The sequence below is a fragment of the Chiloscyllium punctatum genome, chromosome 25, assembly GCF_047496795.1.
Source record: "Chiloscyllium punctatum isolate Juve2018m chromosome 25, sChiPun1.3, whole genome shotgun sequence".
Lineage (NCBI taxonomy): Eukaryota > Metazoa > Chordata > Chondrichthyes > Orectolobiformes > Hemiscylliidae > Chiloscyllium > Chiloscyllium punctatum.
The window spans coordinates 65176111-65298006 of NC_092763.1; the positions used below are offsets into that span (position 1 = coordinate 65176111).

The 121896-nt window shown below is 41.2% G+C and overlaps 1 protein-coding gene across 1 annotated transcript; it reads left to right on the forward strand.

Annotated features, from left to right (window-relative positions):
- Positions 1 to 55842: 55842 nt before the first annotated feature.
- Positions 55843 to 118088, forward strand: LOC140495682 (cytokine receptor common subunit gamma-like). The gene is made up of 8 exons (XM_072594666.1): positions 55843 to 55945; positions 66074 to 66161; positions 69844 to 70016; positions 72922 to 73064; positions 83706 to 83871; positions 102102 to 102189; positions 104897 to 104936; positions 117558 to 118088. Exons 1-8 carry the CDS (start codon positions 55843 to 55845, stop codon positions 117576 to 117578), a joined length of 822 nt encoding a protein of 273 aa, XP_072450767.1. The 3' UTR covers positions 117579 to 118088.
- The last annotated feature ends 3808 nt before the right edge of the window (positions 118089 to 121896 follow it).

Below are 121896 nucleotides of genomic sequence, written 5' to 3' on the forward strand. Positions count from 1 at the left end.
GGGACGCACTGCTGGGGTGGTAATTGAGACAGACATGATAGATGCATTTAAGAGACCTTCAGATAAGCACATGAATATGCAAGGAATGGAGCGATATGGACCAAGGGCAAGCAGAAAGGATTGGTTTAATTTGGCAGTATGTTTGGCACAACATCGTGGGTCGAAGGGCCCATTCCTGTGCTGTGCAGTTCTATGTTCTATGGGGTGGCATTGCAGGGCAACTATTTTAATAATTGATACTCAGAATAGGACATGGAGGGACAGGGTGGCACAGACATGAAAAAAAACAAATGAAATCAAAGGGGATCAAATGGTAAAAAAAAAACACAAAATTATTGACGCATTACTGAAATGTTCATAGTATTTAGAAATAAATGTATAATGGCACAAATAGACATTAATATGTATGATGTTATAGCCATTACAGAGGCAATATTACAAAGCTGGGAAATAAATATTCAATAGGTCAGGCAGCATCCGAGGAGCAGGAGAATCGATGTTTTGGGCATGAGTCCTTCTGATGAGGGGCTTATGCCTGAAACATCAATTCTTCTACTCCTCGGATGCTGTCTGACCTGCTGTGCTTTTCCAGCACCACACTCTCGACTCTGATCTCCAGCATCTGCAGTCCTCACTTTCTCTTAACTAAACATTCAAGGAAGAGACAGAAAAAGGCAAACTGAAAGGGCAGTATGGTGGAGTAACATTGTTAGTATGAAATGAAATAAATATGACAGCAAGAAATGATCTGGAATGGATGATGAACAATTAATTTGGATGTAAATAAGATAAAGTGGAAGAAGACATTGGTGGGTGTAGTGTATACTCCCCTAACAGCAGCTATACTACAGGAGAGTAACTTAGGCGAAAATAAGGACCTATGAAAAAGTCAGTACATATTGAGCATGGGTGACTTTAATATTCATGTAGAAAATCAACTTAACAAAGACAGCCATCAAAACAAAAATCATGGAATGCAAAAACGGAAAGAGCTATAAATCAAAAACAAATCAGTTCTGAAGAAGGGTCAGTTGACCCGAAATGATATCTCTGATTTCTTTCCACAGTTGCTGTGTTACAAAGCTGGTTCCTTTTTCAAAGGATACTGTGTCTTTGATTTCTTTCAGAGGGGTCGTAAACATGCTGGCCTCCGATTAGACTAGTTTGGTACAGAGATGAAATGGATTCTGAGAGGCCTTTTGTTTATATATAAACAGATGAGACTCCAGGTCAAAGCTGTCATGTTTTAGAAGTGACCTGTATAGTGAAAGGGGGGTCGTCAGCTCTCTAGCTGAGCAGTTCAGTCCAGAACTAGTTGGGAGTTCTACAGTGAGCTGTGTGAAAACTCCCTCTCTCTCTTTCTGCCCTTCTAACTTCAACCTGTAAGCATCTATTCCATTTTTTAAACTGTGTTTTAAGGGGGTTTGCTTATTGGGACTGTTGTGTATATTTGGAACAGCATAATTAAGTCTAGTTTGGATAGACTGAGTTCTGTAGGGGTTCTTTATTCTGTTCTTTGTGTTTCAATGTGTAATTTTGTGAATAAATTTCTGTCTGTTTTAAAACCTAGTTGTCAACCTAGCTAACTTACTCCGAGTAATTCTCACTGTACACTTACCAAACAAATTGCAAAGTTATGGTCTGGGTTGCCTGCTCAAGAATGTTTTGAGTGGTCTGGCCTAATCCATAACAACTGCCAGATCTGCTGAGTTTTTCCAGCAATTTCCGATTTTGTTCATTGAGTGTACATGGGACAGTTCCCTAAAAGAATAGATGGTGGATCTAACCAGGGATCAGGTTGTTTTGGATTTGATAATGTGTAATAAGTCATGTTTAATAAGTAATCTCAGGGTAAAAGATCTTCCAATGATCATAACCTGGTAGAATTTAGCATTCCATTTCAGTATGAGAAACTTGGGTCAGAAACAAACTAGGGCAGATTTGGCTGGAGTGGACTGGGAAATTCTTTAAGAAAAAAGGTGGTTGAAAAACAATGGCAGACATTTAAGAAAATAGTTTGTATCGTTCAGCAAAGATATATCCCAGTGAAAAAGAAGGATTTTAGGAAGGGGATAAGCCAATCATGGTGAACCAAGGACTGTCAGAGTAGTATCAAACTGAATGAAAAAAACATGCTGTGATGTGGCAAAGATTAATGGTAAATCAGAGGACTGGAAACATTTTAAAATCCAGTAATGTAATACACAAGGAAAAAATAAAACATGAGGGTGAACTAGCAAGCAATGTAAAACAGACTGGAAGAGCTTTTTGAAATATATAAAAGGAAGAGAGATGCCAAAGTTAACATAAGCCTCTTAGGGAATATAACTGGAGACATAATAATGGGGTGCCAGGAAATAATGACCAGAATATTGTGACAGTTTTAGTCCCCTTATCTAAGAAAAGAAAGTGTGTGGATGATCTCCTCCTAAGGTCCCCAGCTTCATAGATGCCTGTCTTTGGCCAATTTGATTCACTTACTTTGAAATCAAGAAATGTCCAAAGGCAGTGAATACTGGAAAGACCCTTTTCAGCTGATTGCCACAAATGCTTCAGCGTTATCTTTTGCTCTGATGTTCTGGGAACCCTCATCATTATGAATGAGGATCTTTGGGGAGTTTCTCTGCTATTGAGTTAATTGTCTGCCATTATTCCTGACTGGATATGGCAGATCTGTAGAGCTTAGGTCTAATCAGTTGGATTTGTGGATTGCTAAGATTATCTTCCTTTGGATGTGCTGAGCAATGAATAACTGGATCCCATAAACACTGAACAGGTCATTGTGTTCTCTCCAACTCATACTGGTTGCAACACAAACACAAACCCATAATTATACTCAGCCCTGTGCAATTGGTCATTGCAGTGTGAAAGTTGGCCTCATGCTATCATTTCTGAATAACAGTGGTGTAAACCATGAACCCATTGCATGATGGTCAGATATATGAACACCCATTCGTCAATGTGTCAATCATTGGCTTGCTACCATGATAGCTAATTACTTACAGGCCCACTGTTCTACTCCTGTGCTGGCCACACATGTAATGAATGTGGCTACATACAGTTGTGATGGAAATTGCTGAGGTTTTAGTGACCTGAATGAGCCTCAAATCTTCCAACCCTGGCAACATCCTTGTAAATCTTTTCTGAACCCTTTCAAGTTTCACAACATCTCTCCGAGAGGAAGGAGATCAGAATTGCATGCAATACTCCAACAGTGGCCTAACCAACATCCTGTACAGCCGCAACATGACCTCCCAACTCATTTACTGAATACTCTGATCAATAAAGGAAAGCATACCAAATGCTTTCTTCATTATCCTATCCATTTGTGACTCTACATTCAAGGAGCTATGAACCTGCACTCCAAGGTCTCTTTCTTCAGCAACACTCCCCTAGGACCTTATGATTAAGTGTATAAGTCCTACTGAGATTTGCTTTCCCAAAATGCAGCACCTCGCATTTATCTGAATTACACTCCATCTGCTATTTCTCAGCCCATTGGCCCATCTGATCAAGATCCCATTGTAATCTGAGGTAACCTTCTTTGCTGTCCACTACACCTCCAATTTTGGTGTCATCTGCAAACTTACTAACTGTACCTCTTTTGCTCACATCCAAATCATTTATATAAATGATGAAACGTAGTGGACCCAGCACTGATCCTTGTGGCACTCCACTGGTAACAGGCCTCCAGTCTGAAAAACAACCCTCCATCACCACCCTCAAATTACTTTTGAGCCAATTCTGAATCCAAGTGGCTAGTTCTCCCTGTATTCCATGAGATCTAACCTTGCTAATCAGTCTCCCATGAGGAACCTTGTCGAACGCCTTACTGAAGTCCATATAGATCACGTCTTCAATAAACTCAATCGAGCTTGTGAGACATGAACAAAGCCTCTCCCTGTAATTTGTTCATAGCTCCAAACTGTTGAATTAATTGAGAACCAATCACACAGATGTTGGCAGACAATAGGTCTTTGTCATCAATGACTGGTCACTAGTCCTGAGACCAATCAACTTCTTGGTGTAAATAAAAGCTGCATCTGTAGATCCCCTCAATCCTAAATTGTTTGCAACTCAAAATTCAATTACTGTTTGCTCAAACATTTATTTATTAAATGCCTGTAATGGTTGTGAGGTTACTTGTTTTCAGCTTTCAAATACTGATTTTAAAATAGGTTTTTCTCATTTCAGCCCACAGTATATTAAAACAAAAATAAACAGTCCTTATAGCATCCTTTGCAGTATTGATTGTTTACTTGGTAGGTCCACAATTTCACTTTTAGAGTTCATCTTTGGATGTATCCTCCTCGAAGTTGGAAATGATTGATATTCTACTATTATACCATTCCCTTATAAAAGCAAAATACTGTAGATGCTTCAAATGTAGAACAAAAACAGAAAATGTTGGAGAAACTCAGCAGGTCTGGCAGCATCAATAGAGAAACAGAGCTAACTTTTCGAGTCTGATATGACTCTACTTTAGAATGGTTCTGTTTTTGTGAAAATTTCCCTCTGTTGGCTTCTGTTTCTCCTTAACAGTCACCCCACTTATTACGATATCATAGGATCTAAGTTCACAACAAATTTAGATAGTTCAGTGGATAATCAGGTTCTTTGGGTCATATGATCTAAACCTCTTGACCACGGCACAGAATAGGCAGCACTATACCCAGATGTCAGTTATGTGCTGACATAATTCTTCCTTGTTTTTTGAGAAGCTTGTTTTCTGTATCCTGAGAACTTAGACAATGTTGTGTGCATCTCTCTACCAAACATGATTTCTGTTGGTGGCAGTCAGTTCATATCTAAAGATGTTGTTATCACATATAACACACCAATATAAGGATCTTTCTCTATAATATACAATGTCTTGGAGTGGATATCAGAACATTATAACAATATCACTGGCAGAGTGGTAAGACTGTGGCATTTGCTTAGCAAGGCTATTGAATTTAGGACACCTTGATAAGACTGTCACGTAATTACTGCCCCATTTTGCACAAATGTCCCTAAAAGGTCTGCCTGGTATATTGTAGACAATTGCCTATTATAACCTCTTCAAACTTATTGAACAAACTGAAAATTGTGCTCATTGCTTCTCAAGGTAGGTTGCTGTCAATGTAGCCTTCAATTTCTATTGGTTGGAAACTTAAAAACATAATGAGTGGCTAGGAGAAAATTATTGTTACTGACAGTGAACAAATCCATTGCTATTTTCTATCAAGGCAGTGATGAATCTTCATGAGGATGTAATGGCTCTTAATGGTGGTTTGTTGTTTCCTCCAGAAGTTAGTTGTATTTGTGTTGACCAACATTCATCATATTGACACTGCGTATACCTTCTACTTTGATATCTTACATCAAGTCCACTTGTAAGTCTAGCAAAAATTTTTTTCGGATTTGGTAACCTGCTCAATCTGCCTGAAGTACCATTTAGCTGCGTGGCTTTTAACAAAATGTAAAGTTGCAACCCAGTTTTTTTATTAGATGCTGCTGTTGTCTGGGTGAGGCACGTATTGTTGGAAATCATTTGGCACATTTCAATGGTTTGTGGTCAGTTTTCACAACAAATCATTTACTAGTAAGGTATGTGTGGAATCCTGTGATAAATAATGCTAAAGCAAGTGATTGTGCATGGTCTATGAGTAATCAGATTGCACTTGCAATAAACATTTGGAGACAAATGCAGTTGGTTTCTATCTTGCATAACGTGTGCTTCTAACTTTTTTGGATGCATCAAACGCCTTCCTTGGGTCTGCTCTAGTAATGCCTGTTTGAGTAATTTGATGATCCTACTGCCTTACGTATTGAACATTCTTCCTATATAGCTAACCTGAATGGATTTTACCATCAGCTTTGGGACATTGAATTCAGGAATATATGAGAGTCCTGAGTCCACTGTTGCCAACACTGAATCAAGCGCAGTAACCTGTTAGGAGGTCACCTCCTAATTGGGAACTTTTGCTTTTGCCATTGCAGTAAAGGCTTATGATATACTCCTGATATTTTTTGGAACTGTAGGTTCTGAGGAGGAGGGAAAATAGATTTGAGTTTTCAGTCTTGTGGAAGTCCTATTTTTTTCAAGAAAGTTGAGGAAATTATTCTGAAAGATGAGTTAGAGACAACATTTGTGATAAATTGCCGTGATTTTAGGTAAATAACTTGTTAATTCCCCTGTGGAGACAATTGCTAGGGTCTGGCTGATTTGAAGCTTTAATAGTGATCTTTCAGATATCACTGGGGTCAGGGAGGGTCCCAGACGACTGGAAAATCACTAATGTAACCCCCTATTTAAGAAAGAAGCAAAGCAAAAGACGGGAAATGATAGGCCAATTAGCCTGACTTAAGTCATTGGTAAGATTTTGGAGTCCTAAATGAAAAAGATGAGATTTCTGAATACTTGGAAGTGCATGATAAAATAGAACAAAGTCAGCATGGTTTCATCAAGGGGAGGTCATGCCAAACAAATCTGTTAGAATTCTTTGAGGAGGTAACGAGCAGTTCAGACTAAGGAGAGCAGATGGATGTTATCTATCTGGAAGTCCAGAAGACCTTTGATAAGGTGCTGCACAGGAGGCTGCTGAGTAAGATAAGGGCCTATGGTGTTAGAGGCAAGGTACTAGCATGGATAGAAGATTGGCTATCTGGCAGAAGGCAGAGTGAGGATAAAAAGGTCCTTCTCAGGATGGAAACCAGTGATTAGTGTTGTTCCACAAGGGTTAGAATCACAACTTTCAACTTTATATATTAATGATCTGAATAAAGGAACTGAGGGCATTCTGGCTAAGTTTGCAGATGATTCAAAGATAGGTGATGGGGTAGGTAGTATTGAGGAGGCAGGAAGGCTGCAGAAAGATTAAGACAGGTTAGGTGAGTGGGCAAGGAGTAGCAGATGGAATACAATGTGGGAAAGTGTGAGGTCATGCACTTTTTTTAGGAAGAATACAGGAATGGACTATTTTGAAAATGGGGAGAAAATGCAGAAATCTGAAGTGCAAGGAGACTTGGGAGTCCTAGTCCAGGTCTCTCTTAAGGTAAACTTGCAGGTTGAGTTGGTAGTTAGGAAGGCAAATACAATGTTGTCAAACATCTTGAGAGGACTGCAATATAAAAGCAAGGATGCAATTCTGAGGCTTTATAAAGCTTTGGTCAGACCACATTTAGAGTATTGTGAGCAAGTTTGGGCCCCATACCTCAGGAAAGCTGTATTGTCCCTGGAGTGGGTCTAGAGGAGGTTCAGGAGAATAATCCCAGAAATGAAAGGCCTAACACATGAGGAACATTTGAGGACTCTGGGACCATACTCAATGGAGTTTAGAAGGATGAGGGGAGATCTGATTGAAATTTTCAGAAAACTGAACAGCCTAGACAGAGTGGACATTGGGAAGATATTTCCATTAGCAGGAGAGACGAGGACCCAAGTTCACAGCCGAGAGTAAAAGGAAGACATTTTAGAATGGAGATAAGGAGAAACTTCCCCAGCCAGAGAATGGGGAATATGTGGAATTCATTGCTACAGAAGGCTGTGGAGGCCAGGTCATTGAGTATATTTAAAAGAGATATAGATAAGTTCTTCATCGCCAAGGGAATAAAGGTTATGAGGACAAAATGGGAAAATGGGGTTGAAAAACATATCTGTTACAATTGAATGTCAGGGCAGACTTGATGGGCCAAATGACCTAATTTCTGCTCCTATATCTTATGGTCTTGTGGCCTATATCTCAGGCAGAGAGTAGGGCCCAGATAGAGGTTTATTTAGAGAGAAAAGGTCCATAACAGCAAAATGTAATTGATCTTTGAAAAGGGAGTAGGTGAATAACTATTGTTAGGTAGATTATAGGAGCTATCAAACAGCTTTAGTTGACATTAGTCTGAATTTTGAAGGTATCCATTTCAGATCTCTCACTCAAACACTTGAAGTCACATAATCAGGAAGCAGTTGCGAGATTGTGCTGAAGTTTATTGGACATTGAAATCTCTGGAGAACCATCTAAAGAGCATTGCAATTTACTGAGTCAAAGGTCAGGTTGGTGATGGCTACGAACAGTTTCTGGTGCTATTTTCAATACTTTCTTTGGTCTTTTTTGCCAGACAGATCCATATCAGGTGTTCTTCTGGAAGGTAAAGACCACACTGTGTTTCCAGCAGGACATTCTCAGCATGGTACATATGTTATTCATGGCAGGCAAGTCCTTACCCACATTTTCATCACAATATCTACAAGTCACAGTACTCTCAGTACTATATTCACATGTCACAATACTCTCAGTATTGTATCCATAGATCACAGTTAACTTTTTATTATCTTCATGTTTCATATTCAGGGAGAAAAATCTTGCACCTGGTTATTTTCCTCTTCCTGGGATCGTTGACTTCCTCACTCCACTGCCTTCCATTTTCAAGTGTCCCACTCAATGACACAATGACAGTGAGGCATGATGTTGGCACTAACTGGGATGCATGTTGCAGACACTACACAGCACCCTACTCTGCCAAGAACATGCAGGTCTTGGGCCTCCTCCACCACCACTCCCTCACCACCCGATGCTTGGAGGAAGAATGCCTCATCTTCCGCCTCAGCACGGTGGGCGGCACGGTGGCACAGTGGTTAGCACTGCTGCTTCACAGCGCCAGAGACCCGGGTTCATTTCTCGACTCAGGCGACTGACTGTGTGGAGTTTGCACATTCTCCCCGTGTCTGCGTGGGTTTCCTCCGGGTGCTCCGGTTTCCTCCCACAGTCCAAAGATGTGCAGGTCAGGTGAATTGGCCATGCTCAATTGTCCATAGTGTTAGCTAAAGGGGTAAATGTAGGGGAATGGGTGGGTTGCGCTTTGGCGCGTCGGTATGGACCTTGTTGGGCCGAAGAGCCTGTTTCCACACTGTAATTAATCTAATCTAAACACTTCAACCCCAGGGCATCAATGTGGACTTCACCAGTTTCCTCATTTCTCCTCCCCCCCCCCCCCCCACCCTAGTTCCAACCTTCCAGCTCAGCACCATCCTCATGACCTGTCCTACCTGCCAATCTTCCTTCCCACCTATCCGCTCCATCCTCCTCTCTGACCTATCACCTTCACCCCCACCCCGATCCACCCATTGTACTCTTTGCTACCTTCTCCCACTCTCCTCTCTGACCTATCACCTTCATCCCCATCCCATCCACCTATTGTACTCTTTGCCACCTCTCCCCAGCCCCACCCCCCTCCCATTTATCTCTCTACTATGCCTTCATTCCTGATGAAGGGCTTTTGACCAAAATGTCGATTTTCCTGCTCCTCGGATGCTGCCAGACTGGCTGTGCTTTTCCAGTACCACTCTAATGTAGACAGCATCAAGAGTTGATTAGTCTGTGAAATATATTGGGTAGATGTCGGGAGGAGAGATGGGTCTTTAATAGCAGTGCAGCAGCTTACAATATAATCGATTCTTGGGGCTCTTGTTTGCGAATGCAACAGAGAAAGAGTTAAATGAAAGATTCTGGAAGGGAAAACATACCCACCTGATGATCATGTTGAAAGCCTGGCATGTAATGCAAGTTGGTATCTCAGTGTTTGCATTAACAGTCAGAGATATTGTGGACAGTGTGTACCTTGGGTTTTCACACAGCATCCATCCAGCTAAGGTTCCACCATCCATGTGAGACCAGAAAATGTCCTCTTCCGCACAAGTGATGAAGAGAATCCAGAGGTGAAATGTTGGAGCAGATTGCAATATGTTTTGCTCATGTCACAGTTAGTGAAAATGCTAACCTACTTCCAACAGAGCTGGACAAGACAGAAAGAGCCCATCATGTTTCATGCTAAATTAGTTGACCATCAGTCTACAAATTACTGCATCTTTCTTTCCCTCCCCCATATATATAGAAACATACATATAAGGATGAGGGGAGGGTAAAGATTCTCACTTGACAGTTATCTCTTGGTGGACATTTGATGTAATATGGCACTGGGTGGGGACAAAGAAACTCCAACATTATTTCAGGAAACTGTGAGGAGGTTGTAGGAGAAAGGCTGCCTGATGCCTTAACTCAATGATGGGGGCCCTGCAGTTTTTTAAAGGCCATGCTTGCAGTTTTCTGAACTAGACATTAAAGCAGGAGAAAGTGAGGACTGCAGATGTTGGAGATCAGAATCGAGAATGTGGTGCTGGAAAAGGCAGGAGTGGGCCTGATGAAGGCCTTTGCCCAAAATGTCAATTATCCTGCTCCTTGGATGCTGCCTGACCTGCTGTGCTTTTCCAGCACCACACTCTAGATATTAAAGTAGTCAGGTTCTCTGTTAACTAAGTTAATGCAGAGGAAGATGCTTTTACTTGGCTACATTGTGTTCCAGGTCTGAAGAAAACGCCCACAGCATTCTCTGCCTCTAGCACAACAAACCCAAGGATCAGAAGTCTGCGACATGAGACAAGCAGAAAGGAGGAACTGGAGAATCTGAAGTGTCATACTCAGCCAATGATCGCTGTTGTTCCTGCAGTTACCAAATAAGTTAATTTTGATTGACAGGCTACTTCAACCAATGATGGCTGTTGTTCCAGCAGTGTGTGTCTTGAGACCGAGTCCCCCAAAGGGAGGCACCCTGGTATTTTGCATCTTGTGTAGCTCCTCTCCCAAATCCTGGTCAAAGTTCTGTCAGTGCTATATCCACATGGCAGCCAATTCTCAGTGTTGTGACTCTTTGGTTTGTTCCATAATAGATTGAACATTCAGACAATACTTTAACATTTTGAATTAAAAACAGACTACTGAAATGGCTGTTGCAAGTCATGTGACCCTTGGCAGTATCAGCTTCAGTCGGTCTTGAGACTCAAGCAAATACCTAATTAAAGATGGACATTCTGGGAAACTCACACATCCCTTTAAAGATGTAAACATCAACAAAAGGATGACAATATTCTGGTCCACTTATCTTTTTGTTCAGCATGATACTCCAAAACTCAATGTGTTTTAGACTAAATGGCTTCCTTTATCAGTTAACCTTGTATGCTTATTGACCTGATTAGCTACCTTACTTGGAAAAAGATTTAACAGATCACATGGGTAAGACACTCATGCTCATTGCCAACTCTGTTGCGCAGAAACAAAGAAACAAGCAGAAACCCATTTACCTAGCTGCAATCGACTAAGCAGCTAAGGTAATAAAAAGACTTACTGCAAGAGTGGGAAAAGGACCCTTCCCCGACTTGTTCAATCTTCAAATTTACCTGAGAACCCAACTGCTGGCAATTCAATTACAAGAAGCCTTGCAGCTCAATGAAAGATCTTCACTCCAGCTAATGCATCAGGTCATTTGAGAAACTACAGGCCTTCTACAAAGGAATCCCAAATTGTAATTGCATGTTCTTATCATTACCTGTATTTAATCTTTTTGTGAGTGACAGAGTGTGTGAGAGTCGAGTGAGTGAGACATTATACTTTTAAATTTACATGGCAAGTGTAGGAAAATGAATAACCTTTTTTAATTTTGAAATTTACAATAAAGCTTGCTGCTAGCATTACTTAATTGGGACAATCTTTCTGAGGGCAAAAATTCACATACAGCTCTAAGTAAGAAAATGTAAATTTTGTCTGTAACAATATCCCCATCACAATACTCTCAATACTGTGTCACATGTCATCATATTTTCAGAACAGTATTCATACATTAAAACACTTCCAGTACTGTGTCCATGTATAATAATATTCTCAGTACTCTATCCACATGTTCAAACACATTCAGCGCTGTATTTTCGGTACAAGAGTGTTTTGATTCATTTCCAGATGTCTTTTATGAAGAGGAGAAAAATACCTTGTATTACAGAAAATAAACAGATGTCCACAGAATAAATTACAGGCATCCATCACATCCCTACTGTGCAAAATTCCCATCAGCCATCATCACAATGTCACACTGCAGATGGTGTAAATCATCTAGAAGGATGGAAGATGCTTTGCTATGAAGAGAGTTGCGTCATCAAGTCTTTTTAAAAATCAATCTGTAAAAAATATAACTCGTTGTTCCCCTATTCTCATATTTCCCCTCCTTTAGTCGTGTGGATTTTGTACAGTTTAATTTTTCTTCACTTGTCCATGTCTTATTTTTATTTACAAATGTAAACAAAATTAATCACAAATTAAACCAGAGCAGATTTCCACCGCTGAATAAATGGTTCAGAAGTAGGATGGACATTGCAAAGATCCTTTTCTTTCCTTTTACTGTCCCCTAGTGTTTACATTTCATTATCACAATCAGTTAACAGAACATTCCTGGTAACGTTCACCCCCAACATTCAATAAAAATGCCTGAAAATCCAACAAAGGTCTGCGATTAAGCTTAAATGTAATGCTCCTCCTATAATGGATTTTGTGTGAGATTGAGAGGAAAATTTTAGGTGAATTATTTTTTTTCTTAAATTAGCAGACTGCAGGATTATCATGACAAAACACACCAACTTCTTCCTGTCTGAACTTGCCCCTCACTCCAAATGACTATGATGTTGCCTTTTAAATTGTGCTTTCTCCAATTTAATGTACAATAGGAACTTATAATTTTATTGCGTTTTTCAGGCTACATCATCTGATTCTCCCATGACTTCCTTTCTTCTTCACCAATTTTTACATCTGATTGGATGATGAGTGTGGGGGTCGCCACAGGTTAATGTAAATGTGAGTTTGAGACTTCCATTTTGTTGTGACATAGCAGTCGTGAAGCCCACTGAAAGATCGTGTGCGCTGCACCACACTTTTATATGAAGGCTCCTTTCTATGATTGTCTTTGGAAGGAGCTCTAGTACAAATTCTGTAAACCCATCAAGGCGCGTACACAAAGTTTGCCTTGTCTGAAAATGTTGTAGCTTTACTTTTTGTTCCTTAAATGTTCTATCATAGCCTTGAACTCTGAGTCAGCTCTGAAGTTGAAAACAGACTTTGATAAATAGCTGTAGCTAACAGGGGACAAAATCTACAAATCCTAAATGTTGGCAGTAACAGCCCTGCAAGTGCAGGCATGCTTTAGAAATCTGTTTTGACCAGCTCTTGGCTCTGCTCCAAGGTTTGACCCTGCTGGGTATAAACAAATTCTGATTAGATGTAGATGATGGGGCTGTTTATTCTAGGTTGTCTATCTCTCTTCCGCAGTCTTGTCCTGGATGGCCCAATAGAAGGAAGATGCTGTGACTGAAGAAGTGGTTGAGGCCTTCTGCAGCCATTGGCACTGAAGGTACTGCAGTGAAAAAGGATAGAAGATAATGCTCTCATTCAGTGTTGCTTCAGTGATTTGAGTCCTTGTTGTTTGTACGCTTTCATAAAAGGGGGATCTGGCATGAAATTAGTGTTGTTTTCATGGCTTACACTGGGGCTTCTGTCTAACTGCCCAATTAAAAGAATCACAATCTGGTGAATAACTCGTCAAGTTCAGGGACAGCCCTTGGAGTGGCCAGGAAACAGTGCTTGCTTTTGATGTTGGGAATGAGTGTTTTTTTTCATTTGTGGGATGTGGGGGTCACTGTTTGTACCAGCATGTATTACCTGTCCTTAGCTGCTAAGTCTGGTTGAGATTCTCTGCTCCTCGAAAAGAAAGGAAAGAAAGAGAAAAGCAAGACCAGACCAACTCACATGACACCATTTACTCTTCGTTTTCAGGCAAATTGGCATTTCCAGATCAAAAGATGATTAACTCTGCATCATCGCACTCCTGTAAATATCAGAATGCAAATTGATTCATTTTCAAAGTAATTCACAACTATTGAGAATATCTATGTTGTTAGGAAAATAAAGCATTATTTAATCAAAACATTAACATAGTGTTCATTTAAGGATTGGAAAATACCTAACAAATGAATGTGTTTGATCAATGAACAGCAATTAAAGTCAAATATCACTTCTTTGCTTCCATTAGATTCATAGTAGCCAAAGGCAAAACAAAAACAAAAACAGAAATTGCTGGAAAAGCTCAGCAGGTCTGACAGCAACTCTGGAGAGAAATCAGAGCTAACATTTCAGGTCAAGTGACCCTTCTTCAGAACTGCTGAGCTATTCCAGCAATTTTGTTTCTGATTTCCAGCAACCGCAGTTCTTCAGGTTTTTACCAAATCTAGTTCAAAAAGACTGTAACGATTGTCCAGCAACTACAATTTAACCTTGGTGTTGGAGAGATTTTGGGCTGACCAAATGCATGCTAATTAAAGAAAGCCAACATGTGTTTTGTAAAGGAAAGTCATATTTAACTAACTAATTAGAGTTTTTCAGACTGTTACCAGGGAAAGGTGATGGAGGTGCACCTACTGATGGAGTACATAAGGACTTATGAAAGGCATTTGATACAGTGCAGCATAACAGACTTATTGACTAATATATAACCCATAGAACAAAACAGACAGAAAACTACATAGATAGAGAATTGTCGGGGAGTCATAGTGCTCTTACAGCACAGGAAAGGCCTATGACCCATTTTGTCTGCACGAGCGGAGTGATAAGAAATATGATAAAAGCAAAATATAATAAAATATACAAATGACTGTTTGTACAAGTATTAGAAAGGAAAATAATTACGAAAGTGAACATTGGGTTCACAAGAGAGTGAGAGTATGAATTAATATTGCGATTAAAAATAGTGGAAGTCATGAACAGACATGTGTGTATTTTCACTGTGGAAACCACACATACACATACAAACAGATTCAAGAACAGCTTCTTCCCCGCTGTTATTAAGACTTATTAACAGACCTCTCAAATTTTAAATTTCTTGTTGATCTCAGTTTCTGTGCACTTTCTCTGCAGGTGTAACATTGTATTCCTCGCTCTGTTCTTATTACCCTAAAGCACTTGGTTTGATCTGCCTGTACTGCATGCAAAACAAAACTTTTCACTGTACCTAGGTACATGTGACAATAGTAAATCAAAACATCAAAAACATTAAATAACATTCCTGAAAGACCAGGCATGTATAAGTTAATAGCTGTAAGTGAGTGTAAAACAATTACAGTTACCGGGGAAATGTAACTGAGAAAACTATTGAAACTAAAAGTTGACAAGTGTCCAGGACCTTATGGCTGCTGTGTAAGGAGATTCATTAGTTAGCCATTTCTAAGATGCCCTACATTCTGGAAAGGTCCCAGCAGATTGAAAAACAGTGAATGTAACTCCCCTATGCAAGGAAGGAGATAAAAAACAGGAAACTATAGGACAGTTAGCCCAGTATTTGCTATCATGAAATTTCTTATTAAGGAGATTACAGCAGGGTGCTTAGAAAATCTTTATGCAATTATTTGGTGAAAGGAAAATTACATTTGATCAATTTATTGAAGTTCTTTGAGGACATATCAAGCAAGTTGGATAAAGGCGAAACTGTAGGTGTGGTCAACTTTTCTCAAAAAGCATATAGTAAGGTGATACTTTTACTTCTTTATTCATTCATGGAACTTGTGTGACAATGGCTGGGCCAGCATTTGTGGACCATTCCTAATTGCCCTTGAACTGAATGGCTTGCTAGGCCACAGAATTAAACCATATTACTTTGAGTCTGGAGTTATGCGTAGGCCAGATGGATAATCATTGAACTCCCACAGTGTGGAAACAGGCCATTTGGCCCAAGTCCACACTAACTCTCCAAACAGCGTTCCACCCAGACTCATCCCCGCTACTCTATCCATGTAATTCTGCATTTCCTATGGCTAATCCTCCTAACCCACACACCCTTGATCACTCTGGTCAATTTAGCATGGCCAATACACCTAGCCTATACATCTTTGGACTGGGGAGCAAACCCATGCAGACACGGGGAGAATGTACAAACTCCACACACACAGTCACCTGAGGCTGCAATTGAATGCGGGTCCCTGGCGCTGTGAGGCAACAGTGTTAACCACTGAGCCACTGTGTTGATTTCCTTCTGAAAAGAATATTGTGAACCAAATGTGCTTTTGTGACATTTAAAGATACTTTCCATTGACATAGGACCTTCGTACATTCATTTGTAGCCAAGATTACCTCAGTGGCATGGTAAAATAATGGTTTGCTATAAGTGTGGACTTGTGATTTCTGAACAGAGAGCTGTTTTTCACAATACAGTGTTAGAAAGTAGAACATCATTGTTTAACCTTTGCCAGACTTCTTTCCTGGTTCCACCTTGGACTTCACAGAAGAGGCACCCTGGGCCGTTCCAGGGGGTTCTTCGATTATAGCTTTTGAAGTTCCTTTTCCCTTCTTCATCTGCTGAATAAGCACAATTTATTTTGAACCATTGTGAGATTTTTGAACATATTAAAATCATCCTTTGCTCCCCAACGCAACTATTTCTCTGCAACAAAAGTAAAATATCTCAGATATTGGAAATCTGAAATAAGGTTGTAAGTTTGCTCGCTGAGCTGGAAGGTTTGTTTTCAGGCATTTCGTCGCCATGCTTGGTAACATCATCAGTGGGGCCTCCGGTGAGACACTGGTGCTCTGTCCTGCTTTCTATTAATGTGTCTTGGTCTGTTAAGGTGGGTGATATGATTTCTGGTTCTTTTTCTCAGAGATTGGCAAATGGGGTCCAAATCAATGTGTTTATTGATGGAGTTCGGTTTGGATGGCAGGCCTCTAGAATTCTCGTGTGTGTCTCTGTTTAGTCTGTCCTAGGATGGGTGTGTGTTGTCCCAGTCGAAGTGGTGTCCTTCTTCATCTGTATGTAAGTATACTAGTGATAGTGGGTCATATCTTTTGGTAGCTAGTTGGTGTTTGTGTATCCCGGAGGCTAGTTTTCTGTCTGTTTATCTGATGTAGTGTTTATTATAGTCCTTGCACAGTATTTTGTAAATGGCATTCGTTTTGCTGGTTGTTTGTATAAGGTCCTTTAGGTTTATCAGCCGCTGTTTAAGTGAGTTGGTAGGTTTGTGGGCTACCATGATTTTAAGGGGCTGGAATAGTCTGGAAGTCATTTCAGAGATGTTTTTGATATATGGTAATACGGCTGGAGTTTCTGGGTGCATTGCGTCTGCTTTATAGGGTTTGTTGTTGTGGGACTGGCAGACTTTGTTTATCGGGTCAAGGGTGTGTTGCTAGAAAAACACAGCAAGCCAGGCAGCACCTGAAGAGCAGGAAAATCAACACCTCAGGCCGCAACCCTTCATCAGCAATGAGGCCCTGATGAAGGGCTTTGGCCCGAGGCATCAGTTTTCCTGCTCTTCAGATGCTGCCTAGCCTGCTGTGCTTTTCCAGCAACACACTCTCGACTCTGATCTCCAGCATCTGCAGACCTCACTGTCTCCCTGTATTTATCGGGTACCAATTTTCTTGAATACACCGGATAGGTTTTTTTTCTGCTGCTCGTAGTTCCTGGGTGCTGCAGTATATTGTGGTCCATTTCAATAATGTCCTGATACAGCTTCATTTGTGGGTGTTGGGATGATTGCTTCTGTAGTTAAATATCTGGTCTGTGTGTGTTGCTTTCCTGTAGACACTGGTTTGCAGTTCTCCATTAACTGTTCGTTCTACCGTGACATCTAGGAAGGGCAGTCTGTTGTTGTTCTCCTCCTCTTTTGTGAAATTTATGCCAGTAAGGATGTTGTTGATGATGTTATAGGTTTACACAAACAACCAGCAAAATAAATATCATTTACAAAATACCATGCAAGGACTGTAACAAACACCATATCGGACAGACAGGCAGAAAACTAGCCACCAGGATACACAAACACCTACTAGCCACCAAAAGATATGACCCACTATCACTAGTATCCTTACATACAGAGGAAGAAGGACACCACTTTAGACTGGGACAACACATCGATCCTAGGGCAGGCTAAACAGCGACATGCACAAGAATTCCTGGAGGCCTGGCATTCAAACTGGAACTCCATCAATAAACACATTGAATTAGGCCCCATCTTCCAACCTCTGAGAAAAAGAACTGGAAATGATATCACCCATCTTAACACACCAAGACACATAAATAGAAAGTGGGCATAACACCAGCACTTCACCAGAGGCTCACTGATGACATTACCTAGCAACATCTGAAAAGAAACCTTCCAGCTCAGTGAGCAAACCTACAACCAGAACCTCAACCTGAGCTACAAATCTTCTCAAAAATTGCAATCTGCAATAAAAACAGAGAGATTACTCAAAAAGGTGTGAAGAGGCAAGCAGTGCTAACACTTCTGTTGATCTGTCATTGAAGTTGGAAGGTCACTGCCTTAAAATGGTGACCCTGTTTTTCTCTCCATAGATGCATTACATGCTGGGTAGTTTCATGAGTACATCAATGAATCTTGCCTTTCAATTGCTGGGCAATGCCAAAAAATTAGGAAAGCTGACCAAAGGTCTCATCTTTCTCTCTCCCTTTTCTTTGGGAAAGACTTTGGCCTCAAGGTGTGAGGAATTAAGAAAAATCAATGGTTGGAAATGAATACTAGGTGATGGGGTTAGAAGATTTGAGCTATAAGGAAAGGTTGAATAGGCTGGGACTACTATTTTTGGAGCATCAAAGGCTGAAGAATACTTCTGTCAAAATGATTGGTGCATGCTGAAGGCAATTTTATTTTGCAAAGGTGCAATACCGGACCTGAAAGTGTGAGAACGCTGACAGGGAGAACAAAAATAGTCAGAAGTGGAGCAAATAAAACAGCTAGATTGTAAATGTATGACTGTAAAAACAAATTATCTAGTTATTTAACAACTATAAACAAATTCGAGCCATGTCTTTACGCATGGTGAGCCACCGAAAATGCTGTTTTCGATGCATCAGTTTTCTTGGTATATGAGGAGTATAAAGAGAAATTTTCCAATCCCATAGTTTCAGTAGGGAGCATGCAATTGAAAACAGGGCAGCAACATTGTCCTGTCTCCCAATTATCTGATCCCAGCATGCCTATGTTTGCAGGCAACAAAAAACTATTCACCCTTAAAAACAAAACCCTCCACTGTATAATAGATGTATTGGAAATCAAAAAGTATACTAACCTAACTGAAAAACTCATTTATTAAAAAAAAGTACTTCTATATAGTTTGAAAGGTGTTAGAAATAAAAATTGATATAAAATAAACAAAGGAATGCAGAACAGTAGGAAAATGATTCTACACTCAAGCCTATAAAATCAAGTTTTATGGCGTAGAAATGTAAATAAAATTTATTTGCAATGAAAAAAACATACAAAATATATTGAGATAATTATTCTAACATAGAATATTTTATAAAGCATTTTACAGCAGCCATAAAGGTAAGTAGTTGACATAACAACGATCAATGTTTATTGAATTGCTAGGAGGCCCTTAGGATTTTCTGTCTATCATATTTGATTTCCACTATAAAAAAAATCAATTACAGAATTCCACATTGGGAAATCTGGTGGGACACATTGCTTTCCATCTGCTAACTCCCCATGTATGTACATCAGAAAAAAAACCTGACCTAATGCACTTTACTTTGATAGAAAAGATTGCAGTGTGTTGTTGAAATAGGTACAAGAAATGTCTGCTCAAAACCAGGGGGAATTATATTGTTACTCTACAAGGCTGGAATCAAAATGGGGAATGAGGAACATACAAATACATTTTTTCAGTACCTTATATCAGCAGACTGTTTAATTGTTTTTATACATGACTGCATACTCACAAGAATCAAAAAGGGCTGTATTGTACTCGACTTACACAGGAACCTTGGGCTGCTGTGCAACCATGAGGGAGCCTTGATGGGGAGTCGAATCAGCCATTGGTGAACCAAGAAACATTCTATTGTTAAAATAATTAAAGACTGGTATATGGGGTAGCTGGAAGAGTCAATAAGTTCAGAATGGGAAAGAGGGGAGGTTGAGAACAGGGAAAGCCCAAGGGCAGTGACTGATTTTTTTAGATAATAAAATTAATGTGCCAAATCCAACAGTGTTGCAAGGGTGTTGCAGGGTGTTGCAAGATGCATGTTAAATATAAGTTATTGTGCAAACTGATGTATAATGATTTTAAAACTAGCAAATATGATTCAGAAGGAAAGGCTTGCATTTATAGAACACATTTCATACCTTTAAAGCACTTCACAATAACATGTGACAGCTGAATTGTAAACAGCAAGATCCCACAACTCACAAGCCAGACACATGACTGGTGAATGTGCTTTGATGATATTGGTTTAGTATCAAATCTTGGATGGAATTCAGGACACACTGCTTTTCTTTACATAATGCCATGGTAAGAAATATTGAGAGCTGTCTAAAATATGTGGAAATAATCATGGGTGATTTTAATCTACATATTGAGTGGAAAAACCAGATGGTCAAAGATAAGTTCATAGTATATTTTCAGGATAGTTTCTGAGAACAGCACATTATAGAATTACCTAAACAGCAGGTTATCCTCAACCTCATATTGTGGTTTGATTTAGAACTAATTAATTATCTCGGTGAAGGTGCATGCCAGGCAGCAACAATTATAGTATGATTAAACCTTACACTCAGTTTGAGGGATGCCGCAGTACATCTGAGGCTTTTTAAAAAAAATTAAGTAAGAACAATTGTAAAGGCATGAAAACAAACTGAATTGACAAATTGGGTTAAAGGATAGATTAATAGAACTGAAATGGCAGTTATTTAAGGAGATCTATCAGAATAGATACATTCCAAGGAGTCAGTAAAAACATGGTTAATTACAAATGTGAAAAATAGCCTGAAAGTTAAAGGAAAAGTATATAATGATTGAAAAAACAGGTGGCCAGTCGGAAGTTTGGAAAGAATATATAAAAGACAAAAGATGGTCAAAAATTTAATGAAGAGGAACAAATAAAGTCTGAGAGAAAGCTGGCCAGAAATATAAAAACAGATAATAACAAATTCTACAAACATGTAAAGAAGAAACACAATAACAAAGTGAGATTGGTCTTATAGAAAGTCAGATTGGAGAATTAACAATAGAAAATAAGAAAATTACAGATGAATTGAACAGGTACTGTGTACCAGTTTTACACAGTGGAGTAACTAACATCCCCAGAGCAACAACATATCAAGAATTTGAAGGGAGGGAGAAAGTTAGGAAAATCAACAAGTGTTATTGACAAAAATAGTTGAAGCTGCCAGCTAACAAGTACCCAGGCCCTAATGGACCTCATCGCAGGTTGGATGAGAAGTGATTAATGAAATAGTTGATGCATTGATTTTTAATTTTCCAAAACTCCTTTGTTTTGGAAAGGTCCCATTAGTTTGAAAGATAGCAAATTTAACTCTTTTATTCAAAACTACATGCCAGTTAGCTTAACATCTGTCACAGGTAAATACTAGAAGCTAGTATTAAGGAAGTTAGAGGAGGGCAATTGGATAAGTTCAAGGTAATCAGATAGTTCAAGGTAATCAACATGTCCTTGTAAAAGTCAATTCATGTTTGTCAAACTATTGGAATTCTTTGAGGAGGTAGCATTTGTGGATAATGGGAAACTAGTAGCTGTACTGTACTTATATTTCCAGAAGGCATTCGATAAGGTGCCATATCAAAAGTTATGCAGGAGGCTGGAAAAACACAGCAAGCCAGGCAGCATCAGGAGGTGGAGAAGTTGATGTTTCAGGAATCTCCTGAAGAAAGGTTATACCTGAAATGTCGACCTCTCCATCTCCTGATGTTGCCTGACTCGCTGTGTTGTAGAAAATAAAACATAGAACATTACAATGCAGTACAGGCCCTTTGGCCCTCAATGTTGCACCGACCTGCAAAATTAATCTGATGCCCATCTAATCTACACTGTTCCATTATTCCTGTTATGTCCAATGCCCATTTAAGTGCCTTTAATGTCGGTGAGTCTACTACTGTTGCAGGCAGGCCGTTCCACGCCCCTACTACTCTCTGAGTGAAGAAGTGTTCTTCCAGCCCCCTGCTTGTCTACTTTGGATTCCAGCATCTGCAGATTTTTTTGTCTCTCATGTCAAAAGTTATAGCAGGAAATAAAAGTTCATGTTATGAGGCAGCATATTAACATGGATAGAAGACCAATTGGCTAATTGTAAAAAATAAGCAAATGCAAGTGGGTCTTTTTCAGGTTGGCAGGATGTAATGAGAACTGGGGCATAGGAATTGGTGCTGAGACCTCAACTGTTTATAATTTATATAAAAATGATTTTGATTTTGAGGTGAGAGGACAGAGATTTTAAAAAGACATAAGAGGCAAATTTTTCACACAGAGGATGGTTCGCATGTGGAATGAACTTCCTGGTGGATGCAGGTACAATTGCAGCATTGAAAGGATGGAAGATATGGTTGCCAAATTTACCAATGACACAATGATAGTAGGGAAGTAAGTTGTGAAAAGGACACAGGGAGTTACAAACAGATATCGATAGAATAACTGAGTGGGCAAAGATGGGTCAAAGAGAGAATAATGTGTGAAATAGTGAAATTGACCATTTTGGCAAGAAGAATTTTAATTTATCACTTATCACATGAAGTGCTAAAGTAGGGAGGTAATGCTTCAATTATACAGGGGATTGGTGAGACCACTTCTGGAGCACTGTGCAGGGTATTGGTCACCTTATTTGTGGAAGAATGTAAATGGGGTGACTTGATTGAAATATATGAGATCCTGAGCGGTCGTAACAGGATAGATGTGAAGAGGATGTTTCCTGTTATGGGAGAACCTAGAACAAGTGGATCACTGTTTGAAAATCAAAGATTGTCCATTTAAACAGAGATCAAATGAAAACTTTTCTTTCAGAGGATCCTGAGTCTTTGGAACTCTCTTCCTAAAAATGTAGTGAAAACAGAATCCTTGAATTCTTTTTAAGGCAGAGATAGACAGATAGATTCTTATTGTCAAGAGGGATGCGAAAGATATTTGGGGTAAGCAGGAATGTGGATTTCAGGTTACAATTTGATTAGCCATGATCTTACTGAATAATGGACAGGCTTGATGGGCTGAATGGACTACTCCTGCTCCTGATTTGATTGTTTGTTTGTTCAAATGGGATCTTTTCTGTTCCACTTAAATAGAAAGACAGGTCTAACATCTCAACTTGAATGCAGAGTAGGGTGCATCTCTATATTCAACATCAGATGGATCATATTTTCATCTTCTATAAAACTAGCCTGACCTATTTCCCTCATAGATTGGGCAGGAGCTCTGCTCCATGAGATTGGCTCCTCAGTGGTGAAGACTATACCTCTGTCAGGGCTTCCTCACTGCCCTGAGGTGTCAGCCTAGATTATCTGCTCAAACCTCAGAGTGAGACTTGAAGTTAGGAATCTCTTGGTTTAGAGCTACAATTATAAACCACAACGTCAAACTGATATTGTGAAAACCAAATAGAGACTTTACAAAATTATGAGAGAGTAGCAGGGAGAATTAGCAGTTTTCACTGGTTGACAATTTGGCAGGAAAAGGACATAGACTCAGACATGTTTAAACAGGTGATTAGATCTGATCTGTGGGAGGCCTGAAAAATGTGGTGCACCCAACTGTTCTGAAAGAAGCAAGGCCTGGGATGATGCAATGTTTCCCTCTCTGGAGCTGGACAGAAAGGTGGTAAGAAGGCCAAATATTTGGCAAATTGGCTCCAAAGAGATACTTTCCACCCCATACCCATTTCCACAATTAAACGCTGGGTAAGAATGTCCATTGAGGACAATTAAGTTGTCAGTTAATGGCCCCTTAAGGGCCTCAATGCGCACCAACCCAAATATCTGCTTTCCCAGGAGGTGATAAAGTGGCTCGTGTCTTGACTGGGAAACCAAAGTGATCAGCCTATTGGGATTAGGGCTGGGGAGGACTTCCATTTCCTCCAATCTGGGGCCAGTCGGGCTAGGGGTGGGGGCTGTTACTCAAATACACCCCTGCTTTTGCCTCCAAACCCTTCTGAACCCCGTCAGCTACCATAAGACCAAAAGAAAAGTCTACCTTTTCACTGGTGGATCTCCTGTACGCTGGGCCAGCAGTGATGATCTCTAGGAGCCAGATGCTGCTGCCTCTGATTAGTCATGAGCTTTAGGTGAGGCAGTGCTTCTGCACTGAGATCTCTGATTCGCTAAGAAGGTCAGCAGTTAGTTCTTCACTACTGGATTGGCATTCGAGCAAGCTTCCTCATGTCTTTGGGGCAGAGTTAGTCATCACTAAACATGCCCACCCCCTCAGAAGCACTAACAGGCAGTAGTGTTTAATTTATGTATGTCTCCTTCCCCCATCTACAACTGCTAACTATCTTGGCTAATAACATGAAAGGCAGGAATAGTTCAGTATCTGGCAGGGTTAGGGTCAGGTTTAGTCTGATTTTCTCAGGTAGGCATAATTTGCTGTACCACATCCTGCACCACCATCCCCCACACCTTACTTGGCCTCACCAATCATTACCTCCTGATAATGAGACTTAAAGTTGAATCTCAGCCTATCACTCAGAAAATGGAAGAAAAAGGTTCAGAGAAACTGTTTCATGTAGAACAATTTGGCAAGCCTTGACAGGAGTAAGGAACTATTGAGGCACAAACTATATTCCAATTTAAAGAAAAATGGATAGTATGGGAGAGGAAATTATCTAAAAGGATACAGAAAGAAAAGTGTGGAACAGAATTAAAAATCTCAGAACTGGTCGAAGCAGCCCCAACTCAAACACAAGGAACTGTACATTCCCTGGAAGATGTACTATTAGAAAGTGGAAATGAGTATCCTGCACTTAACATGCAGTAATAACAAAATAGTTTTAAAATTTTCTACTTGCACAAGTGCTGGAATGAATCAAAAAACTTAATGGACAAAGGCACTATTGCTCAGTCACTACTAGCTTCATGAAATCACATGAAATTTTGAATTCCCATCCTAAACCACTTTGCACAATTTAACATTGTAACCTAATTCACTGTTAAAATGAAAATATGGGCAAAATTTCCAACAACATTCTGCCTGCCTGTAGTTTGGTTCTACTGTCAATCATGGCTGAACATTTGTAGTGTCGGAGGTTCGTGGATTTGGATTGATGTCAGCTGAATTTCTATGACACTAATTTGTAGAAAACTGCATTTAGTGGATTGGGATAAAGACGTTGCCTGAATATAGATTGACTCAGCACAATATGGAGTAAAACTGGTTTGAGAACACGAGTTGGCTGACTGGACAACACTAGAGTCATGTTGGTTTAATCTGGACACACAATGATATAGAGAATTTGGCAAAGTGTGGTTTGTAGGTGAACTCGGCCCAGACAATCACAAAGGCCAACCTCCCATCTATAGAATCCATCTACCAGACCGGCTGTCAAGGAAAGGCCGCCAGCATTCTCAAAGATCCATCCCACTGTGGCAATGTTTTTCTACAACCTCTACCATTGAGTAGAAGGCACAGAACACATGCACCAGCCAGTTTTCCAACAGTTTCTACTCTACTATTGTTAGAATACTGAATGGACTCACAAACTCTTAACATTTGCCTGTATCTGTGTTTTTGTTTTTGTTATTTACTTATCTATGCTACTTAACTCTGTGATCTGCCTGTATTGCTTGCGAGACAAAGCTTTTCACTGTGCTACGGTACACATGACAATAAATTCAATTCAATTAAATTCAAAAAGACAGCTGACTGCATTTTTAATGGCTTGAGAAGGTGTGGTATTTAGATTAATACTAATATGTAGAAGTTGATTGATCATTGATTAGCACTTGAATTAAGTATGATTTAGCATTAGCTTGGTTTATTTAAATATCTTCAAAGCTGAAAGTACAAGACAGAGTTTAAAAACTGAAGCTGGCTACATCAGAAGAGACAAAATTACAGGGTAACTTAATAAATTGGTTGAAATTATGAAAGAATAGAACACTGTGGAGACAGCTTTCAGTTGTGGAGAGGACCTGAACAATGAATGGTGTAGAGAAGATGGTTAAGTACAAATTCATAAGCTTAAAAGTGATTCAGGTAATGGATGGACTTACATTGCTGCAGCATTGAAGCAATGTGCATGCTAAGACCTGGTACCCAGATTGAAAAATTGGTTTGCTTAATATTGGGGTGAATATGTCTTTAAGGAAATATGAAAGACAGATAGGAATATTAAGGAGGAATCATGGAAGAAAAACATATTGAAATAGCTGTGAGAAAGCTTGCAAAGCTATATTCCCAGTGCTCCACTCGCATCATAAACACCCATTCCTTCACAACACCACAGATTGGGAAACTTAGACTGTTGATCCTTTCAGTTTCTTTACCATTAGAGCCAATGTAACAGAATTATACTTCCAGTTGTTGGAACCCCTTCAAAGAGCACAATTGGGTTTCATAGATCAGATTAGGAGAATCAACTCATATCTGACTTCTGATTGCTGTAAAATGTGTGAGCAGGTTTTAGGTAAGGAACATGATTGGGCTTATGTTTGAAGCCTCTAGGGTAAAGTTACTTGTCAATACTCTTTATCAAAGTTCAGAGATAAAGAATGGCCACTTGTTTGAGAATTTCCTGCTGTACTACATTCCAACATAACTTCACATTTTCAGGAAAGGAAAAAGAGAAAGCAAAGCAATAAGATAAATTAATAAAACTTATTATTACAGGTGTCAAAGACATCCGTCTGGAGGTGATCCGTTTCTGTTTTGGATGCTCCAGAGTGACACACTGAGTCATAAGAGTCTCTGTAAATAAAGGACAATACACAGTTAATGAAAGGACTATGATCCAACATGACATAGCCATGACTCAAAAAATCATAAGAAATAAGAAATGTGTATGCCATTTAGACCCTCAAGTCTATTTCACCATTAAATGAGATCATGCCTGATCTGACTGTGGTCGTAACTTTATCTTCTGGCCTACCCCAACACCCCCACCCCAGCCAATTATCTTTAGATCAAAAATCTTCCAAACTTAGTTTTGAATATATTCAATGACTCAGCTTTCACTGTTCTCTGAGGTAGAGAACTCCATAGGTTAATGATCTCTGAGAGAAGAAATTCCTCCTTGTTCCCATCTTAAACTACGCCCTCTCATTCCAGATCCCCTGATGAGGCCATAACCTCTCACAACATGTTGAACTGTCAGTGGATAAACACGCTGTTTCAGAGCATGTGCAGCTAACCTAATAACTTGATATTAGAAACAGCAGAAAATTAAACAAGTTGCAAACATATTGAAAATGTGCATACATATGCCATAACACAAAGAACTAGTGTCCAAGTTCATGTGAAAAACAAGGTGAATTCTTTTTAAGCTTAACATATTTTTCGATTCCTTAAAACTATGCCCATTGGGACTCTATTTAGAAATGCACTATCTGGGAAAAGAAGGTTTCATGTTTGAGAATTGCTCTATACTGAGTGCATTGATCTCACTAAAACAGCACTAGGGGTGCCACAACAGCCCTAGTATCTTATACCTGTGAGAATTTCTGCTCTTGGCTGTCATTTTTGCACAGAACAGCAGATAAGGACTAGATCAAGCTGGATGTGAATTCCTATGAATTAATATCCTGCTCATCCAAAATATCTGTTCAAAGGTGAAGATGATCACATTAGTGAGGGTACTGGAAGTGCTTGTCTCATGTGCAGGTGCAGAGAAGCACAGCATGAGCAAAGAGCCCAGGGACCTGAATGATGTGGGTGAGAGCAAGAATTCTGGGAGAACAGTGTGAGAAGTCAGGTTAGGTTTTGTGATTGTTAGATTTTGTTAGATTTTGGGAACAACTGATTGTGTTTTCAAGTAGGGTTCCTGGTGCCATGATAAGATTGTCATCAGGGAGTGATAGGATTCCTATGAATGGAGATTCTTGCCTCATTGATAGCCTCGTCAACAATGAACCTCGCCTTAGTAATATGTGGTTTGGTATTCCATCACCCACTGCAAGGAAAGTAGACATTTATAATTCCATAAGACATAAGACATAGGAGTGGAAGTAAGGCCATTCACGCCATTGAGTCCACTCCACCATTTAATCATGGCTGATGGGCATTTCAGCTCCACTTACCTGCAATCTCCCCATAGTCCTTAATTCCTTGCGAGATTAAGAATTTATCAATCTCTGCTTTGAAGACACTTAGTGTCCTGGCCTCCACTGTGCTCCATGGCAATGAATTCCACAGGCCCACCACTCTCTGGCTGAAGAAATGTCTCATCATTTCCATTCCAAACTGACCCCTCTCTAATTCTAAGTCTGTGCTCATGGGTCCTAGTCTCCCTGCCTAACGGAAACAACTTCCGAGCATCCACCCTTTCTAAACCATGCATTATTTTGTAAGTTTCTAATAGACCTCCCCTCGACCTTCTAAACTGTAATGAATCCAATCCCAGAATCCTCAGCTGTTCATTGTATGTTAGGCCAACCTTTTCAGGGATCATCCATGTGAATCTCTGCTGGACACGGTCCAATGCCAGTATGTCCTTCTTGAGGTGTGGGGCCCAAAATTGGACACAGCATTCTAAATGAGGCCTAACTAGAGCTTTATAAAGTCTCAGAAGTACATCATTGCTTTTATATTCCAACCCTCTTGAGGTAAATGACAGCATTACATTCACTTTCTTAATTTTAACCTGCAAGTTAACGTTCAGAGAATTTTGGACTAGCACTCCCAGATCCCTTTGTACTTTGGCTTTATGAATTTCCTCATCATTTAGAAAATAACCCATGCCTGTATTCCTTTTTCCAACGTGCAAGACCTCGCATTTGCTCACATTAAATTTCATCAGCCATTTCCTGGGCCACTCTCCTAAACTGTCTAAATCTTTCTGCAGCCTCCCCATCTCCTCAATTCTACCTGCCCGTCCAACTAACTTCATATCATTGGCAAACTTTGCCAAAGTGCCCCCAGTTCTTTCATCCATATCGTTAATATATAAAGTGAACAGCAGCGGCCCCAACACTGAACCCCGCGAAACAGCTGCCGTTCCGAAAAATAACTTTTTATCCCAACTCTCTGCCTTCTGTCAGACAGGCAATCCTCAATACATGCAAGTAGCTCACCTCAAACACCATGGGCTGTCACCTTACTCAGCAGCCCCCTGTGAGGCACCTTATCAAAGGCCTTTTGGAAGTCTAGGTAGATAACATCCACTGGGGTTCCCTGGTCTAACTTATTTGTTACCTCTTCAAGAAATTCTAACAGGTTTGTCAGACATGACCTCCCCTTACTAAATCCATGCTGTTCTAATCCAACTCTGCACTTCCAAGAATTTAGAAATCTCATCCTTAATGGTGGATTCTAGAATTTTACCAACAACTGAGGGTAGGCTAATCAGCCTTTAATTTTCCATCTTTTGTCTTGATCCTTTCTTGAACAAGGGGGTTACAATCATCTGGGACTTTCCCTGACTCCAGTGACTTTTCAAAAATTACAACCAACACCTCTGCTATTTCCTCAGCCACCTCCCTCAGAACTCTAGGATATAGCCCATTCAGGCCAGGAGATTTAAAATTTTTAGACCTTTTAGCTTTCCTAGAACTTTCTCTTTTGTAATGGCTACCATACACTTCTCTGCCCCTGACTCTCCTTAATTGTTGGCATATTACTCATGTCTTCCACTGTGAAGACTGACACAAAATACTTATTAAGTCCTTCAGCTACATCCTTATCTCCCATCACTAGCCTCTAGCATCAATTTGGAGTAAATGTCTACTTTTGCCTCTCGTTTGTTTCTTATGTATTGAAAGAAAGTTTTACTATCATTTCTAATATTACTAGCTAGCCTATCTTCCTATTTGATCCCCTCCTTCCTTATTTCTCTCCTTGTTATCCTCTGTTTGTTTTTGTAGCCTTCCCAATCTTCTGATTTCCCAGTGCTCTTGGCCACTTTATAGGCTGTCTCTTTTCCTTGATATATTTCCTGACTTCCTTTGTCAGCCATGGCTGCCTAATCCCCCCCACCTTGACTTTCTGACATGCCCTGTCTATTTCCTGGTAAATCTTGTGCTCCTGGTCCTGACCACTGTTAAGACATCTGTACATAACTCCCATTATGGTGTTTTTTGCCTCTGTAGTTCCTCAATTCCATCCGCGCAGACTCCACATCATCTGACCCTGTGTCATTCAGTGCCATAGATTTAATTTCATTCTTAACTAACAAGGCAATCCTGCCCCCTCTACCCACCTCCCTGTCTTTTTGATAAGTTTTAAATTCTTCAACCGCCAGTCCTGAACCTCCTGCAGCCACATCTCTGTGATGCCAACCACATTATAATCATACACATTGATTTGTGCCATTAATTCATCTACTTTGTTAAGAATACTACAAGCATTCAGGTAGAGTGCCTTAATCTAATTTTCTTATCATTATTAAAGATATTGGAAATCATAAGATGTCTTAAGTTACCTTTTCTTTTTGCTGCATTCCTAGTCTGCCTCGAGCTCAAATCCACCTGCACACATGTTCTCCTGCTGCTTATCTTTCCATTTAACTCCATACTCCCTGTCGCTTTCGCTTTCCCTTCCCCTCCGACTCAGAAGTTTCAACTCCTCCTGACCACCCTATTTATCCTTTTCGCTCAAACACTGGTTCCAGATCAGTTCAGGTGGAGAATGACCCAATGGTTCAGACTCCCCCCATCCCGGACATGAAAGTGTACTTGGTGGTTTTAGTATGTCACTTGCTCTTCTGGGTGGCCATCTTGGATATTGGTGGCACTGTCTCAAAAGCTGCACTAGGTGGTGGCCGGGTTGAGCCCAATGCTGAAGGTATTGGCCACAGGTTTGGTTCTTTGCCATCACTTGTGTTTGATAGAAGCAACCTTCCATTGGATAATGCTGGCATGATGCCCAGGGTGGGCATCATCAGTGTAAACTTGATGGACAAAAACATTGGCTCCACTTCTACTGGATAGGAGAAAATTGAGGGCAAAGGGATCAACCTTGCACTCACAACATGCAGCTACATTTCATTTGTAATTATACCATCGAGCAGGAGAAATGCATACAGTTCAAAAGAGTTTGAGATTCAAATGTTGGTCACTGGCCACATGTCATTGGTCCTTGCATATTGCACAGAGATACCTCAATGAAGTAGATGCTATCACTGTAATTGTGAGACTTCCAAGGGCACTGAAGGCTATGGAACCAATCCCCTTGGTATCTGCACTGCGAATAGAGTGATAGATGGTATTACAGGCAACGAGAACATCCATGGTTGATGTGGGCTGAAATTGGAAGGGTTCAAAACACATGGAACAATTCCAAAAGACTGTTCTGTTTTGTTCACTCAGCCATTGCACCAACTGTACCAAGTCATTGGCTATTGCAAAGGGCCTTGAGAATTCTACACAGGATCCTCTTGGTTGGGGTGTTGGATTTCTCAATGATTGAGCTAAGAGCCTGTCCTATCTCTCATGTTCTGAATCAGGTCCCTTCCCTGTCAGCAGAAGCTATGGATGCTGCCTCAGGTGGGATGTTTGTTGCCTTACTAAGAAGGTGAAGGTGGATGCGGGAGGCTATAGCAATTCCAGGCTGCTCTATAGAGGGACACTCAGTTCAGCTCCTAATCAAAGCTACTAGGCCCCTAAGGATGGGTTTGGGCCACAAGATGATTAGGGTCTTTCATCCTCAAATCCATTTTCTTAGAATGAGCAAGTTGCAATGTCAATGCAGGCTCCATATTTCCTGGGAACCTGTGATAGAACTGCGTCAGCTGCTGAATTGGGATCTGAGACCTACAGACGTGGGAGACTGTCTTTTCCAGGTCGCAATGAAGGTGCTGCTCTGCATTATCTATGCAACTAGCCCCTTCCAAGGGGCAAATGATGACCTGTGTGGACTTGTCAGTCATGCACCCACAATGCATTAATACAGTGATTGATACCATCTGTGCCAGGTCACACCAATTCATTTCATCCCCCCATGGTGAGGTCAGTGCAGCAGCCCGGGCAGTGGGATTCAGAAACATACCCAGCTCCCACCAGGCACAGGATGCCACCAACTGTACACACGTGGCATGGAGAGGACTGTATCACAACTACAGAGTTCATCAGCAAGAAGGGCCAATTCCATTAATCTCCAGGCCACCTGCAGTCACCGTTTCCATTTCTTAGAGGTGTGTGCCCACTACGTGAAAGATGCAATGACTCGTACATCCTCGAGCATTCTCAAGTACCTGCTACATTTGAGGGTACAGGGCTGATTAATGTGGGAAAAGGGTTGCCTGCTGTGGTCATCGCTGATGGTGCTATTAGGCAGAAGTGGTACTGCAGATGCTGGAGATTAGAGTCAAGATTAGAATGGTGCTGGAAAAGCACAGCAGGTCAGACAACATCTGAGGAGCAGGAAAATCGACATTTTGGGCAAAAGTCCTTTATCAGGAATGAGGCCTCCAGGTGCTATTATACAACTCGGAGCATGGATGCAATGCTTCAGACAGATCTGTGATGGAGCAGACGATGGGTGGCTGAAGGTGGAGTTCCACAGCCTGAACCAGGCTGGGGAGGGGGCCTGCAATATAATCTGAGCAGAAATGTTGAACTGAAGACTCTGTTTCTGTGCTATACATCTCTGTGACTCTGTGATATCACCCTAGTCCTGTTGTCTCCAAATGACTGAAGTGCTGATTGCTGAGAGAGTAGATAAACAAGAATACTCTTCTGAGGAGGTGGATGATTAGGAATGGTCTTCAGAGGAAGTGTAAATTTACATGAAGGAGGAGGACCTACAATCCTTACAGGGTCTGATTTATATCTGGTTCTGAGCTGGATGCAGTAGACAATTGAACAGTTGTTGGTCATGGTGCCAGTGGTTCATTTAAATTTTGATGCTGAACTACAGCCTCTTTTATTCAAACAAAAATAGAAGTTGCTGGAAAAGTTCAGCAGGTCTGGCAGCATTCTAAGGAGAGAAATCAAAGTTAATGTTTGGGGTCCGGCGACCTTCCCTCAAAACTACATTCAAGCTAAAGATTAACTCAGTTCTGATAAGGGTCACTTGACCCAAAATGTTAACCCTGATTTCTCTCCAAAGTTGCTGCCAGACCTGCTGAGCTTTTCCAGCAATTTCTATTTTTGTTTCTGACTTACAGCATCCGCAGTTCTTTCGGTTTCTACTTTCCTTTGTTTATTTGTGTTCACTTTTGAAATAAAGTCTCATTCTTGGAAATGTCTGATGTGGTTAGGGACAGGTGAGTTGTTTGTCCTGCTGGTTAAACAGTGACTGGGAAAGAACATGGAATGTGCCAGGAAGTGCCAGCTATATACTGTGAACAATATGTGTTTGAGGCTGCTTTGCCAGTATTTTGGTGAGGGTAAACTCTGCAGTGCCAATGCTTGCCAAGTGTTGGCCAGGTTTTAAAGATAGCACATGAGTCAGAGATGCCTGCATATTCTGGGATATCCAATTAGTGGCAAGTTCATTCTCTTATGGCGAGATGATAGAATCAGGCTAGCATTGGGTGAGGGCGGAACCAAAGGGTTGGAGTAGATATTTGGTGGGTTGAGTTTGGGATGTTGCAGTAAGGAATCTGTCTAGGCCTGTATGGAGAGAACCCTGGTGAAACCTAGTGAAATTGACACTTTGTCAAATTATCATGAGATTCAGTTGCAAGAAATATTACAATGGACAAATTGAGCTCAGTCTTGGGCTTGGAATTGGCGTTTAAAATGTCATTTGTGATGAATGTACACACTTCCGATATGAAGTACCCTGGATACCATCTTGGTAAAGGCAGTTTATGCGTATGCAGAGCAGGTAGGTCATGATACCAGTGTGCCATACTGCTCTTCATTCAGATCAGTGCTCTGTCTTAGTGCAGCTGAATACATAGAAAATACAATGAAGAATTCCCAGCAATTACATTTAAAGGGATCATCAATGACTTACAAACTTGGCTACAAGTTCATTTCTTCTTGCTTTGATTTTTGGGTGACAATTAATTCACACATACTTATTTGTCAGTCACTTCATTGTTATTACTGAACATAAGTCATTGAAAATGATTGACCAAAATCCACTAACAAGTATACCTCCATAACTCCAGAGACTACTTGTGAAGATCCAGAATATCATTGCAAAATACAATACAAACATGGTTCCTAAATAACCAGTTCCAATGTTCTTAGGTGTTTCCAAACCCTGCCACGAACAAAAGCTATTCCTTTAAACCTACAGTGGACATTACTGTATCTGAGTTAGAATACATTCTGGACATCAGTCTCTTATGTTTTGATCAGCAGATTCAGCAAGATACAACTGATTATTTCCAGCTATTGCAGCTCAAAAGGGTTAGGATTAGGGTTAGGGTTAGGGTTAGGGTTAGGGTTAGGGTTAGGGTTAGGGTTAGGGTTAGGGTTAGGGTTGGGGTTAGGGTTAGGGTTGGGGTTAGGGTTAGGGTTAGGATTAGGGTTAGGGTTTGGGTTAGGGTTTGGGTTAGGGTTAGGATTAGGGTTAGGGTTGGGGTTAGGGTTAGGGTTTGGGTTAGGGTTAGGGTTTGGGTTAGGGTTAGGGTTGGGGTTAGGGTTAGGGTTAGGGTTAGGGTTAGGGTTAGTGTTTGGGTTAGGGTTAGGATTAGGGTTAGGGTTAGGGTTTGGGTTAGGGTTAGGGTTGGGGTTTGGGTTAGGGTTTGGGTTAGGGTTAGGGTTGGGGTTAGGGTTAGGGTTTGGGTTAGGGTTAGGGTTTGGGTTAGGGTTAGGGTTGGGGTTAGGGTTAGGGTTAGGGTTAGGGTTAGGGTTAGGGTTTGGGTTAGGGTTAGGGTTAGGGTTAGGATTAGGGTTTGGGTTAGGGTTGGGGTTAGGGTTGGGGTTAGGGTTAGGGTTAACAAATGACTTGAAAATATTCAGCAAATTCCCAAAGAGATGTATTTTTTCTGGGCATTCAGAAACAAAATAGGTTGATGCAGGACGGTAATTTTCAAAGGCAAACTAGTGATAATTCCACAAGTTCCACATCATGATATACAAGACAATATACAAATAGGTCATATGGATGGAGATAAAGAAGAGATTAGCGCTTGCCCATTGATTGGCCTATCATCAATAAAGACATCAGTTGAGTTGAGAAACATGGCAATTCCATCATCCCCAATAATCCATAGAATTCTCATTCCACATGGGATTCCTTCTAAGACATGATGCAAGATTGCAACTCTCCTTTTCCACGTCCACCGTCACAATTACATACTGATCTCTGATCAAATTGCCTTTTTGAGTGACAGGTCAAAGAAACCACACATGCAACTGTTGTTGACACGTTGACTGACATATCCAATATGTTTAGTGATTCTCAACAAGTTGTGTTGATAACATTGTGTGGCATACTAATGCACCCATCCTGGATAAGTGCAGGAAACAGAATGTATAACATATTACCTCTTCTCTTCATTTCCATCAGCCTAATGGTCTCACAGAATGTATGTTGAAGCTGTTACGAGGAATTATAGGAATTACTCAGAACATAACAAACTGACCAGAAACTCCATTAGTGGAGATACGTGCAGCCTCTCACAATTTGCAGCTCACAATTTAATGAGGAAGAATACGAAGGATCTGCACTCAAAGAGAGGTTGAAGGGATGGCAAATTCCAAGCCAAGTAAGAGCTGGACTGCTTCATGTGTCTAAATGTGCTGTTTTCTGGAAGGCTGGCCAATGTACTCAGCATCTTAGTTTGCATGTCCATTAGTATTCTGTATGCTGACCAGGAAAGTCCTTTGCAGCAGTACTTGCCTGCTATTCCATTGTCTGCTGAACTGAACCATCTTCACCCAGGTCTGATCACAGTTCATCAATTAAATAATTTGTTATTACCTCATAGAAATATCAATCAAGTAAAGTCAACATTTAAATACATGATCATTTTATGGGAATCTGGTCTCTCAGCCAAGCTTAGAAAAAGTTGTTTATTTCTGTGGAGCCGTCTGTCAATGGCTCAATGTTAATTTGCACAAGATTAAGATGTGTCAAGGTCTTAGAGCTGCTGTTCAGAAACCATCATGTATAGCTGAGCGATCCTTTTATAGGGTTGTTTTTGTTTTGCAAGTAGTTATGTAATGGTGTTTTTCAAAACGTTTCACACATGCCTTTATTTTAGTCATACAGTCATAGAGATGTACAGCAAAGAAACAGACCCTTCAGTCCAACCATCCTAAATAAGTATAGTCCCATGTGCCAGCACTTAACCCATATCCCTTTAAAATCATTCCTATTCATATACCTATGCAGATGCTTTTTAAATGCTGTAATTGTCCCACCCTCCATCACTTCCTCTGGCAGATCATTCCATACACACACCATCCTCTGGTGCCCCAGGTTCCTTTGAAATTTTTAGTTTTGGACTCCCCCACCAGCTGGAAGAGACTTTGTCTATTTATCCTATCCGTGTCCCTCATGATATTATAAACCTCAATACGGTCACCCCTCAGTCTCCGACGCTCCAGGGAAAACAGCCCCAGCCTATTCAACCTCTCCCTGTAGCTCAAACCCTTTAACCCTGACAGCATTCTTGTAAATCTTTTCTGAACTCTTTCAAGTTTCACAACATCCTTCCAATAGCAGGGGACCAGAATTGCATACAGTATTCCAAAAGTGGCCTAACCAATTCCTGCAGGATTTTTACTGTAGGATTTATTGGATTTGTACATTTTGAATGCTGGATGAATGGGCATGGGTTGGCATTGAGTTGCCATTGAGGTGACAAGGGGTCCTGGTGCTGGATGGAGTGCACTGTGTTGGAATGGAAGGCTTAACATGGTTATTTTGGGCATTGGTAATCCCTTTGTAATTAGCTTTCATCAGGTTCCTGAAGTCAGACTACAGTTCGTAACACCTTAGAGATTCATGAATTATGGGTAATGAAGAAAACGCCATAACTCCACAAAGATTGCAGGGAATGAGGAGATCAAATCGCATTGTCGGGTGCAGGCTCACTACCCCAATCTTAGCAAACACCAGTGAAAAGTTCAAGGTGTCTTATTTAGTGTGTTGAGGTCCTATGGCATTGTAAAGAAAAGCTGCAGTCAGTTGCCATTCCACCAATCCCTTATAGAAGCTGTTTTGCAGAGTGACAACTTTCACCACCATTCTCTTAGGTAGCTGTCTGCATGTAGAATGAGGCCCTGCATGAAAAAGAATTGTTGGATCCTATTCATTGGTTCCCTGAACAGAACTGCTTGAAGTCATTTGGCAAAATGCATCATTACCAGATCTTTAAAGCATGCACCAAGATGATTTTTGAGTGGTGGCGAGAAGATCTAGTCGATCCCTATCTGATCCTTCCAAAACATGAGAGGTCTCACACACTCACGTTGTCCTTGAAGTGTCTGCCATGGGGAGAGAACATCATCTGGGCTGTGCCTTTGCAAAGCAGCTCTGGAAAGAGACACAGTGATTTTTGTCAAGGTTCACCTCAAGCTGTTCTATAAGGCAGGGCTCTGTGCTCTGCAGACAGTTCCCATGGGAACTTTCAAGGCCACACATGCATATCAAAATAAACATTAATTTTATCTTTTTCTCTTTGCTTTGGTCTGACTGAAACCTCCTAGTCTTCTGTTGTGATGAGTGCTGCAGGTGGGGGCAAAGACTCAATGGGAAAGATCATCATCTAAGGCCCTCTTGTTATAGTACAGTTTGTCAATGTGCAAAATTCTTTGTACTGTACATTTGAAATGAAATGTAGATTGTAAATTTAGCTTAGATGTTATGTGGCACCGATATTATAAGAAACTGACCTGATTAATATAACATCAGCTTGACTCCATCTATACATCTCACTGTCTCAGAAAGACAGCCAACATAATCAAAGACGTCTCCCAGCCGGTTATAATCTCACCCACCCTCTTCTGTCAGGCAGAAGATACAAATGCTTAAATACATGGATCAACAGATTCAAGATCAGCTTCTTTCCTGCTGTCATTAAACTTCTGAATGGATCTCTCAAATTTCAAATTTAATATTGACCTTGCTTGTCATGCACCTTCTCTGCAGCCATAACATTGTATTCCTCCCTCTGTTCTATTACTCTTACACACTTTGTATGGCATGATCAGCCTGTCCTGCACGCAAAATAAAATCTTTCACTGTATCGAGGTACACATGATAATAATAAATCAAATCAAATCAACTTTGAACTATTATGTACCATACTTCTGTAAATTTCATGAACAAAGGGGAATTTTGGAATTTTTGTTTAAAAAGTATAAACTTGCTGAGTCAAAATTATAAACTTACAGTCATGCAATTCTTAAAAAAGCAGCTGAGGGTCCAGGAGATTAAACAGAGCTTTGACCTGGACCTGCTCAAAACGGTTTGTTATCTGCATTACCTGTCCATGGTAACTGTACCTATTAATTCTGTGTTTGCACTGCTGTCAAGTGGAACAATCGATTTAAAGGAATTGTCTAGCTGGTTTCCTGTAACAAGACAGATAAATTTCAGCTTTTTAAAAATTTGCCTTTCATGAAATTGCTCAATTCTGTCAACCACAGTTGCTGACACCAGTTCTATATCACTTCCTACTAGTGATTATTTTCAGATACTTAAAGATACTTGATCATGAGCGAAATCATTACCAAGCACATTTTTGTCCTCACCTGACAGAAATGCATGTATTGAATATTAATCAGGAATGTGAACTCGGGTGGATTTTTATATTCTGGAACACAGGGGCAGTGGCACTGATTGGCATGCAATCTTTCTTGAATCGGACATGGGACTTCCCTGTTTTGTATCATGTTGGGCGTTGCATGTATTTATCAAGCCATCAAAGGAGTTGGATATCTTTCAGTCTCTGTAAATCAGGAAAACTTTGCAAAGGACCAAGTGAAATAGTTACAGTTGATCTTGAATGCAATAATAAAGTCTTGGTATATTAGAGGCAATTTGAGTTCTTGGTGCACACTGGCTAGCAAATGGAGAAGGAGATCATGCCACCTGTCTAACATTCTCAGTCAGAAGCAGGGCTGTAGTTAGGCAGGACTGAACCATAGCTCTCTGACAGGTTGTTGATTGTAACTGGGGTAAGGACCAAGGTGGATTTGTGGAAATCAGATGGAATCTCTGTGGAGCCAAGAGGGAGGTCAGAAAGTGACGGATGGGAGAGGGTATTGGGGTAGAGTGAACTCAAGGTTTTGTTTGCAGGATCAGAAAAAGCATTTCATCAAAATTATTTCCAAATCTTATCAGTGACCTTTTGAATGTGAGCTATAGTAGTGCGCATTCTGTCCACTGGTGAAATTTGCACTGGTTAGCATCAGAACTGAATTGACATGCCTTAGTGAGTCACAGGTCTGAGGCAACCAGATCTCTTCCCATCAATTTCTAGAATCAATTGGAAACAGTAGCAAGTGCATCAAGAATGGAGCGGCAATGGAATTTTCATGGTATCCAGGGCTGCATTTTCACCCACCAAACATGATAGAAATTGTTTCAGTGAGGTATCATTATATCCCCTGGGACCATTCTAGATTTATAGGAAGATGTTTCTTTTTGCAGGATACAGGGATGACATTTGAAAAAAAGCACTCACAATTCTTCTTCAAGTGATAATTAACTGGCCCTTGCTCACAGAGCGGTTACTGTGATGTGGAAAGTAGTGACAGGTTGATATAGTAAAGCCTGGCTATGGGACTAGAGTTAAGGGACATAATTGGAGTTGGAGAAAAATAGCTTTAGCCTGCAAAGAACCTGCCATTTAATGTAATATTAACACCATTTCCAGCAGCATCACCCATCACCTTAATGAATAAAACAATTCTCTCAAAAGAAAAGAAGCATGAAATGTTCAAATACATACGTTCGATTTTGCACGCATAATAGGTCCCCCTTGGCTCAAATAGGTTTTCAAGATTTTCATTTGGATCTTTCATTCGGAACAGCAACTTCATGTTCATCTGGTCATCATACAAGTCGACTGTGTCTGCACAGACAGAAGGTTTGTTATGAATCTAAAGATCCAACCTCCAAAGCTTCCTGCTGTTCAACTAAGAAGAAAGAAAGGCTTACATTCACATAGCACTTTTCATGACTCCCAGACATTCAGAAAGGCTTTTGCAGCCCTATTAAATTTGTCTGAAATGCTGCCATTCTTGTAATGTAATGACAACTGTTTTTTATGAAGGGCAGAAAACAAGGTAAGCTGTTTGAATCATGTTATCTGTCGGATAAAGATTGACCTTATGGCAGAGAAGAATTCTTCAGCTCTTCTCCAATTTCTGTCCTTCGATCTCTGATGCCACTTGCTCTTCTGATACATTGGCGTATCAGAGCGGCATTATTATAATCAAGAGTGTGATGGCATATTGGTCTACAGTTGGCTTGTCAACCGTATATTTAATTCCTTGTAAGTCAGAGCTCTCTTTATAAAAACTTGAATCTGCCATGTTTGAGTGTAACAGGGCATAATTTCTTGGTCCAGGACATTTATAGGATAGCTGCCAAACTCACATGATGGGGATGTTGGTTGGTTGAGGGGAAATGGGGCGATGGAGCAGATGGTGGCTATTTTTCAAAAGCAGTGGAGGTGTCAGACACCCATTGACCCTTAATCTAATTCAACCTCTTAATGGTCACCAAAGGGTTGATTCCTATCACCACGGGTGCCATACATAGGTTGGTCTGATCTCCAAAAATCCTTGCCATTCTGATCCCATTCATCAAGAGATGAGAAATATCTTATGAAGAAAGTTATTGACATGTGTGGAAGCTATGAGATTGTCAGTCATCAGCCAGAATGTGTTGGTGGGAGAACAGATGAGGCTTCACATTATTCTGAGATATTCCAGTCTAAGTGAAAACAGAAAAGTCAATAGAAAGATCAAGACCAAAGGGTAGGATATAAATATGGCAGGGACCATCACATAAAAGGAATGTTTAGGAGGAAAGAACTCTAACTGCTAGAAGCAGAATCACTGTGCTCACAAGTGCTTAACTAGAAGGACAAGATAAGTCTATGAAGATGGCACTCAAATAAAAGCAAAATACTTCAGATACTGGAAATGTACTGAAAACATTAACTCTGTTTCTCTCTCCACAGATGTTACCAGACCTGCTGAGTTTCTTCAACATATTCTCTTGTTATTTTATAAGGATGGCTGCTAGAGGGACATCAGCTGCTGATTCTGAGGTTTGAGTCTATACTGTAGACTAGGCTGCCCTCATCACATCTGAAGGTGATCAGCAGTTTGTGACTGTTTGAATAATGACAGCAAAAAGATAACATCAAGTGAAAGTGAAGTGTCAGATAGACACCAGTACTTTGTGGAACATTGGACCTTTACAGACCTTTGCAGTAACTCAAGATGGCAATCGAGAAATGAACCTCTCAAAAGGGAATTCAAGGCTTTTTGATGGAATAAACCTCATGTTGAGAAGATACGTTAGGCTGGGAACCCAAATCCTTGAAAAGAACAAAGATCTAAATTTCCAGATAGTAAACATTTAACAAAGTCTAATCATCTGAACTGAAGCAAGTCAAAGCTTACACTAGTAACTATAAGTAGGCCCGAAAAGAATTCACTTCTACAGGGGGCTGTCAAGGTTGAGCTGTCATTAAGAAAATTGAAGACTAAGACTTAAAAATGTTTAATCAGGAAGGGAATCAAGGGTTAGGGGAAAAGGTGGGAAAGTGGAGTGCAGAATTATCAGATTATGGTCTCACTGAATAGTGAAGCAGACTTAATGGGCTGAATGACCTCCTTCTGTTCCTATGTCTTATAAGAGATTTGCAGTGAGTTGCCAGCCACTAAACTATTAATTGCTGAGCAGATCCTAAAAGATTTCAAAGTTGTTTTTACCAGTCTTGAGATATTTCAACTGCCATCAGGTCTGGACTGAAAGACAAGATGGAAGATCTGGAAAAGCAGGAAGTAACCAAGAAAGAGACAACCCACACAGACTGGATTAGAAGCATGGTAGCATGCAGCCTGAGAGTACATGTTGATCCAATGGATCAATAAAGATTTGAAGGGATTTCCCAAGCCTAAGCCAACCATTGAAGAAATTCTACCACAAATAGCTGAAGGCTTTCGTACCCTTGATGTGAAAGATGGCAACTGACAAGTGAAACAGGATGTAAACAGTGATTTGCCACATTGACCACATTCTGCTTACCATTTGGAGGAAACAGATGATCACACATGCCGTTTAGGTTTTACACAGCTCTGGAAGACTGTCAGTCAGCACAAGATAGTATGTGACTATCCCAGAGTGGAAGCTATTGTGGATGATCTGCTGGTCTATGGATGTCTGTAACTTGCTTTGTTTGGCTGGGATGTTAAACTGGATAATGTTGACTAGCATAATAGCATTCAGGCCTGCTCCTGTTCCATATTCCCAGTTTAAATTATTATGGGGTTAGACAGATTGGACGGTGGAGTGAGATTCAATTCACCAAAGGATGTTTAGAAGGATAGTTTTGACTGTCAGAGTTTAGTTGATTTCACCTACCAAGAGTTCCTGCTTCAGTCATTCTATCACATGCCAGTGTATATCAGGATCACTTAAAGTATCCCTTCAATTCTGGGCAACACTGCAGTATTAAATAGTGATCATCATCCCATAATTATTATCAGAATGTCTGATTAATTTTAGCCATTACCTGGATGATGGATGTTCAGCTTTCCTTCCAAGTAATTCCGGAAAATTATGAGAGTACAGTTAGGGTTAACAAGAAAATGTTGGCCATCTGGAATCAGAAGAGCAGAAAGGTCAAAATAACTCCATGATTATATAACAACAACAAAAAAATGTCAGCTAATACAGTTAAATACATCACATAAACTTAATTTTAACCCCATATAGACATTGGGTGGGTGTAACTTGTTATGACCCGTCTTAGTGGACGATCCAGTCAATTTTAATTCCCAGACTTCATTAGAATTTGATGCATAAACAAATTATGCAGCCCATCCTTAAGAGGCAATTTTGTCTGTGACTCTTTAGGTCTACTTAAAACAAAGATGGGCTTCTTGAAATGCAACTGTTTGGATTAATTAATGGCACATTATTAAGAGAGACAATGGCTTAGTGGTTATAGTGATTGCAATGAAGTCACCCAGGTGGACTTCATAGAATATGAGTTCCATGATTGAGGTTGTTAATCTGGTCCAATCCAGGAGCCCTGGCTGACAGATATAAACAGGATGTCAGCTATCCTGTCAGATATCCAGCTCCCTCAGAGCTGGCTCTGAGGAAGCTGGATCAATATAAATGTGTAAATAAAGGGTGACTTGGTGACGGGATACAAGAGTTTGTGGAGTTACTTCAGTGGTGACGAGAGAAAAACACACTCCTGAAGAAATTCACTCACAACAGTTGCCTTGGAGTTGGGATGAGCATTTCTAGCATTTGTTATGTGGTTAGCTTGACTCATTTGATCCTGCTGTTAAAGACTGGGCCCAGTATGTGGAAAGAATGTGTCATTTTTACCAGGCAAATCACATTGGGGCAGATGAAAGCAACGAGTAATCCTCCTGACAGCATGTGGACCCAGAGCTTTTTTAGATGTTTGGAGCCTAACTTTCCTTGAGAAAAAAAACAATGACTGCAGATGCTGGAAACCAGATTCTGGATTAGTGTTGCTGGAAAAGCACAGCAGTTCAGACAGCATCCGAGGAGCAGTAAAATTGACAAAAGCCCTCATCAGGAATATAGGCAGAGTGCCTGAAGGGTGGAGAGATAGATGAGAGGAGAGTGGGGATGGGGAGAAAGTAGCATAGAGTACAATAGGTGAGTGGGGGCAGGGATGAAGGTGATAGGTCAGGGAGGAGGGTGGGGGAAGGTAGCAAAGAGTACAAAGGATGGATGGGGTGGGATGAAGGTGATAGGTCAGAGAGGAGGGTGGAGTGGATAGGTGGAAAAGAAGATAGGCAGGTAGGACAAGAAATGGGGAAAGTGCTGAGCTGGAAGTTTGGAACTAGGGTGAGGTGGGGGAAGGGGAAATGAAGAAACTGTTGAAGTCCACATTGATGCTCTGGGCTTGAAGTGTTCTGAGGCGGAAGATGAGGCGTGCTTCCTCCAGGTGTAAGGTGGTGAGAGAGCGGTGGTGAAGGAGGCCCAGGACCTCTATCTCCTTGACAGAGTGGGAGGGGGAGTCGAAATGTTGGGCTACAGGGCGTTGATTGGTGCGGGTGTCCCAGAGATGTTCCAGATACTAAAGCTTTTCAAGAGTTGATGGATTTAGTTAAGGAATATTACGATGCCAAGCCTCCTTAATTCTGAGATGCTATCGGTTATACCTGGCAGTTCCAAAACCAGAGGAATCTGTATTGGAATTTTTGATTAGGTTAAGATGAATGGCAGCGGCATGTGAATGAGATGCGAAGAGACTGTTTGGTATGTGGGATTAATGATGTGACCATGCAAAAGTGCCTACTATCTGAAGCCCAAATGAACTTCAAGCAGTCACTAAAACTAGCTTTGTCATTGGAAAAATATGGCTGGTGGAACACATGATTTACAGGGTATTTCGATGGAAGTGGACACCCTCACCAGTCTGACTGAGCTTGGGGAACACCACTTGAGTGAAGGCATTTGCATAGCCTCACTCAGGACATATCATAAACAAATAGACTCTAAGTCGGCCCTCATCAAAACCCAAAACAAAGCCAAGCCTCAGACAAATGATTAAAATTTTCATCAGGGTACAGATAGACAAGCCATTTTAGTTCCTGCCTATATATGCAGACTCAAAACAGCAAAAGTGTCCCACAAGACCTAAACTGATGTGACAGAGCTGCTCCTTTAACCAGGTTATGCAGTCCTTGGTTTTTTTTTCAGTGAGGTCGTACATGACAGACTCCGAAAAGTCTCGGGAATGAAGGGTTTTAGGGCCAATTTGATAATAACTAACAGAGACTAACTCAGACAGAAGCCTTTCAAGTTAAAAAAAAACACTTGTACAATGAAAGGGGAGTGGTCAGTTCTCCCAGTTCAGCTATTCTCTGGTTTGGTTTTTTTAACAGTCATGTGAAGAAGCAGGTCCAGGCTGGTGCTCTGTCTCTGACTTCTATCCGGTAATAACTTGTATTGATTTTACTGTTTGGGTCAAGGGGTGTTTATGGGGATTACTATAAGTATTTGGAACAGCAATTTAAGTTGGGTTTTTGGATGGGATGAGTTATTTGGTATTCTGTTTTCTGTTCTTGGTGTTTTATGCAGTAATCTGTTTTGTTTAATTCTGTTTTGTTTAAAACTAAGTGGTTTGACCAGCTGATTCTCTCCTGGAATACCCACTTTACACCTGCTTAAAACAATTGGCAAAGTTAGGGTCGGGGCTAACTTCTTGAAATGTATTGAGGGGTCTGGTCTGGTCCATAACACAGAGTAAGAGGACTCATGGGCTAGTGTCCAGGAGAGTGCACACACTGGAAAGTCCACCTACATCCAATTTGAAATAGTTAAATTGCTTAACAACATGCAAATCAGAACCTATCAAAATAAGTATCTGGTTAAATGGTCATCCATTCTAATACACGTCAATACCATTGTGGCTGTTTCAGTGATTGCAGAACCAGTCTTTATCAAACTTCGCTCTGGACTCCAATATTTAAGTTTGGGCAAGACCTTGGCTGGACTGAGAATCTATATCAGGGAACTTTTTATAGATTAAGGGTTAAAACTTCAGTTGTATTAACTCATAGATGGTCCAATGGAGAGGAGCCCCAATAGGATTTTGGCTAATATAGAGTGTAAATACACCTAGACAGAGAAAGAAGGTTTGGCAGTCATATTTGGAGTCAGGAAGTTCCAGCAATATCTTTACAGATCTAAATTTGTAATAATAACTGACCACAGTGGGGGGCAGCACGGTGGCTCAGTGGTTAGCACTGCTGCCTCACAGCGCCAGGGTCTCAGGTTCGCTTCCAGCCTCAGCCAACTATCTGTGTGGAGTTTGCACATTCTCCCTGTGTCTGCATGGATTTCCTCTGGTGCTCCGGTTTCCTCCAACAGTCCAAAGATGTGCAGGTCAGGTAAATTGGCCATGGTAAATTGCCCATAGTGTTAGGTGCATTAGTCAGAGGGAAATGGGACTGAGTGGGTTACTCTTCGGAGGGTCGGTGTGGACTTGTTGGGCCGAAGGGCCTGTTTCTACACTGTAGGGAATCTAATCTAATCTAAAAATTCCTCCTAGTTCCACTTAAAGACAACATAGCTTCAGGCCAAATTCAGCAGTGGACTCTGATAGTAACTAGGTATAATTACAAGTTGGAACACTGTTAAGGAGGCCAAGTAGCAGATACGGATGCCTTAAGCTGCCTCCTGCTGGCAGATACACCATCGGTGGTACCACCACTGCAACAGTCCATAATGGTTTTAAATTTTCGGGACACACGTCCACTCACAGCTGACAATATGGATGCAGAACAATTTGGTCCTGGCAAAACTGGAATAGCTGGTGGCGATGGGGGAAACCAAAGAGCTGTCACAACCAAAATTGAAACCTTTTTGGACCTGGAGAGATCAGATCACAATAGAGGATGGTGTATTATATAGAGAAGCAAGAGTGATTTTCCTGAGCAAAGGTCGCCACCAGATACTGGCTGAATTCCCCAAATTCCAAACTACGTCTGATAATCTTTCACTCTCTTTGATTATCAATCATCCATCTACTTCTGCCTTAAAAATATTCAAGGACTCTGTTTCTTCTGCCTTTTGGGGAAAAGAGTTCCATAGACTCACAACTCTCTGTGAGAAAAATAAATCCATTTCATTCTGTCCTAAATAGGTAACTATCCATCTCTATTTTTAAACAAAGAGTCCTAGTTCTAGATTTTCCCAAAAGCAAAAACATCTTTCCAGATTCATCCTGTTAAGACCCCTCAGTTGGGAAGAAGGGTCACTGGACCTGAAACATTAACTCTGCTTTCTCTCCACAGATGTTGCCAGACCTGCTGAGTTTTTCTAGCTATTTTTGATTTTGTTCCTTGGGACCTTATACTGTATGTGTTAATCAAGTCACCTCTTTCTTTTCTAAACTCCAGTGGATACAAGCCTAGCCTGTCCAAACTTTCCTAAAAGGACACTGGCTCCCTTTCAGCTATTAGTCTAATAAACCTTCTCTGAATTGGCTCCAACACATTTACATCCTTCCTTTATAAAGTGACCAATATGGTGCACAATACTCCAGATATGGTCTCACTAGTGCCCTGCAAAACTGAAACATAATCTCCCTGCTTTTTTGTTCAATTCCTGTTGTCATGAATAGCAAAATTCTATTAGCTTTCCTAATTTCTTTGTACCTGCATAATAATCTTTTACGATTCATTCATAAGGGCATCTAAATTTTTCTGCATTTCAGAGAACTGCAATCTTTCATCATTTAGACAATATCCTTTTTTATTCTTAATGCCTAAATGGACAAATTTATGTTTTCACACTTTGTTCTCATTTGCTGATCTTTGTCCACTCACTTAGTTGATTTATATATATATTTTTGTAGCTTCCTTCCTTTCTCTTCACAGTTTCCATTCCTATCTATCTTTGTCATTAGCAAATTTAGAAAGAATGATTTTGGTCCCTCCATTCAGGTCCATTTATATAAATTGCAAAAGGTTGATCACCAAGGATTGACCTTTGTGGTATATCATTTGTAACATCTCACAAAGTGGTCTTGTCATCTGTTAGAACGTCTCTCTCAGTCGTTGTGTAATGTGCAGCCAAATACTCACCAACACCAAACAGTTCAACACTGAATGTCTCATCCTGATTGAGGATGCTGCTGATGAATTCTTCCAAAGCCTTTTGTTTGAAGTCTTCACATTGTTATGAAAGAGTTCTCCAAGTGAAATCAAAATTCCCCTTTTAAAATCCATCAAATTTCTCTCCTCCAGAAGTTCGTTCATCTTTCTAGAAGTGGTTATGTTAGTTAACTGCTATCTGGCAGTGGGGTTTGAATGCCACAGATAGCTCTCTATATTATAAATATAGTAGCAAGCTTAACCTTCTGAAATGTCCCAGTCATTCAGGCAAAGAATCCAATAATGGCCCACTTGTATTGTGTTTCTTGTTTCATTGTAACAGTCATTCACGTTAAACCATCTCAAGACATGTAGTACAATGCTATTAGATTGCAGTTTTGGCAAAGGCTGTGACATTCTTTTGTTATGGCAGTGTTGTACTTTTAGCACTGTATATCAGCTCAATTGTAACTCCAGCTGTTTTTAAACTTAATTCCCATGAACTGGATGTCATTACTGCACAAAGCAAGAGTAAATTTATTCAAGAATTAGGAACCTCATTGTCATTTATACAAAGCTCAAAGTTCTCTGTCATAAAGAGGTATAGTTTGAGAGCCTGGTGGTTCAAGCATGCACTTCTCAGTAATGTTTGGCATCTACAAAGACATGGACACAGGGCAGTTTCAGAGGACAATTGCTGGACTGAGACTTGGAATAAGCATGTTGCCTTATGAGGAAGGATTGAGCAGGTTGGGCTTGTTTTCACTGAAGTTTAGAAGGGTGAAGGCTAATTTGACTGAAGGCCATAACATCCTGAATGGTCTTGGCAAGGTGGACATGGAATAAGTGCTTCCCCTTGCGGGTGAATCCAGAACTAGAGAACATTGTTTAAAAATTAGATGTCATCCTTTTAGGACAGGAATGAAATGTATGACTTTGGAGCTCCCTGCCTCAGATGGCAATGGTCATTGAATACTTTTAAGATGGAGATAGATAGTTTCTTGTCAGGCAAGGGATCAAGGTTTATCAAGGTAGTCGGGAAACAACCTGATCAGCCATGACTTTAATGAATGATAGAGTTGGCTTGAAGGTTGAATGGCCTATTTTAGCTCCTAATTCCTATGTCCATGCACAGGACACTAAATTGTTCGTCTGTGAAGCTTTTCATGGCCCAGGCGCAATGCTGTGCTAGGCCTTTTAGTGTAATGCTGTTGTTCTGGTCTTCCACTACCCTCAAATCACTAATGGATTTCCCTGGACCTAGTTTACTACCAGTTTAGGTTGTGGTTGGAGTCCACTCAATTTTTGTTCTGGCACAGATATGGGTCTCGCTGCAGCGATGTGCCCATGCCCAACATGGACCATACTTCCCACCGAGAGCTAGAACTGTCTCTAGAGAATTTAATTACTGTTTTTGCAGAGCTTACTTACAACAATGTAAATCTTCCAATCCCTAACAAAATAACTAAGTTTCTTGTTTGCACTGGTCCAAGAAATGCTAGGTCAATTCTGTTTCATTAGATAACTGACAGTGTGGAAACAGGCCCTTCGGCCCAACACGTCCACACCGGCCCTCCAAAGAGCAACCCACCCCCCTATATTTACCCCTTCACCTAACACTACAGGCAATTTAGCATGGCCAATTCACCTAACCTGCACACTTTTGGACTGTGGGAGGAAACCAGAGCACCCGGAGGAAACCCACACAGACACAGGGAGAATGTGCAAACTCCACACAGACAGTTGCCTGAGGCAGGAATTGAACCCGGGTCTCTTCGGCTGTGAGGCAGCAGTGCTAACCACTGTGCCACCGTGTCGTCCACTAGAGAGCGGGCTCCCGATCTCTGTGCCCACTTTAAGTTGCTGTACCATTCCCACTTTGCTGCTGGCTGATCTTGTCTGTGACAGGAATGCCATCTTGGAAGTTGTGCTAGCACTTGTTTGAATATCATGGGAGTGTCAAACCTGACTGAAGTCATTCTTGTTACAAATATCTCTCTCAATCCCAATACCCTCAACCTTCCACTTTCTTTGGAGCAAGGATTGTGCCCTTTTCATGTTAATTCCAAGTTCTGGAAAGAAACAGAACCTCATGCACGATCATCTTCAAGTAGACTCTCTGAACTTTCCACGTTAAGGATAATTTACAAAGCTTAATTTATACAGAAGCACATCTTATTTCACATGTTAGCAGCAGTAATTAACTGCAAACAAAAATTCAGTCATTTCAATAAATAATAATTACCATTGTTTGGTATTCCACTTTCAAAAACAGTCATATAAGGGTGGTCTAGTGGATCTCTTGATTTATCCTGGGTTTCAGAACATTTGTCCAAACATTTATTAATGTGCTAAGATTTTTCCAGTGCTTGTTTTATTTGTTAAATTGTGTGCTTGTCATTTGAAATGTAAATAATACCTTTTATTTCCACAGACATGCACAAAGTAACATCAGCTCACCTCCATACTTGATGTAGATGAACATATCCTCTTGCTAAGTCTCCTGAGTGGGTCAAATTTCTGTTTCCTTCCCTGTGCCAATCTGACATCGATAGCTTTGTGACATCAAGCAGTCTGATGAAGTCATCGGATGAGAAATACAAGATGTTAGCAAGTTGCATAAGAAACAATTTACAAGACCATGCGATAGTTTTTTGCAAACTCTTTCTGCAGGTATCATTTAAGCACATAAAATGAAAGAATCCTCCTTGCATTGAGTAATATAGGCCAGAAAAAGTTAGTTCTCGGCAATAACGCAATTAGAATTGGTAAAAGAAAAGTTGGAAATATTCAGCAGTTCAGACGCAGTTCAATGGCATAGGTATTGATGAGTCCTTGTTTTTTTTATTCATTTGCAGGACTTGGACATTGCTGGCCAGGCCATTATTTATTGCTCAGTTTAGAGTCAACCAAATTGTTGTGGGTCTGGAATCATATGTAGGCCAGACCAAGTATGGAAGGCAGATTTCCTTCTCCAAAAGACATCAGTGAACCAGATGAGCTTTTCCAAACAATCAGCAACATTTCCATAGACATCATTAGATTCTTAATCCCGGATTATTATTGAATTCAAACTCCATGGTAACATTTGAACCTGGTTCCCCAGGATATTATCTGGATTAAAAGTCTAATTGTAATACTACTAGAGCATCACCTCTCCTTGGAGCTGCGTTGACAATAGTTTCATTTCCTTGTATTGATCACTATTTGTTGCAAATCGATATTGTTTTAATAATTGCAGTCAAAATGAAATTTCATAGTTACTCAAATTATTAAACTTCTGCCAACCAAATTCAAATTAGGAATACATAATGCAAAGCTGAAATTTAAATTTAAATTGTTGATAGTGACAAGCCTTAAGTTAATATTACAATTAGGTCCAGAATTCAAACAATACAGGCTAATAGTTTACAATCTTGATTTCTAAAGGAAATTGGATGGGCTCCTGACAGATATAGATTTGTTGAGCGACCTGGGATAGACTGAGTGGAATGGGGCTGACTGGCTTGCTCTACAGAGAGCTGGCATGGGCTGAAGAATTTCCTTCTTCACGTTTATGACTAAGCTTTGGACCTTTGAAGTAAATAAATACAATCTGATGCTTACATATATTATGCGTCATGGATATTGTGCATTTTCAGGGGAGTGTGGACAGCCATTGTATGATACAGAAGGTATCAGGATGTACGGACAATGGAGAAAGCAAAAATAATGAGCAGGAGGGCAGAAAGGAGTGATTGCTGAAGGGACAACTTTGGTCACAAGCCCAGTGATATCAGGCTGAGTCTACTGTTTCTCCACTGCTGGACTTGTTAACTAGTGGGTGATTTGCCTACTGCTTATATGTCTATCCCTGCATCCAATGCAGTTCTAACTGCTGCAGGACTAGCATCTGTAGCCTGTCTGACAGTGAACATTTGAGGTCCTCATGTGACCGATTAATGCCTGGTGACGAACCTTATCCTTGCCCCACTGCAACTAAACTGGTTGTAGGAGAGGTCACACCAAGCAGCTAGCAAGGCAGTTTGCCCAGCATAGGCTGGGGGCAGGCTGTCCTTGTTAAAGGGTCCTCTGTGTCTATCAGAGATCCACACCCCCCCAGAGACTTACTGCTCTGGGTTGGTCTACTCATGGAGACTTGAATTCAAGTCTCTGCACCCTTCACCCACGAATTGGGGCCAGAACTTTGCCACATTCAAAATCCTCATTTAATATCACATGCAGCTGTCTCTCGGGGATGAATAGCCATTGGTCTCCAAATGACCAAATACTGTGAGCTGAGATGTAGAAGGGTTAAAATATTGTGGCTAGATTATTCAAATGCAGTTGGCTATTAAATGGCTGTGGAAAAGCTGGTGTACCCAAACTATTGGCAGCTATAGCAAGGGTAGGGGATAGGGAGGCAGGTGACTACATCATTCATCCCATTAACTCTGAAATGGTTTCAGAGAGAGATGTTGATAAGTAGGTGCCTCTCCATAACATTGATGATGACACCTTCCGTCACTTTAACATTGATTGAGAAAAGTCCACTGGGACAATTATTGGTTGCATTAGATTTGACCTGCTTTTTGTGGATCATCTACAAAATTTGAATGGTTCATCAGTTTCATACATCATAATTTCAAATGATATTTTCTGCTCCTGGTTGCAACCATTTAAATAACGAAATGGCTTACCCCCTGTCCCTCATCCCCATCACATTGATTAAATTTCTGATCTAAATCATGGAGCGCAGAGAGTAAAGGATGAAAGTAAAGGATGAAAACACAAGCACTTTACAAATTTCCTACAAATATCCAACGAAGTATAAAATCCAGAATGCAAACCTCATTCAGATATTGAACAAACCTCCACCTTTTTGATGAAGCAATAAATACAGGTCACAACTATCCTCTCAAAGACATCTTAAGCTGCATGATATTATTCAAAATGGACAGGATAGTTCTCCTTGTGCCCTGGCCAATGTTTATTCCTTGACAAACATGAGTGAAAAGAGAAGAGGAACTGATTACATGTTCATTTACCTCACTACTGTTTGTGAGTCTGAGCAAAATGAATACTGAATGCCTTACAACAATGACTAAATTTAAAACGTACATTATGTATAATGAAAGGACTTAGATCGTCTGCAAGCTATAAGAGATACTGCAGAAATCCATGTTATTTTGATGCCATTGGTACAGTGCATCATTTTAAATCAAATTTGTTCTCTTTTACTGATTGGAAATCACGTTGAAAGAGAAGCACATGTTAATAACCTATGAATCTGCCTATTCTACAAATCCTTTTCTCAACACAGCAGTGTAACTTCAATTAAATCTCCATTAATGAATAAATAGACCTCCAAAGATCAGGCTTGATATGAAACGTATTAGATTAGATTAGCCATTCCAGTTTTATTTTGCTGCACAGCAGAGTGGGCTCATGGTTCCTTTTGGATAACGACTACAGAATACTGTGCACTATACCACCAACCAGTCTTAAAGATGACAGTGAGACCACTGGATAAATGATCTTAACTAAGCAATTCAAAAGCCCATGCATTCACACCCCTCGCAACTTGAGGAAACTTTTTATCACCTATAAATTCACAAAATTAATTTGTGTCACATCACCTTCATGTTTAGTCAGTACATCTGACTTTTCTTCTTACATTTTCTCTTCCACCTTGCCTTCTGTTTTGAAGCTTCATTGTAACAAAACTATGGTACTGGCAGCCCACCAACTCTTCATCCAAATGATTGTTATAAATTTATGAGTGTGGTCAGTGAGCGTTGCATGTTGTTCAACCATGAAGGATATCACAGACTAGCCAATGTCTCTGTCATTTCCCGTAAGGAGATAAACCATAATGTTGTAGCAGAGACTAGCTATATTAGATTCCAGAATAACACTGTCTCATTGTTAGACTGAATGATGCCTCAATTCTCCTTTCTTATATGGCTTGTTTATGACATATGTTCCCAGTTCCATTCTTAACGTTACCTAAAGTTTTCTTTAAATCTTGAACCACTTAAAATAAATTAAAATAAAGTAAACTAATCAGATGCTTTGCATTTTAATGGACAATTTGTGAAAACTTTCCTTTATTCCTCTGAAGGAGAAAAGGCACGAGAACTAACAAAGTCATTTTGGTTATGATAGCATCAGATGTAGATATCATGATGATACATTTTGAAACATTTGACATTAAGGGTTACTAAGTTTTCAGAACTACCACATGATAACTGTGCTCCAAATCACATTAAGTAAAAGCTTTTTATGCTCCAATTCTAATATCTAACACTTCTCATGATCTTTTCCTTGGAACCAGAAATATATGCTTCCATTACTCTTTGAATTTTAATTTAATATTTGCAAAATCAGTGGGAGTTTAGGATCACTAAACAAATGTGAGCTTTTCATTCAAACAGAAGTAATGGGATTCTCTATAAAATCCTTCTACTGTGAATCTTTGCTTTCCAACCTTTGCTGAGTTTAACATTCTTCAGTCTAATCTGGGCATCTTCAATACAAGAGGCTTTTGAAGCTAAATCACATTGCAGCTGCTGGAAGTGGTGTGAGGAGAGTACATGATAATGTCTTTCCATCCCTGCATTTCAAATTCCAGAATTGCCTTTGGCATCTCTCCTTTGAATTGCTCACTACTGTGAACTGTGAAATTCAAAAAGCAGTGAATGGGGTTAGGCAGATTATAGAATTAAATGATTAGATTACCTACAGTGTGGAAACAGGCCCTTTGGCCCACATCAACCCTCCAAAGTGTAACCCACCCAAACCCATTTCCCTTTGACTAATGCACCTAACACTATGTACAATTTAGCATGGTCAATTCACCTGACCAGCACATTGTTGAACTGTGGGAGTAAACTAGAGCACCCCGAGGAAACCCACACAGAGAATATGCAAACTCACACAGACAGTCACCCAAGGCTGGAATTGAACCTGGGACCCTGGCGCCGTAAGGCAGCAGTGCTAACCACTGAGCCATGGTGCCACCCTGCTTGGGTTATGGTTTGGGCAAGCTAAGTACAGAGAGGTGGGAAACATCTTGTTACAGGGTGGCATGGTGGCGCAATGGCCAGCACTGCCTCCTCACAGTGCCAGAGACCTGGGTTCAAATCCTGCCTCGGGCAACTGTCTATGTGGAGTTTGCACATTCTCCCCATGTCTGCATGGGTTTCCTCCGGGTGCTCCAGTTTCCTCCCACAGTCTAAAGATGTGCAGGTTAGGTGTATTGGCCATGCTAAATTACCTGTAGCGTTAGGTGAAGGGGCAAATATAGGGGAATGGGTCTGGGTGGGTTACTCTTCGGAGGGTCGGTGTGGACTTGTTGGGCCGAAGGACCTGTTTCCACACTGTAAGTAATCTAAGTTCTTTCCATTCACGCTTACATCTGGCCCTGTCATGTCTGTGACAGTCACTTAGCTCGTCAAGGTTGCAATCTGATTCTGGTTTGACAAATACTGAGCATCTGGATTTAAACTCCAAATTTAAATTCTTTTTGAGCATGCAACTCTTCGTGCACTACAATACACTTGGAATGAGAATGTTGGGTTCTGAATAACAGTTTCCAGTGAAGAATCTTCACTGGTATCTCTACTTCATGATTGCACATTCCTGGAACTAATGTTCTGAGCTGGTGGTTAGTGGGTTGTCAAATGGTGGTATTGGCTCACTATCATCTGTCCACTCTCTTCAGTAAAATCTCAGCCACAAATCAGTTAAGGTGGGGACATGGTCAAATTAATTTTGACGCTCAGTTCAAACTGTATCAATTGAATCTTACCATTAGTCAAGCTGTTAACCAGAAAAAGTAAACATTAAAATCTATTAAAATGGAATAATTTTTTTTTCTTTATTATTTTACCAATGAAGACTATATTTACAGGGCTATAGTGAAATATAGGTACATGGCTCTAACTAAACAGTTCTTTCAATGATATGACTCTGGCACAATGGCTTGCTTCTTCACTATGATTTTATCCTTAAATGGAGAAGGAAGAATTTATTTTAAGCGCTATTTGTAGCAAAATTACAGTATATTTATGAAGAATAGATTAAAAATTTCACTACACATGGCCTAGAAAGGAATTCTTTCCTTGACTGAAAACAGTATGGTAAATGTTTTCCATGATAATATTTCACTTTTCTCTGCAGCACTTCAAAAAATTCTCCACGTTTAGGCTTAAAAGTAGAGATTGAGTCACAGCTTTTCAGTTATACTCAGGCACCATACGCTGGACAGCAAAAACAGAACTGAGAGCAAATGTTCCTGAAACAGCAAAATTAAATTAAGGATGACAGAAAATGAAAGGAGAAGGAGATTGTATATAAAAATCTCATTTAATAAAACAGTGTTAGTATGAAAATGGCTGGGAATTGTTTCTTGAGAGTATCAACATGGCTGAAGCAGATTTATCTGTCCTGGCTGATTCTTTTATATAGTCGGGAAATACATGCACAGTCAAATGGTAAGTTAGTTTTTGCTGATTTATTTCTTGTTTCTTGTTTAACCCCACAGTCTGATGAGGAATAAGCAACTTGGTCAGAGTAGCACACAATTTCATACATACACCCTCAAACCTAACTTACAATACTGGAAAAGCTCTGGTGAAGAATCATGCATCACTGAAACATAGAACATAGAACATAGAACAATACAGCACAGAACAGGCCCTTCGGCCCACGATGTTGTGCCGAACTTCTATCCTAGATTAAGCACCCATCCATGTACCTATCCAAATGCCGCTTAAAGGTCGCCAATGAATCTGACTCTACCACTCCCACGGGCAGCGCATTCCATGCCCCCACCACTCTCTGGGTGAAGAACCCACCCCTGACATCTCCCCTATACCTTCCACCCTTCACCTTAAATTTATGTCCCCTTGTAACACTCTGTTGTACCCGGGGAAAAAGTTTCTGACTGTCTGACATTAATCTATTTTTTTCTTCCAGATAATAATCAACTTGCACTTTTCCAGTAGGTTGTGTTTTCATCTCTGATCTTCATAATTTATAGATGTACTTGTCACCTTAAAACTGAAGTTAGAATTTTGTAGCATACAATACTTTTTAAAAATTCGACAGCTTAGACGTTATTAATGTTAATGACAATGTGTCTTAAAACCGGCTTTTATCTATTCCTTCAACATATTGATATTTGAAAATAGTAGCACCTCAACATTATAAATTCAGTGTTAGCCTAAACATTTATGAAAAGGAATAGATGCTTTAAGTATTCATTCACAGAATGTGAGAGTTGCTGGCTGGGCCAACATTAGTTGCCCAACACGAATGGTCCTGGAAGAGGTGGTGTTGAGCTACTGCCTTAAACTGTTGTTGTCCATGAATGTGGAAACAGCCACAATCCTGCTAAAAATCACACAACATCAGGTTATAGTCCAACAGGTTTAACTGGAATTACACTAGCTTTCAGAGCGACGCTCCTTCACCAGGTGGCATCTCCAAATCACAATCCTGTTAGGAAGGGAATTTTAAGATTTTGACTTTGTAACAGTGAAGGACCAGTGACACAGTTCCAAGTCAGGATGGTGTGTGGCTTGAATGGCTACAAACAGGGTGACCATTGTTGATTTGGAATTATAGCTTCCCCAGTCATCGGGTTCAGATATTTATTTATAGCATAATAGGAATGCTAGAGTGAACGACACACTTGATTAAGTGGCTTCTGTGTAAAATAATGGATACCTTAAATTAAGTTTCAGGTTTGAATGTAATTGAAGTGTTTGGATAATTTGTGCATATAACGTTATATGCATGTCTATAATATGTATTGGACAGCACTGTGGCACAGTGGCTAGCACTGCTGCCTCATCGCGCCAGGCCCCGGTTTGATCCCACTCTTGGACGACAGTCTATTTGGAGTTTGCATATTCTCTCCGTGGGTTTCCGCCCGATGCTCTTGTTTCCTCCCGCAGTCCCTCGGGTTTCCTCCCAAAAATGTGCAGGTTAGGTGGATTGGCCATGCTAAATTGCCCATAGTAACCAGGGATGTGCAGGCTAGATGGATCAGCCATGGGAAATGCAGTGTTACAAGGTTAGGATGGGGTGGGTCTGTGTGGGATGCTGTTTGGAGAGTTGGTGTGGACTCGATGGGGCGAATGGTGTGATTTCACACTGTAGGGATTTTATAATTCTATGAATGTTGGGTGAGAGTGAGGAATAGGCCAAAATTTAACTGTGCCTTTTGTCTACATTCAAAGTCAAAATTATAATTGATGGAGGTGTTGATGATACAGTTTTGATATAATGAAGATATTACAATATTATATTTTCTTCCTGTTATTCTCTTTATTATGGTTATATATTCTCTATATTATTAGTATTATTGTTGGGTGATGGTGGTGAATGGTTCTGGTGACATTCTTTGTATTTTATCAGCAAGCACATGTATTGTTTCACTGCATGGCATCAACATATTTTCTCAAAATAACTCCATATACAGTCATTTTTCTGTATCTGTGAGGGTTCCATCCTGAGGACACCCGTGAATGATGAAATTCACAAGTGTTTAAAATGGGTTAAAAATCGTGGAAATGTGAGTTTTGCCTGCGGATGTCAATTTTTATTATTATTTATTATTTAGTGCGATAGACGAATTCACAATTTGTGATTTTGCAGACGCAGAGGATTTAATTGGCTGTTGTGTACAGGTTATCAGGACATGAGGAAGAAAATAAATCAGAAGATATAAAAGACATGTAAGAAAGGCACTATTATAATAGTCATGAGGGACTTCAATATACTTCAATACGTGGACTAGGAAAATTAGATTGGTAGTGGATCTCAAGAAAAAGACTTCATGGAATATCTACAAGATGGTTTTTTTGGAACAGTTTGTGATACAGCCCACTAGGGAATGGACAATTCAGGAAGTGATGTGCAATGAAGCAGATTTGATTAGGGAGATTAAGGTGAAGGAGCCTCTAGGGGGCAGTGGTCTTAAAATAGGAGAATTCACCATGCAGTTTGAGAGGGAAAGCTGGAATCAGATGTAATGGTATTACAATTGAGTAAAGATAACGACAAAGACATGAGGGAGGTGTTAGCCAGAGTTGAATGGAAGGGAAGGGTAACATTGGAGGAGTTTCTGAAGTAATTCAGGAGTCACAGCAAAAAAAAATCCCAAAGAAGAAGAAACATACTAAGGAGAGGATAAGGCAAGGGAAGCCAGGGACAGCATAAAAGCAAAAGAGAAAGCATACAATGTGGTGAAGATTAGTGGAAAGAGAAAGGATTTGCAAGCCTTTAAAAACCAGCACAGGATAACTAGAAAAGCAATAAGGGCATAGATGAAATGTGAGAGTAAGCTAGCCAGTAATATTAAAGAAGATTGAAAGTTTTTTTAGATTTCTAAAGATTAAGAGAAAGGTAAGCATGGACATTGGACAATTGGAAAATGAGGCCAGAAAAGTAGCAATGGGGAAGGAAGAAATGGTGCAGGAATAGAATAGGTACTTTGATCAGTTTTCACAGTGGAAGACACCAACAGCCTACCAGAACTTCAAGAGAGTCAGGGGTCATAGGTGACTGTAGTGTCCATCACTAAGGAAATGGTGCTGGGGAAGCTGAAGGATCTGATGGTGGATAAATCATCCGGATCAGATGGACTATATTCCAAAGTTTTGAAGGTGATACCCGAGGACATTTGTAGAAGTGTTTGTGGCGATCTTTCAGGAATCGAGGGTGGGGGTCCCAGAGGTCTGGAAAATGGCTAATGTAACATCTCTATTCAAGAAGAGAGGGAGGTAAATGACAGGAAATATAGGCCGGTTAGCCTGACTTAGTCATTGGTAAGATTTTAGAATTCATTATTAAGAATGAGATTATGGAGTACTTGGAAGTACATCATAAAATAGGGCTGAGTCAGCATGGCTTCATCAAGGGGAGGTCATGCCTGATAAATCTTTTGGAATTATTTGAGGAGGTAATAGCCATGTTCAGCAACAGAGAGCCAGTGGACGTGATCAATTTGGATTTCCAGAAGGCCTTTGACAAGTGGCCCCATAGGAAACTGCTAAATAAGATAAGAGCAGATGGTGTTAGGAGCAAGGTACTGGCAAGCATAGAGGATTGGCTCACAGGCAAAAGGTAGAGATTTGGAATAAAGGGGTCTTTTTTTAGCAAAGCAGCTAGTGACTAATGGAGTTCTGCAGGGGTCTGTGTTGGGACCTCAACTATTCACATTATACATTAACAATCTGGACAAAGGATTTGAAGACATTGTTGATAAATTTGCAGATGACACCAAAGATTGTTGGAAGGACAAATAGTGCTGAGGAAGTAGGGAGGCTTCAGAAGGTCTTTGGCCAAAACAGTGGCAGATTGATACAATTTGGGAAAGTGTGAGGCTATGCATATTGGTAGGAAGAGTAGAGGCTTGGATTAAATTCCTAAATAGGGGAATGTTTAGGAAATCTGAAGCACAAAGGATCTTAGTAGTCCTAGTTCAGGATTCTCTTGAGGTTAACGTGTAGGTTCAGTTGGCAGTTAGGAGGACAAATGCAGTGTTAACATTCATTTCAAGAGGATTAGAACAACAGAGTAGAGATGTATTGCTGAGGCGGTATAAAGCTTTGGTCAGACTGCATTTGGAATATTGTGAGCAGTTTTGGCCCCGTAACTAGGTAAGGATGTGCCGGCATTGGAGGGAGTCCAGAGGAGATTTACAAGAATGATCTTGGGTAGGAAGGACTTGTTGTATGAAGATTGGTTGAGGAACTTGGGTCTTTCCTTGGTGAGTTTAGAAGGATGAGGTGGGATCTGATTAAAATTTACAGAAAACTGAAAGGCCTTGGTAGAATGGATTGGAGAAGATGTTTCCACTAACAGGAAAGACCAGGTCCAAAGGGTATAGCCTCAGAATGAAGGGCCAAGCCTTTAGAATTGAAATGAGGAGAAATGTCTTCAGCCAGAGGGTGACTAATCTGTGGCAGTATTGTTGTAGAGGGCTGTAGAAGCCAAGTCATTAAGATAGATGGATTATTGATTAGGAGGGGGATCCAGGGTTACAGGGAGAAAACAGTAGAATGGAATTGAGCAACATACCAGCTATGACTCAATGGGCCAAATGGCCTAATTCTGCTCCTATATTTTATGGTGTTCTGGTTAGTTCTATGAGTAGCAGCATAAAGGAAGTGAGAAATGTGGGACAATACACGAAACTAGAAATTGCTGAAGTGTCCATGTATTTTTTTGTGGCTCCAAATTTCCCTTAAACACAGCAGCTTGGAGGCCAATAGTTCTTCAACTAGTTCCCCATTCATCTCATTCTCAGTTGAGGTGAAAGGAAGAAGATACTGTGCTCCACATTGATGTAACTGAATGCGGTGTGGTTCACTTCTGTAATTCTTTCTAAGTGAATTTAACATAGTAGCTTTATCCCCTTGTAGATATCAGTCATCAAATCACATTGCACAGAAAATGTCAAGTGAGCTCATCATAATTGCATTGACTCATAGAGAGAGCTTTGAATTTTATGCCGCACCCGAGCTCTATTCCCACACTTTTGCAAATATTTCCCCTTCAAGTATTCAACTAATTTCTTTTTGACTGCTACTATTAATATTGCAACCAACACTCTTCAATGCAACACTTTCCAGATGATAATAACTCAACTTGATAATATACTTCTCAAATCATCTACAGTCATCTAATGTTCCCACCTTTTAAAATATAACAACGCTCAGTAGAAGTCATTGAACATACAAGTATTGAATCAACAGCAGGAGTAAGCTATTCTGTCCCTCTAGTCTACTCAATCATTCAATATGAATTGGGGAGGTGATGGCCTAGTGATTATTGCTGGACTGTTAATCCTGTAAACCTAGATAATGTTCCAGAGACACGGCTTCGAATCCTGCCATGACAAGTGGTGGAATTTGAATTCAACTAAACAACAAATCTAGAATTAAAAATCTAATGATGACCATGAATCTATTGTTGATTGTCAGGAAAAACCCATCTAGAACATAGAACATAGAACATAGAAGAATACAGCGCAGTACAGGCCCTTCGGCCCTCGATGTTGCGCCGATCAAAGCCCACCTAACCTACACTAACCCACTATCCTCCATATACCTATCCAATGCCCGCTTAAATACCCATAAAGAGGGAGAGTCCACCACTGCTACTGGCAGGGCATTCCATGAACTAATGAATCACTAATGTCATTTAGGGAAGGAAACTGCCATCCTTACCTGATCTGGCTGACATATGATTCCAGATCCAAAGCAATGTGGTTGATTCTTCATTGCCCTCTGGGCAATTAGGGATGGGCAACAGATGCTGGCCTAGCTAGAGATGCCCTCATCCCATGAATGAATTAAATAAAAAGAACATGGCTGATCAGATTGTATCTTTAAAGCTGCATTTCCACCTACCCTGATAGCCTTCACCCCTTGAGAATTAAAAGTTGTTCTACTTCTGCCTTAAAAATATTCAAGGACTGTGCTTTGACCATCTTTTTAGGAAGACGGTTCAAAAGCTTGATCAGCCTCTGAGAGAAACCATTTTGTCTCATCTCTGCTTTAAATGGGCAACATTGATTTTTAAACAGACCCCTAAATTTCATTCTCCCATAAGAGGAAATATTCTCTCTGCATCTACCCTGTGAAGATCCATTATGGGCAATGAAGGCACCCAGATCCCTCGGCATCTCAGAGCTCTGCAATCTCCCACCATTTCAATGATATGCTTCTTTATCATTCCTGCTGCCAAAATTGCACATTTTCCCACGTGGCACTCCATTTGCTACTCTCTGCCCATTCATTTAATCCATTGATATAGGTCTTGTAGCTTCCTTATTTTCTCTTCACAACTTATTTTCCTAACTGTCTTTGAGTTGTCAGCAAATTTGGCAACCAAATCTCCAATCCCCTCATCTAAGCAAGTTACATGAGTTACAAAGACTTGAGGTCCCAGAACAAATTCTTGTGGCACATCATTCAAAGACCCATTTATGCTGACTTTCTAATTCCTGTTGGCCATCTTTCATCCATACCAATGTGCTACCTTCTACACCATAAACTTTTATTCTCCACAATAACATTGATGTGGCAACTTATCAAATGCCCTCTGGAAATTTAAATACAGTGCATCCACAGGTTTCCCTTTATCTAACAGACACGTTACCTCCTCAAAGGACTCCAAACGTGATTTCCAATTCATGGGACCATGTTGACTCTGCTTGATCAAGTTGTATTTATTCAAGTGCCTTGCTATAATTTCCCTAATAATATCTAGGAATGATGATTGCCTATTGGTCTTATCACAAGGCGAATAATCCAGAGGCCCAGGTAATGTTCTGGGGATCCAGGTTCAAGTCCTACAATGACAGGAGTCTAATGATATCAGAGCATGGTGGCTCAGTGGTTAGCACTGCTGCCTCACAGTGCCAGGTTCAATTTTACCCTTGGGTGTTTGTCTGTGTGGAGTCTGCACATTTTCCCCATTTCTGCTGGGTGCTCCAGATTCCTCCCACAGTCCAAAGATGTTCAGGTTAGGTGGGTTGGCCATGGGAATGCAGGGTTGTAAGGATAAGGTAGGTGGGTGGGGATGCTGTTCGGAGAATTGGCGTGGATTCAATGGACTGTGTAGGTGTGTGTAATGTGGGTGTCAATATACATGAGCTTGTGACAAAAACAGAAATTGCTGGAGAAAAGCAGCAGGTTTGGCAGCATCTGTGGAAAGAAAATAGAAAGAATGTTTCACGTCTAATGACCCATTTTCAGAACTGTTCAGCCTTGAAACATTAACTCTCCTTTCTCTTATAAATGCTGCAAGACTCACTGAGTTTTACCAGCTATTTCTTATTTTGTGTTAGATTTGCAGTACGCGCAGTTCTTTGTTGAATTTTGCGTGAGCTTGTGTGTTTTTTCATGGAATCATACTGCACAGCAGAAATTTATTCCACCAATTATTGTAGCTGTTTGAAAAGCACTCCCCAATTATTCCCAGTCCTGCTCTTTCCCTTATAACAATTCAGAATTTTCCATTTCAAATATATAACTCCATTCTCTTTTGTAAGTTACCGGTCTGTGAGTTCAATATTCCTAGTTACAAGGTACTCGTAAAAATAAGAAAGGGAATAAACAAAGAAGGGTGACATTTTTTGATTATGGACAGTATTGCAGCCGGGATCTCGATTTACAAACACCTGATTTACAAATACTCATACTACTGAATGCAATCCCATACAGGGGCATAATTTTAAAGATCTGACATGTTTCCTGTACTTCCAGACAGTTATTTTATAATGTCCTGCATTGTGTTCCAATTTGCAAACAAATTGACTTGCAAACAGACTCATGAATGGTACTTGTTCACCATCTGGGGACTGCCTGTACTGAAGAAAAAGGACATTTCAGAGGATTCCAGAAGAGAATTGACTTGGCTAGAGCTAAGGGTGCAATTACATTGTTTGGTGTAATCCGTAGTGAGAAGGTGCGGTGGAACAATTGTGAAAGGCAGTTATAGAGAAGTTTCAACATCATAGAGTAGTTCTAATCAAGGGATTTAATTATCCAATTATAACATTGGATGCTCATTCTATCAGGGGAAGTGAGTGGCAGGAGATTGTGTTCAGGAGAATTTCCCAAAGCAGTATGTGTCTAGTCCAACATGAAAGACTCACTCCTAAGCCTGTTTCTTGAGAATGAGATTGGCCAAGTAGATCAGGTGACAATGGGGGAACATTTAAGAGACAGTTATCATTGTATCATAAGATTTGGGATCATGTGCAAAATGGCTTTGGTCAATTTATAGTAAGAACTATCATCTACCAAAGAGTCGACATCAATGGGGCAAGAATAGAGCTGGGTCAAATATATAGCAACCACAGCTTGTCAAGAAAAACAGCAACTAAACAATGGGCTACCTTCAGAGAACATAGGATCAAGGATAGGTAATTCTGCCGTTTTGGGCCTGCACTTCACTTCAATATGATCGTGGCTTGCTGAACACTTCAACACCTTTTACCAACCCCAACCCCATAATCCTTTATACCTTCCATAATCAGAAAGGTATAAATCTCTACTGTGAACACAGTCAGAGACTAGACTTCCACAGCTCTCTGTGGGAGAGAATTCCAAACGTTCACAAACCTCTGAGTTAAAAAATGTTATCTCATTTTGGATCTGAGTAGCATCTTCCTTATTTTGAAATTGTGTCGGCTGCATCTAGACTTGCCAAACTGAAGAAACATCTTACCTGCATTAACCTTGTCAATCCCTGTGAATAGTTTGTAAGTTTCAATGAAATCACCCATCATTCTTCAAAACTCTAAAAATTGCAGGTCCAGTCTGTCCTATCTCTTTTTGTAGGACAGTCCCACCATCCCAGGAACTAGTCTGGTGAAGCTTTGTTGCACTTTTTCAATGTCAATAATAACTTTCCTCTATCAAATAGTTTTGAAGAAAAGTTGTACTGGATTTGAAATGTCAACTCTCTTTCTCTCTCCACAGATGATGCTTTGTATTTTTTGTAAAGGGAAAAGGTACAATCCTAAAGGATATGCAGCAGTGTAGAGACCTGAAAGTATATGTACATAATTCATTAAAAGATTTCAGGTGCATAGAGAGAACTGTTATTAAACATACAATATTTTCGGCTTCACTAATAGCCAGATAGAATACAAGCTGAAAATGTGTTGCTGGAAATGCGCAGCAGGTCAGGCAGCAACAAAGGAGCAGGAGAATCAATGTTTCGGGCATGATCCCTTCTTCAGGAATCCTGAAGCCCTTCCTGAAGAAGGGCTCATGCCCGAAACGTTGATTCTCCTGCTCCTTGGATGCTGCCTGACCTGCTGACCTGCTGACCTGATGCTGATCTCCAGCATCTGCAGTCCTCACTTTCTCCTAGACAGAATACAAGAACAAGGAGGTTATGATGAACTTGTATCAGGCACTGCTTAGATCTCAACTGGAATATTACACATAGTGCTGGGTTCCGCACACGATTGGATGAACGTATATGATTTGGAAGTAGTGTAAGAAGATATTTCTGAGAATGGCTCCAGGAATTATTGGGAAAGGTAGGATTATTTTCCTTTGTGAGAAAATGGCTAGGAGACCTGATTGAAGTTTTCAAAGTCATGAGGGGTCTACAACAAGTTGATACAGAGAAATGGTTTCCTTCTCAAGAAGTGATCTAGAACCAAGGGACATGGCTTTTGAAGAGTTTTGTATAGGAAGCAGATTTAAGGATAGGAACAAATTTTTTAGGAAGTGAATAGTTAGGATCTGGGTTGCACTGCCAAAAGTACAGTGAAGACACGTTCAAGCGAAGCATTCAAGAGGGCATTATTTCCTTTTAAATCATCCAATGAAATGGGTTAAGGAGAAAGGGGAGGAGATTGGTGCTAAGTTAAAATGCTCTGAATATGTCCTGAATACTTATGTTTTTGATAGTTCCCTGCAGATTCTGAAGAAGTGTTAAACATCAGAAATGTTAACTCTGTTTTTCACTTCACAGATGCTGCCAGGTCTGCTGCATAGTTACGGTATTTTCTATTAATATTTCACATTTCCAGCATCCATCAAGTTCTGCTTTTGTAAGAGTGTGATGTGCTTTACTTGTAGATGTGAGTTGCATTGTCCACAATGAGGAATTTATGGAGTGCAGATGGGACCACATTGATGAAGAAGCAAACTCTACCCTGTTTTACTGGTGAGTCTGCTGATCAGGTGAAAGCTTTTATGGAGTTTCACAGATTTGTTCTGATAGAAATTGATTCAGAAGTACACCCCACACCTCATGAATCTCTTCACTGATCTGCGATATTGGAAAGTTTCTCCAGGAGTTAGACCAGCGAATATACTGCCGAATGGGATACTGAGCAGTGTGGGAGAGTAACTGTCTCAGGCTACAATTCCTGCTTAGTGTTCAGTGAACTGATCTCACGTGAAAAGAAAGAGGGCAGGGTGCAGACTGGTAGTGTTAGGCCCTGATTATCAAGTTGTTATTTCTCTTAAGAAGGAAAGCATAATAATAATAAATAATAAAATATCCATATTCAAATTAAAACATAAGAAATATGACCAGCAGTAAACCATATAAGCCTTCACGTCAGCTCCATCATTCAATACTGTCACAAAAGCAAAATACCGCAGAATTTGGAAATCTGGAACGAAAACAGAAAATTTGCAGAAATTCGGTGACTGTGGGTGAGTCTGCTATGGCTTCTTTAAAGCAGTTACATTGAAATCAAAACCTTAACTCTTTCTTTCTCCACTGATACAACCAGACTTGCTGAGATTTGCCGGCATTTTCTGGTTTTATTACAATCAGATCAAGTCTGAACTTATGCATAAATTTTACTTCCCTTAATTTACATCCCTTGATTTTGCTACAAGTGCCAAATTCTAATCATCTCAGTCTTGAATGTTACTCATGGACTGAAAATCCACAACAGTCATTGGTGGCAAATTCCAAAGAAAGACAATGCTCCTTGAAGCAATTTCTCCTCATTTCAGTTTTAAATAGCCAACCACTTATTTCCAGACAAAAAGGAAGCAACCTCTGTGCCTACTCTGGTCAAGCCCTCTAAGAAATATACGTTTTATTGAAATCACCACTTTTCCTTCAAAACTTTAGAAAATGTTGGCCCATTCTACTCAATGACAATTCTTCAGCTGAAAAAAATCAGTTTACTAAATGTTTGTTGCACTCCTCTCAGGCCAGAATATTCTTCCTAAGGTAATGAGAATAAACTGTACACAGTCTCATCAAAACTCTATATAACTAATAGTAAGACTTTTCTCGTTCATTGATCCCACCCATCTGGCAAGGCTAATGTACCAGTTATTTTGAGTATTGCTTGCTGGATCTGATTGCTAACTTTCTGTGATTTATGTACAAGGCTCCCTACATCCTTCTGAAACAATCATTTATTAGTCTCTAAACTTGTTTAAAAAACTTTAATTTTTCATTCTTTCTACGCAAATAAATAAGTTTGCACTTTGCCACATCACATTCTATCTGCCATGTTATTGCCTAATTGAACAAAACCAATATACCCACTACCTTTGCAACTTTGACTATCTTAGCATTCACCTTCCTTCTGTTTAGGCCCTGAGGATCATGTGACCTGCTGGTTTCTCACACATGTTGATTTAACACAAATCAGAAAGCTGAACATCATAAGCTAGCAAATTCTACATCATTTTTGTTTTTGAAATTTTCATCCATTAGTATCAACTTTAGTATCGATTACACTTGTGTGAAATGTCCTCCAGCAGAGGAAGAAAGGAACAGGGTGAAACAAAATGACAGATCTGAGGTGAGGACAAGGGCCACTGGAGAAAATGGGAAAATGGGGTTGAGAAAGCTATCAGCCATGATTGAATGGTGGAGCAGATGTGATGGGTGGAATGGCCTAATTGCTGCTCCTAAGCCTTATGGTCTTATGGAACGGGACAATTGATGCTATATGTGTCACTCTGGTGAAATTCTCAAGTAAAGCCAAAAACTTATGAAATGTGGGAAAGCTTCAGCTATCCTGTGATGCTATCTTGTGGTCACTTATTCAGCGGCAATGCTGGACCCTTAGGAACAGATCACTTGACGACTTTTGCGGCCTGAATAATCAGTGCATCTGAAAATAAAATGCAGGAAATGAAATACAGCAAAGCAAATGAAAAATAAATTGGCATCAGCAGATCTGATCATAAACACAACCAGCATCATTGATTTCTCTATTTTGCAGTCTAGAGGTTATATAACTAGGAGCAGGAGTAAGCAGTTTAGCCCCTCAAGCCTGCTCTGCCATTCAATAGAATAATGGACCATATCAACTCCACTTTCCTGCCCATTCCCTGTAACCCTTTAATCTATGACTAATTTAAAATCTATCTTCTCCTTAAATTTACTCGTTGTCCTGGTATCTATTCAACTCTGGGTAGTGAATGCTACAGATTTGTGAACCTCTGAGAGAAGTAATTTCTCCTTATCTCTCTTAAAACCCTTCTCCTAAAACTATAACCTTTCATTCTGGATTGCCCCACAAGAAGAAACATCTCCTGTGTGTCTAGAGCATTACAACAGCCTCAATGTATCCATGATGTTTTCTGAATGTTTAAAGTGGAACTGATTATTTTAAGAAAAACCTCATTAAATTAAAGGATGATGGAATGTCACATAAACATGTTAAGTATTCCTCTGGCGATAACTTACACTACTTTGATAACGTTGCAATTGTCATATGAGCCTGCTTTCATTCAAACTATGACAGACTGAAAGATAAACTGATAATGGGTTTTACAGAGATGGAAGTCTTGATGCAGCGAAGCCATTTCCATTCTTTGGGGAGTGTACTCAAGGGTTGGGGTGCTGTATTCAAACAACAAATGCATGTTAATAATAATCTGGTCTGGCCTTTGTTTTCAATAAGATCCAACAGCAATGTGATTGGCTTTTATCTGTCCCCTGGCTAATTAAGGACAAAGTTAAAAATCACACAACACCAGTTTATAGTCCAACAGGTTTATTTGGAAGTGCCAGCTTTTGGAGCATTGCCCCTTTGTTAGGTAGCTACCTGACAAAGGAGCAGTGCTCCAAAAGTGTGTACTTCCAAATAAACCTGTTGGACTATAACCTGGTGTTGTGTGATCTTTAACTTTTCCCACACCAGTCCAACACCGGTACCACCTTATCATAATCAAGGACAGGCATTAACTGTGGCCCGGCTAGTGGTAATCACATCCCATGAATGAAGAAAACAAAGCAAATAAGTAGTTCAAGACATATTTCTTTATCCAAAGGTTGACCATAATGTAGAACTTGCTCCTGCATGAAATAGTTGAGGTAAATAGCATGGGAGTCACCAGCTGAACTAGATTGAAAATTGAAGAACTTATTATTAAATTTAAAGATGATAAAGTATGAATTGCCATTGCAGTCACTTCAAGCATGTATTTTGTAAACTGAAGTTGCCTCATCTGAGACTCCATACACAAATACATATCACTGCATTGAAACTTAAGGTTGAAGAAGAATCACAAAGGATTTATCACATAAATGGGACATCTGCTGTGTGAGGTTGGTGTAAAAGATTCCTGACACTGCATTGAAGAAGTAGCAAGATCTCCTGGCCAATATTTATCCCTCAACCCGTGAAACAACTAATAAAAAATGGATTATTTGATTTCTGAGAGTCTGCTATGTGTTACTGGCTGCTGTATTTCCTTCATTAAAACACTTGTCTACACTTTCAAAGGCAATAAATAATTTATTGAGAAAGTTATAAATAAATCTCTTTGTTTCAAGAATTCTTTTGCACGTAATGATTTGCACTGGAATTTCCATATTATAAACTAGAAACAAAATAATAACCATTTCTTATCCCATACAGGTATACCTCAAGGCCACCGATGGAATGTAGGAACTATCTCCAAGAAAATGGCTATAACGTTGGTTGCTATTTCTCAAAAGACGAAATTATTGAATTTGAAAATTTTTTTATATATAGAAATGGATCCAGTGACCCAGGAAGCCTGATTAAAACATTCCAGCTACAGAACCAAGGTAGATAAACTAAGACTGAATCTTACAATTTCTTTGCTAAGTGTCAGTTTTATCAAGTTTTGAGGAGGAATTCACTCGCAAAATTAGCGAGTTTTTTTTGTACAACCGCCTGGACATGTCTCCTTATTTGAATACCATAACCCAATGGCACCATTCTTGACCAATGATAGTATAATTCTCACACTCACCATAGGTAAAAGAACTCATCAGGGTCAGATTATTCCTGGCATGGCACTATCTTTGACCCCCAGTGTGCGTCTGGTTAAGCATCAGCATTCCAGAATGGTGTCTCGCCATCAACGTAATGGTACAGCAGCTACAAATAATGCATCTCATGACTCATAGATGGCACTGCTGACACTTATTTGCACATTCCTACCCCAATTGCTTCTTAAGCACAAGGCCCCACAGCTTCACTGTTCTTAGCCACATTTCCTCTCACCATGACTCCTTCCCCAAAGTCCACTCTAGACCAGCATCTTATAATTGTTCAATGTGGACCAGTACAAGCAGCAAGTCCTTTAGTCACCTCAGAACATTAATTTTTATTTGCAATCACCAGAAGTGAACAATGTTCAAACAACCAGAGCACCAACAATTGCCTTATGAGGAAAGGCTCGAGAGGCCAGACCAGCATCCTCTGTAGATTAGAAGAATCAGCAATGTCTTAATTGAAGCATATAAGACCAGGTGGATGCCAAAAGGATGTTACCTCTTGTGAGAGAATCTAGAATTAAAGGTCATAGTTTAAAATTACGTAGCCGCCCATCTAAAACAGAGATGATAGAATACTTTTCTCTCAGAGGGTTGTGCGTCTTTGGAATTTCCTTCCTCAAAAGACAAAAGGTGCGGAATCTTCAAATAATTTTAAGGCAAAGGTAGATAGATGCTTGATGACCAAGGGGATGATAGGTCATTGGAGGATATATAGGAATGTAGACTTGAGTTTTAAGATCACACCAGCCTTGATCTTGTTGAACAGGAGAGCAGGTTTAAAGAGCTGCGTGGCCTACACTTATTCCTTGTTTATATCATTGCATCCAGTTGTTATTAATTAGAATTGGGTGTCAGTTAGGTTCTGTCTGGCTTGTTGTGCTTGCCGCAGCTGCACTCTATCATGCCTGAAGGTGATGTTCCTCCTGCTCAAAGGCTTCATCCTCCTGTCCCCTGGTTTTAGAACGCTACCTTCTCATTTCAGACTGCTTTGTTTTGAAAGCACAATATCAAATACACAAAATATACATAGAGATGTATAGCACTGAAACAGACCCTTCCATCCAACTTGTCCATGCCAACCAGATATCCCAACTCAATCTAGTCCCACCTGCCAGTACCCAGCCCGTATCCCTCCAAACCCTTCCTATTCATATACCCATCCAGATGTCTTTTAAATGTTGCAGTTGAATTAGCCTCCACCACGTCCTCTGGCAGCTCATTCCATACATGTACCATGCTCTGCATGAAAACGTTGCCCCTATTATATCTTTCCCCCTCACCATAAACCTATGCTCTCTAGTTCTGGACTTACCCACTTCCTCAGGGAAAAGACTTTGTTAATTTATCCTATCCATGCCCCTCATGATTTTATAACCCTCTATAAGGTCACCCCTCAGCCTCAGACGCTCCAGGGAAACCAGCCCGAGCCTATTCAACCTCTCCCTATAGCTCAAATCCTCCAACCCTGGCAAGATCCTTGTGAATCTTTTCTGAACCCTTTTAAGTTTCACAACATTTTTCCAATAGGAAGGAGACCAGAATTGCATGCAATATTCCAACAGTTTTAGATTAGATTACTTACAGCGTGGAAACAGGCCCTTCGGCCCAACAAGTCCACACCGCCCCGCCGAAGCGCAACCCACCCATACCCCTACATCTACCCCTTACCTAATACTATGGGCAATTTAGCATGGCCAATTCACCTGACCTGCACATCTTTGGAGTGTTGGAGGAAACCGGAGCACCTGGAGGAAACCCACGCAGACACTGGGAGAATGTGCAAACTCCACACAGAGTATCGCCTGAGGCGGGAATTGAACCCGGGTCTCTGGCGCTGTGAGGCAGCAGTGCTAACCCACTGTGCCACCGTGCCGCTACAGTGGCCTAATCAATGTCCTGTACAGCCACAACATGACCTTACAACTCCTGTACATGACACAGTCCCCTGTAGCTCCTTGGAATGAACCAGTCACACAAAAGATCAGGTTTGCTCACTGAGCTGGAAGGTTTATTTTCAGATGTTTTGTCACCATATTAGGTAACATCTTCAGTAAGCCAAAGTTTTGTCCGGAGGTTCATTGGAGATATTACCGAGGATGGTGACAAAACGTCTGAAAATGAACCTTCCAGCTCAGGGAGCAAACCTACATCCAGAATCTCAACCTGAGCTACAAATCTTCTCAAAACTCACTAACATAAAAGATCAATACAGTGGTCACCTTGACTGCTACCAGGATTGGATGGTCCACCCCTTCAGGTTCCCCTCCAGCAGCTGGCACAGTTCTGTGACAAAGTCCTGGGACATCCTCAGGCTGTGTCAACATTGCGCTTTGCTTATCCGGAGGAAAAGTTTCCTTGCTGCAGAATCTTGTCTCAAACTCCAGGAACTGTTTGGAAAATGAGACTTCTTGGTGTCAACATGGTGAGAGCCCTTGCTTTGGCATTGCGCACACTTTTCCAAGTTTCTCACTATAGCCCAGGGTCTGGGAAGATTCTTTCCTTTTTCAGTAATTCAGGGAGACTGAGTAGATAAGACATAGGATGGACACAAGGGTAAATGCTTGAGGGGCACAAGAAGTAAGGGGATGCAAGATTGTCCTACCATTTATTTTTCTGAAATAATCATTCTCTGAAAGTTCTTGAAATAACCTACTTCAATAACAGCAAAAACTCAATTCATGTCTTTCAGTGAAACTCTACCCTCCTGCAAACATGGTGCTGAATATGACAGAAAACAATGAGCTCCTTTTGAGCTGGGAAACACCAGCCAAGTTACTGAAATGTCGAATGTATGAAATCAGGCACCGCAATAATAAGAATAAAGACTGGCAGGTATGAGGATGAGGAATCTCCACCAATTTTACCTTTCTCAATAATAGGAAAGACCAGCAGATCATGCACAAAGTTGGAACATTTGTAGTCTGCTTTGGTCAGCAATGTTGATCCACATCAGCCTCAGCAGGTCTGACCATCACAGATGTCTGTCTTAGGCCAATTTAGTTCAGTCAACACAATATTAAGAATTGGCTGAAAGCACTGGATATTGCGAAATCTATGGACCCAGACAGCATCCGAGCAATAGTATTGTAGGCATATTCTGAAGAATTAGTTGTGCCCTAGCCAAGCTATTCCAGTTCTGCTACAACTATGTGTGGAAAGTGTGTGCACATTCAGCAATTGACCGAGCATATTGCAGCACTGACGAAAGAACTCGAAGACCTTAGGCTCATCCGAGAGAACGAGATCTTTCTGGACAAGACCTTCAGTGATGTTATTACACCAATCATGCCAGAAGAGAGCAGAAGAGTGCAGACGATGAGGAAGGCAGAGAGGAGACAGGTGCAAGAGACGCCGGGAGAAGTACCTGTCAGGAACAATTTGAAGCTTTTGGAAACAGTAGAGTCTGATGACACTACCAGTTCGCAAGGCGGCCATGTTTGTCCATCAAAAGTTGCCGCAGAAGCAGAGCGGAAGAGTCGGACATCACATAGAGCCGTGGTAATAGGGGACTCCATCGCGAGAGGAACTGACCGGGGTTTTTGTGGCAGCAGACGGGATTTAAGGATGGTGTGTTGCTTTCCTGGTGCTAGAGTGAAAGACATCGCGGACAGAGTGCAGGACATCCTCAAGGACGAGGGTGAAGAGCCCGAGGTGGTGGTACACGTCGGCACAAATGATGTCGGGAAGAAGAGGAGGAACATACTACAGCGAGACTTCGCAGAACTAGGAAGAAGGCTAAAAAGCAGGACGTCCAAGGTGGTTATCTCCAGTTTGCTTCCAGTTCCTCGGGCTAGTGTGGCCAGAAACCGGGAGATAATGGACTTGAACGTGTGGTTGGGGAACTGGTGCAGGAAGCAAGGTTTCAAGTTCTTGGATCACTGGGGTATATTTTATGGTAACCATAAATTCTACAAGAGAGATGGCTTGCACCTTAATAGAACAGGGATCGGCATTCTGGCAGGCAGGTTTTCTGCTGCAACACCGCTACATTTAAACTAAGTAGCGGGGGGGAGGGGACAAGCTGGATGTTTAAAAAGGAAATTGAAGGGGTAGTTAGAACAAGAGAAGTCAAGAAAGACAACTGTATCAAGGAGGCAGAAAACTGGAAAAGGCATCATGCTGTAAAGTTGAGTGAAATAAGGGTTGAGGGGAAGGGTGAGAGCAGTAACAAATTAAAAATTCTATATATGAATGCACGAAGCATTAGACACAAGGTGGATGAGCTTGAGGCTCTTTTGGAAATTGGCAGATACGATATTGTGGGGATAACTGAGACGTGGCTTCATGGGGACAGGGCCTGGGAAATGAATATTCAAGGCTACATGTGTTATCGTAAGGATAGACTGACGGGCAGAGGGGGTGGGGTGGCCTTGTTGGTAAGGGAGGATATTCAGTCCCTTGCGCGGGCGGACCTAGAGTCAGGGGATGTAGAGTCAGTGTGGATAGAGCTTCGAAACACTAAGGGTAAAAAGACCCTCATGGGAGTCATCTACAGGCCCCCAAACAGTAGTCTGGATGTTGGAGGTAAGTTGAATCAGGAGCTGAAATTGGCTTGTCGCAAAGATGTTACTACAGTTGTTATGGGGGATTTTAACATGCAGGTAGACTGGGAGAATCAGGATGGTATCGGGCCTCAAGAAAGAGACTTTGTGGAGTGCCTCAGAGATGGATTTTTAGTGCAGCTGGTGCTGGAGCCGACCAGGGATAAGGCGATTCTGGATCTGGTATTGTGTAACGAACCAGAATTGGTCAGTGACCTCGAAGTGAAGGAGCCATTGGGAAGTAGTGACCATAATACAATAAGCTTCAATCTGCAATTTGAGAGGGAGTGGGTACAATCTGAAGTGACAATATTTCAGTTGAATAAAGGGAAATATGGAGCTATGAGGGAGCAACTGGCCAAAGTTCAATGGTTTAATACCTTAACAGGGAAGACCGTGGAGGAACAATGGCAGATATTTCTGTGTATAATGCAGAAGATGCAGGATCAGTTCATTCCTAAAAGGAAGAAAGATCCCAGGAGGAGACATGGGCGGCCGTGGCTGACAAGGGAAGTAAAGAAACATATAAGGTTAAAAGAGAAAAAGTATAACTTAGCGAAGATAAGCGGGAAAACGGAGGACTGGGAAGCTTTTAAAGAACAACAGAGGATTAGTAAGAAGGAAATACGCAGAGAAAAAATGAGGTACGAAGGTAAACTGGCCAAGAATATAAAGGAGGATAGTAAAAGCTTTTTTAGGTATGTCCAAGGCAAAAAAATGGTTAGGACAAAAATTGGGCCCTTGAAGACAGAAGCAGGGGAATATATTACTGGGAACGAAGAAATGGCAGAGGAATTAAATGGGTACTTCAGATCTGTGTTCACTGGGGAAGACACAAGCAATCTCCCTGAGGTAACAGTGGCTGAAGGACCTGAACTTAAGGGAATTTCTATTTGCCAGGATTTGGTGTTGGAGAGACTGTTAGGTCTGAAGGTTGATAAGTCTCCGGGACCTGATGGCCTGCATCCCAGGGTACTGAAGGAGGTGGCTCGGGAAATCGTGGATGCGCTGGTGATTATTTTCCAGAGTTCAATAGAATCGGGGTTGGTTCCTGAGGATTGGAGGGCGGCTAATGTTGTGCCACTTTTTAAGAAGGGTGGGCGGGAGAAAGCAGGAAATTATAGACCAGTTAGTCTGACCTCAGTGGTGGGAAAGATGCTGGAGTCTATTATAAAGGATGAAATTACGGCACATCTGGATAATAGTAACAGGATAGGACAGAGTCAGCATGGATTTATGAAAGGGAAATCATGCTTGACTAATCTTCTTGAATTTTTTGAGGATGTAACTCGGAAGATGGACGAGGGAGATCCAGTGGATGTAGTGTACCTGGACTTTCAGAAAGCTTTTGATAAAGTCCCACACAAGAGGTTAGTGAGTAAAATTAGGGCGCACGGGATTGGGGGCAAAGTACTAGATTGGATAGAGAATTGGTTGGCTAATAGGAAACAAAGGGTAGTGATTAACGGCTCCATTTCGAAATGGCAGGCAGTGACCAGTGGGGTACCGCAGGGATCCGTGCTGGGACCGCAGCTTTTTACAATATATGTAAATGATATAGAAGATGGTATCAGCAATAACATTAGCAAATTTGCTGATGACACAAAGCTAGGTGGTAGGGTGAAATGTGATGAGGATGTTAGGGGATTACAGGGTGACCTGGACAAGTTAGGTGAGTGGGCAGATGCATGGCAGATGCAGTTTAATGTGGATAAATGTCTGGTTATCCACTTTGGTGGCAAGAACAGGAAGGCAGATTACTACCTCAATGGTATCAAATTAGGTAAAGGGGCTGTTCAGAGAGATCTGGGTGTTCTTGTACACCAGTCTATGAAGGCAAGCATGCAGGTACAGCAGGTCGTGAAGAAGGCTAATAGCATGCTGGCCTTCATAACAAGAGGGATTGAGTATAGAAGCAAAGAGGTGCTTCTGCAGCTGTACAGGGCCCTGGTGAGACCACACCTGGAGTACTGTGTACAGTTCTGGTCTCCAAATTTGAGGAAAGACATTCTGGCTATTGAGGGAGTGCAGCGTAGGTTCACGAGGTCAATTCCTGGAATGGCAGGATTGCCTTACACGGAAAGACTGAAGCGACTGGGCTTGTATACCCTTGAGTTTAGAAGACTGAGAGGGGATCTGATTGAAACGTATAGGCTTATGAAAGGATTGGACACTCTGGCAGGAGGGAACATATTTCCGTTGATGGGGGAGTGCCGAACCAGAGGACACAACTTAAAAATACGGGGTAGACCATTTAGGACAGAGATGAGGAGAAACTACTTCACACAGAGAGTGGTGGCTGTGTGGAATGCTCTGCCCCAGAGGGCAGTGGAGGCCCAGTCTCTGGATTCTTTTAAGAAAGAATTGGATAGAGCTCTTAAAGATAGTGGAGTCAAGGGGTATGGAGATAAGGCTGGAACAGGATACTAATTAGGAATGATCAGCCATGATCATATTGAATGGCGGTGCAGGCTCGAAGGGCAGAATGGCCTACTCCTGCATCTATTGTCTATTGTCTATTGTCTACAACAATGGCATTAGCCAAACTATGTTGTAATGACATCTCCAGTCGCAGGTGGCAGGGATGAGGGAGGACACTGAGCAAGACAGGAAGAGCAATTGAACAGAATTCTCTTTGGACAAGGGTGCTTTTGGGGAACGGCAGCCAGATGAAACCACAAGCTTAATTCCGTAATTCCTCTTTACCTATCCTGAGTTTCTTTTCAATTCTGTAATAACCTGATGCTGGAGGAATAAAGATGCCCTTCTTCATAGTCATTGGGACATCCGTGTATTCAAATTTCATCTTATACTTCCGGTGTAGTTGGCAGGATTGCACAGCATAGGCATCAAGAGATGCTAGGTGATATTGAAAGGCACTGGGCTGAGATGGAGGGTTGAGACTGACAATGTCTATGAGAGAGGCTAGAATTACTCCATCATTAATGTTGACTCAGGTATTGGTGATAGAAATTGAAGCTTTAGTCCAAACACAGCAGAGGCTCTCTTTATGTTTTGCCTTGAGATTACAGAGGATGAAAGTGACCCTACTGGTTGGATTTTCTACTTGCCAATGAAGGGAAGCTGGACAAAGTTGGGGAATATTTGGAAACATGTGGTGGCCTGGCGATTGAAGACTGGATTGAAGATGTACACCTGATAATTGCAGTCAGTAAGTGGTGCTCACAATTGGGTCTCCTGTGGGAAAGTCCAATGGAAAATAATGGGAAGGGCTACTTATGCTCAAAGAAGTGTGTGGTTGAATCTTTGAGGTACTGACAGAAGTTTATGGGAACTGCAGTAGTCTGACCCACCTAGAACAAACATTTTATAGGCAAATGCATGTTGAAGAGGAGGACATGGTATCTGCATCCCTGGAGCTGCTGAAGTTGCTTGATTGTGTTGTTCAGCTGGATTCCTCCTTCAAGTTGCCCAGGGAAGAACACTTAGTGAAGTGGTGAAAGATAGTTATGTCCAAATGGAGTTGAGGAGACTTAATTGTGATAAACCTCAATTTGGTTTCAGTGGTGTGTGGGAACACATCATCTGGAACATGGGGAAATATCGAACTTGTAAGACCACAAAAGAGACTACTATCAGGCAGGTGACTGTCAGCATGGATGGGGATGTAAACCACAGGTTGAAGAAGCAGGCAGAACAGATTACTGCACAGCAAATGCAAATCCAATCCTTGTTGTCCGATCTCCATGGCAAGCTTCATGGTTGATCCCATTCAAGAGATGTTTGAATTATGTCAAAGTTCATTCGAGACTGCCCTCATCATCCGTGGCCACCATAGTCATCAGGCACATCCATTACAATGGCTTTCCCTTCTCACTGGACTTTAAACTTTTTGGACCTCTCAGCAAGAGCCAGGCAGGATGAGAATTCTTCTTGAAGGGCACAATCTTATGTAGAGTGACAGGGACTTGCCCTACAGTGAGCATAAAATTTGTCAATGTAGATTTGACATGGCTAATTGACACAGGATGTAACTTATTAGCTTTTCTGTGAGCAAATTGCTATGGGGTGTGAGCTGGTTGACATCTCTTCCCTCATCTAAGTCACGTCTTTGCAGGGACTGGATGTACCGCTACCATCATAGAATCTTTACAGTGTGGAACCAGGCACTTTCTCCCTTTGAGTCCATACTGACCTCCAACGAGCATCCCACTCACCTACCCTACACCTGTATCCCTGCATTTCCCATGGCTAATCCAACTAGCCTGCATATTCCTGGACACTATGAGCAATTTAGCATGGCCAATACACCTAACCTGCACATCTTTGGACTGTGGAAGGAAACCAGAGCACCTGGAGGAAACCCAAACAGACACAGAGAGAATGTACAAATTCTACACAGTCTCCCAAGGCTGGAATCAAATCCGGGTCCCTGGTGCTGTGAGGCAGCAGTGCAAATCACTGAGCCACCATGCAGCCTCATTTATCTCTCCCTAATTGACCTCAATAACACTTTCCATAGCCTAGAGTTACTGATAGTTCATGATCCAATCAATAATCTAATGGAAGTAAGGAACTTGAGAATAATCTTGGTGTTTGGGTATTTGGAGATATCTAGGTGATCTATAAAGCATTGATAGTGACTGCTTTGAGGACCGCTGCAAAGGGGGCTTGAGGGATTTTGATACACTTAAGGTGTATCAACTCATATGGGAAGAAATTACCCAACTGAATAGAGATGACACAAGCGTGGATCAGGTGAAATTGACAAGCTGTTTATTACAAGCAATATCGCTGGAAGAGAAATTGACTACACTGACACAGAAACTGACAGTCTGTACAGGTAGACCAAGGGTTCTCTTCCTCAAGCAGTGAGCACAGGCAGTTTTATAGGGGTACAGTTATGTGGTGTGAATTATAGTACAATCAAGAGTAAAACTCAATCAATGGGAGGACAATCAGCCATCCGGTAACAACAATCAGTCAGTGATTGAATTAGGAGATTCCAATCCTCCGTGAGAGTAGGTGCTAATATTTCTCATCCTGGCATCAATGGGTTTCCATTGTGGTGAGTCCGCAAGTGAGGTATCTAGGTGCCTTTCAGTCTGTGCATCCTTTACGGAGTTCCAGTATGTGTGAGGAGTGAGGCTGCCCTTAGGGCTTCGGGAGCAGTTGTGTTTACTGAGGGCGAGGAAGTCTATTGTCAGGTTGTTTTGGAAAGTGTATTCCTCAATCTGGAAGTGGCTTGAGTCATCTCCTGTTTGCTGCCTAGTGTCTTAGTTCACCTGTTTGGTCAAGGCTGAGGCATTCTGGGTAGTTTCTGTTGTGGCTTAGGCAGACATGGTTCCTGATGTTCTTTGTGTCCATGGTGTGGGTGGACAGGGAAGTGGATTTTCTCTCACAGGGACCTAGAATTGTTCAAGCAGCAATGAATTGGGCTGTTCCTTTACCTGGCCACACCATCTCTGGTCATGCCACACCATCTCTAACTGATTGATATTTGGCATTTCTAGAGTGCCACATTTCACATGCTACATGCTCCCACCTGTTGTAATTTTGGGAGCAGCCCTTGTCATTGTGGGAGAATAGGGTAAGATATCCATCAGGCTACCAGTTTTGGTGACTAAGATTTTTACCTCCAACAAAGAATCTGTCCAGTAAAGATTCCTCACCATCCCACCCCTTTTCAGGGGCATGCCCGAAGACTATTTGCAGAGAATTTTGGGCCAAGATGTCCTCAGCAAATCATCATGTTGGTAAGCCTCTCCTACAATCCTCAAAAGGAGGAGAAACAGAAAAGTGAGGATCTATCACTTACATCAATCAGAGTCTCAAGCTGAACAAGTAGAATGTGTAGAATTGCTCCTGTATGAAACTTAAACCATTGATTCCCCAGAAATAAAAAGATGTCTTGTGCAGGGTTAGAAGTCTTTAATGCAACCCACTTAGCTACTTTCAAACGTCTACTGAGGTTTAATCAGTAGAAAGCCAATGGATTCCTGATGTTGCTCCATTCTGATGCCAGATTTAGTCTAGTTCAGTCAAAACTAATGCAATGTTGATGGCTTTAGTCAGAAGACTGACCATAGGAGGGACCCCACACCCTGAACAGCTGAGTGGGTCTTTGGCCCAAGTCAAAAGCAGCATTCCAACCCTAATTGCCTATGACATTCTGACTAAAATTCAGTTGCGCGTCATGGATACAACTATGAATGAGATTTAAACCAAGTCTGGACAGGTCGAAACTGGTGTGGCTTCATCCTTGCCATCTAACTCAGAAAGCTTCAGCTGATTAACACAAACAGAAGCAGACTGCACCATTGCCAGAAGGCCTAACATTCAGCAACCCAGAGCCAATGACGAGGGTGTCCAAATAGGCACAGAAACTGTTGAGGTGCTGGAAGAGGATCAGCAAGAGGATGGAGTCCTCTATCAGCTGGTTCATGGTAAGGAGAGAATGTTGAAGCAACTCATCCTTCCTGACAGCCTCAAGTGTTGGTATTGGTTCATAATCAAGCAAGACACTAAGTGACAGAAAAGCCTACTGCCCTGACCAGTCTGTGACATTTTTGGTCCAGAATACCTGACATTGATGACTACATTCGTAATGTGAGAGCTGAGCTTTGGCCAAAGTCAGGAAGCAACTTCACCCCAACCTAGGATCCTTGGTAAGCAAGAGACCTTTAGAGGTATTGCAGTAGATTTTGTAGTCCTTCCCCTCAGCAGTAATGGAATCGAGCGTGTTGTTGTACTCCTGGATGTCGTCAGCAAGTTCATGCAGGCTATTCCCACCCTTGACCAAAATACTTCAATTTATCCAGCATGTTAGTACCTGAAGGCTTGTCTGTTTCAGTGTTCTATGTCAGATTCACAGTGAGAGCAAGAGCTTTGCAAGGTCCGTGGCATTGCCAGGAGCTGCACCACTCAATATCATCCTGAGGGTAACGGATGATTCAGACAAATTCTGTATGACCATTTGTGAACCTGGCCTAATAAGAGTAAACCAATGTGGTCTGAGAGCCTTTTGGAGATGGTTTTGGCCTATAATAGCACCCCTCATTCCTCCATAGGCTATTCTCCACAGTATCTCTTCTTCAGGCATGGCTACATCCTGACTATGGACTATCTCCTTGGTCTCCCCATGCCTTCTAATGGGGATGGCCAGAACAATGAGTGGGTAGCTGAGCATTACATAAGGCTAAGCCTGGCATCTGAGATAACATCTAACATCTATTTGAGATAACTGAAAGAGAAGCACGGAGAAGAGAAGCATTGATCAATTGAAAGGCTAACAGAACACATCGTCAGCACAAGGTTATTCTTCTGAAGTTGCAATATCAGTGCTTGGAATAAGATACAGATATCTGGGATGCTAAACTTCAAGGAGTCACCAAATGGCTTGACACAGGTAGCGACATCAATGTTGTTGAACTGATAGTTGGGACAGTCTCAGAAAATGATTCACAGAGAGAAGGGAGTTGCTTGGGGTCAGACGTCTGGTGAATGATTTGAAAACAAATTAATTGTGGAACCTCAAATGTCGTTTTACGATAATTTGAATGAAATGGAGGGAGATAGTGATGAGGACTCCTGGACAGACCTGTGTGTTGTGAATTAAGAGGGTACATTCAGTGTGGGGAGGCCTACTCTGTCCCTCAAAAATGGAATGAAGTGACCTTTCAGGAGGCTTAAACTGAAGTAACAAATGCTGCAGATCCTGCAAATCCTGGAAGACTTGACCAACCTAGATCCCAATGTGGGTGATCTACCATAGAGCCTAGAGCCATTAGCAATACAAAGAAGAGTTTGAGCAGGCTCTTGTGAGCAAATACTGCATATCACCAGAACCCTTACAGATTGTTCAGGTCGGTGATGCAGGAAGAAATTGTTGCCAATAATATAGACACAAACATTCAAGCAATATGTTACAATTGAATCTGCCGATCACCAAACTGCTTCATAAATTATCTGTATGTGCAGTGTGTACTCATTGGGATGGCATGGCTCAAACAGGGAAGTGTATAATGGAACCTCCAGCAGCAGGTGGCAATGGTGAGGGAGGGAACCAAGCAGGGCACTGGAGCTGTCAAACAGACCCTCTTGGGGGAAGGAGGCTTCATAGGAAAATCAGTCCACCAGAGAAAGCATTTCCTTAAACAGATGCAACTACTAGTTTTGTTCCTTCTAAATACTTCTTTCCTTGCTTAAATCCCTTAATTTGTGTAATGACCTGATTCCAGTGGAATAAAGAATCCCTGTTTCAAAATGTTTTTGTCATCCTATATTCAGATCTAATATTACAATGTAAGACATGACCCAGGTACATTCTGTTCACAAAAAGCAGGAAATATTCAATCTGGCTAATTACTGGCCCACCAGCGTCTCTTGATCATCAGCAAAGTGATGGATGGAATTGTTGACAATGCTAACTAATGTTTCTTATACAGCAATAGCCTGCTCACTGACACTGCCTGTAAGTTGCATCCAATTCATTACAGCCTTAGTCTAGACATGAAGAAAACAGCTGAACTCATGAGGTAATGTGAGAACGGCTGATCTTGACAACGAAGCAACATTTAATGAGTATGACATCAAAGAGTGAATATGAAATAATAAATACAATATACCTAAGCCTAATGAATATTTAGTTGGTCACTGCATACATTTGCACTTTCGGTCTCAGTAAAACATGGACATCGAAAGAAAAATCTGATTGAAATTGACTTTTGAATTGTTGTTTTCTTATTTGTCCATGAAGTTTCAACTCAGGAGATCTTGGATTGTCCCTTCCTCCTTGTATATAAACAGCAGGTTACCAAAAATCTGAGAAAATGGCGATCTGGAATGAGTTCCTTATCAATCAGTGTAAATAGCATGGAGCTTGGAGACACATTGTTTACCTATGAAATGAGATTTTAATATTTTCTTCAGTCTGATTACAATGCTGCTTTTTCTGGATTTGTTCATCTAGGTACAAGTCATCACTGCACAAACAAAATATGTTTTGTCAAGTGTAAATCCAAAGAAATTCTACACCTTTCAAGTTCGAAGTAAGATTAACCAGTATTGTGCAAATACTAAGCTATGGAGTGAGTGGAGCCCAGCTATTCAGTGGGGAAAGGATCCCGTCCAGCCAGGTAAATTAAATATGCTGACAATGTAATAGATTAGACATCTGAAAAACAACATTCAAATAACATCCAAATGGAAGTAAAAATCAGCAGGGGTATAAAACCAGTTGCTGTTGAAACATTTTGCTTTATTTCCAAAATCAGAAATGTCCTGGGGAGAAGGCAGCTGGGAAAATGAAACATGTTCAGTATGACCTATGTAATTTAACCTTCTTGCTCATTGATAATTAGATCCTTCTTTTTCATCCTGGGATAGGAATTGTGTAAAGTGACCTACCACAAAAATACATAGCATTCTTCAGTATTCCCACAGACAATGTGAAGTATCAATGGGATGAGGCAATCCAGTATCTGAAGTAGCTATTTTCCAGGAAATAGGATTATTGAATTTTTAACGTTTTACTTTCAGGCAAATCGATCCAGTGATTCAGGAAATGCATTGCCCCTGAAACAAACATACCAGCTTAACTAACTAAGGTAGAAAAACGAGCAAATAATTCACAAGATAGAACCTGTGCTGCATTTGGGTCTTGCAATATATTCTCATGAAAGGGCTAGGGAAGGGAACAGGGACTGGTGTTGGATGAATGGTGTTTCTGGTTAGGAGTGTCACCTTTATTGCTGGTGTTGATACTTTAAGACATGTCCTCAACATGGTTGAGTACAGTTTTATCAAAATTACAAATGGTATCCTCTGTTACTGTGGCAAATGTGATACCTTCTTGAACTTCTCATCCAGTGGGGCCTTTCACAAACAGACTGTAACAATCTGAGTGGAAATAGACTATCAATGTTCCACGTTCGTCATTTGACTTTAATATCCAAGACATTCTAGGACTACAACATGTTTTCAAAAAGACATTGACAAACTAAAATGTCCGCTGTGATCACCTAACAATCACAATGAAATGTTCAAAACCAGCTACCTCAGAATTACCATTTTTAATCAGTAGGCACTGAAACGTAATGAAGCATCAAAGCATTCTTCTGTTTTATTCACATTTCTGTAATAACTTCTCATGTTGGAGGTGAAAGGTCACCTATGGAATGATCAGCTTGAGAAAGACAATTGATAGTCACTTGGAATACACAACGACCAGTATTTTGGCAGCTTGATTTGAGCAATGAATTAAAGAGCTAAAGGTGTGTATTATATATTGTTATAATTTGGGAATTTGGATGTTTGAAATGGATGTGACACATTTATTTGCTTCCTGCAGGTGCCACCAAAGAGTCATGTGCAAAAAGAAAACTGACATCATGAATTAGTGATGGGAAACAACACCTAATCTCAATTATGACACTGCAGGAAAAGTTGCTTAATTTTTGTAAATTTTGAGATCACAAGAAAGGGGGGGATGGATGGTCTTTGTCATCCTGGAGTGTCCTGAGGGGAAGCCATCCATCTCCTTTATTTTGTAAAGGTATCTCTGTACATTTTGAGACCATGGGATTTCCTTCTGTCTGGAGCAAGGATGTGCCAGATCTGTGGGGGTGCTCTGAGTGCCCGATTTCTCTGGCTTTCTTCCTCACCCAGCTGTGGAGATGTGTCAATGATGCACTCACCATATTGTGCTCTCAAACCCAATCATAGAATCATACAGCGTGGAAACAGACCTTTCGTTCCAACTAGTCCAAATTGATCATGTTTCCAAGCTAAATTGTCCCAATTGCCTCCTTTTGGCCCATATGCCTCCAAACCTTTCCTATTCATGCAATTATCCAAATTACTTTTACATGTTGTAATTGTACCTGCATCCATCATTCCCTCTGGAAGTTCATTCCACACATGAACCACTCTGTGTAAAAATGTTGCCTCTCATCCCTGTTTAAAACTTTCTCCTCTCATCTTAAACATATGCCCCCTAGTGTTGAACTCCTCCACCTTAGGGTAAAGATCCTTGTCATTTCACCCTATCAATGCTCCCGGGGAGAAAGTCTTTGAGTTAGTGGGAGGGACAGCTGAAAGCTCTGCCAGCACATCCTCTCAGGCTTCAGTGACTTCTCCCTCAGAGGTTGGGGTGGAACTAAATTTATTCTTTCATTGGATGAGGGTATTACAGGCAAGGCCAGCAATTGTTACCCATATCTGATTGCCTGAGAGCTGACAGGCTTTCTAGGCCATTTCAGAGGGCAGTTAAGAGTCAATCACACTGCTGTTTATCTGCAGTGACAGACTAGACAAAGGCAACAGATGATTTTCCTTAAATGGCATTAGTGAACCAGATGTGTTTTTATAACTATCAAATTTCAATTCCAGATTTCATGAACTGCATTTAAATGCCATCAACAGCATTGGTGGGATTTGAACCCATCCACCTCAATACATTAACCTGGGCACCTGGATTGTTAATCTAATAACATTATTATGACACCACAGTCCCCCCCATTTCAGGGTCTTAGGCACTGGCTTCCTTATGGCTAATGGCTGCTAGTTGTCTCTAATGTCTGATAAGAGAAAAATGGGTTTTAGTTGTGTAAAAGATTAAAGCATGCTTGTTGTCTAAACATAGTATGTAAAGTGCTCAATAAATCCTGAAACCTTGAGCAGATAACAAGGTCAAAGCTTGGAATTTTGTTACTGGAGACTAAGCATTAGTATTATTTGAAAAGAAGCCCAAAGAACTCAGATGCTACTAATCAGAATCACAAACAGGAATTATTGGAAAAACTCAGTAGGTCTAATAGCATCTGTGGAGAGAAAACAGAGTTAACATTTTGGGTCCAGTGACAGCTCTTCAGAACTCAGTACTGTTACCTGTCTTTGGGGAATTGTAAAGTTCACCAGACATTATCAAATAAAAAAAACCCTGAAGAGTTATGTGACGAGTATGCCAAACATGAGAAAAAAAATGTAGGTCTGTAATGGTAATATGTTAAAGTGAGAGTGTGACAGGGAAGATAGTCAGAACAGAAGTGTATTTACAGTGGTAAGAGAAATAGGAAGGGAAATATAATTGTTATATGATTTGAAAATGAATCAGAAATTGAAAATTCAAAATTTGACCCTTCAGTGGTCAGATTAGACATAATGGAACTACTTAGAAACGTTAAATGGAATATTAGGTATCTCTCAGAAACTATTGAAGGACTTATGAAAGACATCACAGATTTATAAATCAATTCGTATGAACAGGCCAGGAGAAACCACTTTGGCTTTACATGATGTTAATGTGGGTATGTTACCCATAAAGCAACATCCTTATAGACTCTGCCTAGACAGGGTAGCTCAAGTCAGCGACCGAAATTAAGTTCATGATGGAGAATGACATTGTTGAATTGAGTCAAAGTAGCTAAAGCTCTCCTATTGTGTTGATGCTGACACCAGATGGAACAAAGATCATACATCAATGATCACAAAGTTATTGTAGTAGCAAAAGCAGATTTGTATTTGAATCCACGATTTCAAGATTGTATTGAGAGAATTGGACAAACATAATTAGTTATGAAAATTGACTTGTTAAAAGGCTATTGGAAGATGCCTTTGACTAGCACAACCAAAGAAATATCAGCTTTTCTCATAGCACTTGCACCACATCAAACTAAAGCCATGCCATTTGGACTGAAAAGTGCACCAGCAATTTTTCATATTTAATAAGCACGGCCATCAAAAGATTACCTAATACTTGTTGCAGACATCAGTGTTCTGGTTGTATGGGCCAAACTTGAGAGAACCTTTACATAACTTGAATAAGCTGTTTAATCAGTTACAAAGAGCCAATTTGATCATAAATTTGGCTAAAAGTGAATTTGACAAGAGCAGCAAAAAATAGGACTATATTGGATTTTCCCATGCCTTAGTGAAAATTCTGTGATATATTGAAATTTGCAGAGATTTTTGATTTGTTCATAGGATGTGACCATCACTAGATAGGCCAACATTTACTACCTAGAGGGCAGTTAGAAATCAATCATATTACATGGGTCTGGAGCCATAAATAGGCCAGACCAGATGAGAATTGCAGATTTCGTTCCTTAAGAGGCAGTAGGGAACCAATTGGCTTTTTATGACAATAGCTGCTATTGCTCTAGCTTTCTATTGTCACTTTTTAAAAATTAAGTTCAAATTTGACTAGTGAATTTGAATCCATGTCTTCAGGTCTTTCAGCTGGGTTCTGAATTACTAGTCCAGTGACATTACCACAATGCCACCATCTTCCCCATTGCATGTGCATTCCAAATTTCACACTCTTATGGCTCCTTTGACAAGTTTATTCAAGGAAGGCAAGAATTTTGAATGGACAAAAGAATGATAGATAACTTTATAAAAATTTTAAAGCTGAGCCTACTGCAATAGTTTTACTAGCGTATAATTATTAAAAGGTTGGTAATGCCAGTGACATTAGCATTGGTGTATTGGTATAACAGGAGAATACGATAGGATTTAAATGACCAGTTTGGTTTTTTTCCCAAGAAAATTAACTGAGTGTCAACAGAAATATTCAATTGTGAGAAAAGAGTCTCTGATTTTAGTATAAACACTGCAACATTTTGAAGAGCACATATTCAACAATTCTCTGTTGACTGTGATTTACGTAGACCACAACTCTTCAGTGTCTTTTTCAGAGATTCCATGACAATGAAACTGTTTTATTGGAGTTTAATGCAACCATACAGGTTGTTAACTGTAAATATGAATGTTGCTAATAATAAAATATATTGTGATCAAAATACCTTATTTTTCAAAAGGGAAGCGTGATGAAGCTTTGTAATGTAATATTATTATTTATAAACTTGGATTCAAAAAATGGGGGGAAATGGATTTTAGTTTTCAGTTCTGTGAAGGTGACATTTGTTTAAGATAGTGTTGTGCATTCACTTGGAACACTGAACTTACCAAGAAATCACATGATTTTGCAAAATGATTCAACAATGTACCTGTTGAGATAATTCCTGTATATTGATGACATCAGGTTTTATGATCCACAGAAAAGATACATGTTCAGAAGCCACAATCAGGTTTTCAGTTTAGAAGAACATGACGAGAGGTAGGACAAGTTTAGTTTGTAGAAGTCTTCAGGCTGGAAAGGAGCCTTTGGATGTTTTAGCAGCCCAAAAAGAAAGGCTGAGAACGGTCCTGGGTTTGTCTTAAGGATAATTGAGAACATTAAGTTGGTTACCCGTATTGCGTATGAGTGGAAGAGATAGATAATTACATTGAGTGAATGTATAGAAACTCACTGAAAGGAAACATTTGCAACTTCATCAGGTGAGTAAGAAATTCAAAAGTCAAGATAGTCCATAGTGAGTGAGTGTCTGTGAAGGATTTTGTTGGGGAAAAGTGATGAATGGTTATTTTTAATGTTTATGATGAAAATGAATAATGACTTGAAAGTCGTCATCTACATACATGTATAACTTTTCCAATGTGCTGAAACGGACCCAAAATTGGGATTCCTGCCCTTAAGCACAGAACCTCCCATATCAATGCGGGCAGGAGTAGAGTTGTTTTGGGCTTCACAACTGCTCAACTTCCGGAGGTGGCTCACAATTTAAACAGCAATTTTGGTATTCTGACTCTATGGAACCCAGAGTGCTTAGGACAGAGCAGCTCAGAGTGGGTATCTTCTCAGCACATTTCCTTTGGATAGACAGTGTACCCCTCTTATGGATATGGTCCCAGACAACTTGGGGGTGGGGTTTAGGTCACAAATATCCTTTGGAAGATCAGGTATGGTTTGTGGGTAGCTTTTCAGGTACCCATTGCAATTGTTAACTGTCGAAAATATTGTGCACAAAGGGTGCATAACTGTTTGGAACTGTTAAACTTTTAAAGCATTTGTCAAATTTATCAATAAATTTCAAGAAATATGAAGATCTATCAAAGTGTGAAAACATGTCAAGAACTGTTAAGAAATGTAAAGGTATCTCAACCCTGTCATGATCTGTCAAGAAGTGTCAAAGCTGTCAAGATGTGAAGAAAAGTTTCTATGAATGAATATATTTTTCTCAACAAGATGTAGTCAGAAACATAAAACATAAGTCATTGAACTTTCCTTTTTTCTCATTGTGCATAGATACTTGTGAATAACAGGTGAGTAAACATAGTAGATGAATGGGAAAGGATGGTGGGTGAACATGGATCAGCTCTGGGAGAGTTTGAGGGTGTCAAGGGATGGGCTGAAAACATGCTTATTTTGGATTTTTTTTTAAAAACAGTGCTGGAGGACCAAAAGACATTTTCTGCCCAGCCCAGTTTCACAACTGGCAGCTTCCTCAGTTCTTCCCAGATCCTCTGTCCCAATGTTTAATCCAGCCCTTGCTCCCAGACTGAAAATGGAGAGAGTGTGGGGGTATTTTAAATAAAAACCTGGAAGAACTGCAGATTCTGTAAATCTCAAACAAAAAATGGAAGTTGCTGGAAAAGCTCTGCAAGTCTGGCAGCATCTGTGAAGAGAAATTAGAGTTAACATTTCATATCTGGTGGTCTTTCCTCAGAACCATTCTGAGGAAGGGTCATTGGATCCGAAACATCAACTTTGATTTCTCTTCATAGATGCTGCCAGATCTGCTGAACTTTTCCAGCAACTTCTGTTTTTGTTTCTGGCCATTTTTGAAGATTGTTTTGCACAGCTGGGAACTCTCAATCTCCCGCTTCTGCTCACTCAATCTAGGAGAGAAAATCAGGGCCTAGATGGAATAGAATTTAGTCCATACAGTGGGGAAATGGGTCATTTGGCCTAAAAACTCCACACCAACCCTCTGACAGGCATCCTATCCTATCCCTGCACCTCCCATGGCTAATCCACCTCACTTACACATCCCTCGACACTACAGGCAATTTAGCACAGGTAATCCACCTAACCTGCACATCTTTGGACAATGAGAGGAAACCCATGCAGACAAGGGTAGAATTGAACCCAGATCCCTGGCACCGTGAGGCAACAGTGCTAATTACTGAGCTATTGTACCATCCCATGGTCATTAATTTATATCAAGAAGTGTGGAGTTCTTAACACCAACCTGTAGGGAACCATATTTTAAACCTTCCTTCAGCCAGTGTAACTCACCTTTACCAGCTCTTTCCTGCCACTCAGTCAGTTAGTTATCCATGTTGTTATTATCTCTTTTATGCCATCAGTTCTAACTTTGCTCACAAGACTGTTATGTATCAAATGCCTTTTGCAAGTCTATTTACACCAACTATACTATCATCATCAAGCCTTTCCATTATCTCAAGAAAGTTAGTGAAACACAATTTTCTCTTAATAAATCCATGGCTGAATTTCCTTCTTGAATTTGCCCAAGTGACTATTCATTTGTCTTGAGTTATACTTGCTTAAAGTTTGCATACTGCCAAGCTTAGTGTCTGGCCTGTAGTTGCTAGGTTTATTCTTAAATGAGTTATTGAACAAGGGTGTAATACAGTAGTTCCACACCACCATCCCCCCCCCCACCCCTCCCCCACCCCCGTACCTGCGGGAGATACATTCCAGGAGCTACCGCGGAAGGCCATAACTGCAAATAGGTGTGAACCCGTTAATTTAAATATGAAACGTACCTTCCCAGCAGTCCCCTGGTCCATGGTTCTGGAATGTTCCCTTTTATATGTTCGAGCTGCAGTAAACTGCAGGTAACTTAAACCACGGCAACCAGACTCGTGGATACGGGGGTCATCGTGTACATGCAATTCTCTAGTCCTTTGGCAAAACCTTGTTGCCAGAGATTTGGAATATTACTGTCATTGCCTCTGTCATTTCCATTCCTCCTTTAGTATCCTTGGATACATTTCATTGAGGCCTGATAGTTTAGCAACTTTATGTACAGCTAGCATGTTAACACCTCTTTACTAATTTAAATCCATTAAGTGTGTCAGCTGTCCCTTCTTCGTCTATGATTTGGGCAGCATTTCCCACCATAGACATCAAGCACCTCAACCAGCACCCCACCTCCACGTCTAAGTTTCCTTTTAGGTCCCTAATCAACCCAACTTATCCTTTTTCTGTGGCGTAGAGGTGCTGGTGTTGGAATGGGGTGGACAAGGTCAGAAGTCACATGGCACTAGGTTATAGTCCAACAGGTTTATTTGAAATCAAAACTTGCAGAGTGCTGCCCCTTCGTCAAGGGCAATGCTCTGAAAGCTTTTGATTTCAAATAAACCTGTTAGTCTTTAACCTGGTGTTGTTTGACTTCTGGCTATGTCCTTTTTCCATCATTTTATGATTTATATATCAGTATTGGATTTTTTACTGTTCATTATCATTCTCTTCTCACACTCTCTCTTTGCTTCTTTCATTTGTTTTTTCCAATTCTTCATCAAATCTTCTGTATTAAATCTGATTCTCATTGTATTATTCACCTGAATTTGTCATATGTACTCTTTCCTGTTTCATATTTGATCACTCAGGGAGCTCTGGGTTTTGTCGCCCTACCTTTTCTGCTTATGGAAGTTACCTTGACTATACCAGACCTATGCAAAAGTGGGGACTGCAGATGCTGGAAACCAGAGTTTAGATCAGCATGGTGCTGGAAAAGTTTCCAGGTCAGACAGCATCCGAGGAGCAGGAAAATCGTCGTTTCGGGCAAAGGCCCTTCATCAGGCTTTTGCCCGAAACGTCGATTTTCCTGCTCCTGGGATGCTGCCTGACCTGTGATATCAGACCTATCTCCTCTTTGATGACAGCCCATTGTTCAGCTATAGTTTTGTCTGTCAACCTGTAATTTAGACTTATGTTGGCTGGATTTGTCTCATGTCATTGAAATTGGCCCTCCTCCAATTAATTATTCTTATTTTAGAGCACTCCTTGTTCTTTTCCATTGTCAAGCCTAGTGTTATCTATAGTATCTGAAACACAGTGACCCACAGTACAAGTCTAAAAAACAAATACCATTATATTTTACCACACCAGGTTGTGCTGTTTGCTTTATTTCCTCTTTTCAACTTAATATTATGTTACCAGTTTGATTGTGAAAATGTACTGAGATGGGGGGGGGGTACAAATAAAATTACTTGGATTATAGATTGCTCCCTTTTGGGTATTGGACATAGGGAGCTCTGGTCTGTAGCAGACAGGAGGTTCACTGCCTCTTAAAGAAAGAGAAGTAAATACTGCAGCATCTGAGGAGGGAAACCTCAGAGAACATCTTGATGTGGGATTGCTTTCACAAATGTGAAGTACAAAAGTTCGAAGTTTGTTTTGCCTCAAACTGGCGATTTTAAATTTTGGTTTTCTTTCTTTAGGTATGTAAATTTTGATGAACTTTTGTTTAATAGGTTAATTTGTTTATTTCTGTCCTTTTTTTTAACTTGATGCCAATAGGTTTCCCGATTTGAATCCCTAAGCAGATGTTTCGTTGGAGAGTTGCCAAGCTGGTCAAACAGCCTGAGTGAAATTCCATGCCCTGTAGTCAGCATTTACATAACTATATCTGACATCAATAGAGAATATATGACCTTGCTTTCGCATAGACAAGTTTCATGGAAGTTCCTTTTCCCAAAGGAGACTGAGGCAGAAGGTCAAAGTTGACATCCCCATTAGCAATGAAAGCCCAAATTTTTAAGCAACCTAATCAGAACATGTCATACTTTATGTGGCAGTACAGGGATGAATATGACCTATTGGGTCCCAGTTTCCAAATGCTAACAACTATTTCTTGAGGCTTTGGCACATCTATCTAGCTCTGTCGTGGAGATCTACCTTTTCAGTACCTGAGTTCGTAGAGATTCAGAACTGATACCATCTGATCTAAGAACATCTGTGATGATCTTGCAAAATAGGGTTGGCGCATTAACTAACAGGAATTATTAACTGTGGCCTTGACATTTGATTGTAGACATTTTCTGTGATTCTGTGTTCAGTTTAGCTCTTCCAACTGTACCTGCCTATTTGGTCAGCCTGCTTACATTTCTGACTACTTTGCTCACACTGCTGAGCAACAAAATAGTAAAATATTCACGGCAGGATCCAAGATGGTGGCGTTCTGTTAGGATTGCGTTTGCTGGGCTCCGTGCTATGTCAGAACCCATCCAAAACACTTTTCTGTGAGTAAAACATAGTAAAGGAGCTAGAAACCTGAAAAAAGTCTACTCACCTTTGTCTTTGCAGCTGGGGGATGCCGAAGAAAGGAGGGAGCTCACCCAGGACCAGGACCATGGCCCTGCCCTCTGAAACTGTGTGTTTGCTTAGTCACCAGACCCTAGTTGAGGAGCTGGCCAAATCTCATGAGGTCCTGGGGAAGCAGATCCTGGAAATAATTGATGAGAAGCTGACTCCTGTAACTGCTATGCTGCAAGACTTGAGAAAAAGGACCAATGAGCTCAAGCGCTGGGCTGCAGGGGTAGAGGCAGAGACTGACTCCTCCAAGAACTGCATTGAAGCCCTGGAAACATAGGCCCGGGGTCTGTTGGATCTGGTAGATGATCCCTTAAACAGGCAGAAGAAAGGACCAGCGTGTTGTTAGCATATGAGAGGGGCCGGAAGGTGAGCAGCTGGTGAAGTTCTTTGAGAAGTGGTTCCCAAGATTCTTGGTTTGGAGGTTGAGAAGAGAAGGATAACAATTGAAAAAGCCCACTGGATTGTGTCACGAAAGGCAGGTGCAGATCAGTGCCTGTGCCCTGTCCTGGTAAGGTTCCATCATTGTAAAGATAACCAGAGGGTCAAGGGAGCCTCTAAAAGCCCAAGAGAGGGATTTGAAGACATTGGTACATGGCGGCTCCAGGGTCATGTTTTCCCAAGACTTCTCGGCGGCAGTAGTCTGGAAAAGGATGTCCTACAACGGCATCAAGAGGAGATTGAGAGAGCTTGGGATCTAGTATTCTTTAAGATATCCAGCGATGTTTCAGATCAGTTATAATGAATCCATACATTTGTTTGACATGCCAAAGAAAGTGAAGAATTTTGTGGACATGGTGACTTAAGTCGAATGGCCGAATAGGTGTAGAGGACAGAGCTGTTCAGGTTTGCTTTTGTTTAAAGAGGACTTGGTGGAGTCCCCTTTCTGATAATAAGTTGTGTGAAATGATATCTAGGATGGATAGAGTATTTATCTTTAATTTCTAAGTTATATTAAGGGATGAGTGACTTATTTATTTTTAGTTTACTTGTCTATAGTATTAACCTTGCTCCTGGGTGATTTTTATTCTCTACCGGGTAGTCGGTGTATGTGGCACGACCCTAGCTGGTAGGAGTTGAGATGGCAGTTGGGATGGTTTGTAGGGTTGTAGGCTGTATAGGTACCCCCTTCGAATGGGGGGGGAATTCCTCCAACCAGTGTTTTTGGCAATTTTTTGTTTTTCTGTTTTGTTGTACATAGTTTTTGTAAGTTTTGTAGATTTGTTGGCTGTAGTTATTTTAGTTTGTGTAGTTTTTGGGTTTTGTGGATTCTTTTGCATTGAAGCTCAGTGATCCGTAGTTCAGGTTCTTCTCTCTCTGGAATCTAAATGGTGCTATAGAAGGTTATGGCTAAGGATGTGTTTAAGTGATGCACCTGGAATATTAAGGGGAGTCATTCATCTGTCAAGAGAAAGAAGGTACTTTTCAGCTTTAAAAGGAAGAGGGTGGATGTTGCCTAATTACATGAGACACACTTGGATGATGCGGAGCATTTGAAGCTGCAACAGAATGGGTATGACCAGGTTTATTTTTCATCTTTCAATACGAGGAGTAGAGGGGTGGCCATTTTAGTTAGAAAGAATATCCCATTTAAGTAATTAGAGTGATTAAAGACACAAATGGGAGATTTGTAATCCTTAAAGCTTTGATACATGGGGAAGAATACAGGATCTTAAGTGTTTACTGTATTCCGGCCCACCTGCTTAAATTCTTGACAGATGCACTTTCTAGACTGGTTTACCTTGCTTTTTAACAAATCAACGTAGGAGGAGATTTCAATTGTCTCATACACCCTACAGTAGACAGATTGTCCAAAGGCTCGCCAATATCTTCTTAACAAACGAATGGTCTATGCTCGGTAAGTAGCCCATCCATTCTTTGGGAAACAGCTAAAGTCAATGCTGGGGGTTGGTTATTTCCTATTCAGCCAGTAAGAAGCAACAGAGGGGTGAGCAGCAGTGTTTGCTTGAGATGTGTCTGAAAGTAGCCGAAAAGGCATACTTTGACAGGCTCTCACTGGATAAACTGCAGAGGATCACGGCGCTTCAGTCTACGCTGAACTCCATGCTCACATGGACAGCTGAGAGGGAGCTTACATTTGCAAGTCAAAGGCTGTTTGAGCATAGGGATAAGCAGGGCAAGTACCTAGCATATCTTGCTAGGAAAAGGAGTGCCCCCCCTCCACCCCCCCGCCTCTCCCTCCCCAGGCCATTACCTCGATCAGGGAGGACACTGGAAATTTGACCGAGGATTGTAAAAGGATTAATGCAGCATTCCAGAAATTTTACTCTGAATTATACCAAGCTGAAAGCTGTGAGAGTGGGCGGGTTAGGATGGAGTCATTTTTTAAAGAATTTTGACCTTCTGGGAGTGACCCCTGAATAATAGTCTCTCCTCAATGTCACATTGTCAGAGGTGCAGGAGGCTGTGAGGCAGTTCCAGAATGGAAAGGTGCCCGGTCCTGATGGCTCCCCAGTGAGCTCTATAAGAAATTTATAAGTATTTGTCAGGGCCAATGCTTAATTTAAAGACTTACATAGTCATGGCCTCCTCCATCACCTCTAAGAGAGGCGAACATCTCTCTCATTCTTAAAAATGGACTGTGCTTCCGCAGCTACACTGGCCCCACCCCCCACCTTTTCCTCTGCTACATCGATGACTGTATCGGCGGTGCCTCGTGCTCCCACGAGGAGGTTGAACAGTTCATCCACTTTACCAACACTTTCCACCCCGACCTCAAATTCACCTGGACCGTCTCAGACTCCTCCCTCCCCTTCCTAGACCTTTCCATTTCCATCTCGGGTGACCGAATCGACACGGACATTTACTATAAACCAACCGACTCCCACAGCTACCTAGACTACACCTCCTCCCACCCTGTCCCCTGTAAAAACGCCATCCCATATTCCCAATTCCTTCGTCTCCGCTGCATCTGCTCCTAGGAGGACCAGTTCCAAAACCGTACCACCCAGATAGCCTCCTTCTTCAGGGACCACAATTTTCCCCCCAGACGTAGTCGACGATGCCCTCCACCGCATCTCTTCCACTTCCCACTCCTCTGCCCTTGAGCCCCGCCCCTCCAACCGCCACCAGGATAGAACCCCACTGGTCCTCACCTACCACCCCACCAACCTCCATGTCCAGTGTATCATCCGCCGTCATTTCCGCCACCTCCAAATGGACCCCACCACCAGGGACATATTTCCCTCCTCTCCCCTATCAGCGTTCTGAAAAGACCACTCCCTCCATGACTCCCTCGTCAGGTCCACACCCCGCACCAACCCAACCTCCACTCCCGGCACCTTCCCCTGTAACCGCAAGAAATGCAAAACTTGCGCCCACACCTCCCCCCTTACTTCCCTCCAAGGCCCCAAGGGACACTTCCATATCCGCCACAAATTCACCTGCACCTCCACACACATCATCTATTGCATCCGCTGCACCCGATGTGGCCTCCTCTATATTGGGGAGACAGGCCGTCTACTTGCAGAACGTTTCAGAGAACACCTCTGGGACACCCGGACCAACCAACCCAACCACCCCATAGCCCAACACTTCAACTCCCCCTCTCACTCCACCAAAGACATGCAGGTCCTTAGACTCCTCCATCGCTAGACCATGGCAACACGACGGTTGGAGGAAGAGCGCCTCATCTTCCGCCTGGGAACCCTCCAACCACAAGGGATGAACTCAGATTTCTCCAGTTTCCTCATTTCCCCTCCCCCCACCTTGTCCCAGTCAAATCCCTCGAACTCAGCACCGCCTTCCTAACCTGCAATCTTCTTCCTGACCTCTCCGCCCCCACCCCACTCCGGCCTATCACCCTCACCTTGACCTCCTTCCACCTATCGCATTCCCAACGCCCCTCCCCCAAGTCCCTCCTCCCTACCTTTTACCTTAGCCTGCTGGTCACACTTTCCTAATTCCTAAAGAAGGGCTCATGCCCGAATGTCGATTCTCCTGTTCCTTGGAAGCTGCCTGACCTGTTGCGCTTTTCCAGCAACACGTTTTCAACTGTGCTTCCTATAGACCCAATTCACTCCTGAATGTCTATTTCAAAATCCTACCCAAGATTCTGGCATTAAGGCTAAAAACTGTACTGCCCTCCATCATGAAGGAGGACCAGACAGGGTTCATAAAAGGTCGCAGATAATATCAGATCACTTAATGTGATCCAAGTACGTCAACAGTGATCGGTACAGGGATTGGTGATCTCCTTTGATTCGGAAAAGGGCCCTGTGGCCATATCGTTTTCATACTTTGAAGCGGTTAGGCCAGGGAGAGACCTTCATCAGGTGGGAGGGGGTCTTGCTGTGGTCCTCACCAATGGTGTGCAATCAAGCAATCTTAATATTTTGCGGAAATAGTAAATTTGTGGATGACACTAAGGTAGGCAGAGTTGCAGATAGTGTCGAAGGATGTTGTGGGTTACAGAGGGATATAGATAAGATGCAGAGCTGGGCTGAGAAGTGCAAATGGAGTTTAATGTGGAAATGCGTGAGGTAGTTCACTTCAGTAGAAGTAACAGGAATGCAGAATACTGGGCTAACGGTAAAATTCTTGGCAGTGTAGTTAAACAGAGAGATCTCAGTGTCCAGGTGCATAAATCACTGAAAGTTGCCACCCAGGTTGATAGGATTGTTAAGAAGGTGTTTATTGGTCAGGGGATTGAGTTTTGGAGCCACGAGATCATGCTTCAGCTGTACAAGACACTGGTAAGGCTGCACCTGGAGTATTGCGTAGAGTTCTGGTCACCCCATTATAGGAAGGATGTGGAAGCTTTGGAAAGGGTTCAGAGGAGATTTACTAGGATGTTGCCTGGTATGGAGGGAAGGTCTTATGAGGAAAGGCTGAGGGAACTGCGGCTGATTTTGTTGGAGAGATGAAGGTTGAGAAGTGACTTGATCAGGACGTATCAGCTGATCAGAGGGTTAGATAGGGTGGACAGTGAGAGCCTTTTTCCTCAGATGGTGAAGGCTAACACAAGGTGACATCGCTATAAATTGAGGGATGATAGATTTAGGACACAGATTGGGGTAATTTCTTTACTCAGAGAATAGTAGGGGCATGGAATGGCCTGCCTGCGATGGTAGTGGGTTTGCTGACATTAAGGGCATTTAAATGGGCATTGGACATACATATGGTTAATAATGGAGCGGTGTAGGTTAGATGGGCATTAGATTAATTTCATAGGTCGGCACAACATCGAGGGCTGAAGGGCCTGTACTGTGCTGTAACGCTCTATGTTCTATACTTGTAGGGGCAGTCGACAGGGCTGTCCCTTGTCACCATTGCTTTTTACATTGGTGATCAAACCACTGGCGGAGGCAATATGCAGGGATACCAATATAACTGCTCCAGAAGTAGGGATGAAGTCCATAAGATCGCACAGTATGCGGATGACATTCTCGTCTTCTTATCAAACCCAACAGTCTTAGTGCTACATCTGATACACTGCATCAGGTTATTAGATCAATTTTGCGAAGTCAGAGGCCATGCTCATGGGTGCTCTCCTAACAGCGCCTGATCCTGAGGGTGGATCTCAGTTCCCCTTTAGATGGTCTCAAAGGGATTTCTCTACTTAGGGTATATTTACTACTCCCATTTTTGATAGGCTGGATATTGATAGGTTGAATAGCCCTCATGAGCATGAACATTCTGTCCCACCTGTTGTATCCTATGTGAATGCTTCCTCTGCTTTTTACTAAGCAAACATTTAGAAGGCTGAACAGCTGGTTTAGTTCTTTTATCTGGTATCACAAGCAGCCCCTAATTAAATTGGTTAAATTGCAGTTACCTTACAGTCCGGGAGGAAATATTAATGCTATCAGTTAAGCTCATTGCTATCTTATGTGAATGATTGGGCCCAGGGGGACCCTCACTCACTTCAGTTGGACATTGAAGCATTTCAGGCAAGATGCCCTCTTATTAGCTTGCTGTTAGAGTCATAGAACCTTTACAGTGTGGAAACAGGCCATTCAGCCCTACAAGTCCACACCAAAGAGTCCCCTACCCAGACCCATTCCCCTTCTACTCTACATTTACCGCTAACTAATGCACCTAACCTACATGTCGCTGAGTGCAATGGGCAATTTAGCATGGCCAATTCACCGAACCTGCACATCTTTGGATTGTGGGAGGAAACATGCGGAGAATGTGCAAACTCCACACAGACAGTTGCCCAAGGGTGGAATCGAACCCAGGTCCCTGGCACTGTCAGGCAGCAGTGCTAACCACTGAGCCATATGTTGGCCATAATTCTCTGATCCATGCTTCCATCCTGCAAACTCTGCTTCATGATTTAGATCCTTATGCATTAAACCTCCTCAGCCTATAACAACTCCAACAAATGTAACATATAGTCAAGACCAGAGATCACACAATCTTAGACAAAATGAGAACAGTTAAGGAATAATGCCATAGTCCCATTGTCATCAATACTGTCAAGGCGTGGAGGGCAATGCGTTAGGGTGAGGGCAATATTGACAAAACATAATTTTTGGCACCTGTAGTTGGTTTGCCGGGCTTTCAGCCAGGGATGATAAACTCTGGGTTTAAACTATGGGCAGCTGGGGGCATGTTTGGTCTGAGTGATTTATTCAAAGGGGACATACCAATGTATTATGACCAGTTTGTTCAGAAATATGAATTGCCCAGTAGGGACTTCTTTCATTTCTTTCAAATTAGAAACTTCATACAAAAAGAGACCACACTTCTAACTGATCCGTAAAGGTCTGACATGGAGAAGAGTGTGTTAAGTGCTGAGGACACATTATCTGTTAATCATTTATCATCTATTGAGAGGGGTTCCCTCAGATGAGACCGAATGGCTCAGTAGGGTATGGGCGAGGCTGTTGGACGTTGAGATCTCTTCTGAAATATGGGAGGATATCTGCGAAAACGCAAGAAGGATCTTGATTTGCAACAGGACCCACGCCTTGCAATTGAAGATTCTCAACAGGGTCCATCTGGCCCCAAACCACCTTGCTAAATTTAAAGCAGGAGCATCTCCAATGTGTCCGAAATGCAGAGTGAGCATGGGCACACTTACTCATTGTCTCTGGTCCTGCCACAGACTGCGGGCATACTGGAGCACTGCGGTAGGCGAAATAGAGAAGGCCTTGGGGACGGAGGTGGAGATGGACCCGGTATCTCTTCTTCCTGGCTTTGGTAATTCACTTTCATTAGATGTACACAAAAAAGGCTTTTCAGCATCCTCACTTTTTGTGCTTGAACAAACATTGTATTAGGGCGGGTGGTGGAAAATCCCCTGAGGCTGGCAGGCTGGCATAAGCTAATCTTGGGACATCCCCTTGGACTTTCTTACGAGTATGGTGCACCATAAAACTGAAAATTTCTATAAGACGTGGTAACCATTTCGGACCACCTCGGTTCAGAATGTCCGCCACACTAATAAGAGCCTTTATATAACCACGGCAATTCTATGTAATTGATTTGGTATCTAGAGGGGAGGAACTATGAACATATGAATATGTATAAACTTATGCTCTCGATGATCGAGGGCTATTGCTTTGCTTTGCTGAGCCATGTTATGGCTATTATCGATATTACTGTTGACAAGATTTTCCTTTTTTAGCTTAGTTCTTAATTATTATTTATTTACATCATTAGTGGGTTTGTTTTTTAATATTGGTTTGAATTGTTTGGTTTTGTATTGGTTGTAATATTCAAAAGCAAAACATTTCCACGTTTTTAATAAAAATACATTTTAAAAAAAATCACAACCCACTCTGCCAAGAAAACCATGCTAGGAAGAAGTTGATTCTAAACTTGGCAAAGTAATTTTTGTATATAACCAAAATATATTGCTTTCCTGATAGCTTAGCTGGCAAAGGTTTGGGCACGATAATGAAGCAAGAAAGTTCCACAAGGGTTCCAGGTTTAATTCCTGCTCTGTTTTGAGTTAACTGATCTCAGCCAGGATTTGAACTTGTCCTAATAAAAATGATACCAGGTTAGGGAAACACTCCTGGTCCACTAATATCCTATTGTAAAGTGGATGAATGTGGAAAGTAAATTTACTATGTATAACTCTGTGTTTGAGTTGGCTACTGATGCACACATGAGTAACTGTGGAACTGTTCCTCAAAGTAATTTAATTGGGGGAGGAAATTAGACATAAAATAATGATGCTAAAGAAAAAAATATTGTTTTGTTTTTCAGGGAAAATACATGAAAACTATTATCTGTTTGCCTTTTTACTAGCTTTGGGTTTGTTGATAATTGCATTGAGCCTGCTAAAGTTTAAAAGGTGAGGACAAGTCTGTTTTGATTTCATTGTCATGGCTGCATGAGCTATATAATAAACTGGTCTATGCATCTTTGTGTCTAATTGTCGAGGGTCACGCAAGAAGTTTGATGCTTTCTAGGGTGTCATGGGTTGGACTAACATTTATTGCTCATCCCTGGTTGCCCTTGAGAAAGTGATGGTGAGCTGCTGCCTTCTTGAATTCCTGCTGTATATTTGTTGTAGGTAGATAGTTAGGGAAGGAATTCCAGGGTTTTCACCCAGTGACACTGAATTTGTAAGAGAGCCAGCCAAAGAAGGTAAAGCTTTTTGAGCTGCATTTAAGTTCAGGAGAGGTTGGGATCCTAGGATCCTGCACAAGTACCTTCCCATATTTGATCAGTTTGCTTTCCATGGCTCCTCTAGCTTATCTCTCCATGCTGCAGGCTCACTGCCTTTATTCCTGATGAAGGGCTTTTGCCCGAAACGTTGATTTCGCTGCTCGTTAGATGCTGCCTGAACTGCTGTGCTCTTTCAGCACCACTAATCCATGCTTTCCATGGCTGCCTGCTCATTAATTGACTTTGTGCAGTCTTTTAGCTCCATTGGAGAAGAGGTTCTGCCTCTGAGTGGTGTCAGTCAAGCAAATGATTGGCCAATCTCTTGGCACAACTATGCCAATGGGTGCAGTGGCCACAACTGGGATTGCATACAGTGTTGAGGTCGAGGAGTCTGGAACCTGTACTTCCAGGTGACTCTGTGGTCTTGCCAGAGCCAAGGGAGACGGTATGGGATTCAGAATCGTCACTGTGAGAGTTAAGGGTAATGGGATGGGATGCAGGGGAATGGTGGTGCTGGTGGTGGTTGTGGGGATGGAGAGGTGGAAGTGGAATTCTCTGATGGGAACAAGGAGGCAATCAGCAGTCACAATACCCCTATCCTGGCCAGCTTTAACCTGACAACCTGGACACTTGGTGTCACACTCCTTGCCTCAGATGAAGTGACAGTGAGTGGAGGTTCTTAAGTGGCCATTAATTGGTTCATGGTGGGGGGGGGGGGGGGGGGGGGGCACTTAGCTCCTACCCTGACAGGGATAAAATACCAGCAGGAAATGAGCATGGCATCAATGCAATTTTATATCTGCCCCACCGCTCAACTGCCATCCAACTCCAGGGGGCTGTAATATTAAGTCTAATATAATCACAAAATGATGAATTCTGAAGTCCATCACATTAATTCCAAATGATTCGGCAGTAACAACAGCAATGCCTCGTGCCATGAAAAACCGCAAACCTTTGACAGAAAGGAAATTGGTCAGTAAACAAAAAAAAGGTCTGACAACACTTACTAAGACAAAACGGGCAATTGTGAAACAGTGGTAGTGTCCCTGCCTCTGAGCCACAATTTTGGGTTCAAGTCCTGCCTGTACAAGAAATATCCCCCGAATGCCTACAATAAGAAAAGACATATCAGATTAACAGCCTGCAGTTTACTCAGGTGATACTATTTAAAGGGATATTCATTTTGACCAATGTTTGACCAACATTCAACCAATCCCACCTAATTAGATTAACCACTCATTTCTGTCTTGTTCATGGTAAGTGGTTGGGCACAAGTTGGTTTTCATAAGCTTTCTTATATAATAAAAATTGTACTTCAAAAGTGGTGGACTGCAAAATTATTTGTAATTTCCTGATGCTTTCAATCATGATACAAGTAGCATTCCTTCCTCTGAGCCAGAAACTCTGGATTCAAGACCTGCTCTCAGACTTGATGGTCTTGGAAAGTGCAGACATTAGGCAGACAAGTAGGTTGGGTATTAATTATTCACTAATAACCCCCATTTGTAAAATTTGGGGAAATTTCTGGTCAGATAGAAATGGGAGACTCTGTCATCATTTTCCATAACTCCAGGCTGCATCATGCATGAGGAGTGCAACTTGGCTCAGGAGACCTAGATGACTAGTATGGGTCAGATTGATGCCAACAGCATGGAATTTGACCTCTATTCTGGCTGAGATGGATGGATTTAGGTCTTGCCTACTTGACCTATGCAAGGTTAAGGTTGTAGCAATGTGGCATCAATTTCACCTCAGGGAGACAACTCAAAAAGAAGAAAATATTGAATTAAGCACATCCATCCTTCACACTGTTTCTCCCTAACTCTGATTTTCTATATTCCTGTCTTGGTTTTTTTCATTGATTGTGAACTGCCCAACCTGTTTTCCCAGTGAACATGTCTAAAATTAGAAAAGAAACTCCCAAAGAGTTGCAGATGCTAGAAATCAGAAACAGAAATTGCTGGAAAATCTCAGCAGGTCTGGCAGCATTGTGTAGAGAAAGCAGAGTTATACTTTGGGCCCAGTGACCCTTTCTTCAGTTCTGAGTCTTCCCAGCAATTCAATTTTATGTCTAAAATTGGATCTGTTATTTCAATAACTTGTGCAAATGTTTGCATTACAATAGTCTTTTATCAAATTTAACTGCGGTTAAGCATATTACACAAAACTTGCTCTGCTGACTGTTAATGGATTTTTTTTCTTGGTTAACAGACAAGACACTATAACAAGAATGAGTGCTTTCATTGTGGTCAATGTGTTAATTGCGGTCCACTTTTTAATGAAAAAACCTTCAGAAATCTTCAACAAATGTAAATGAGATTTAAAAAAATGTGTTTTGCTTTGCTGTAAAATGTTTTAACCAGATTTGTTTGGAAAAATTTTTCTTACAGAATATATCGTTCCTCTCATAATCAATGGAAATCCTTAAAGGTAAAATATTCAGCATTTTTTCCTTTAAAAGCACTAATACAATTTCTGTCTTCTCAAATAAGGAAAACTATTTTGATACTGTAGAATCATAACACAAAGAAAGAGGTAATTACTTGCCTGTGCCAGTTGTTTGTAAGTTATTCAATTAGTCCACACTCTTCCAAATAAACTGGCATGGTGGCTCAGTGGTTAGCACTGCTGCCTCACAATGCCACAGACTCAATTTGATTCCTTCCTCAGGCAACTGTCTATATGGAGTTTGCACATTCTCCCTGTTTCTCCGTGGGTTTCCTTAGGGTGCTCCAGTTTCCTCCCACATTTCAAAGATGTGCAGGACAGGTGGATTGGCCAGGCTAAATTGCCCCTAATGTCTAAGGATGTGCCGGTTAGGTTGAATATCCATGGGGACTGCAGGGTTAGGGGGATGGGTCTGAGTGAGATGCTCTTTGGAAGGTCAGTGTGGACTCAATGGGCCAAATGGCCTGATTTCATGCTAAAGAAATTCTATGAATACTTTCTCTTTACATTTATATCCAATCCCCTTTTAAAAGTTACCAACAATCCCTTTTTTGACAACGTATTCCAGATCATAAGAGATTAGGTGTGCCTGTGTGTATTTTCTTTATTATTACCTGTGCCAGTGAAGGTTAATGGTGGTAATGTTTTCACCTCAATCTGTCAGTCTGCTAATAACATTTCTCCAAAACTAATGGACAGATTGAAGCAAACATTGGGAACGAAAGAATTGGTTACTTTTGGTGAAGAAGTGAATTGAAATCCTGGAATTTTTTTAAAGGATATTTACTCATTGGGGTAGTGCACTAAAAATCCACACTCAATTTTCTTGGAAGCCATGGATACACATTCTCAAACTAATGCTCACTGGTTGAGGATTAATTCTTTCAGTGCCCCTTTTCCTTTTAAGGGGATATTTGCAGAAATTCATAGAATCATAGAATTTTACAGTACAGGAAGAGACCATTTGACCCATCATGCTTGTGCTAGCTACTGATAGCGCTACCCAGCTCACCCCATTCTCTATCCCTATGTCCTTAGCCCTATCAATTCATCATTTTCAAATATATATCCATCTCTCTTTTGGACCCTCCTATGGAATTCTCCCAGGCAGCTCATTCCAAATCCTAACAACTCAAGCTTGGTCTCATGTCACACGAAGCTGTCTTGCTGACCATCTTGAAATTGTGACCCATCGTTATTAACATACAAAATAGTGGAAACAGAATATTCTTCTTTACCCTGTCAAAATAGTTCATAACTTTGAACACTTCAACCAAGTCACTCTTAATGTTCTCTGTTACAAGTAGAATAAGCCCAATTTCTCTAATAGAGTCGTAGAGTCATAGAGATGTACAGCATGGAAACAGACCCTTCAGTCCAACCTGTCCATGCCGACCAGATATCCCAACCCAATCTAGTCCCACCTGCCAGCACCTGGCCCATATCCCTCCAAACCTTTCCTATTCATATACCCATCCAAATGCCTCTTAAATATTGCAATTGTATCAGCCTCTACCACTTCCTCTGGCAGCTCATTCCATACACATACCACCCTCTGTGTGAAACAGTTGCCCCTTAGGTCTCTTTTATATCTTTCCCCTCTCACCCTAAACCTATGCCCTCTTGTTCTGGACTCCCGACCCCAGGGAAAAGACTTTGTCTTTTATCCTATCCATGTCCCTCATAATTTTGTAAACCTCTATAAGGTGACCCCTCAACCTCCGACGCTCCAGGGAAAACAGCCCCAGCCTGTTCAGCCTCTCCCTATAGCTCAAATCCTCCAAACCTGGCAACATCCTTGTAAATCTTTTCTGAACCCTTTCAAGTTTCACAACATCTTTCCGATAGGAAGGAAAACCAGAATTGCACACAATATTCCAACAGTGGCCTAACCAATGTCCTGTACAGCCGCAACATGACCTTCCAACTCCTGTACTCAATACTCTGACCAATAAAGAAAAGCATACTAAATGTCTTCATCACTATCCTATCTCCCGGCAACTCCATTTTCAAGGAGCTATGAACCTGCACACCAAGGTCTCTTTGTTCAGCAACACGCCCTGGGACCTTACCATTCTCTTGTGCATTCTATCAGAGCTTCAACATCCTTCCTTAAATAAGGTGCCCAGAACTGAATACAATACTTCAAATGTGGCCTGACCAATAATTAATAGAGGTGTAGCATCACTTCCTTGCTTTTATACACTGCCTCTAAGCCTCCTGAACAATTTCAAACTTGCCTGGCCATCTTCAGAGGATTATGTACTTGAACCCTGATGTCCCTCCGCCCCTGTATTAATCTCAAGGTTGTACCATTGGAATATTTTCTCCTCACGTTTCTTCTACCAAAATGTACTATATCATATTTTACTGCATTGAAATTCATCTGCCAGGCTCCTATCTATTTGGCCAACTTGTCATTGTCCCTCTGAAGTTGCTCAGTATCACCCTCACAATTCACTGTTCTCCCTAGGTTAATATTGTCTGCAAAATTAGTCATTTTGCCCACAACACCCATATCCAAATCATTTATACAAATCAGAAAAGCATGGATCCCATCAATGATCCCCAGCAGACACCAATTTTAATTTGTCTCCAATTTTAGAAATGCTCATCTATATCCTACTCTCTGTTTCCTATCTTTTAGCCATCTTCTATCCATGCTGCCAAGGGTACATCAATCCTAAAAATTTCTAATTTGCTAATCAACCTGCCATGTGCCACTGTATCAAATACTTTCTGAAAGTCCAGATATATAACATCCATAACATTACCCTCATCCATTACCTGTGTCACCTTGCCAAAGAGCTCACTAAATCTTGTCAGATATGACCTGCCCTTGACAAAGCCATGTTGATTGTCATGTATTATTTTTCTCTAAGTGTATATCTATCTTATCCCATATTATGGCCTCCATCAGTTTCCCCATTATTCCCATTATTGATATCAAATTGAAAGATCTATAGTTTCTTGGGTTATCCTTTTCTCCTTTCTTAGACAATGGCGTCAGATTTGCAATCCTCCAGTACCCCAGGACTAATCCTGTGCACAGAGAGGCTTGGAAAATTTCTGCCAATAGCTCAACAATTTTCTCACTTACCTCTCTCAACAATCTAAGATGCATCCCATCTGGGCCTAGCGACTTCTCTGCCTGGAGGGCTGCCAGCCTTGTTAACACCTCTTCTTTATCTATTACTGCACTGCTCAGTTGCTCAATACCCACATTTTCAAGTGGGACATTGTCACCATCTTCTAACTTAAAGACAGAAGCAAAATAATTGTACCTTAATACCTCTGCCACACCCTTTGCTTCAGTGAGCAGCTTAACCCCGCTTGTTCCATATGGACTTCTCTCTGTCCTTCACTAATCTTTCACTGTTAATATGTTTGAAGAACATGTTTCAATTTGTTTTAGGACAGCCTGCCTTTCATTCCTCATGCTTCCTCTTAGCCTTCCTCATTCCAGCCTTAGGCTCTCTCCTGCATTTGAGATACTCTTCCTGATTTCTATTGCTATTACTATTGGGGTGGCATGGTGGCTCAGCACTGCTGCCTCACAGCACCAGGGGCCTGAGTTTGATTCCTGCCTCAGGCGACTGTCTGTATGGAGTTTGCACATTCTCCCCGTGTCTGTGTGAGTTCCCTCCGGGTGCTCTGGTTTCCTCCCACAATCCAAAGATGTGCAGGTCAGGTGAATTGGCCATGCTGAATTGCCCATGGTGTTTGGTGCATTAGTCAGAGGTAAATATAGGGTAGGGTAATGGGTTTGGGTGGGTTACTTTTCAGAGGGTTGGTGTGGACTTGTTAGGCCAAAGGGCCTGTTTCCATTCTGTCGGGAATCTAATCTATTCCAATATGCATCATATGCCTCCTTTTTCTTCTTTATTTTCTCATCAATATTCTTAGTCATTCTGGTTCTCCAGCTTCAAATTTATTTTTCAGCAGTATGGACCTACCTTGTGCCTTATTCATTTCAGTTTTGAAAATCACCCATTTTTCTTCCAATCCTTTATTCACCAAAATGTGTTTCAAATCCAGTTCAAAGTTTAGACTCCTGATATCTGCCTTTTTACTCTGGGACTTTAATCCTTGACTGTTTTTTTCTTTTTCCAACTTAATTTATTATAATTACTGGTTCCAAAATCCTCCCCACTCTGATGTTCTCTACTTGAACAGCTTCATTCCTAGGAACAGATTCAGCATAGCTTCCTCCCTGATAGGACGCAAATGTACTGTTCCAGAAAGTTCTCCTGTACACATTGCAGGAATTTCTCCCCCTTTGTTTCCCACACTTTATCTTTTTCCCAATCTACTCTGGGGTAATTGAAATCATCAACCATTACATAACTACTTGCCCTGTTTCCATAATCTGCCTACAAATGGTCTCTTCTACTTCCTCCCCAGTATTTGGAGGTCGATAATAAATACCCAACCAGGTCACCACTCCCCTCTCATTTCTCACCTCCAACCATATTGATTCCAACTCAGGAAGTGCATCTTGTTCCAGGACATTGATATTATCTTTGATCAAGACTGCTACACCTCCTCCCTTTGTACCCAAACCGTAAGTGTTAAGTATCCAGTCCTATTCTGTTGTGGCTTGAGCCACAATTCTGTTAATGCTACTAAGCCACATCCACCAGGACAAGGTTTACTTCCAGTTCTCCAATTTTGTTTACGAAACTCAGTGCATTTTCATACATACTGTTTAACCATGCCCTTAACTCTTTCTTGCCCATTGGAAGGTGACCATTTCTTTTCACTGTCAACACTCAAGCCTTCCCGACTTTCTTTTCCTCACAATGTGGAGGAGCTGGTGTTGGACTGGGGTGGACAAAGTTAAAAATCACACAACATCAAGTTATAGTCCAACAGGTTTATTTGGAAGCACTAGCTTTCGGAGCGCTACTCCTTCTTCAGTTGGTTGTGGAATAGAACCATAAGGCATTCTTTTCCTCACTTCCTGTTCCCCGTCTTCTCTCTTTTGACCACACGAGGACTTCCAAAACTAGGCCCATCAGTTTACCGCTCCCCTGCTTTACAATTTTAAATCCACCCCCACTACATTATTTACTCTCTCAGCCAGGAGGTTATTTCCATTTCTGCTCGTCTGTTCTGAACAGCTTTCTCCCTTCCCAAAGTGATCCCAATGTCCTAAAAATCCAAACCTCTTCCTTCAAGACCATCCCTCAAGACACATATTAACCTCCCCAATCTTTGAGAAAAATGGTGAATCTCGTGGCACAGGTAATATTTCTGAAATTAGTTCCCTGTACTGGAAACTGCTACATAACTCCTGAAACTGATCCTGTATGTTCTCCAAGCTGTCTCTCCCCACCTTGGCACCACATGAACCACAACCACTGGTTGTTCACCCTCCCTTTCCAGAAGTTCATCTGTTCTGTTATGGCCTGAGTCCCTGCATACAGGAGGCAACAGACCATAGAGGACTAATGTCTCAGCTGCAGATGAGACTGTCTATCCCTCGAACTATTGAGTCACCCACTACAACCACCTTTCCAATCTGCCTACCAGCCTCCCTCTCTTTTCCTAGTGTGGCCTCGGGCACCATGGTCCTGTGGTTTTCCCTTGAATTATCCATCCCTGCCTCACTTGGGTTACCCTCTAAATAACCCTCAACAGTTCCAAGGAGTCCTGGGTTTCCTGGACCTGCTATCTCTTTTCTTTTTGACAAATGGTCACCCACTCTGCTGCCACCTCTACACGTCTCTGTGTGCCTGCCTGTCATGATGTGGAGTGATCGCTCTCTGGTACGATTATCGCAGAAACTTATCTCCTCTTATGGTGTGTAATGAAGAGAGTCACTGCTCCAAATTAGCTGCATATTGTTCAAGGACTGCTACTCTCTGGCACTTCATGACTCTCCTGGGTATCTTGTGATCCCATATTTTAGATGCCTCACAAATCATAAGCTTTCCCAGAGTCCCTGCCATCTTTTCTGGTCAAGATGATGCACATTGCTGGGGGTCTGCTGTTTCTAAACCACTAACAAACTTTCTAACAGCTCATCTCTCTCTCTCTGTGTCTTTTTTTTGGTTAAAGGAGGAGGGAGAGAAATACTACGATAACACAACTACAGAGAGAACAACTTAGAGAAAAGGTGGAGGAAGGGAGCTGACTAGGGATTTTCTCTTACTTCTCCACACAGATGGGGGACAGAGAGAGAGAGTGTTTCTCTTCACAGACTGGATGTTTCTGCTATATTGTCCATAGCTAAGGCTGTGGCCACCAGCCGAGGGACTAATCAAGTGGTTGTTACTATGCTGAGTCCTCCTGAGCCCATAACAATGGTCTCAATTGGAAAATTAATCAAAAGACTATCTGTGGTTGAAACTGCACCGATAGGTGGTGCTATTCTTTCTGGAATACTTCCTCACTGCTTCAACAAGGCAACATTAGAGATACAACTCTCAATGCATTTCAGCAACTTGTTTCTTTAAAACTGCAAACAACTGTTTACAAACATTTCCATGGTTTAAAGCAGACTGTTTTTACTCCACGGTCAAATGATAATAATAATGATCTTTACAACACCTATTGGATTTAACATAGTGATGGAAAAGGATAGACCAGATGTAAAAGTTGAAGTTCTAAATTGGAGGAAGGCTAATTTTGATGGTATTAGGCAAGACCTTTCAAAAAGGTAAAAACAATGACTGCAGATGCTGAAAACCAAATACTGGATTAGTGGTGCTGGAAGAGCACAGCAGTTCAGGCAGCATCCAACGAGCAGTGAAATCGACGTTTCGGGCAAAAGCCCTTCATCAGGAATAAGGCTTTATTCCTGACGAAGGGCTTTTGCCCGAAACGTCGATTTCACTGCTCGTTGGATGCTGCCTGAACTGCTGTGCTCTTCCAGCACCACTAATCCAGTATAAGACCTTTCAAAAGCTGATTGGGGGCAGATGTTTGCAGATAAATGGACAGCTAGAAAATGTGAAGCCTTCAAAAATTAGATAACGAGAGCCGAGAGACAGTATATTCCGATTAGGGTGAAAGGAAAGGCTGGTAAGGTGTGGGGATTCTCGGATGACTAGAGGGATTGAGGGTTTGGTTAAGAAAAAGAAGGAAGCATATGTCAGGTATAGACAGGAGAGATTGCGTGAATCCTTAGAAGAGTATAAAGGCTGTAAGTGTATACTAAAGAGGGAAATCAGGAAGCCAAGAAGGGGACATGAGATAGCTTTTGCAAACAGGGTTAAGGAGAATCCAAAGGGTTTTTACAAATACATTAAGGACAAAAGGTAACGAGGGAGAGAATAGGGCCCCTCAAAAGATCAGCAAGACAGCCTACATCTGGAGCTGCAGGAGATGGGGGAGACACTAAACGAGTATTTTGCATCTGTGTTTATTGTGGAGAAGGATATGGAAGATATGGAATGTGTGGAAATCGATGGTGACATTTTGAAAAATGTCCATATTACAGAGGAGGTGGTGCTGGATGTCTTGAAGCACATAAAAGTGGATAAATCCTCAGGACCTGATCAGGTGTACCCTAGAACTTTGGAAAGCTAGAGAAGTGACTGTTGGACCCCTTGTTGAGATATTTGTTTCATCAATAGTCACAGGTGAGGTGCCAGAAGTCTGTAGGTTGGCTAGCGTGGTGTTGCTATTGAAGAAAGATGGTAAAGACAAGCCAGGGAACTTTAGACTAGTGAGCCCGACGTCGGTGATGGGCAACTTGTTGGAGGGAATCCTGAGGGACAAGACTTACATGTATTCGGAAAGGCAAGGACTGATTAGGGATAGTCAGCATGGCTTTGTGCATGGGAAATCATGTCTCACAAACTTGGTTAACTTTTTTGAAGAAATAACAAAAAAGATTGACGAGGGCAGAGCAGTGGATGTGATCTATATGGACTTCAGTAAGGTGTTCGACAAGGTTCCCCATGGGAGACCAGTTAACAAGGTTAGATCTCATGGAATACAGGGAGAACTAGCCATTTGGATACAGAACTGGCTCAAAGGTAGAAGACAGAGGGTGGTGGTGGAGGGTTGTTTTTCAGACTGGAGGCCTGTGACCAGTGGAGTGCCACAAGGGGATCGGTGCTGGGTCCACTACTTTTCATCATTTATATAAATGATTTGGATGTGAACATAGTAAGTTTGCAGATGACACCAAAATTGGAGGTGTAGTAGACAGGGAAGAAGGTTACCTCAGAGTACAATGGGATCTTGATCAGATGGGCCAATGGGCTGAGGTGTGGCAGATGGAGTTTAATTTGGATAAATGCAAGGTGCTGAGTTTTGGAAAAGCAAATCAGAGCAGGACTTATACATTTAATTGCAAGGTCCTCAGGAGTGTTGCTGAACAAAGAGACCTTGAAGTTCAGGTTCATAGTTCCTTGAAAATAGAGCCATAGATAGATAGGATAGTGAAGGCAATGTTTGGTATGCTTTCCTTTATTGGTCACAGCATTGAGTACATGAGTTAGGAGGTCATGTTGCGCTGTACAGGACATTGGTTAGACCACTCTTGGAATATTGTATGCAATTCTGGTCGCTACCGGAAGGATGTAGTGCAATTTGAAAGGGTTCAGAAAAGATTTACAAGGATGTTGCCAGGGTTGGAGGATTTTAGCTATAGGGAGAGGTTGAATAGGCTGGGGCTATTTTCCCTGGAGCTTTGGAGGCTGAGTGGTGACCTTATAGAGGTTTATAAAATTATGAGAGGCATGGATAGGATAAACTGACAAGGTCTTTTCCATGGGGTGAGAGAGTCTAGAACTAGAGGGCATAGGTTTAGGGTGAGAGGGGAAAAATTTAAAAGGGACGTAAAGGCCAACTTTTTCATGCAGAGGGTGGTGCGTGTATGTAATGAGCTGCCAGAGGAAGTGGTGGAGGCTGGTACAATCACAACACTTAAAAGGGTATATGAATAGGAAGGGTTTCGAGGGATATGAGCTAAGTGCTGGCAAATGGGACTAGATTAGGTTAGGATGTCTGGTTGGCATGGACAAGTTCGACCAAAGGGTCTGTTTCCGTGCTGTACATCTCTATGACTCTATTAAGTTGTGGAGATAGGGTGAATTGATTTTGATTATTTTATTTAGAACATTGTTGCATTTTATAACATAGTGCACTGCCTCAGCTGCTGAGGTGGAATTGTCATAATTGTTTCGAGTTTTCAGATCATGTTACTGGATATGGGTTATACAAGAATATTTTTTTTCAGCTTTTTGGTTGAAAACTTGTTAAAAAAAAGAGATCAGGGAAGAATTGCATTGTTGTAATAATGTTGAGATGGCACAATTTGGCAGATGGATGCACTCAACTAAGTGCCTTCTTTGCTTCTTTTACAATCGTTACCTTTAGTTACTCACTCTCTTGCCAGTGGAAAATTACTCCCTATTTATTCCATCAAAAAATTCATATGGATCATGCCTTATAGTTTCTTTGGTGCATTTACTTACTCGTTGTGAAATTATATTTATCTTACTTCAGTAACACCAAAGAAAATTGGAGGTCAATGCATTTGGATATTTCTTGTGATGTATTCACATAGAATCATTGAGTCATACAGCATGCAAACAGACCATTTGGTCCAACTAATCTACACTGACCATGTTCCCAAACTAACCTAATTCCACTTGCCTGCATTTGGCCCTTATCCCTCCAAATCGTTTCTACTTATGTACTAATCTGAATGTCTTCTACATGTCGCAGAGTACCTGCATCTCCCACTTCCTCCAGAAGTTCACTCCACACACGAACCACTCTCTATGCAAAAACATTGCCCCTCATGCCCTTTTTAAATCTTTCTCCTCTCACCTTAAAAAAAAGTCCCCTAGTTTTGAACTCCCTCGGGAAAAGGCCTTTTCACTATTCAGTTTGTCCATGTCCCTCATGATTTTATAAACCCCTATGAGGTCATCCATCAACCTCCTACACTCCAGTGGAAAAAAACATCTCAGTCTATCCAGCCTGGAGTTTAAATTCAAAGATGTCTGCTCTCTCTCGTTAACTATTGCAACAGGAAGTGTGCTAATGCTATTGACAAACATGATCATCTTAGCAACCCAGAGAATGGGAAATGTTGCTGCTTTCTAACTGGAATCCAATTACTTCCTACTTCAGCATATTAGAACATTTCTCCACTTTAGTTGAATCATATAACTACCAGGGAGATCATTATTGTATATTCCTAGGTGCTTCTCAGCAGTCAGAAAGATATTCTTTGCTAAAATTCAGAAAAATTAGGAATTTGTGCTCCAAATGACATCTAACCCTCCAAAAGGAGAAGTGCTTCTATTCACCCACTGTGATCTTATCTTAAGATGTAAAATTGACCAAGTTTACAGTGAGATATTGATAGGTTTAGTAAATGATACAAGGTTGGCAAACTTGGCACCACCTCGTGCTCCCGCAAGGAGGTTGAGCAATTCATCAACTTCACCAATACATTTCACCCTGACCTTAAATTTACCTGGACCATCTCTGACACCTCCCTCCCCTTCCTGAAGCTCTCCATCTCCATTAATAACAACCGACTTGACACTGACATTTTTTACAAACCCACCGACTCCCACAGCTACATGATTACACCTCTTCCCACCCTACCTCTTGCAAAAATACCATCCCATATTCCCAATTCCTCCACCTCCACCGCATCTGCTCCCAGGAGGACCAGTTCCACCACAGAACACACCAGATGGCCTCCTTCCTTAGAGACCGCAATTTCCCTTCCCACATGGTTAAAGATGCCCTCCAACGCATCTTGTCCACATCCCACACCTCCGCCCTCAGACCCCACCCTTCCAACCGTAATAAGGACAGAACGCCCATGGTGCTCACCTTCCACCCTACCAACCTTCGCAAAAATCAAATCATCCACCGACATTTCCACCACCTCCAAAAAGACCTCACCACCAGGGATATATTTCCCTCCCCACCCCTTTCCACCTTCCGCAAAGATTGTTCCCTCCGTGACTATCTGGTCAGGTCCACACACCCCTACAACCCACCCTCCAATCCTGTCACCTTCCCCTGCCACCACAGGAATTGTAAAACCTGTGCCCATACCTCCTCCTTCACCTCCATCCAAGGCCCTAAAGAAGCCTTCCATATCAATCAAAGTTTTACCTCCACACCTACCAATATCATTTATTGTATCCATTGCTCCCGATGCGGTCTCCTCTACATTGGGGATACTGGACGCCTCCTAGCAGAGCGCTTTAGGGAACATCTCCGGGACACCGGCACCAATCAACCACACCGCCCTGTGGCCCAACATTTCAACTCCCCCTCCCACTCTGCCGATGACATGGAGGTCCTGGGCCTCTTTCACCGCCACTCCCTCACCACCAGATGCCTGGAGGAAGAACGCCTCATCTTCTGCCTCAGAACACTTCAACCCCAGGTAATCAATGTGGACTTCAACAGATTCCTCATTTGCCCTTCCCCCACCTCACCCTAGTTCCAAACTTCCAGCTCAGCACTGTCCCCATGACTTGTCCTACCTGCCTATCTTCTTTTCCACCTATCCACTCCACCCTCCTCCCTGACCTATCACCTTCATTCCCTCCCCCACTCACCTATTGTACTCTATGCTACTTTCTCCCCACCTCCACCCTCCTCTCATTTATCTCTCCACCCTTCAGGCTCTCTGCCTTTATTCCTGATGAAGGGCTTTTGCCCAAAACGTCGATCTTCCTGCCCCTCTGATGCTGCCTGAACTGCTGTGCTCTTCCAGCACCACTAATCCAAAATCTGGTTTCCAGCATCTGCGGTCATTGTTTTTACCCAAATGGAGTATAATGCCAGAAAATGAGCAGCTGCTCATTTGGGAAGGGAGAATAAAAGAACAGAATATTATTTAAATGGAGAAAAACTGTAGAAATCTGCAACACCAAGGGACTTGGGGGTATTTATACAAAACACAGGAAACTCACTCACAGGTGCAGCAAGTAATCAGGAAGCCTAGTGGAATGTTGGCCCTAATTTGAAGAGGGTTGGAGTATAAGAGTAAGGAAGTCTTACTGCAACTGTATTGGAGTATAGTGAGCAGTTTTGGCTCCTTATTGATGGAAAGATTTTATTTAATTGAAGGCAATTCAGAGAAGGAGCATGAGGGTGATCCCTGGTATGGAGGGATAGTCTTATGAGCAAAGGCTAAATAAGTTGGGTCTATACTCACTGGGAGTTTAGAAGGACGAGAGATGATCTCATTGAAACTTATTGGATTCTTAAGAGGCTTGACAGGGTAAATGTTCAGAAGATGTTTTCCCTCATGGGAGAGTCTAGGACCAGATAACATAGTCTCAGTGTAAATCTTAACTTAAGATTGAGATGAGGAGGAATTTCTTCTCCCACAGGTGTCTGAGTCTCTGAAATACTTGTCATAAGAGCTGTGGGGGCAGAGTCCCTGTGCACATTTAAGACTTAGATAGGTAGATTCCTGATCAGTAGGAGAATCAAGGGTTATGGGGAAAGCACAGGTAAGTGGATATGAGGAATTTTGGATCAGCCATGATCCTATTGAATAGTGGAACAAATTTCAGGTTCCAAACACCCTACTCCTATTCTATTTCTTATGGTCTGGGTTCAATTTAAAATAATATATTTTATTGCCATTTTTCACAGGAATCCAATGAAAAACAATAGTCTCAGAAGTGAGCATTTCCCATACAGTAAATCACTTCCCTTTGTTTCTAAAGAAAAAACATGGATGCTTTTATTAAGATGGATAACATTATGTCACAAAAGTTTCTATTTTAGAGGAATATTGTTTGGAATGAAGAACAACAGTAACTGAAAATGAAGTTGGCATCATTCTCAAGATAATGACACTGTTTCTCTCACCAATTACAGTCACGCATTGATGTTAGTTACTATGTATTTTTAACACCGCTTGTGTGGAGCACCATTACTAAAACTCAGTCATATAAAAATATAATGTAGACTAATGAGTTGATTATCGTGCAATTAAAGTTCCAGTGATTTTACCCAAATCAAACAACTAATTTAAATTAAAAAGCTTTGTCCTGTACAAGTTAACCAGATTTGTAATATTACGTTGTCATAAATGATGTTGGCAAATAATTTTTCATAACACAACAGTAAGAATGTAATGAAAAATAGATACTTCAATGTAACAATCAGCTAATAAAATAATCCAACACCCAATTCTTTTCTCTTTATTTACCTCATGTTTTTTTTGGCTGGTTTTCTTTCATTAGTAGATCTTCTTGAAGCACAATCAATCCCTGGTTCTTCCAGCACGCTCACTGTATTTAGATTAGGAGCTAATCCATCTATCTCTCGGTCTTACTTATATTTTCCTATACTACTATAAACTCATTTCCCATATTACTATATACCTCATACAGTTTTTCTTTCATCCTGTAATCTATAGAGTTTTCAAACTCAGACTTGATGTCAGGTAACTACTGCTTCTCGAATTAATTCCTTTTATCTTCCACTTGTTTCAACGTTCATCAAATTCTGCAGGAATAGGGTTTGGGCTATTGTACATTCGCTTTCAAAGAGCCTTTGGCCATATGAGTGGTCAGGTAATTCTATTTGTAATTTCATTCCTATGTTGTTTGTTATATTTTAACATCCTAAGCCCCAGGTTTCAATTCCTTTTATGAGCCCAACGAAACAGGTTCCTGTCCCTTTATTTTCAATTTGAACAAAATCCATTCAGTTGAATTAAAAGTAAAATACTGCAGATGCTGGAAGTCTGAAACAAACACATAAAATGCTGGTAAAACTCAAAAACAGAGCTAACATTTTGAGTCCATTATAACTTCTTCAGAGATGCACACCACAATCAGATCAATGTCGATATGTCTTGCCCTATTAATTATTTTTTTTTTGCAGGGCAGTGGGTGTTGCATTGTAATTGAGCTTCCTGGTTAAATCCAACTTCTCAGGACCCTGACAAAACTCAATTCGACTGGATAAAGCCAACTCCCAAACCTTAATGAAGTGATTTATTTGCCTGACCAGTAGATGGCAGCAACTGTAAATTGTATTGGTTTCCTGGCCTCATTTGAAGAGAAATTTACTGGCGGTCCCATGAAAGTAAGATCCAATTACTTTTGAATTTTTCTCCAGTAACAGGCTGACAGGAGGTATTTAGTGCAGTATCTTGTATTATATTCTGTTCCTGGGATGGACAAAACCAATGGGGGCAAGGGGTTACGGTTAATATTGTCCAATCTCCAATGCAACTGTGCAGATCCTTATGGTATCAGAGCAAGGGGAGTGTCACAAATAAATCCTGCTCCCAGAAAATGGTTCTAAACCCCTGCATTTCAAAAGAATAAGGCAAGTGATAATAGGGTGAAAGTGGTAATTCCTTTAAACATCTAGTTTGAGGGGTAAGTCAGCAAACTACTTTTCCTCCAAACTGCTACTCTTAAATAAGTCCGGTTAGCATAATCTGATGGAAATAGGATAAGATGCACGAAACCTGTGGTGAAAATTTAGTGTGACTGCAAAAATGAAGTGTAATCAGACTATTTTTGAGGTTTCCTGTTTGTTGACAAAGCATGTCATGATGGAAAAACAAGATTGCAATGAGGCTTTGGTTCTAGCCTTGCTTAGCCTTTGCTGCTAACCACCATTCACCCTACTTTCAAAACTACAGTAAACAAATTTGGGTGAAGTTCACAAGGATAAATTGTTTTGGGGGTGAAAATGATCTACGTCAGCAGCGCAAAAGAGGCTCACAGAGAAGCAGAAACTGTTTATATACATTGTATCGGTTTTCATTTTCCACTCATGAAAACATTGCCCAAGATTGTTTGTTTAAACCAAATAAAAGTGACAAAGTCCAGGAAATATGCATTTAAAGAGAGTTTGAGCCATTGTTCAGATCTGTCATACTGGCCTCAATACGATTACTTTGTTGCTCTCTCCACAGATGCCGCCAGACCTGTCGAGTTTCTCCAGTACCTTACATTTTTGTTCCAGCTTTCCAATGTTTCCTGCTGCATTTTGCTTTTATTTGAACCATTGTTCTGTGAACTTCAGCAGAAAGGAGATCAGTTGTATAGGTCAGCTGCCAATTCATTACCAGCCCATTTTGTGTTGCTGGTTTGCCCCTTTTACCTGTGGTTCAGCGACTGTGAATTTATGTCATCTGTAGTATACTTTTTCAAAAGGGCTAACATTGGAACTGTGTCTGTCATAGAACACAGAACGTTACAGCACAGTACAGGCCCTTCCGCCCTCGATGTTGCGCCGCCCTGTCATACTAATCTGAAGCCCATCCATCTACACTATTCCATGTACGTCCATATGCCTGTCCAATGACGACTTAAATGCACTTAAACTTGGCGAATCTACTACCGTTGCAGGCATAGCATTCCATACCCTTATTACTCTCTGAGTAAAGAAACTACCTCCGACATCTCCCCTCACTTTAAAGTTGTGTCCCCTCGTGTTTGCCGTCCCCATACTTGAAAAAGGCTCTCCCTGTCCACCCTATCTAACCCTCTGATTATCTTGTATGTCTCTATTAAGTCACCTCTCAACCTTCTTCTCTAACGAGAACAACCTCAAGGCCCTCAGCCTTTCCTCGTAAGACCTTCCTTCCATACCAGGCAAATCCTATTAACTCTCCTCTGCACCCTTTCCAAACCTTCCATATCCTTCTTATAATGTGGTGACCAGAACTTCACACAATCTGTCCTGTGAGCAAACTTAATTGTGGAACTTAAGAAGAAGAGAAAAATAGGAATCTTGAAGGATTTGAGTCAGCTGCCAGAGACTCAAAACATGATAAGTCAGGTCTGATTGCTTGCTCAATACCCAATGTAAGAGTCCAGATGGGAGTCAGATTTTGGGTTTTCCAACTGGCTGGAACACGGGGAGTAATGTGGAATGGAAATGGTTACAAATGGCAAAGGTGTCTTCTTGAGATTAGACTTGTTTAGCTTTCGCGGTATAACTGCCTGTGGAGTGAAATTTGACCATTCACAAGAATATGAACAGTTGGTTTGAGCTGAAACTCTGAGGAATGTACAGTACAGCAATTTGAACAGCTCTGGGCAAATGTCCATGTTGAGGCATCAACATGATATATGATTGATGCTGGGAGACAGCACTGCAGAAATCAGTCATTCTCCTGGGGTGAGCATTGGAGATAGAGCTGTTCTGTCGGCTGGTTCTAATGCAGGTCTCTGCTATACCATCTTAAGAAGATGTGAGCATCATAAGCAGCGATTTATACTCTTTTGTGGGATATGGGCTGCGTATTTGTTTCCCATCCCGAATTGCCTTTGAACTGTGAGGCTTGCTAGGCCATGTCAGAAGGAAGTTAAGAGCCAACCATATTGTTGTGGGTCTGGAGTCATGTGTGCCATACTGGGTAAGGATGAATAATCATCCTTCCCCAAAGGACATTAGTGAGCCAGTTGGGTTCTTACAATAATTGATGATGGTTTTATGGTGGCCATCACTGAGACCAGCTCTAATTACAGATTTATTAATTGAATTTAAATCCCACGAGCTTTTTGGTGGTGGGATTTGAGGTCACATCTCAAGGAGGTCCAGGGCCTCAGGATTACAAACTAGTGATGTTACTACTATGCCATCACCTACCCTTGACTGATGGTATACAGCCCTATACTGATACAGTGTCCATTTCCCAAATTTGGATAGTCAGATCACTCCATGAAGAGCAAGTATTCAGCTGCAGGACACGACCACAATATGAGTTACTATAAGGGACTTGGCACCTAACTTCAGCAGGTCAAGAAATTGTGAAGAACTTCTGCTGTTGCAAAGTGGCTGGAGGTATTCCCAATCATGTTTGGAGTTGATCTTTGAGACCTTGAGCTCACAGTCAGGACGGTTAAAATAATTTCTGGCCGAGGTCCACTTCGTGGTCTTTACTAAAGTGTAAAATGGAACAGAGGACACAGACTGAGAAAGTTCTATAAAGTAGAAGGAGGAGGAGAAGCAGGCT

Bases quoted from the DNA above. Each gene is read 5' to 3' on its own strand.
- LOC140495682 (XM_072594666.1), top strand. From the start codon at position 55,843: ATGGCTGGGAATTGTTTCTTGAGAGTATCAACATGGCTGAAGCAGATT. The intron at 55,946-66,073 runs GTAAGTTAGTTT...CTTTACTTGTAG, and splicing joins AATACATGCACAGTCAAATG to ATGTGAGTTGCATTGTCCAC. The intron at 83,872-102,101 runs GTAAATTAAATA...TTTGTTTTTCAG, and splicing joins AAAGGATCCCGTCCAGCCAG to GGAAAATACATGAAAACTAT.